This window comes from Perca flavescens, chromosome 13 (genome assembly GCF_004354835.1).
Source record: "Perca flavescens isolate YP-PL-M2 chromosome 13, PFLA_1.0, whole genome shotgun sequence".
NCBI classification, from domain to species: Eukaryota; Metazoa; Chordata; class Actinopteri; order Perciformes; family Percidae; genus Perca; species Perca flavescens.
In genome coordinates, this window is record NC_041343.1 from 27,915,427 (window position 1) to 28,059,605 (window position 144,179).

The following is a 144,179-nucleotide window of genomic DNA, read 5'->3' on the forward strand; positions in this document are numbered from 1 at the left end:
AGCATAAGACTAGATGATTTCCCAGGCAGATATTGACTTGGGACTATATTGGGTGGAAGTAGGATACAGCCGAAGCACTGCTACTCGGGCACAGAGATATCGGCAGCCCGCAGGGCTCTGCGGCCGGGGCAAAGTCACTGTTTCTGGGTTACTGGACGGGCAGCGGCCCGCCGAGCCCCGCGGAGCTCAGTCAGGGCAGCGGCATTTCAGGGCAGCGGTGAACAGACGGTGAATAACCCCATTTCAACAAACTGTTGCGTGTTCCTTTAAATCGGGTTTGGGCTCATAATTACAGTTAATGTGTCGGGCCGTGCCGGGCTCGGACACAACGGGCTCGGGTAGGGTCGGGCTTGATTTTTTGGGCCTGATCTAAGCTCTAGCCTAAACGCACCCCCCATTCAAAATAAATGGACTGCCTGATGTGAGCCAGGCCTTATACTGGGGGAGAACAGTGGACCAATCTGAAAGGTTTCTCTCATCTTGGTGTACAACAATGTTCTATTGTATTCTACTTGATGTATTCATTATAAGAAAGCTTACATACTACTCGGCTTTTGTGCTATCGTAAAAAAAAAAAAATAGCTTACCAGGGCATGTGTTGAGAGCCAGGTAGGGAATCTCAGTGTTGGCCCACTGCAGCTCAGCCAGAACCACAGCACAAACTGTCCTGTCTTTCTTGTCAGGCCGCTGAGCCTTGGTCCTGCTCCAGCTCCACAAGTATATGGAACCATGCATGTAGTTCTTGGAGGCTAGACGAACATAATGACACAGTTGCAAAAGAAGAGAAAAATGAAGCAAAATTAGAGACATGCAAAGAAAAAGGGAAACGTTGGGGGAAGGGTTTGTGCAGATCTTAGAATTTAAATTGACATTCAAATTAAGAAAACACAGCGGATAAAATCATCCCAATTCTGACTGATTAAAGTTTTAAAAACTAGGTGGAAATGTTTTATAGCTGGTTTATAGATACCTAATCCATGGTTAGATACACTAATGTACGGACAGACATGTGGTCCATTGGGAGTCTAGCCAAATTAGACAGGGACCAACAAGAAACAAAATGATAGTGCCACCAAGTGGGCGACTAAAGTAAAAACGTGAGGACATTGGTTTATTGAGGGCATTTGCATAACTGACCAATTTACATATTTAGTATTAGGTCTATAAAACACAATTTAAGGCTTATTGATTTGCAAATTCAGATGGATTTATTGTTAAATTAGCCACTACCTAGTCCCTAATATCTGCCTCTGACTTGTTTGGGCCATAGCTAAAACTCTCCACCCAGTGTGACCCAATGTTACTTACATACTTTTATAGGTGTTGTAAATAAGACTACAGTGTACGGTGGTTAACTGTAAGAGCGTCACTTACCCACTATGTCATCTGTAAGAAAACTCAGGCCATCAATGGTGTGGTAGTCATGGTATTTGTCTTCCTTCTTATATATGGGGAAAGTTATCTCCATCTCCTCAGACCTACTAAAAAAAAAAAAAAAAAAAAATAACACTATATGTTACTGGCTGGTCCACATATATGATTTTATATACTTTGTCTTCTGATTTAAACTGCTGCATATTTTGTAATGTCTGAGCGTATAAAAACGGAATTACATTGGTAATTTTAACCATGCAGCTGACACATGAATGTGGCAGCATTTCAGAACGTGATTGAAATGTTACAGAAATGTAACACAGTCTGAGTAGTACGTAGTAAGATTGCCATTGTGACATTTGCCTAAAAGTGATTCAGGTACTTATTGCATCATATTTACTTAACAAGTTGAATGTCTGAGAAGGACTTTAAAGTCTGTTTGTCTGCAGGACATGTCTGAACAAATCCATTCAAAAAGGTCAGGATCAACCAAAAGTTCAAGACAAGATGACACACAATGTGGATACAGGAACACACCCACGAACATGATTCTTTTACCTCTTTGTGTTGTTGGTGCTGAGTTGTGTGTTGTAGCAGTGCAGGCCGTCCTCACAGGCAGTCAGTAGGTGTGAGCTGGGGGAAGTGGGGGGGAGGCAGATGTGTAGGGGAGTGGCGCTGATCTCCAACACCAGCAGCTGACTGGAAGGACAAACAGAAATACTCTCAACATCACAGTCTGAATCTCTACACTACCCTGCGGAACCCATTATATGGCCATTACAAATGTACAGCTGAGGTTTGTTCAAACTCCAAGAAAGGATGGAAAATAAAATATATTTTTTTTTATTGGCCTTTTGTCAGTGAAAACTGAAAGTAATAAAGCTAAAAACACCACCAAACACACAACGTTATGATTTAATTATATAATTGAAAAGAAACCCCGTACATCTGTTAGAAATGTTGTTTTGGCTTAGGAAAGGTATTCTTATACATTCTAGATTTAAAAGCAACTTTCCCCAAGCAGAAATACTCACACAACTTTGTAGTTGTACTGGCTGTCCACTCCACCAATGTCCCACATCACAATCTTGTTATCATATGCTCCCGCTGCAAGAGAAGAGGTGAACTGGTGAGACCAGGACCACACACTGAAGTAAATCAGTAACCTAAAAACCACTATTGCAACAGGTCAGTCTTAAATCCTCAAAAGGTGATGACATTGTTATCGTACAGCAGTGGTTGCCAAACTGATACAAAAAGAAAAAGGAAAAACGTATGATGACCCTCAATGCCGACTTAGTTGGGAATATATTGTGTCATGAGCAACGGGGGTTCACCTCCCCTTCAAAATATGAAGTTTGGAAATTTGTCCCCCTTAATATTTGTAATTTACCAGTTTTACCTTCAAATAAATTGACCTTTATTTGACAGTAAAACTCAAAGTTTGGACACTCAAATGTTGATAACAATCTATCATTGCATAAAGTGCAAAAGCTCAAAGTTCTTTGTCACCTTAGTTTTTTTCCCTTATAAATGAGTTAAAGCTAAACAGTGGCAAAAAAAGACAGGTAGAATTATCCTTTAATCTGTCAGCTTTTGGACGTCTGAAATGGGCGACTGACAACCAAACAGAACTCCTACTGCGAGTTCTTTTTCTATAAGAAATAACCTCGACTCACTGAAGAGGAAGTTCCCCTGGCGGTGGTTGAAGCGCAGGACAGACAGCGCCTTGCGGCTGGCTCGGAACTCCCCGTAGGCCATGTTGTTTCTGGGGTGGATCAGTTTGACCAGTCCTTTCTTCCCTCCAGCTGCCAGAATGCTGCAGTGTTGAGCCGAGGCCCCGCCTCCCCTGGACATCAACACTGTGGACCAGGCCAGGGAGAAGAACTCCTGTTGCACAACAGATACAAACATCAAGCTTAGATTATGATACAAATACTTAATTTTATCCTCCATACACGCCGTTTTCCCGACATGTTCATCTAGGCTGCACCATCACAGTTTTATCACGCCCGCCACAAAATCACTACTGACACTTGCAATATGAAATCTTAAATGAACATATGAACTGTGTGCTAATGTGTGCAAAGTTCCGTCTAGCTGCGGAGAACAGCTAAAGCAGCTCATGTCCAGGTCATTTGTTTTTTGTCCTCACTGGGGAATAGAAGGGTTTTCCATAGTGACAGCATTCAGCTTTCGACCACAAGCATTAGAAGGATATGACAGGATGAAAAATACAATTAACTTAAACAAAAATGTATTTCTGTGAATGCAGATGCAGAAGTCTTATCATTTAAAACTGTTATTAGAGAATAAATGGAGCGAACCTCGCCAAGAACTTTGTACTTCTTCATCACCAGCCCGGTTTCACAGTCAATCACGCAGAGAGAGTCTCCACCACAGGTAGCAACCAAACGGCTTCCTCCACCAGTGCCTGTTAACACAGGAAGGAGACGGAGTTTATTATTTTTCATTGTAAAGAAAAGGGTTATAGGTAGGGCTGGTGAAAAAAAATAAAAATAAATAACGAAGATAGTACGTTCCTCGATTTTCTTTTTGTGCCGATGTTTTTTAAAATCGATTCCCTTTCCCCAGAATCAATATTTTTTATTTATTTTTAACCAGTGATTCACTTAAATATTTTCTGTTTATAGGGTACCGCCAACGGCGACTACATTATATCCGTTTCCAGCCCAACAGACTCAAAGCAGAACATCCATGTTATGTACTTATTTACAAATGAAATAAATGTCAGACTGTCTGACATGTGATGTGCATTCTATTTATAAATCAATTACTTTTTAGAAACGGCTCATGATAGGTTTCTAGAAGTGTATTATCTTAACATTTGTTCTTGTTAAAGAAGGAAAATAAAATCACAATACTCAATACTATCGAATCGCAATATTTATAGAATCGCAATAAATGAAAATAGCAAAAAAAATCGTACCGTGAAAAAATTGAATTGGGACAAAAGCATATTGTCCCAGGTCTAGTCATAGGAAAAACTTTTAAAATATCACTATGTATTTACAGACTTCCATGTTGATAATCAATGCCTTTTTGAAAAGCTGCCATGATCATTTTGATGCAATGTGAACGGTACCATTGAAATCTGGCACTGGCTGGAAAGCACAGGCCCACAGCTGGGTAGAGAAGTCCTCCGAGCTGTCCTGTTTACTGTGGCACTGGAGGACGTGGAGAGGCTTCAGACACACTGGCTGCTGGAGGGAAGGAAACATGACAGAGGGGAAGATGGACCGGGGGAGATAGCAGAGAAGTGGGGAAAGAAGAGACTTTAATAGCATGACATTCTGACAGCTGGGGATTCAATATTGCTGTACAGATATACATGTTCACCATGATAGTTTGTTAGTTTCATCATTCAAATTTGCTAATTAGAGGTAAACACAAAACGCAGCTGTTTTGTAGGTATTTGGTCATAAACCAAAGCCTTTGACCTGATGATGGAAAGGTTTAAGGATTGCAAAATGTATTACAATTGGTCCTGAGGGGGACATGAACCTGTATACAACAATTAATCCAATAGTTGTTGAGATATTTCAGTCTGGACCAAAATGGTGGACCGATATTGCCATGTCTGGAGCCAGACCTCTAGCGTGACTAAAAAATACACTTTTATATAGTATAAGTGTTAATGTTTGATCTTTCATAAAAACATTAGGCTTATCCTTGGGGGACCATGAATATGCACAAGTTTCATGAGAATCTGGCCAATGGTTGTTGAGATATCTTGGATTGCTGTGGGCCAGAGTGGACAGGTCGACTAAACAGTGGACCAAATAAATTGTGTTGGGTGTCTGTAGGGATTTAAACACTACAGATAGAGAGTAAAAGGTAGTCCTTTGCAGATCGCTCACAGCCTTTTTCGCAAACGTTTCAAAAACAGAGCACTTGCTTCTTTGGTTCCACAATATTTCATGGTTTCAGGAACAACACAGGGTTTAACAGCTGATTTCACTATACCTGTGTCTTTATTGTGGACAACATGTCAGCGTCCGTTCTGTTCTTCTGTTTTTTCTGCGCTCCACTGTCCTCTTTGGTTTGTCGCACTGTCGTCGCACCTCTCCTGGGCGTCTCTGGCTTCGTCTGTCCTCTGGTGGGGGTAGAGGGAGGCTGACTTATCTTGCGGGGGCTCATCCTGACAGCGCTGGTCTGGGTTAGCGTCTCGAGTTTGCGGAGACTGGATTTGCGAGGGCTGGCTTCAACTGGGGAGGCTGGGAGCTCTGCGCGCAACTTCTTGCGAGGCGTCAGTCTGATGCTGGTGTCCACTGACGCCGTTTGTTTCCTCTTGGTCGGGGTCGAGACAACCTGGCAAAGGCAAACACTTGAGCTTTAAATCAACTTCAGAACTAAACATTTACACACAACATCCTGAATTTCCGTTACTACCCCTAAACCGTATTACCCATCACCACTACTACCATTACTTTCTAAAGTCATCGTTTCAGAATCACAATGACAGCCAAGTTCAGTATAGACAGCGTGTTGAAGCAGGGCATCCTTGGAGATCTTACACAGTTCTCTTTAGTGTCGGTAGGCTCCTTGCTCTCTGGTTCTTTCTTTGGTTCTGTCAGAGAGTGCAGATACTCCTTAGCGATATTCTCTACCTAAGAACCAAAGGAGTCAAATAGTTGATAAAAAAACAAAATGACAGAAGGCAATGCAAAAAAAAAAAGGGCCAGAAGATCTCCAACATCTGGAACGTACCCTCCATTTGGTGAAATCACTGACTGAACTGGGTCCAAATTTAACTTGTTGACGGGCAGTGTTGACAAAGTCTTTCTCCAAGGCCGACATTTTCTCTGCTGTGATGGGATCCGGAAGACAGAAGCTCTTCTCCCAAACTGCAATTATCTAAAATGACCAAAGACAGTTTGTACACTGACAAAAGCGACAGCTCATGCAATAAATTACACAGAAATTTAACCAAACTGGCAGTGCGACATCATTCTTAGCCTATGACATAACTTAGTATAGAGTATTATACTTGTCTTGAGATCATAAAATAGGGCAAAATAAGCAGTTTCATACCCTGGTCCTCAAGTTCTCCGTGTAGACATAGCGCAAGTGGTTGGCTGTCGTGCTGACATCTTTACCGTTGTGAATCCTCAGTTTGGGCAACAACACCATCAGCTTGTAGTTATCACTCACCTGAGAAAGAAAATCAATATTAACAAGTGACAAGGAAACGCAATACCACATTACTTAAGTAGTAGTAATACAAAGCCATTAGCCATGTCCTCACAGTGATATAAAGATTGTCCTCCATCTTGAGCTCCTCCAGATTACTTAGAGACTCCAGAGTGGTAACGTCCTCCAGCTGGTTGTCGCTGAGGTCCAGGTAGCGAAGGGCAGGCAGCTCCAGGTTCTTGGGCAACTCCTGCAGTCTGTTCCCAGAAAGATCCCAGCGCTCCAGGTACTGGAGTCGGGACAGCAGCCTGACTGGCAAGTCCTGAGACTTCAGTCCCAGCCTAGATAGACTGAATAGCAGAGAGCAGAGTGTTTCTACAAAGTAGGATATCAAACTAAATGTTGTAGTTGATGATCTCTGCAACAACTCTTCTTTCCAGCTCAGCATCCTTTACATAATTTAAACTACTGCTACTACTGACACTGGGGGCACATACGCAAACAAAAACACAACCCTTGAAAGACCCATAGACATTGAAAGAAATGGACAAAGCAACGCCATAGACTTCGACGGAGACCAGTGAAGTCAATTAGAAGCGCTTTTTTCCGGTGATGGCTGAGCGTTACTGTGCAGCCTCAAACTGAGCTTCAAGACGTAGATGTGACGTGAGCAATCTGTCTGAAAGTTGGAAGTCTTCTGGTAGCTGTGCCATGAGAAACTGTTTTTTCTCGTGGATAAATGTTACTTCATATGAATTCACTTGCCACATAAGTATTTCCAATCCATCAAAACGTTGCTGAAATATTTTTTCCCAATGCTTTTCATGGACTCTATGGGCTTCTGCCTTGACTGTATGCCTCCATGCCCCCCCCGATTTCCTGCGAGCTTCTCCTGTACTGTACGGTAATTTCTCTACTGTGTGACAGTAAGTCGCGTGGTTATGACCCAATCGTTAGCCTATTTTTACAAAAACGTCTGCTACGGAGCCATAACGTGAGGTACAAGGTAATGGAGCCTTTTATACATTGTCGTGTTTCTTTATAAATAAACAATGGACAAATAAAGTCTTTAAACGCTTCAGATGTAAAGTTATTCGCTGTGAAAGTGACGTCAAAATGAATGGGAGTCAATGGAAGGTGATGCTTTCCGGATGATCACTTACCCCCTTGGAAAGACCACGTCTTTTTTCCAACTTTAGTTTCAGACTACTTCCTATATTGTACTTTATAAATTTGCAACAGAAATGTGTGCAAACCTTAAAAAAGGTCAGAGAAAACCTTACAAAAATCAGCAACTTGGTATTTTGAATCAAAGTGACAAAAATGGTTGAAACAATTTTTTGAATATTTATCTTTTGTAGTCCAAGTTTTTTTTTTTTTAAGTATTTAATGTGTCACGTTTCTGATCCATTTAATAAGGTCAGCGCACACTGATAACAATCCAGTATATCTGGTGCATGAATACTAATTTCTGGGCAGTGACGTCCTCAAAATATAATCAGGTCACCAATATACAAATAATGCAACTTTGCAACCACGTGTCATGGGCCGTCACCTACAAAACAAACACTATCGTTGGGACAATAAAACCATGCTTACTTCAGTGTCTTGATTTGCTCCAGTTTGTTGGTTTTTGGAGATCCTTTCTCCAGTAGCAGTTTTTCTGTTATTTTCTCCATTGATTATCTGTAGAAAAGACCACAATTTAAAAATAAAAATACCAGAGAAATAATTGTAGAGTGAAGATTAAAGAGTTTCAGAGCCCTCTTCTGTAGTAAGATTCAAGTCTGTAACACATCTGACCCCGCCCAGCATCATTTATGGGTGCTCTGCTGCACCTAACACACCAGGTTGTACAGACCACACCCTGGGTGCTCTTCTACATCTCTTCAGCAAGGTGACTTCCATGACTGGAATTTGGCAAGATTCTTGTAATTGTAGCAGTAATAAAAAGGTACGCTGCAAAGTATTTGACCAGTAATGGCCCTCTGGATCAATGATTTGATGAGCAAGTCCATTTTTGGTCTGTATCTCATGTTCTACCAGTACACACATGAGAAACATGTGACACAAGCACATGAATGAGGCAATACACATTCCTGCCATTGGTTTCGCCCATTTCCAGCGATGGGCAGCAATGCACCAGCAAAATGTAGTGAAGAGGAACAATGTTAGCTTTCAAAAATGGATGTAAGCAATGTAGATTTAAAAATATAAGAACTTTAATGTTTAGTGACTTGCCTTTATTTTTATTTACTCTTTATGTGTTTATCATTATGCAGTTTCCGTGTTATACCAGATGCTATTTAAAATGATTAATTATACAGTAGTGGAATTGTCTGTGTTTAGGCTTAATTTCTTTGTTTCAGTGGGTTCGGTCAATACAACGAACACATGGAGAGGCCTTTAGCACTCACTCAGTCGCAGGCATGTAATTTGCAATCTGCCTGTTTGTGGTAGTCTTCAAGTTATTGTGACGATAAAAGTGATTAAAGTCGCCCTCATAACAATTTGTAATTCTATTTGTGGGTTTATGATCCATCCACAAATCATGGTTAATACTTTCTCAAATTTGCTGAGCAGCTCCACTATTTACACAAACTCAACATACCCTGTGGGGTACAAACATTTACCTGGCTGGGAATTACTGGTAAAATGCAGCCATTGTTTCTCTTCTCTTTAAAATGACTTCTGTCGAGCTTCTTTGTTCTAAATACACATAACAGTTAGCTAGGTTCCAGTAAAGTGTGACTGTTTTGCTTAACATTGCATGGGATGCTCTGCTTTTTTCGTTTCTTTGATTACTTAGCAAAGAAGATATTCTTGCTTTTTTTAACAGATTGAATCGGTTTTATGAATGAAAAGGTTTGCTGCAATTAATACACACGTCCCCAGTGAGTGTATTGTTATCAGAAGGTTAACGTAACCACAGATTTGAGGGGAGATAATTTACCTGAGAATATAATAACAAAACACAACACACAAGTTTCAGCCTCAACTACAGGTTTTGTACCTCGAACACTAGCTCTTCAGATACTCTGCCTTGCCTTTAAAACATAGCTATCAGTTTTTATTTTAACGTTACACCGTGATCTATTTGTTGAGGGAAATTATATTAACGCTAACTTCCTCGACAGAGGTTAGCTAGCCACGTTGGAAGCAGCGACTGCCATTTATTTGCATCTTTAGGCTCTACTACGTTAACATTACAGGCACTTAGTCTTAAGTTTTAACTCACATCCTAATCGTTTATCTTTCATAAGCAAACATGGTTTATGAATGTGTTAATATCCGTGGATAAAAGTTACTTACCAACACTTCTTCAGCATCTACAAGTGAACTAACCATGGAGAGGAACTAACTAGAAACCAAGCTTTCCCGGGGAAACACTGCGTATATCCGGTGGGCGTGGTTTAAATGGACTTTTAATAACAAAGGGATTTTTTTACCCTGAGTTGAACCTGACAGGTAGAATTTAAAGGCCACAGCCCAAACTATGTTACAAGTAAAAATCCTGCTTTCAAAATCTCAAAAGTATTAGTATCAAAAAATACCAAACATGTAGGAGTATATGTGAATTATGATAAATGCTATACCTCACTGTACTTTACTTATTTATATATATATATAAACACATATATACATACGCACGCGCGCACACACACACACACACACACACACACACACACACACACACACACACACACACACACACACACACACATTATTTTGTAAACCTGAAAACTCCATAAATAAATCATAACAAAATACCAAAAGTAAAAGCACTCATTATGCAGAATGGCCTATTTCAGAATAATATATATATTATGTTACTGTAATGCATTACTGTATACATCACATCAATGTTGTAGGTTAAGATAGTAGGTTAAGATGTGGCAAATTTTACTTCATATACTGCTGCGAAGTATAATCTATCTAATTTATCATCAATACTTAGCTATCATAATGTATACTTCATACTGTGAACTTTTGCACATTCCTTGGACAATTTACTACTTCGAAAAAACGGCATAGCTCTTTCGTTTTTACTCAGAATTATTTAATAATAATATTACACATATTTCTTATTTTGATTCTGATACAGTGTGTGGTGAACCACACGTTTCGTTAGGTGGCGATGTTTACCTATTTTAACAGGTTGGCCAGCTACATATCAACAGAAGAAAAAGAAGATGCAGGATGATGGCTCCTGACAGCAGTGATGGCGTTACTTCGTGTGCTTGTAAAGGTATCCGGCGGTGTCTCAAGTGTGAAAAGTTAAGGGGAAAGGGACAATTGGAGGCGAATGAACCAAAGGTAAAAAATATCTGACTGGAAACTGTATTTTACAAGCATTTTTATCAGCAGGAAACGGACGCTGCCGCTGCTAGCCTAGCGCCACTCAAAAATAGCTACGGATGCTCTCACAGGACATTCCATCTGTCAAAACGTTATTACTGAACGAGCCTGTACGGTCACATTTATCGTTATAACAAGATACATGGAACAGTATTCTGTCGTTATTACGCCGTAACAATATATCTCATTAACTACCTGTTGTTCTCGTTGTAACAAGATGGCTTTTCTGTATCCAGTGGTGGAAGGGAGCTAACCTACTCACCGTGCTTAAGTACACAATTGAAGTACTTGTATTTTAGTTGAGTATTTCCATTTCATGCTACTTTATGCTCCTACTCAGTTTGCTTGTTTATGATCAATCACTTTTAATTCGTCACATGCAGTCGTACGAGGTTCATTTCGAGTGAAATGTTATCCCTTCAGCTTGTACATAAGCAGAATGTGGCCGGATGAATGGCACCGGCATTCCGATTATTAATACTAAAACAACTAGTACATTATGACGTAATATAATAGATTAAACTGCCCCACAGTATATACTGTAAAGTAATTGACTCCTCTTACTTTAGTAAGATTTTGAATGCAGGACTTTTACTTGTAACAGTGTTTCCTCTATGTTGATTTCTGCCGCTACAGTATCAGAAATAGAGCAGATGCACAACAGGGTTTGCGCTATGTACATGTAGTATATAAAGTCATAGAGCACACGACTCTAGAGAGCCGTGTGCTCTACTGAACTCAAGCGAACGGTCATCTGCTCTCTCTCCCCTTAAAGGTGCTCCAAGTGATGGGACGCGTTTTTTAGGCTACAACATGTTGTCACATACAGCACATCTCCTCACTATCCACTAGCTGCCTGTCCCCTGAATACACTGTATAAAAAAAACGCGGTCTCTGCAGACAGCCCAGGCTCCACAAACGGCAACAAAAACAAACTGACCAACCTGTACAACGAACCATAACAAACAGCCAATAACCGACAAGAAGGAGGTGGTTGAGTCATGAATACGCATTGTGGAAGTAGCCTAAGTGCTAACGCTACTGAAGTGATGGCTCAACCAGTTCCTTCTTGTCGGTTATTGGCTGCAACACTGTTTGTTATGGTTCGTGGGGCAGGTTGGCGCAGTCTCCAGAGACCGCGTTTTTTTTATTTTTTTTTTACAGTGTGTTCAGGGGACAGGCAGCTAGCGGATAGTGAGGAGATGTTTGCTGTATGTGACGAAAAATGTTGTAGCCCATCACTTAAAGCACATTTAACTGGAACAGTGACAGGACGTCAGTCATGGCAACCAAATAAACAACAGGGCGAGTACACCAAGGGGGTAAGCTCCGCTTCAGAACGCGAACCTCCGATGGCGCCATTTTGTTGCTACAAAGCGATCACCTCTTGTTAGCATTACACTGACCGCCATTTTTTTTTTCCTTCACTTGACTGCGAATAACTTTACATCTTTAAAGACTCTATTTGTCCATTGTTTATTTCTAAAGAAACACAACAATGTATAAAAAGCTCCATTACCTTGTACCTCTCCGTAGCAGACGTTTTTGTAAAAATAACCAAGTGACTTACTGTCGCACAGTAGAGGAATTACCGTATAGTACAGGAGAAGCTCGCAGGCAGTTTCGACTTACATTAGCTGTTTAGGTTTAATTACTAATGTTAACTAGCATGTTAGTTAGCAATAATTTGCCTGTGCTTATGTTATCTCCTTACATACACCTACGCTCTCCGTCTCTGTAAGATTGGAAATGATTGAGATTTCTCTTGGCACAGCTACCAGAAGACTTACAACTTTCAGACACGTTGCTCACGTCACATTTACGTTGTCTCTGTCAGTTGGATGCTGCGCAGTAAAGCAAGAGATCACCGGAAAAGTGCTTCTAATAGCCTTCACTGGTCTCCGTCCAGAGCAACGGGGTCTATTGGTCCATTATATACTGTCTATGGTCTCCGTCCAGAGCAACGGGGTCTATTGGTCCATTATATACTGTCTATGGTCTCCGTCCAGAGCAACGGGGTCTATTGGTCCATTATATACTGTCTATGGAGTACACTTGTCACTCAATCTTAGGCAAAGTCACAAACAGCGACGAAAGCCGCAACTTGAAATCCGCACTCACTCAGCTGGTGCGTGGCAGGGCCTTCTGGACTCTATGGGGAACTCGCTTGATTCCTCTACCTGTTCCACCGTTTAAAAAAATAGCGGCGCAACTTGGTGGCCGTTATCCTGGTAATTTCTCTGCGTGAGAAATACAAGGTGTGAGGGTGTGAACGCCCAATGTGTGAGACTTGAGAGGTATGCACAGTGGTATAATAATACTATAGGATGTTTGCTGAAGTGAAAGATCTGAGTACTTCTTTCTTTCACCACTGCACTTATCTCTGCTTGATTGTTTGATAATGCACTTCCTGGACTGGAAGGGGAAAAAAAGTGTTGCACACACTGGCTCCATATGACCTTTCTCTATTTTCGGCCCTCATGCCTTCTTCAAATCCTACATAATACAGTCAAATTGCGTTTCAATATAAGAAATGACGATATGATTAATGTAGGGCTGCCATCTCTTAGTCGACTAAGATTGCTTTAGTCGATTAGTCATTTTTTATGCTTATTCATGCTTAATTACTTATTTCCAAGAAACTTCTGAGCACATTTATGGTAAACACAATATTTAAAGTTGTGCTTTTGCAGGATTAATTGTGGAGAAACTCAGTTTTACAGATGGTTAATGAACTACATTTATATTGTGCTTTTCTAGTCTTAACCACCTCTCGAAGCGCACAGCTCTGTCAATTAAATCAACTAATCGATTAGTTGACAAAATCGTATAAGTGTTAGTCGACTAAGAATTTCTTTAGTCGAGGACAGCCCTAGATTAATGTAATGTCTTAATTATTAATGTAGTGTAGACCTAACATTATAATTTTTTTTTTGTCTATGAAGCTTGTGCATCGTTTACGCTACGATCCTGAGACGGGGCTTGCCATTCACAAACATGCCGAGGCTACGTCCTTCCCCTTTCCTGGTGTCTTCCTCCAGGAGAACTTCATATCAGAAGAGGAGGAGAAAAACCTGATAAGCACGATGGACCAAGATGTGTGGAACGAGTCCCAGTCCGGTCGAAGGAAACAGGTTATGTGGAACACATGTAGTTTCTGAATGTCATAAGCACACACAAAAGCACACACACAAGCACACACACACACACACACACACACACACACACACACACACACACACACACACACACACACACACACACACACACACACACACACACACACACACACACACACACACACACACACACACACACACACGTCTGTTTGTGTACTTTGGATGTGGTTTTCCAGGGTCATGCTACACATTACAAGTGAACAAGAGCTGGAGGACACAAGTTTCACAAGTAGCTTGTTTATTGGACACAGTGTTACAAACCTGCCATACTGGCTTTGGGCAGTCATACCAGTATTATTTGTACATTTGTTTTGATTCCAGCATTTTGTTGATCAAGATGGTCTGCCATAATTTACCTCCTCTGATCTTTATACCAATTAACTCAGAATAGTGTATTTTCAGCTAGAGTCCATGCTGTGGTATAAAACTTTATTTTTTTTGTTAAAAAGGTGCTTGCCAATGTCAACATCTTTTTATCTTACTCCAGAAACTGTAATTTCTTTAGCATATACTGTAGGAAAACATAGCATCTGTGAAATCAGTCACCGGTGTCTTAAGGAACATTGGCTAAATCTAAATGTCAACATTTTTGACTAACTGTGCAGATTATAACATATGAACATAGACTGTATGAAATATGGACATAGTCTCTGTGACGTTACCCATAGGTTTCTGAAGAACCAAAATGAAGCTCACAGTGGGCAGCTCATAGTGGCTCTGGCCGTCGCCATCCTGGCAGTGAGCTTATTCAAATATGGGCAAAAAAAGATGTGGAGCTGAGGTGGGCTGAATGATGCCTACAGTGTCTGATCGCCACTCGAAACGGCAGTTTTTGGCACTTCAGCTTTGGCTTCATTTTTCAGTACTAGAAGTTGCCGCTTGCATATGAATCCAAATTATTAGAGCACATTTTATGTGTGTTCATCATCAATCCGTGAATAAATGTATAAGACATATCTAAATTATCTCCAACAATTTATATCTTAGTATTTAGGGTCAATATATTTTAGGGCTATTTGATTCAGTCAGTGTTATTTGATTGCAGATATTCTGGTTGATTAGACCACGATTCTCAAAAGTGGAGTCTGTGGCACTCTGCCAAAGGGGTCCATGAAAGGTTTTTGGGATTTATTCATATAAATTATCGTGATATAAAAAAAAAAAAAAAAAAAATCTTTTACAAAAGGTTTCATAGTTCAAATATTTTAAAGTCTATAATGGTTCCTCTATTACTCTTAGAATCTGAAAGTATGTTTAATAAATGTCTAAAATCTAGCGCTGTGCTCGATTGAAGAAATTCTTAGTCTACTAACACTCATTCAATTGTATTGACTAATCGATTAGTTGATTTAATCGACAGTTCTGTAAATTTGAGTTTCTCCGCAAAGAGTTTAATTCTTTTAATTCTTGTTTACCAGAGATGTGCTCGTACGTTTCTTGGAAATAACTCATTCAGCATGAAAAAAGCATCAAACATGACTAATCGACTAAAGAAATCTAAGTTGACTAAGACCAAAATGACCGATTAGTCGACTCATCGACTAAGAGGGAGCAGCCCTACTAAAATCTTTAATACATTTCTCTGGTGTTGTTCTTTCACATAACTAAGACTGTGGAAGTGTAACAATTTAGATTTGATAAATTTTTAGATTACTTACAAGAATCATAAATGTGTAACTTGTCCCGCCCTGACGTGTCATCAAAAATAACGGGAGAGTCACGGGTGTAAGTCATCAGGAGTAAATATTAAAATAGTAAGTGGCAATAAAATGATCTACAACTCTTTTAAAAATGTCCTATTATTATTATTATTATTATTATTATTATTATTATTATTATTATTATTATAATTATTATAGTCTGATGAAATAAACAAAATTTTCTCATTGTTGCAGGACTTTGGTCCAAAAGTTAACTTCAAGAAAAGGAAAGTGCGTATAGGTGGCTTCAGTGGACTGCCTGCTTTGAGCCAAAAACTAGTGCTCCGAATGCAGCAAGAGCCAAGTCTAGGAGGCTTTCAACCAGTGGAGCAGTGCAATCTGGATTACCATCCTCAGCGAGGCTCCGCCATCGATCCACACCTAGACGACTCCTGGCTGTGGGGGGAACGCCTGGTCACCATCAACATGTTATCGGACACTACACTCACCATGTCCCTCGAACAGGGTCTGCCAGATTTGGGACTAGCAGGGGAAGTCCAAGTAGCTGTGCATCTTCCTCGCAGATCTTTAGTAGTGTTATACGGTGAGGCGCGGCACAGATGGAAACATGCCATTCATAGGGACGATGTTCAGGAGCGCAGAGTTTGCAGCACCTACAGAGAGCTGTCTGCAGAGTTTCTACCTGGAGGGCAGCAGGCAGAGCTGGGAACTCAGCTTTTGAACATTTCTTTGAGCTTCCAAGGAACACCAATATAGGCTCATCTGATGATGCAGAGGAAGGCTGGACTACCAGAAGTGGGGGTCCAGACTCCTGACTTGATAGATTCAATTTTAAACTCATTTCTATCAAATAGAATTATATGAATGTAGTCTTTACATGATGTTTCTCTGAGTTTCAGACCTGTCTTTCACAAATGCAGTGGTTATTGTTGTTGCTGCATTGTTAGTCACACATACATTTTCAGGTACATAACTGTATTTACAGGTTATATCAGAATAGGTTTACATTGTTTAATTTTCAAAAAACACCATCTATTTTGTTGTACTGCACATTGCTTCAGCTCCTCTTTTCACCTGTGTGTTGAGCTCTCTGTTTTAGCTACAGAGTGAGACATCTCACTTCTGTTCCATCTTTGTTGGGAGTCGCACATGTGCAGTAGCTAGGTAAGGACTACTAGCCAGTCAGAAGCAGAGTATGAGGGTGTGTCTCGCTAGCAGCTAGGTGAGCATTATAACGTGTGTTACAAAGTGACCACGTTTGTCTCTGAAGTAAAGGACTACAACAGAGCTGTTTGGAGCAGTTTGTGAACAGTGTTTTCTGTTGTAGATGGTAACGCCCTTTGGGGGGGACTTTGGGCTTTTTCACTTTGTACACTTATTACATGCACAAAAAAGATTTATAACACAATAAAGGAAAGGAAAAAAGCCAAAAAGCATAATATGAGCACTTTAAACCAATTTATAATGCATGGAATGGAATCAAAACAAAAACTCTGAGCCACAAAAGTAAATGAAAAGATCTGTCACATGAAGCCGTCCTGTATAGCAATTGTCCTTGAGTGTCTTAACAGCTTTTATGTGATTATTAATGGTTGCTATAGCCGTATAAATTGAGGAACCGGACAAATGGGCTCAAGCTGTTCTGCAAATCTCAATCTTTTTCAACTCTTGTCTTTATAATAAAAAGAAACATTTTCTTCCATACACATTTGCCTCACCTTGTTATTTTTTTATGGAGAATGTGTACTTACATGTCCTGCAGTGACTGGAACTGGGGTGTCACAGATGTAATCCCATCATACACCACCTGAGTAAAAATGTACCGTATCAGCATCCAAATTGACTTAAAGTGACAAAAGTAGAACTCATGCAGAGTGGCCCATTTCAGATCCATATACTGTATATTACTGAAGTATAATTACTGATGCATTAGTGTTTTCACCTCTTCTTGTTGCAGCTTGTAAAGGTGGAGCAAATTTTAATGACTTTACTGCTGGTTGGATTAACCTATATTAAAATAAAAAAAAAATCAGAATATGCAGATATAAGTTGATTCTCGGCCTGGGCAGGGCCTTTCTGTGTGGAGTGTGCATGTTCTCCCTGTGTGGGTGGGTTTCCTCTCATCATAAAGCTGCTGGTAAAGCATAAAGCATGCTAGGTACAGTAACTCCTGCAATTATCTTTGGTGTAGGTACTAGCATTACAACTGGCTGCCCACTTTAATTAGTTAGGATGGGTTAAATGCAATGCAATGGATACATTCCTTGTGTGTGTAAATGTACTTGGCAAATAAAGGAAATCTACTATAATAAATATATTAGATTAACCAGTAACTAAAGTCAAACAAAGTAGGCTATATGTATAATTTGCATATGTTGGCCCCTGAATAGTGGAGTAAAACGAACATAAAGTACCTTTAACTTGATTTTCAATCGGAGTTTTTCACGTCCATTGCTCAATATTTAGACTCTATGGTTCAGTGACCATACCTTTACTTTGAAGGCTGCGGCCGGACATCCTTGTTTACTCTAGCTGCTGGCTTGTCGTCGACTGGCTGAAACTGCTGCACAACCTGTTTGTTGATCGCTCTATGTGAGCTTATTAACACCCCGAGTTTATTATAAGCCGGGTTGATTTCTCAGGGGACTTTAAGTTGCCGTCGCCAAGAAGAGATAGCTAGCTTTCTGACAGTAGTCACAACAACATAACGACTATGTAGTAAGCTCGTATTGGCGACGGAATTAAAGTGAGAAGAGGCTTTTCAAATGTAGCTTGTTAGCTAACGTTAGCTGCGTCGCGTACAGTGTATGTACACACTGCCTTTTTGTTCTGCTCTTGAACAGCCTCTGCATGACAAATTATCACAAGTGGTAAGTACAGACACGGCGCAAAACAACGTTTGTTTTGTTGAAAAACGTGTCAAGAATATTGCCTGGTTGTCAATCCTCTACCCCGGGGCTAACCCCCGGTCGCCGACCGAATTAATGGCCGGAAATCCGAGGAAGGGCGCCGGTCTCATCGGCTTGATGAAGGACGCCTTTCAGCCCCACCAGCAGCCTCTCCAGCCTCACCAACCTGCAGTGGTCGATAAGAAAATGGTGGAGAAATGCTGGAAACTCATGGATAAGGTATCGACAGTGTTTTTTTTTAAGGGTAAAACACTAACCATAAAACTGAAAATGAGTCAGTTCTACATCAGAAAATGATTCACTCTTCCCTCTTTTTCATGATCATTATCATCAGAATCAGTTTTTATGGTTAAGCAAGTGTGAACACAAGCAGTTTGACTTGGCTTTCTACTGGGCTTTTGATGCTTTCAACGTAACGTTACACTTACAGAAATAGACATACGGTTAAAAACAAGGACAACAACGCTGAACAGTGTAAACAAACATTTGAATAGTATGTACAAATATAATTTGGTATTTAAAAAAAAAGTGTACATGTGCATGAACATAGTACACACATGTAAACAAACAGCTCTGAGGATTGTAAAAAGTAATACAATAGGGCAGTGCAAATGGTGCTGAAATAAATTATGTAATGTAACAGGTTGCTCATATACATATCTGAGATAGGTGGACAGTACAGTGTATGTACACGTTTCAATTATGTTTAACACTATCAAATATTAGGCAAACAACTGTTTTCTTCTTAACGTTACACCTGCCCTTTTATATTAACTAGTTACACACAAACCAGACTAGTTATAAAATATTAGTCTCAGAGATCCATATAAAAAAGGTCTTGTGGCATTTATTTTAGCGTTTAGTTGTGGAGCGATCTACATTGTCTGTATGAGAAAATGGAACCCCCAAAATTGGAATACAACAGTGTCCCTGATGCATTATCCAATTGGGGTAATTTATAAGGAATTAGGTCACAGTGATGTCTTTGCCATGACTTTCTGGAAACACCTCATGGGCCCATGGGTGTATGAGGGCACTTCAGGTTTGGTGTTAGATTAAAAGGTGTGTGTGTGTGTGTGTGTGTGTGTGTGTGTGTGTGTGTGTGTGTGTGTGTGTGTGTGTGTGTGTGTGTGTGTGTGTGTGTGTGTGTGTGTGTGTGTGTGTGTGTGTGTGTGAGTGAGTGAGTGAGTGAGTGAGTGAGTGAGTGAGTGAGTGAGTGAGTGAGTGAGTGAGTGAGTGAGTGAGTGAGTGTGAGTGTGTGTGTGTGTGAGAGAGATAGCCCAAATCCGCTGAGCAAATTCAAATTGTGCTCTTGCGAGAACTCTGGATCTCCAGGGTATGTTGTATGGAAAAAGGCTTAGTTTTATACATTCATTGCTAACTGTCACTCCTGTTTCTTTTCTACAATCTTAACTGAGCTAGACAGAAGAGAAGAAAGTAGATGAAGGATGAGGAGACAAGAGTTCACAAGAGATTAATTCAGGAGGGCTTGAGTAAGAAGGCAAGGCAGCTTTATTTGTATAGCACATTTCAGCAACAAGGCAATTCAAAGTGCTTTACATGAAACATGAAACATTTAGAAAAACAGTTAGAAAACAATTAAAAACAATTTCAAAGCATTAAAACAATTAACAATTTAAGATCATTAAAAAGACAAGAATAAAATGTACAGTGCAGTATAAGAATTTTAAAGAAAGAGCAGTTAAAAATAGGTTATTTAAACAAAGGCAACATTAAAAAGATATGTCTTCAGCCTGGATTTAAAAGAACAGAGTTGCAGCGGACCTGCAGTTTTCTGGGAGTTTGGTCCAGATATGTGGAGCATAAAAACTGAACGCTGCTACCCCCTGTTTAGTTCTGACTCTGGGGACAACAAGTAGACCTGTCCCAGACCACCTGAGAGGTCTGGGTGGGTCATAATGTAGTAGCAGATCAGAAATGTATTTTGGCCCTCAACCATTTAGTGATTTGTAAACCAGCAAAAGTATTTTAAAATCAATTCTTTGAGGCACTGGAAGCCAGTGTAAAGACTTCAGTACTGGAGTGATGTGATCCACTTTCTTGGTTTTAGTGAGGACTCGAGCAGCAGCGTTCTGAATCAGCTGCAGTTGTCTGATTTTTTAGGGAGACCTGTAAAGACACCGTTACAGTAGTCAAGTCTACTGAAGATAAAAGCATGGACAAGTTTTTCCAAATCCTGCTGAGACATAAGTCCTTTAACCCTTGATATATTTTTAAGGTGATAATAGGCTGATTTTGTAATTGTCTTAATGTGACTTTTAAAATTCAGGTCTGAGTCCATGACTACACCAAGATTTCTGGCTTTGTCTGTTGTTTTTAACATTGTCGTTTGAAGCTGAGTGCTGACCTTTAATTGTTCCTCTTTTGCTCCAAAAACAACCACCTCAGTTTTTTCTTCTTTTAATTTAAGAAAGTTATGGCACATCCAGTCGTTAATTTGTTCAATGCACATATTCAGTTGTTGTATTGGGCTATAATTCCCTGGCGATAAGGTTATGTAAATTTGTGTGTCATCCGCATAACTATGGTAACTTATTTTGTTGTTTTCCATAATCTGAGCCAGTGGAAGCAGAAGAGAGGCAGATAAGAGAGTACCATGCACTATTTGCCTGCCTGTTGTGCCAGTGTACTGTGCAAAGAGGTGGCTGCGCGGCCTCATTTACACCTAGTGTATGATGTGTCCTCATGTCACATGGCACTGACTGATCCCTTTTGCTGTTTGAGGTTTTTAAAACCTCCAGTCATATGCTTCCACTTGGGACTGGGTAATAATACATTATTACTGTTGTGTTTATTGCCTTGCAGTGGAGTTGTATAAGGGGTGGGTGAAAAAAAACAAATCGAGACAGCGTAGTATCACAATATTTTCCATAGCAATACTGTATAAATTCTTTTTTATTTGTTTTTTGGTGTGTCAACAACACTCATGCTTCCTCTTTTTACTGCTCAAGAATAAAGTAAAATGCCTCCAAAGATCTTTGTTAAAAAAACAGCCAAATAAGAGCGTCAAGTCAGTTTTACACTCTTCATTCAAGTGAACTAAACATGGTAAATATGAAATCTCCTGGTTAAGTTGTTGATGGGATGTTTTGGCTTATCTGGCTGCTGTAGGTCCCTGTTGGCTTGGTCCATGACGTCTGCATATTTTGAAAAGCCCATAGGAGATATATTACAAGTGTGTCCCAACCTCTTGGGCGATTCGGTTTTTGCCTGTTACACGCCAAGGAATAGACCGTCTGTATCGTTTTGATTTCTCTGCTGCCTCTCTCCAGTTAAAAACAAAGCATTTGTTCTTTGCAAGCGGAAATGATGTACGTATTTATTTGCATATAGAGCGGGGAAATTAGATCCCATCTTATTCTTTTTTTTTTTTGTTACCAGTGACGAATAAGAAGCATGAAAATATTCCTCACACAACTAAACAAACATAGGGCAACTCAAGCATCAGTGCATGCATACATAAGATCTGCCCATATAGACACCAGACAAGACCACTATAACAACAACAACAAAAAAAGATAGAAAAACTAAAAAAAAGAGAGAAAAAAATACAAATAAAATATATGGAGGAGGCTGCGCTAGAAATGTGAACCAAAGAGCTCTTGTATTGTGGAGGGAGAGGGGGCTGAGCCTGTAGTTCATTGAGATCCCATTGCATTCTAAATCCAGGTATAAACTGACATACAGGTGTCCACTAGGGGTGGGAATCACCAGAGGCCTCACGATACGATATCATCACAATTACTATGTCACTATACGATAATATTGCGATTTTAAACATATTCTGCGATATATTGCAATGTATTACTTTTTTTCCCCAACTTCAGATTATTCCCCAATTTCAAATAATGTCCCCAAAGGAAAATTTTGTCAACATCGGTTTTATCTAAAAAGATAAATTTCTCTGTTCATCTCACTTCAAATTCTATTGCTGCAAAATCAGATCGTCAAGCAGACAGACTTACCAACACATATATAATAATAAAAGATTGATAGTTGGCGTCTGTGTATCGATACAGTATTGCCACGAAAAATATCGCGATACTATGCTGTATCGATTTTTTTCCCCCACCCCTAGTGTCCACCCTGTCGTAATAGCCAGTACGGAAATCAGGAATGATTCCAGCTAGCAAAAAGCTTTTTCAATGTACACATGGGCACCCAACTGTTTTTATTGTAAAGACAGACTTGAAAAATCGTGAGGCTATCCTTTAAATCCAGTCTTTGGGCCTTGGTTTGTTTCTATCCAGGTGGTGCGTTTGTGTCAGAACCCAAAGGTGGCTTTGAAGAACAGTCCCCCCTACATCCTGGACCTGCTGCCAGATACCTACCAGCACCTACGCACCGTTTTGTCCCGATACGAGGGCAAAATGGAGATCCTTGGGGAGAACGAGTATTTTCGCGTGGTCATGGAGAACTTGACCAACAAGACTAAGCAGACCATGAGCCTTTTTAAGGAGGCCAAGGAGAGGATGTACGAGGAGAACTCCCAGCCCAGGTTGGTTTATATCCTGATGAAATGTCATTCATCCTTGTGGGGATATTTAGGCAGGGAGAAAGAGTTGTGAAGCAGGAAAAGTGTTTGGGTAACTGATCAATGTTACAAAGATCAGGTTTATCATTGTTTGAGTTGGCCAAGTATCTATGTAATGAGCCCTGAAGTTCATGATGCTATAAAACTGCCTAGTTGGCAGCACTGCTGGTGACTGAAGCTACCTCTGTGTTAAAAGCAGTATAATCTCAATTCATTACGGATTAAGTGGCTTTACAGGACAGAATTGTTCTTATTATTGGTTGATTTAGAGTAGGTGCTAAAAGCTAATGCTTGTGTACATAGCCGGCTGTTTTTACAAAGGAAAAAGCTTTTTCCTAGCTAAAATAAAATTTCTAAGTAAACCAATCCAAAGTTAAGTCCCCTCTCTGTTACTGTATTTCCACAAGATTGGGAGAACTCTCTCTACACTCCATTTCTACACTTTTCATCACTGTGAAATCCAACCATTGACATTTAGCAGAAGTAGACTGAAGTAAAAACAACTCCTATGTATGATAAAAGGCATGATTAACTTTCACAATCACTTCCTCTGTTTCTCAGAAAGTCATTACTAAGCAAAAGTTCTTCCTTCCTCCAACACACACTGATTTGAATCAAGCATTTCCTCAGATTTTCTGCATCAACAACTATTGTGAAGGTTAGCAAATGTATCAGTCCCTGGGACTTAACTACTACAGTCCCATTAACTGACTTATTGACATCTTAACGTACCTGCTCTCCGTCCTCCCTCAACTGGTGCAATCGCTCACGCTACTCCATCCTTGTTATTTATTTTCAAACTATAAAAAAAAAAAAAAAAAAAAAAAAAAGAGTGGGCTCCCTTTAGCTGAAAAATAGTGGTTCAATACATAGGTGTATTTTTATGAATCAAAGATTTTTTTTAAACTGGAAAGAAGTTTGATTTAGGTTTTAGAAAGGGCTAGGTTTAAACGCTACACTTCTTGACTTCCATATTAGATTAAGTGGATGAAGTGATATATTTTACAGCGTATAAAATATTTGAAGCATGCATACCCTAATAACCCTGAACATTTCAAAGTTTAAACAACATCTTTCTTTGTGCGCTGAAGTATGCGGAAGTTCTGTGTGACTGAAAAGTGTTGAGAGAAACTGGGAAGTGGGAAGAAGAATAAAGATATATAATGTAGATTCAAGTGTGATTTGCCTGATTTAGTAATCGATAAGCACATTCAAACATGTTTGTTAAATGCCTGCAATCTTGATATGAATTTGGACAAAATTAAAACTTAGTCTAATAATATATCTAACTTGTATTTCTTTCTTCCTCTCTTCTGTCACCCAGGCGGAACCTTACCAAACTGTCTCTGATCTTCAGTCACATGTTAGCAGAGCTAAAAGCCATCTTCCCCAATGGCTTATTTCAGGGAGACAACTTCAGGATCACCAAAGCTGATGCTGCCGAATTTTGGAGGAGGTCATTTGGGGACAAGTGAGTTTTCACTATAGGTTACTTTAGCTTGTTTTTAGTTTAAAAAAAAAAAAACAGTATCACATATTTTAACCCTTGTGTTGTCTTCCCGTCAACCTTAAAGAAAAAAAAAACGTTTTTGGAGCCTTTTTTTTCACAGCTTTTTTTTGTTGCTTTTTCCAATGTTTTAAATTGTTAAATATTTCTTCTACACATTTTAAGCGCTTATTTCTACGTCCCATATTTTCTGATATAAACAAAAATTGAAAAACGGGTAAATTTGACCCGAAGTCAACACAAGGGATAAGTATCTTTTGTTTTGTGCTTGTAAACTTTGTTCTGCAGCTATGTTGTTTGCTTGCCCACCAAACGTAATCTGTAGTTTCATGATTTGAACTTGTTTGGCAAGTTTTTACATTCAATTCCATGTTTGAGAGTTACATACGACCTTATTGTATAGCCTTTCATTCACACTGATTTTGTTTAGGGAGGTCTGAGCTTTAGGTTTTAAAATTGCGAGCACAATTTACGATATATAAAAAACTTCTGCCCCCTCCCCCTCTCCCTCCCATGTACTGTAGGACCATAGTGCCATGGAGGACATTTCGTCAGGCTCTCCACGAGTTCCACCCCATCAGCTCGGGCTTGGAGGCCATGGCTCTCAAATCCACCATCGACCTCACCTGCAATGACTACATCTCGGTCTTTGAGTTTGACATCTTCACCAGGCTCTTCCAGGTAAGGACCTCTACAGATCCATGTCGTAATTCAGTGAAGTCCGAATTCTGAATCACGTTTTTTGTTAAAGGAAATAACGGTCCTCAATAATACATTATCATTTTTGAGTTTAAAGAATCGCAAAATATGCCGTGTGGAGTTAAAAAAAAAAAATGTCCTGCCTTTGCTGGTAGTTACTGTAAACGTTTCATCAAATCCCTGTCTGGATTAGGGGTGTTAATTAACAGTTAACTGACCAACCTCGGCGCGTTTGTGGGTCGGGTGTGGGTGACTCAGTTGGCTTCTTGTCCATTAACAGTTGATGATCGGTTAATGAGCGTTGGCTATCAGATAAAAAATTCTAAATTAGCATCCCTAGTTGACAACAACAACAACAACAACAACCGTTGAGCTCTAATTAGGATTTTTATTTGTGTGTTGTGTAGCCGTGGTCGTCTCTTTTAAGGAACTGGAACAGTCTGGCAGTCACACACCCCGGTTACATGGCCTTCCTAACCTACGACGAGGTCAAGGCTCGACTGCACCGGTTCATCCACAAACCTGGCAGGTGAGAGACACACACGAGCCCTTGGAATGACATGAATCACACTTCCTCGTGGTTTTTAAAGTTTTGGATGAGTTTTTAAAGTTTTGGATGAGTTTAAGAGGGATGGGATTCCCAACCGCATTAAACATACGGCTACAATTTAAAAAAAAAACTTCCAGTATGCGCTATTGGTTGAGATTATTGTCTTCTCTCTCAGCTACATCTTCAGGCTGAGCTGCACTCGGCTGGGCCAGTGGGCAATCGGCTACGTGACAGCCGACGGGAACATCCTGCAGACCATCCCCCATAACAAACCACTCTTCCAAGCGCTCATTGATGGATACAGAGAGGGATTGTGAGTCCACATTACAAGACCGTGTCAATGCATCAATGTATACATTTTAGGGTACAAAACATGTATTTGCATTGGTAGATGCAACCCAAATAACGAAACGGGATATCCCGGTGACCCAAAGGACAACACAAGGGTTACAGCCTCCGGATAAGTGCAACTGTTTTTTTACTTTCCCCCCTCTAAAACTGCTGTGAGAACAGTTTTTTATTTATTTATTTTTTTACTTGAGTTACTGGCAAGAGACAAGGATCAAAATAGATGACAAAAAAAAAAGTCACTGCTGAAATTACAGGTTGCAAACAAAGCCGTTAAGACACTCTCTCTGAGAGCTTTTTAGTCTTCACTCTAGAGCCCTTGTGTTGTACAACACAAGGGTTTTAAACATAGATATAAAACAGTAGACTATACCAAATATCAGAACAGGGGATTCTTAAGATAAAGCCGTGGTGTATCCTGTAGTCACATTTATCACTATATATATATATATATATATATATATATATATATATATATATATATATATATATTTTTTTTTTTTTTTTTTTTTGCTTCACTGAAAATACATCTTTAAAAATAAAAAATTCCTCCACTGTCCTGCCCTGAAAGGCAGCAGTAAAAGCTTGTAGCTTGCTCCTTGGTGGAGGGCAGCAGATGTAGTCCACTTGGAAATGACGATAAAAATGTCCATAGAAACGTCTCGAACACCTCCTGCAGCACAGTCCCCTTCTTTACTTTTGATCCATATCTTCACTATGTTGCAAACACTCATCACTTGACAAATAAGTTGCTAAATATGCAGTAGTGCCACACAGAAATAAGATACTTTAATGTTTAAAGCCAACATCTAGTGGACGTGAGAGGAACTGCAGTTTAAATACGTGGCACCATTCAGCTGAGGCGGGGATTCCAATCAATATTTGAAATTAATAGAAACAAAATATGTAATGTGAAAGGGGTCTTTGTAGTGACGAACCCACAGAGAATTCTTACCAGCTCTGCAGTTTCTCTCAGCTGTGCGGAGCGTTTCAGCATATTTTCAGTCATTGTTTTGGCTTTACGGCTAAGTAAAGAAACTTCCTACTGTACTTTAATTAATTTAATGTTTATTTGGCAGGGACAAATGCATATAACATTGCTTTATAAAGAATACAAAGTAGATGCCATGCATACAGGTTTATAGTCATGACTAATTTGCAAACCCTGTCCCTGGTTAGGCTTTTAAAATTAAAACAGAAATTACAGAGTATTAATATAAAAATTTGTAACTATTAAAATACATACAATAAATACATCCCATACATGAAATAAAATATGAACTTAAATGAATGTAAAAATCACTATAAAACAGAGTTTAGACACACATTGTGATACTAACGTGTGTGTGTCTGCGTGTGTGTGTTTCTTTTTACATATGCGGTGGTTCTCTAGCTATCTGTTCCCAGATGGTCGTACACAGAACCCAGACCTAACAGGGCTGTGTGAACCTTCTCCACAGGACCACATCAAAGTTACTCAGGTTTGGCCTCGTTTGTTTCTCATCTGCAAACCTGTCAACCTTATGCTCGTGCCTCAGAAATGCTGTTTTTACACAACTACAGTAGTCCCACTGCAGTGCACAATCAGTGCCCCCATGTTACGCTACAATATACACTGTAGACCAATGACAATGAATAAATAAAACCCTCTAGGTTGAGAATGACTTGACTCGTACGTTAACAACTGTGATCTTCAATATAAACAACCGGTGTCTCCTCTTCCTCCCTGCAGGAGCAGTATGAGCTGTACTGTGAGATGGGCTCCACTTTCCAGCTCTGTAAGATATGTGCAGAGAACGACAAGGATGTGAAGATCGAGCCCTGCAGACACCTGATGTGCACCTCCTGTCTGACTGCCTGGCAGGTGAGGCTGCATGCACACTGTAACGTTTTATTGCTTTGTTTTCTGGCAGCTCTGTAAATCCTGACCGTCAGAAGGAAAGTCCATCTTTCTTTCTTACTGCTGTAAACATGCATTTAAACTTCATATAATATATACTTCAACATCATTTAAAATCATCTATTACCATAAGATCTCCACCCTTTGCCTTTATTTACTCATTTTAGCAGAAAGCTTCCCTTTTTTACCTGATCTGATCTCTTGTTGAAAATGGCGCGGAGACATGCAGGAAATCGTCACAGGTCGGATTCGAACCCTGGACCTCTGCGTCGAGGCATAAACCTCTGTATATGTGCGCCTGCTCTACCCACTGAACCAACCCGGTCACAGCGCTGTTTATTGTTAAAGCAAACTTCCTCCATGTTAATTTGAATAACCTGCATTTCCACCGCAGTAACTCAATCAGTACAGGCTCTCTTATCTAACAGAAACTTCCGTAATTGTTTCCAATTGCTTCCTCATTGCAAATGTTTGCGATCACTGTTAAGCTAGCGTCAATGAAACCTTCACAATATAAGCCTTCCAGCTGCTTTAAGGGCATAATTCCACCCTACCCTTTTAGGCTTTTCATTTCAAACATATACAACAAGTGTGGAGTTTAATTGACAATCGCTTAGCATTGATGGCAAAAAAGGGGGCAAGCGATTCTAAATAATTTGTCATAATAAATAATAGTATGACACCAGTGTTGCTGCACTGATGGAATAATTTACCATGTGTTGGCTCACATGATGAATTCAGCATCATTTTCTCATCTTAAGTTTTAAGCTTAGTTACAATTGGAATTTGAGAGTTACTGTGATCTATTTATTAAGATCTGTTCAAATGAGGAAATTCACCGACAACAACAAAGGAATGTACTAAATGGAAACTTAAATGTATGCTCAACACAGTTTATTGAGCGAACAACTGTACTGTCCACTTCAATGTCCACAAGGTTTGTTCAACTCAAAGAAGTCCTCCTGAAAGAACCCCTCGCTAACAAACAAATGGAATATATGTTTTAAAAAAAAAAAAAATCAGCAACAGCCAGTAGTGCATTGCAAAAAATAAACCCAAAGAATCAAACTCACCGGATGTAGAATTGGTAATCTGGATTTGGCTTGAGTTCCAGTCCTCTGCTCAATAGTTATTGTCCTCAAATCAGACTGAATTCCTTGTTCACTTCACATAGACGAGGTACACATTTCAAAAGGAGCTAAATAGTGTTTCCCTTCTCGACTGAAGGCTACATAACTCCTCCGTCTACCTCCAAAAGCATTTTCCTTTCCCCCCCCACCCCAAACAATTATCTTCCCTTTGTTCTTAGGGCCACGCCCCTTACACCTGTGACCCTGGAGGAAACAGGTCACCTGACCAGTGTTAGCTGTACCAGACTATGCACGGCAAACACAAGTAAAAGCATTGGTGACAGATAGTGCGCCAGAGGTTAAACTCACCACTCTGTTGCTCAGAGTGTCATAACAGAAATGGTATTCTCACTTACTAATCCAAAAATTAAAAACAGTTTTACTTTTCTTTTCTTAAGATCAACGCTTTTCAATGTTAAGCTGCTGTTGGTGAGATCCAGCCCATTCTGCAGTTGTTTGTGGTCAATATGCCCTTCACTTCTTCACCATTTTTTTGACTTTTGGATCAAGAATTTGCCTTTAAAACAAATGTCAATTTAGGTATAACATGAAAACACTTGCAGCTGTAATTAGTGTTGGAGCAAAAGTAAAGCGCCTCATATCTGACAAAGGCCTCGCTCTGCTCCCTCAAATGTAACCGTTGCTTTCTGTGTCTATGTATTAGGAGTCGGAGGGTCAAGGCTGCCCCTTTTGCCGCTGTGAAATTAAAGGCACGGAGCCCATCGTGGTGGACCCCTTCCACCCGAAGGCCAGCGGGGCTTCCTTTGCCGGTTTCCAGGGGTCCAGCAGAGCAGAAGCTGCCGCCAATGACGAGGAAGACGACGATCGCCTGGAGGACCACCTTCTCATGAGCAGGCTGGCCTGCACTAAGGTAAGAGGATCACATACAAAAGGTTTATATGTCAGGACACACAAACATCAACTCGACAGACGCTCAGATTTATTCTCCAGAATCCATGTGGGATCATCTTAGTCCATGCTGACTGAAATTGGCTGCTGTTGTCCATCCGTCCATGTTCGTCCGCTTATCCGGTGTCGGGTCGCGGGGGGAGCAGCTTCAGCAGGGGACCCCAAACTTCCCTTTCCCGAGCAACATTAACCAGCTCCGACTGGGGGATCCCGAGGCGTTCCCAGGCCAGGTTGGAGATATAATCACTCCACCTAGTCCTGGGTCTTCCCCGAGGCCTCCTCCCAGCTGGAACACCTCCCTAGGGAGGCGCCCAGGGGGCATCCTTACCAGATGCCCGAACCACCTCAACTGGCTCCTTTCGACTGCTGTTGAGCTGTCTTTATTGTATTAGTTTAGATTGTAGTAGTGGAATTGAACTCTCATTGCTTTGTGCCATACAACATCTTTAAATGTGAATATGTGTGTGTGTGTGTGTGTGTGTGTAGGTAGAGCGCCCACCATCTCCAATGTCTCAGCTGCCTCCGGTGCCCCCGCGACTGGACCTCCTGCAGCAGAGACCCTCCAGCTCCCACAGCGCTCAGGCTCAGGGAGCCACAGCCAAGGTAAGTGTGTGTGAGAGGAAGAGAGTTTTAACAGAGAGTTAAGGCTGATTTATGCTTCTGCGTTAAATCAACACCGTAGGTACCTGGAGATACTGACCTTACACTGCCCCCCCTCTCCCCCCGCCATTTCCAGGTTCTCCTTCTCCATAAACAACATGAAATCAAGGAGAGAGTTAACTTTTCCTGCTACAGATTTTCCGACCGTGGTCAGAAATTAGAGGGGAGACACTTTGTTTCTCTCACTATGACTCTAGAGTCGCTCACTCACTCCGAAGCTAATCCCCGTCACTCTCTCACTCGCTCTACCACACACTCCATGGACACTCCACACACGCATGCTGGCCCTGCTATTCTCTTAAAGAGATCGACGCACACACCAACGCACAAGTATAAACTTCAGGCCAGCGTCCGCAGAACCATAAATCAGCCTTTAGATGGTCAAGCCTACTTACCAAACCTCTAATCTACTGCCAGCTGCACTAACCCAGTCAACACAAGCTCCCTATCAGGAGAGAAGTTAAAGGATGTTTGTCTAAGTGTTAATAACACCACCCACTCCTATCTCCACGGCAGATTGCAGCCACTCACAGAGACAAGCCACTACCTCCGCCTCCAGCCCTGAGAGAGCTGCCCCCTCCTCCACCTCCGGAGCGCCCCTCCCTGGTCGGCCAGGACTCCAGATTCCAGAGGAGACCCCTGCCCTCCACCCCAGACCAGCCCGCCTGGGCTTCCAACTACATGGTCCCACGTCCGGCAACCAAGGCCCTGTCGGCCTTGTCCTCCAGCCCTCAGAGCAATGGAACAAATGCCGAGGGAAGCAAACCCCAAGCAGCTACTAATGCTATCTACTGCCTGACTGCAAGGTACGGAGCTCTGCTGTTGTGAGGTGCAATAAGATAGGTAGTTCTGGTCTCATCAGGAAGGAAGAACAAATGTCTGGAAAAGGTTGAATTCAAGTAATGCTGCCATAGAGCAAAATTATATTTAAAATTTGTCATATTAAGTCCTCGTGTCAAGTCATACCCAGCGGCATGGCGTAGGAAAAATATGTGAGGAAGTGAGTCAGATCTTCTAAAATATAGGGCTTGGTATGCAGCATATTACACTGACATTTATCCTGTTTGGATTTTAAGTACCTTTACACGTTGCTGGAATACAGTAGACAACTATGCACATACACAAAAATGGCACGTCTTCTTAACATAAAAAATATATACGGTTTTGCAAAAGTTATTACCTGCTCAGGTGCGGAGTACAGCAAGTACAGAATCAATATGGAATGCAGTATGACCACATAAAAAATACCAGTGCATGTTTCAGTTGGTGTGGTCAATTTCTACGGTCTGTGTTCACTAATGGATGCATATACTGTGATAATAAAAACTCTGAACTCAAGGCTCCCTAACTTAGCTATTCCCAAATAGCTTTCATCTGAAGAAGGCTGGGGGAAACCGCTGAAAGCTTTGGGAGTGAGTGAGTTTTTAATCACAGTATAGATATTCCTAAGGTCAAGACTGAACCTCAACGCCTAAGTTTTGTGCATGTTTTTGTGACCTCAAATCTTTTAAAAATGAGAGAACTTATAAAACTTATAAACTACAAAGGTGACAGAGCCTTTTCTGTTGCTGGCCCTCAGCTGTAGCCTCGTGAGACCGTCTTGATCGCGCGAGCTCCAGTTCTCCACTCGCAGATCAGTCTGGCATCTTGAGATAAAGAAAATTTGGAGCCGTTAGCCAAACGACCGGGCCAATCAGCGTTGGTTTGAGGTGGGTTAGGTGGTGATAGACAGATGGTTTATCCAATCAGCTAACCAGTATTTTCAGACAGCGGTCCGGGAACCTGAAATGGTGTCTTTTATTCCTAAATTCTCGTTACACAACCGGCAAATCTCCTTTACCGACATGTTGCTAGCATGCTGAGCTAACGAGCTATGCTTTGCCTGCAGCAGCAGGGGCGGGCTTGTGGTTGTATTTTCATACGCTTCGTGGATCTGATTGGTTGATTTGGCCCGTCTATCACCAATATAGGTGATAGACAGATGGTTCATCCAATCAGCTAACCAGTATTTCCGCCCCTTCCCAAAAGTTCTCCAACGGAAAGTTCCCAGATGGATATGCCGAGCAAATGCGAAGCAATCCATCTGGCGGACTCAGGTTACCTCAGCTGTGGAACCGACTGCCACCTGACATCAGAAATGCCCCTTCAATTACAGTATTCAAAACCAGGCTCACAACTCACCTCTTTACGTTGGCCTTCCCTGTGTTTTAATTGTCTTACCCTGTTATTTCTGTCATTAAGAATGTCTCTTGATGTCGTCTTAGCTTAAATCACTGATCTGTAAGTGTATTTATTGTATTTTATTATTCTGTGGCTAATGCGCTATGTACAGCACTTTGGTCAGTGCGAGCTGTTTAAATGTGCTATAAAAATAAACTTGATTTACTTACAAATGGAAAAAAAGTCGAGATAATCCCATCATACTTTGTGTTGTCTATATATGATCAGATCTCTGCAAGCATCAGCGGCGTCGAGCGGGGAGAAGCCGCCATCTGACTGCGAGGAGAATGATTACATGAGTCCCACGTCTCTCCCAGCCTCCGGTGCCCCCTGGGTCGTAACAGGCTCCTTGGTGCCCCCGCCTCCGGCCCAGGCAAACCACCACAATGACATCAGGTAACCCGGAGTGATGAACAGGCTCCCCGGGGGCCATTCATTGTCCTGAAATAAAAAAAAAAAAAAAAAATATTTATCAAGTGTTTCAGTGTAGAAATCGGCCCTTGGGCCAAAATGTTGAGAATTGCCATAGGACTGTATGTGTAACTTTTAGGCCTTCTCCACTGCAGGAACCTAACAATTAAAGTAAAATAGGACAGTTTTGGTTTAACCTAGCAAGAGTTTGCACAGCTCCCAACCTTTTTTCACACATTCAGTATTTCTCTCCAATACCTGTACATATACTTTAATGTGTTAAATCTCCTGTCATTGCTTGCCAAACAGCACATAAGAAATGATGTAGTTGGTCTCACTGTAGCCGCTTAATGTTGCCTATCCATAATGTCCTTGTACGTAAAATAAAGTGGAAAGGAAAGAACTGAAAACTCACAAGGTCCTGAAAGGTTCCGAAACAGGGCTACAAGAGGTAACCTGGGAGTTCCCAGCAGGTGCACTCATTCTTTCGGGCAGGCATGAACGCAACCTTGTGTCTCTTCAAAGATATTAGCTAGAGGAAACGTATGTGAATTGTAGAGGGGAAGAAACAAAGTAAATACTCCATTGAGATGTGTCAACGAAATGTAAAATGTGGAGCTAGACTCTTGGAAACAGTCAGGAGGCAGTTCAGAAAAACGTTGAATGGAATTGTCCTAAATCGGGTTAATTTAAAGAATGAATATCTTTGAATCTAAGGAATCTGATACTGATGACTCACTAGAGATAGACTATATTACACATTTTAAGGTAATTAAATGTGGTAATTCATAATTGGATTTTGTACATGCAGTAATGCTGGCCTAATTGCTGCCATGATGTACTGTATCTGCAGCAGTGATTTAGTTTTGTCCACCAGGGGGCTCTGGAGCCTCAGTTTTGTTTGTCCATGGAGGTCCCATTCCTAAAGCCACCATACATTGTTATTTGTGTTTCACCTCCTTGAGTAAATCATTTAAAGGAGATGACGCAAATGCAAAGTTTGACAAGAAGGCAGCGATGTTTCTCAACTTGTTGCTTTGATGAAATGAGTCAGGACTACAGGAAGAATGTATAGAAAAGCTTCTGAAATGAAAAAAAAAAACTAGAGAGCTGTATTTTATGGTGTGTGAGCCTAAAAATGGTGAGAGAAGCAGCGCATGGAAAATTGATGCAGCTTGAAATTCAGTACCATTGGCTTCATTAATATCTTAGTACCATTAGTGATGTTTTTGAGTTGGAAAGATGCAGATTAAAAAAGGCTTGTCATCAGAATGTGTTTTAGATCCACTGAAATATCCCTAATAATGTCCTTTTGCATATATTGGTCAGACCTGTGATAATCATTTTTCAATTAAAAATGTGTTGTTTGATTGACTTTTTGCTTTATTCTGGTTATATTGCTCCTAATCTTAGTTCCAGGTACGTTTCTTGAGAGAGGACTAGGGCTGTGACGATAACCGCATTACCGGCATTTTTTTTATTTTATTTTGCTAGCGGAAGTTACAGGAGTAAAGATATCGTGTGATATGAAATATAACGAAAGCAATAATCATGGTGTAGTTATCCTCATCGACTGGCTTCTATCCTATGGTCAGAAGTTTATGGAGAGAAAAAAAAAAAGTTGCTCGTCACTTCAGCTTTGCACACGAGGATGGACAGTCCATTGAGCTGAGGCGGACGTGGACATATTAATGTTAATGCTGCAGTGTTTACCATTGCACATTAGCCTAGCAGCTAGCAGAGTTTAGATCTGCTTATAGCTTAATCCCGCCAAACCGCACGGTTGAAATTCAGCCTGCATGCACATTTTGTAGCCTAAACAGAGCGGCTTGTGTTGGTTGTATTAGAGATTAGAGCAACAAGTAAGCGGACTGCCGAGTCACCCTCTGTGCTCTCCGCCGCGGTACGAAAAACAATATACCGTCACAGCCCTAGAGAGGACTAGATTTTGTGTAAGGACTGGACATAAAGAATGACCATTAATAGCACTCCAAATGATTTCTCCGTTTCCCAGCAGTGAGGCGGATGACATTGACTCCGAGGACCCCCAAGTCTACGAGTCCATGTGTATTATCCAGGCCCAGGCTGGCTCCTCCGAGACGGCACAGGCCTCTGACCTGGGTAACGTTCACACTTCTTATTTCTGTCCTAAGGGGAAATAAAGGGGAACATTTTACCGTTTTACTCTTCAACCTATTCTTGCGTACCCTGGTGCTGCTAATATTAATTTACTAACGTTTTTTGAAGAGGCACTCTTTAATATTTCGGACAATAGTTACAATGTAAGTCGTGTCCTCCTGGTCACACATAGTGATGAATTTGGTCCAATGGCTCCTGGGGAAATCAGAGGAACTCTTTTGAATGACTAAATAAATACAGATGTAGTCCGAACATAAAGTGAACATTAGTCTGTTAGGTACTGTTTATTTCACAGCTGTTAAATTACAATGCCATACATTATACAGGTGGTTCTGTTTTTATTTTCTTTATGTGAACTGCATGTTGTGTGTTGACTACAAGTGGGTTTTTTTTCAGACCACCTTCAACATTCGGCTGCTGTGGTTCCCCTGGACATGAAGGAGGAGACCAAGGAGGAGGATATTTATGAGTACGACTGTCCCAGACCGGTCGTCCATCCCGCCCCCACCAGAAGAACCCTGTCAGATATCAGCGGCCCCTCGGTGGCCTTCAGCACTCTCAGCATTGACAGTGAAGTAAACGCCAGTATGTATTAAGTTATTATCTTTGCTGCTTTATGGTAGAATGCCTCCAATGCAAGTGTCTGGCTGCATAGGCAAAAACCCAAACGTTTAATCTTATTTTTTTTAAGAGGTTGTCCAGTCTTTGGATAATGCTAGTAGCCAGCCATCATTGACTATGTTTACATGCACATAACATTCCGTTTTTTTGCCCTTATTCCAAAAAAGACAATAATCGTACTAAGCTGTTTACCTGGCTAATGAAAATTAATATTCCTGTGTACATGCAGCCGTTAAAATTAAACCACCTTCTAGAAAAGGTCAGGGTTGTGATATTTAAGCGTATCCCGAAACCTGTTGATATCCAAGTCTTTTAATAATGTTTAGAAGTAGGTGTGTTTCTCTTTCCGAAAAGCAGTGTGGGCCCTTCTTTTGGCCATGCAGCTCTACCCCAGCCTAGCAAACTGTTGGCTGGTTGGTTTGTTTATGACGAACAGATCCGACTGCCAGCAGGCAAGATGCTGTTTGTCACAAACTGCGGTAAAACCCCCAATTGAGACGCATATTCAGAATTTGCTGTATACGTGGTCCAAAGAAAGCTCTTAATACCCGAAAAATATCAGCATATTCAACATGTCTTAATCGGAAAATGCTACACTCCGAATAAGGCCTTATCCGGAATATCCCAACGAAATATGCTGCTTACATGACCTGTATCTAATTCTGAATATCGTCATATTCGGAATAATAGTGGAATATTATTGTGCATGTAAACGTACTCATTCTTATTACATACTGTCACTCATCATAGTGTTTTAAGCGTTTCCATAAATCATAGATCCACAATCTACTAGGGCGCCTTACCTCTGTGTTCACTGCTCTGGAAGCCAAAGCCGATACAAATCAAAACGTTCTGTAATCTTGAATCCAGCACGACGTTTTCCCGCTCTTTGTGATTGGTGTCTACTTACCCGCGTGTTTCCAGGTATGTTTGCAGCAGGTGTCGACCCTGAACGCCCCCCCAAACCTCTCCCACGGCGAGCCAACTCGGACCGGCGGCCTCGGCCTGCGAACCGGGAATTTTCTGCAGCATTGCCGGACCTCCCCGGTCCTTCCTCCTCCACCTCCTCCTCCTCCTCCTCCTCTCCGCCTCCTCCGCCTCCTCCGCCTGCAGTTCCTGGAAGCCAAGCCCTGAACGGGGAGATTGAATGCCTGATGTCCCAGGGCTACTCCATCCAGGACATCCAGAAAGCCCTGATGATCGCCCAGAACAATCTGGAGACGGCCAAGAACATCCTGCGAGAGTTTGTCTCCATCCCCTCCACGGCACACATCGCCACATAGTTGCTCCAGCCACCCGTCCCCCCCCCCGTCCTCCCTTCTCTGTCTCGTCTCTGTCTCCAACCTGTGCCATTATCATGGATAGCATTTATAACAAGCACCTTTCCTGCAGGGGCACAAGGACCTGCCAAAAAGGCTTTACTCTGAGGAGTAATGCTGCGTTCACGTCATATCACAAGATGCAGACGAGCGTTAGCTAGTTTGAAACGCTCCCATCCAAAGTCATTTAGTAACAAACGATGAACTAACTGCAACAGCTATTACCGTGGAGTTTTAGTGTGCAAATATATTATTTGGATTCTCTCGGACTACTGTTATACCAATGCAAAGTGTTTGACATTGAAGCCTCCAAATCCTCCTGTTTACTCGTAATCGCCACTTGGAAGATTGAGTTTTTTTTTTTGTGTGGGCCTCCCTACAACGGAAGCATCCGTCGGCACGGCCAGGTCGGTTTAAAGGAGCAGCTCGGTTGAGGCAGTACAGGTCCGATATGATCTGAACGCAGCATACGCGGAGGACGGAAGCCTTCAATGTGAGCTCTCTGTAGCCAAGCTTTGACCCTGTTGTACTACGCCGAGGTGCACTCGTCCCCCCCCCCCCAGCCTGAGTCCCTTCTCTCATTAAGCTAAGTGTTGAGGCTACAGCCATCAGCAGCGGGACCCGGCCGTGGGTCGTTGTTTTCCGTGTCCCGCCGCCGGCAGTTGTTCAGTTTGGTGCTTTCTACGGGCTTCTCTGCAAATTTGTGGCGTACGAAAACGTGTAGCGACGCGAGTCACTTCGGTCCGGGAAACATTAGTGACCAACTCCGTGGCGTGTTTGCTCGTGCTGATGAATGTGAACGTTGAGTGGCGTCGCTGTGGCTCACTCGGTTTGTTTTGGTTGTATGTTTTTTTCCAACGGTATTTGACAAGTTGAACATATGAGTCCACATTTCCTCTCCGCTCCCCGGGTTCAATTATGTTTCTATAACGAAATAACAAGTTTTAATGTTGAAGTACTCTCATAACTTGTTGTGCTGTGTGTAGTACTAACAATGGCTGGATTTTCAGAAGTTTATTTTTGTCGTTTTAATTCCACGATTGCCTGCCACCGTCCCCAGGTGGTCTGACACCGAACGCTGGTGTATCCACTCTAACGCTTCTGTATACTCTTCTAGTTTCTTACTAATAAGCGAAAAAGGACTTTAACATGTGCTGTTTAGATTTCCTCTCACATGGTAGTGTGATTTGGCTCAGCATCGCATTTGCTCCCAAAACAGCCGAGGAATCGTCAGATTGAAGGGATTTACGTTGAGCTCTAAAGCAAAAAAGCAGACGGTGGTCCCGTGGACTCAGTAACACGCCAGGGTTGAATGTAAGGAACCAACAGATGCTAAAGGACACATGATATATATGATAGAATGTTGGCAGTGTTGTGGACGGCTGCTAATGACTAGGGTTGGGTACCGAAACCTACGCAACCGGTAGAAATCGGACCAGATTAGAACGCAAATTTCAGTTCCTCATTTCAGTTCCTGGTGCAGGTGCCCTGCCACACAAAACCATTTTTACTTGTATTTTTTTTAAATATGTTAGGTCTATATGTGTTTGTGTTATGTTGTGAATGTGAAGATGAACTGCTACCTCCTCCGTCAGCTCTAGCCACCAAAAAGAAATAAGTGGAGAAATCAGGCCAATCACAAAAGCTGGTCAGTCTGACGTCATGTTGCCTGAGCTCATTACTATTCATGAGCTCGCCCAGTTGGGCTGGGTAAAGGATGCTGATAGCCAGGCTCTGATTGGCTAGCTGTTAGCTAATCAGATTCAAACAGCTTAACTCGTTGAATATTAATGAGAACTGGCACAAATCGAGCTGAGTCTTCCTGTAGGCTTTCTATACCACGCTAGAATGGCTTGAAACAAGGTAACCAAGGCATTTTTTCCACAAAAAAAAAAAAAAAAATGTTAGAGTCCATGGTAGAACTTCAGACATTACCACAAAGTAATGAAATGTGTGGCAGGGCACCTTTAATGTGTTGACTGAAATATTTTCCCTCTGTCGCTCCGAAACGGATTTAAAAATATCACACTTTCTCTGTAGTCTACCGTTAGGTAGTTACCGTAAATGTAGGCTACTTCTAAAATGCCATATTTTCCCTCTGGGGCTCACCAAAACGGACGCATCTTTGATTTGATTTTTCAGCTTTTAAAGTACCGGTTCGGCATCGGAATTGTAAAAAAATCAAAACGATACCCAACCCTACTAATGACACATTATTACAGAACATTTACAATGATTGGATTTTCTCGATCGTTGTTACCGTACCTGCTACAATACAAATGAGGCAAATAAAATGTTAAAGCTGAAATTATTAAGAGATTGGTTGATCGACAGAAAATCTCCAAATCAACACCTAAAATTGAAACGGAGTAAACTTTAAATAGTCCCCGAATTGTGGATTTCACTCAGGTTTTTAGATTTCTCTCCAGTGGGCCGACAACGAGCAGCTGTCACTGCCAGAAACCAGACAGCACCGAGCGTCTCCTTTCCACGCTCACATATAAAACTGGAAAATATGTCCAACGTGTTCCGTTTAACTATGAGAGCAATGTCCTCCTCCCCCCCGCTTTTCAAAATAGGTCATCACTTTTGATTTCTGCAGTAACATGTCAACGTGCCTTCTGTCAGTCCCAACCTGCACATGCCAGCAGACAAACCAAAACAGAAACGGTTCCTCCCCAGTGAATTGTTTATATTAAATCGACACAGTTTCTGTTTTTAATTGGAGCCCTTTTTTTTTCTGACCGTTTGTCTCAGATATTCACTTTCAATAACAACATATCAAGAGTTTGGTGTTGGGTCATTGGATATGCAGGCAGCGTCACCGGAGATATCTAACACGGATAATTAGAGCCCCGTCAATACCGAAATGAATAACTCAGAGTTGACAAATTCTTGTTTTGAGTATTCACAATAACCGATAATTAAAATATATTCAGCAGTAGCTTAATAATGCATTTACCTCATAAATCATGACATTTCTCTCTCTTACACGATACAGTACCAAAACCAAATGTTGTGGTATCGCCCAACCCTAGTTGATACTGGTATATTTATCAGGCTGCAGATTTTAATTTGATAGATTTTCCTTCTGTAAATAAGTTTGACATATGTCGTGTCTGTAGAGTGCGTTCAGGGCCGTCTCCACGCTCTTGTAAACAGAAGTATGCTTAATGTGAATAAAGTAGCAAGGGAAGGTATTGCACATTGAAGTAAAACAATGAGGAAAAAGCAGTAAAATGAGCAACAACGCCGATGTGTACTTTGATTGTGTCCCTGCTGATAGGACTGAGGTCAGGGAGTCGGAGGTTTCTGCATTGCTGTAATTCCACAGAAATCTCGCCGCTTGAATTTCCCCCGAAACCAAACGCATCTTAAAGCAGCATGCTGCCCCTCGGCCCGCGTCGAGTTACAGAGAATGTGTGGTCAGTCCCTCGGCTCCGTGTTCGCTCCATCTCAGTGAACACCGTGACCACGAAAGGGCCGCTGTGTGAGGATACATTTGAGGCTGACGTACTCATGTTGAATCACTGCCAGAGGCTCCACTGTCTCACTCACACACACACTCACACACACACACACACTTGTTTTACTATCTTTGTGAGGACATGTCATTGACATAATGTATTCCCTAGCCCCTTACCATCACAACTAAATGCCTAACCTTAACCCTTACCATAACCATAGCCTAATTTTAACCCTAATCCTAAAACCAAGTCTTAACCCTCAAACAGCCCTTTAACCTTGTGAGGTCCAGCATTTTGGTCCCCACAAGGCTGTGCAGACCCCACAAGTATACTGTAGTCCCCAGTTTTTGGACCCCACGAATATAGTAAAACAGGCACACACACACACACGTTTGTTTTACTATCTTTGTGGGGACCTGTCATTGACATAATGTATTCTCTAGCCCCTTACCCTAACCATCACAACTAAATGCCTAACCTTAACCCTTACTCTCACCATAACCTAATTCTATCCCTAATCCTAAAACCAAGTCTTAACCCTCAAACAGCCCTTTAACCTTGTGAGGTCCAGCATTTTGGGCCCCACAAGGCTGTGCAGACCCCACAAGTATACTGTATTCCCTGGTTTTTGGACCCCACGAATATAGTAAAACAAACACACACACACACACACACACACACACACACACACACACACACACACACACACACAGCTGGTGTGTTAGGTTAGTTCCACTGGTTAATGACGTGTGGCGTAGTCATGATAACTAGCCTTTTCAACAACTTGCCTACTAAAAACTTGTCTTCATTGCTTTGTTATTGCCTGTGTAAATATTTTATTTATTGCCTTTTTAATATCCTCAGCATTCGTTGTGTTGCCATGTTTTCATGCCTAAGCCATTAAGATTTTTAATTAAACAGTATTTTCTTTAACATCTGATCTGTGTGGTTTGTCCGTAGAACTACAACAAACGTTTGGACAAATTCTTGGAAATAGGTAACTACACACAAAAGCCACTTTTGAGGAGTAAACTGTTTCAGTACTTTTCTCAGGGTACAAGCGGCTGAAATGGGTTTCCTCAGGAGGGTGGCTGGCGTCTCCCTTAGAGATAGGGAGAGAAGCTCAGTCATCCGTGAGGAGCTCGGAGTAGAGCCGCTGCTCCTTCGCGTCGAAAGGAGCCAGTTGAGGTGGTTCGGGCATCTGGTAAGGATGCCCCCTGGGCGCCTCCCTAGGGAGGTGTTCCAGGCACGTCCAGCTGGGAGGAGGCCTCGGGGAAGACCCAGGACTAGGTGGAGGGATTATATCTCCAACCTGGCCTGGGAACGCCTCGGGATCCCCCAGTCGGAGCTGGTTAATGTTGCTCGGGAAAGGGAAGTTTGGGGTCCCCTGCTGGAGCTGCTGCCCCCGCGACCCGACACCGGATAAGCGGACGAAGATGGATGGATGGATGGAGTACTTTTCTCAGAATAAAAGAATTGGGTTACACGTTACTTTAAGGTATCTACATAAGAGTGACGTGACACTGTCATGAACGTGTGATGAACATTATAAACAAGTCAAACATTTATGACATAACGCTTCTGTCGGACAGTGTTATTCGGTTTTTGTCATGTTAGGTTTAGGGTTAGAGTTCACGTGTTCATGACACTTTTAGTGTATCTGTAAAAGTCTCAAATCTACATTAAAAGTTATTAAATATTTTTACATCCATGTCTTAGACTTTCCTGTATTTACCTTGACGTAAAGGTTTATTCATCAGGTTGATTTTGTTAATAGGTTATAAAATGTGTAGTTGTGAAATTAGATGAATTGTTAAACGACTGACTTTTCCAAACTTTCCTTAAACTAGCAGAAGACTTTCTTGAACTTTGAATATAATTCAACTAGAGAAATTAAGAAATAGATACAAATGAGATGAAAATAAAATGTAGTGCACTACCACAACCTGCTAAAAACACCTAAACATATAGCCAACATTTCTGTAAACCATATTCAAGATGTTCCAGTGAGTAACTCCGAAAAGGAAAGGCCCAGCGCGCTGGACTCTGAACACGCGACCGAACGAGGGCATCGTAGTGAAACAGAACACGGCAAAATAATAGTTTTCTCCCGATTATCATCCTTGGAAGCCAAAATCGTTATTAAAAATCAGATTTGAGAAATGGCCCCGGCCCTAATCATCAGCGTTGTACGGTCATAGAGAGGCTGTCGGAAACACAGAAGTGAAGCAGGTGGGCCACTAATCGCAAGGCTGGCGGTTCGATCTCCATGCAATGCCTTGCATGTTGGTGTGTGAGGCCAAGAATGTAACGCACTTATAAAGTCAATACAAAACGGATTTATAGATAGATGTTTTTCTTTTTGGCATTTTAGGCCTTTATTTGTATAGGTCAGCTTAGACTTGAAAGGGGAGAGAGACGGTGAATGACCGGCAGCAAAGGGCAGCAGATCGGAGTCGAACCTGCGGCCTCTGCATCAAGGCGTAAACCTCTATATATGGGCGCCCGCTCTACCAGGTGAGCTAACCGGGTTTCTTTTTTTTACTTTATCTCAGACATAAACACGTTGGCACCTGGTAGCTCGTGCTTTTCACTAAGTGAATAAAGACTCGGCTGATTTGTCTTGCAGTGGGAAGCTCTGGAGGCGTCTGAATTTGTTGCAGATGTGAGCTGTTTTCTGTCCGTCCTCCCTTCAGACTCCAGCTGGAAATCGGAGCTACTGTTGGAGTCATTTCCAGCTCGTGCTGACAGCAGTTTGGAGGCAGCGCCGCTTCCTGTCTCCTCACTGAGGGACCGCGCAGTGCTAACACAAGAGCACGCTCAACTCGCTGCTCTTCTGGTTCATATCGAGCCCTCGGGGCTAAAGAAATTCATACTGCTGCAAAAATAATGATACAGATACAAACAGTCTCTCTTGAAATGAAACATTTTTATTTGGCATTATTTTCTTGCAAAAAATATTTAAAAAAAAAAAGGAAGAAAAAAAAACAAGCATCAAAGAATCACATGTACAGTACTTAATTTACACACATGTTCAGTTTCAAACTTGTTTTCCCACTGGTGAAAATTCCAGAACGATAAAACACAGAATGTCGTATTTAAAGATTTACGGATCAAATCAGAAATGTTTGGCTGCAGATGGTTGGTGTTATGGCTTTGTGCAGCTTCTCTAAATCGTCGTATAAAGACCTCATCGCACCGCACACGAGGACACCTCCTGCCTGAGAACGTCCCGTACCTGGATATTTCTACAACTTCAACATCTCAACTCAGTGGAAAAAAACAAACAAACAGAACATATCACTACTTTGTTAATGTTGCAAGTCATCTGGGCAAAAATGTCTCTTTTCACAATAACCTACACACACAGTGAGCAACCAGTACATCATATATTCACAAGAGGGGCCGTAAAGGAGCATACCAGTGTTGATGCATGTTTCAGCAGACTTACTAGAAATGTACCGACTGGCTTTTACAAAAGCATCGTGTAGATTAGCTCCAGTTTGTGCTGCTTATCTATTATCATTACATTCAAATATTGTTTTTTTGCTGAAGAATAAATCCCTGACAATCTTCTAAAAACACGTACCTCTGTTCTGAAGGCATTTCCAGAACTTTTAAAGACTCTTTTACACGTCTGAATAAGTAATAAAATCCATCTGCTGCACAATGGGGCCCGACAATGACACTGTACCTTGGTCATTGTGTACAACGCAAGAGATAAAAATATAGAATAGATGGTAAATGCAAAATAATCTTACTTCAATGTTTAATTTTTAGTTAGTGCTGTTTGATGGTTTTCATCCCATGTGGTTTGTTTTCACTGCAAGGTCTTATTGTCTACCTTATGTTGTCGAGTTATTTTAAATTGTTGCTTTTGCGTGGACACCAGAAAGAGTAGTGGCCTCTTTGTGGACGCTAATGGGGATTCAAGAATAATAGAAAAGAAGAATAAAGACAAAATAAAGGATGAGGAATACTGCTGCTACTGCTGGCCTTGTTTGGATTCGGGAATATCACAATATTTACCGTTTTTTTTTTATTAATCAGTATTTGCATGCACAATAAAAAGAGCAAAGTGATATCCACCTGCAGTTTTAGGAAACACCGTTGCATCTTAGAATATGACTCGATGGAGATGGTTAGAAGAGACTTTAAGGATTCTGGAAACACCTTCAAAACAACAATGAGGTTTTTCAAAGATTGTCAGGGATTCCCTTTTTTCCCCCATAACCCCTTCTCCTAAATGTTTAGCTCTGTGACTTGAATGTTGTGATAATACATGACAAACTGGGAAGAGCTGCAGATAGACATTGAATGTATTTCTCCCTTTCACTTCCACTATTTTACATTCACTTCACGTATTTGAAACAAAAACAAGAAAAACAAAAACCACCTTAAAACTTTTATGAGTAATGCCGAGCAGACGTTACCATGGATGGGGAAATATTGTAATTTTGAACAGGAAACCAAATGTTCTATCTGCTGGACTATCTGCGTCAAACAAGTTGTAAGTGTCTGCCAGTTGATTCTCAAACTACGGTGGCCGACAGGGGCCAAACGCACTGCAACTCAATGACACACACGTAAATTAAGAAAACATCTCCATTAATTTGACAACACATGCGCAGCATTTAGCAAACGCGCTGCAAATGCACACAACCAAATACACAAACGATGCAAAAAGAATAGAACACAATCCCAGAAAACAAAAACGCAAAACCCCGCTGCATCCAGATTACGCAACAGAAGTTCTCCAGGCCTCTAGGGGGAGTGCTAAGTGGAACAGCTGGATTTTTGACCCCAGAGAGAGAGAGAGAGAGAGAGAGAGAGAGAGGAGAGAGAGAGAGAGAGAGAGAGAGAGAGAGAGGGAGAGAGAGAGAGAGAGAGAGAGAGAGAGAGAGAGAGAGGGAGGGAGGGAGAGAGAGAGAGAGAGAGAGAGAGAGAGAGAGAGAGGGGGAGGGAGAGAGAGAGAGAGAGAGAGAGAGGGAGAGAGAGAGAGAGAGAGAGAGCGAGAGGGAGAGAGAGAGAGAGAGAGAGAGAGAGAGCGAGAGGGAGGGAGAGAGAGAGAGAGAGAGAGAGAGAGAGAGAGAGAGAGAGAGAGAATCTCAGAACGGTGTGCAACTGCTTTGAGATCATAGACTGTAAATATGAAGTCTATGTTTGAGATATGTTTTCTCTCGTTTGGTGGGCGTGTCTCTTGTTTATTGGCTCAGGTCACAGGTGATACCCAATCAGCAAAGACGTGTCCGTAAACTCGTGGTAATAAAAAGCCAGAGCGCTCTCCACTCAGCTGTTCCACTCAGTGCTCCCCCTAGAGGCCTGGAGAACTTCTGTTGTGTAATCTGGATGCAGCGTCTTTTTGTTGTTGCATTTGTTTTCGAGGATTGTGTGCGCTTTTCTTTTTGTATCGTTTCCGTATTTGCAGCGCGTTTGTGTATTTGGTTGTGTTGTGTGCATTTGCAGCGCGTTTGCTAAATGCTGCGCAAGTGTTAAATGAATCAAATTAATGAAGAGGTTTTCTTAATTTGCGTGTGTTTTATTAAGTTGAGGTGGGTTTGCCCCTTGTCGGCCACCGTATCAAGCTGTACAGAAACAAACAGAACGGTCAGCAGTACTGTATGTGTCGTCTGTAGTAAACATGTCAAACATGCACAAACACTGGAAGTCTTCCTCAGGCCCAACAAGCTCTCAGTGGAAACAAAGAAAACACACCGAGCAAACCAAAGAAAAAACCTAATTCAGTGTATGATGCATTCTCAAAAACAGGCACAGCACATCACCTAACCAACTAACCTTTGGCCCCTTCGCCTTCAGTAACAGTCCAAGGCCACCACTAGCAGATCTGTACACTACCACTTATTTACAAACAGTACAAAAGCTTGACAGCAGTTTGCAAAAGAAGGCTGCCAGTGTGTCTGACTGACAGCTTTTATCGATAGTATTGGGATTACTCTGCGTTCCAAGTCTTAGAGTCTCGTTTTCCCACCCGAACAAGACATCCCATCATCGGGGAAACGCCTCAGTGTTCCTCATTTTTTGGTTATATTTCAAAATCGACTTGGTCACAAATATTGGTGTCAATCAAAACAAATCAAAGTGAATGAAACACACGGACAAGCCTTCTCTCCGTGACTGTGAACCAACAGTAAAGCGTTTTGGTCTCTGACATCATGTCCCGTCCCAAAAACTCGCCTGGACTCCATGAACACGGATCAACATGCACATGACCCAGACGCTAACGCCGGTTGAAAATCGGAGTGCCAAAATATCTTAAATAACAAAATATATATAATATATACACTTTCATTAAAAAAAAAAAAAAAAAAAAAAAAAAAAAAGTTGGATGATGCAACACGAGACACCATCGTACACAAGCTGAACAGTTTTAAGGAAATGGTACAAAACAAACGGAGGAACTGAATGTCAGGGTGGCAAACATTCATTCAAAAGGAAAATACACACAAGTACATACATACCTGTATGTGTTTGTGTGTGTGTAATGCAAGTATGTGGTGGTGTGTTCCTGTGTAAATGTACTAAATACTGCTGAGAACAAAGCATGATGGGGGAATGTCCGGACTGTGAGGTGGGGTTACCCTGCAGGTCTCAGCTCACGCTGACCGACTGCTGGCTTCATGTGTCCTCCCTGCTGCTGAACCGTCAGGGACCTCACTGGAGGGACAGAGGAGGACGTCAGTGTTACACCTCCCCACACACACACACACACACACACACACACACACACACACACACACCCTAGTAATTACTACACATGACACACGAGCTGTGATCTGCAAATAAAAAGGGAAATTCCTGTTTATTAGGATTATTATATCCTACCAGCACCTCTAAAGCTCGCTAGTAAACACGTTACCTGTCGAGCGGCTGGTAGGTGGATTTTGTGACCTTTGGACTGAGCCAGGCTAGCTGTTCCCCTCTGTTTCCAGTCTTTATGCTAAGCTAAGTTAGCTGGCTGTGGCTTTATATTTAGCGTGCATACATGAGGTGGTGAAGATCTCCTAATCTAACTCTCAGCAAGAAAGCGAATACATTGCATTCATTAAGATGACACGTTTATCCAAAGCGACTTGTGTTCAAGAAGTGCATTCAACCATGAAGATACCACCCAAAAATGGCAACAATCACACAAGTGTAAGGTTTCTTCCCGAAATGTTGAACTATTCAATGAAAGCACTATGTGAACAATTTGAGTCTTGATGTTGGAATCCCCCAGTGCTAGAATAAAGATCATAACAATATCTTTATTTATGTAGTACTATCAAAACAAAGTTACAAAGTACTTGACATAGCAACAAAGAACACATAGAACAACAGAATTACAAAAAAAAAACATAGCAATAAAAGAATAAAAGTACTAAAACGAACTACAGAAAGAAAATTAAACATGGCCTATAAACTGATAAAAACTAGAATCAGATTAAATCAGGGAAGGCAGGGTGATAAAAGTTTGTTTTAAGCTTAGCTTTACAAAAAGCCACTGACTCAGCCTGCCGTATTTTCTCGGGCAGGGCGTTCCAGAGCCTCGGTGTTCTTATTTCAAAAGCTCTGTCCCCCTTAAAGTCTTCAGTCGAGAGTCTGGAACAGATAAAAGGCCCGTGCCAGAGGACCTTAAAGTGGGAGCAGGGTTGTACCGGGATAAAAGATCTGAGATATACGGAGGAGTGAGACAGTTTAGTGACTCTGTCAGTATTTACAAAAGGACCAGAAAATCAATTGCCACTACACCTCAAAATAAAAATAAAAACACATCAGAATTATTATGAAAGATAAAATCTTTAAATCTGCTAACTAGCTACTAATAACAACCATTTAACCACATTAAAAAGCCAAGCACACTGCATTAAAGCACTGGAGAGAGTACCGAAAAACATGGGAGTGTCCCTTTAAATCCCAAACACTTGCATTGGTCTGTATCACGTCCCGACATCCTCATATCATCAGAATTGGTTTTCTGCATGCTGGCAGCTGGTGCGGGTTTTTAACAACCATTAAATAATTGATGCAAAAAGCACTGCTATTATGCACATTACATATCCACATTTAAAAACAGCTTCTGTGAACAGGATGTCTAACTCTGAGTTTCCTGACTTGCATCTGCAATGAATTTTCTTTTCCTTCTCTATGAGCTTTTCTCTAGTGTCTCCCTCAGGATAAACTTTACATGTGAGCTCCACAACTATTTAAGTGCTCATACTATGCAAATTTTCCGGTTCATAATTGTATTTAGAGGTTGTACCAGAATAGGTTTATATGATTTAATTTTCAAAAAACACCATATTTTTTGTTGTACTGCACATTGAGGACTACTAGCCAGTCAGAAGCAGGGTATGAGGGTGTGTCATGCTAGCAGCTAGGCGAGCATTATAACATGTGTTACAAAAAAATATATATAACACAATAAATGAAAGGGGAAAACCCAAAAAGCATAATATGAGCACTTTAAAATGTAAGCAGAATCAGCTTTGGCTTTTGGAGTCCTTTTTTACATTGTGAGATAAAGACATCACATTCATCCAGCCACAATAGTTACCTGGTCACTAGGGCCCTTCTTGTCTCCGTTGACAGCCTTTAGGAGGACAGCTTCCTCATTCTTTGTGTTGGTCTTCATCTCCACGACAATGTCATCTTTGGTGGCCTTCTCTTTGGTGCTGCTGACAGGAAGGAAGGTTGGCTCATGTGGAATTTGACAGAAACACCGGTAACTGCAGAGGGACTGGGTTTCATCACATATTCTTCTTTCTTAACATTGGTTAACATTGTGTTACTATACCCAGGTTTAAGAGTTTCTTAAATCAGTTGGTTTTAAACATTTCTGCATTGAAATCCTGAGAGTTCCAGTAATATACTAAAACTTCCATTCCCTTTACCGCCATATTATTTTAAGGTTTTGGATCCATTTAAGAGTCATAGTCCAAATTTCCTCAAAAGATAAGGCTGTATATTGCTGTACTTGTCAACAAAAAAGACCAAAACCGACAATGTGTTCGTCCGACTCTCAATACTCAATACTTGTGAGGCACTCAAATCTTTAAAAGCAGGTCACGAATATACTTTCATACTTCCCGTTGAAACTTTCAGCTTTTTCGAGAACCGCTCATCCAAACAACTTCACACTCAACAACGCAAAAACGGCTGTGAAGTAGTAAACTCCAGGTGAAAGCAAGGTGCTCTTGAAGTCAATCTGGTCAACTATAGTAAAAGGGAAGCCATAGGGCTTACTTCAGGCACACTTAGATCGAGCCAAAATGTATAGTTACAATGCTTTTATTAGTTTAGGGCAAATATTAATTAAAAAAATATCACAAAGGAGAACGCTGACTGGTTTCCTCAGAGCGGGACTGGAAGGAGTCAACCAGAGTAGAAGGTCACGATTCCTACTGGCTAAATGACAACAGCATGTCACACAAACATACCAAGAAACTTCACACTGCACTTCCTTGGGTCCTCAGCAATACACCAGCCATGACACAGTTAGATGCTAGAAAATACACATAATTTGCTAACCGCTAGCTATTTGGAACCAGGCTATTTCTGGGAACAAAGCATTCATTTTGAAAATGACATCGCTGAGGCTTGAAATGTTTGAGTTTGCTAAATTGCAACATCTCCGGTCTCTCTTTTTTTAATCCGTTCTTGAATGTACGGTAGCGAGCGACAGGAAGCGAGCTGTACCCAGGATGCCGTTCGGCGGTGTAACCATTAAGGCACTCAATACACTAGTACAAGTGTGTAAATAACACTCTAATAAATATGTCCAGCAGATTTCAGACTTCCTTGGGTCCTCAGCAATACACCGGCCAAGTGTGACGTCTATCGGAGGAATGGTTGTCGAGAAAATCGACAGACAGACAGAGACTCATTCTATTATGGTTTGATAACCTGGGCACAGTCCTAGGCAACATTACTCAGGGGTATATAGTGTGTCTGGGACCATTTTCAGCAGCGGATTAATACACAGTTGGTGGTCTAATGACTATTTACAGCAGCAAGATGGTGTAGGTTATTGAATAAGATATATCATATATAGACATAATACTTTCACATCTTGTTGGTTTTGGTCTTTGAATTGGATTTGTTCACAATATGAAAGATTCAAATCACCAGACGTATCCTTTAAGAAAGATTTGTGTTGTTGTTGTTCTGTAGACATCATGGGCAGAGAATAGAAGGGAAGGCACTCACATCTCCTGTTTCCCAGAGCGTCCACAGGGGATCTTCCCCTTCTTATGCAGGAAGTAGAGAACACTGCCGAGGATGGCGAGCAGCAGCAGACACAGTATGATCACCACGATGATCACCCCGCTGCCCTCAGCTACACACACACACACACACACACACACACACACACACACACACACACACACACACACACACACACACACACACACACACACACACACACACACACACACACACACACACACACACACACACACACACACACACACACACACCGCTCACATGTTAGTGTCAGTCCATCTCGCAATAGGACTTATCTGCTGCTTTGACAGCAGTGGTGTTTAACGAAATTGGCAGACACAAAAGAAGTTCATTTTAGATTAACAAGGTTTTTGTTTATCAGCCTCCACACACAAACCAAAATCACTTTTGCCTGAGCATGCAGCTTCTGGGCCAAATTATGAGGGGAAACACTGCATTCTGTATATTTCAAAGGGGCACTTATTTATTATATAGCTAAAGGTCAGTTCACTAGTCTTGTGGAGAACTACTCTGAAAACAGTTGCAACAGTTGTATGAGTGATCTCGGTGAATGACCTAAGTCAAAAGGAAACAGAAAAGCCTTTGAAGTTTCAAAGACGTGGGATGTTTAGGGGCGTTTAGCAGGCAGGAAAGGTCTAACAAAAAGAAGCTATAGGTTCCATTATAGGAAGTGTAGGATCCAGTGTTTTTGGAGCTTATCAGAGAGTAAAAGTCAGCCTCTGTTTTTTAAATCTGTCTCTGGCAAGTCCCCCGAGACTACTACCTTCAATTTGCATTATTTAAACTATTTGGTGTCTTAAGTGGCTTATTCAACAACATCCATTTCCTCATGCATAAGAAATAATTAGCTGTGCGTGAAATTATGTCGATAATATTTCTGTCATTTCTGTCAAGTGGCAGGACTGCAGAAGAATGTAATTTATTTTGCGCAGCATCTGTGACCCATTCCTTATTAACTGACTTTATTTAGATTACTTTATCCATCCAGAATGAAAAGAGCTTTTCTTCCTCTTTTTCTTTAAAAAAAAAGAAGCTACAACTTTAACTTTAGTCTGCTTGCTCAGCATTTTTATCCAAACTCCTACAAAACGTTCACTCTATTTATAATTCTGAGACCTGTATAATATTAACAATGTATCAGGTATCAGTGACTTTGAAGCTTCTTAAACATATTTTCAATTCAGCTTTTTAATTCTAATTTCTAACATCCCTAAAATATAAACTATTCCCATACTAACATGGTATTTTATGTGGTTCATACCTTCCAATACAATATCTTTTGTATTAAATGCATCATCTTATATAGTCAAAGTAATATGTGTACAGTGTTCCTCCATCCTCCCAGATATTTATTTTGCTAACTCAGTTTTTTTGCCAGTTTACTGCCTGTTTCTTAACAACAAAGAAGTGATGACGCCAGAATTTGTAGCAAAACAGTGTACCATTACTAACACAATACAAATCATAAAACACATTGCTTTCTTTCCACAGGCATGTTATCTCAGACTTAATGTTATCATTGTCAGCTTTAAGCCTATAATTATCCAGATCAGCCTTTTGAACATGCTGAATTCACAAAATCTGAGAAACTAAGAAGGCGTCATTCATTTTATGGTTCAGTGTCATAAAACCGTGATGCAATTCATTCTTAAAGTAGATCTTCCACTGCTTGTTAAGTGTGTGTGTAGGAAGCTTCTACTACGAGGGACTGTGAAAGTGGTCCCTAATAACCTCAGTAAAGAATTAGGGGAGCGACCTAATATTTATTTCCTGGGAGCAAAACAGCACTCTACTCGAGATATATTTGACAGTGTTGTTAATAGTTAATAGTAGTTAGTAGTTAATAGTTGTGGGTGAAATGTTCTTTATTTGCCCGTTGTATTCCCCACAGGCTAGTGAAGGTTTTAATGGCATGAAGTGACTGCTCAGATAAAGACAGAAAATTGCCCCATAATAATGCCCCTCTCCATACTTCACTGCAATTTCGCCTGGTATGTAAAAAGCCACTATAAAACACAAGACTGTCTGGAAAAAGTCCGTAAAAGTTAGACACTTATTTTTGTTTGTTAAACAAAATTCTGGGATATACAAATAATGTTTTACCGCTGGAGAGCGTTTGGTCTAAGTATCATTGTAAGTGTTGGCCTGGTTGAATTTTCTAGTGTTGTGATTTTTCTCTCTGTATTAAACAGAATATTTAATATGCCCACAGGCAATCACAAAGATCTGCCAGCAAACTAAAGACCGTCCTGGCATCGAGTCCCTGTATGAAAATCATAAATAATGTATGCAGTCCTCTAACCCTTTCACTGTCTCGGACAGAACTTCAAGTCTAAAGAACAAAATGAGCAAAAGGGAAAGAGGGGTGTTAAACAAGAAGAGACTGGAGAGAAACAATCTTACCAGGAGAGAAGGGAGCAGCTGAAGTGACTCTGGGAACTGTGAACAAGTAGAACAACATTTACAGTGGGCCCCCAAATACATACACGCACATACGCTTAATTTGATTGCAACTGCTTCAGTAATTAAAAACAATCCCATATTTGTCTGGAGGTGTCAAGGGAACAGAGCTGACTGTATTTGCTTTTAAGAATGGCTTAGGTGTCAGGCGCCCGGATAGCTCAGTTGGTAGAGCAGGCGCCCATATATTAAAGTTTACTCCTCGACGCTGCAGGCCCAGGTTTGACTCCGACCTGCAGCTCTTTGCTGCATGTCATCCCCCCCCCTCTCATGTCTTCAGCTGTCCTGTCAATTAAAGGCCTAAAATGCCCAAAAAATTATCTTAAAAAAAAAAGAATGTCTTATGTAAATGTTTCATGATATGAACGATCCGCTGCAATGCTGATGGATGAGAGGGAATAGTGAACTGAAAAGTGACAATCTTCTCCCTCACAGGCTGCATCACTGATGGATTTTACAGCTGAAGTCTTAATAAATGACCCTGATGAACACAAAGGACGCACCTTTCTGCTGCATATTTTATAAAGTCTGACAGTGTGACATTAACATAAGAGGAATTTTCCCAAACTAGCACTGCTTAAATGCAAATGTCACTTCACACTTTCAAAGCCTGTATCTGGTTCCCTCTCCATCCTATAAATCCACAGCACTCATACAGATGTTCCAGTGCACATGAGAAAGAAGCTCTTACTGGCTTTGATGCTGAAAGCCTTGACTTCAGTGCCCAGGTCGTTGGAAGCGTTGCACACAGCGCTGGTGTCCGAGGTGACTTTGACCGACACCACGCTGTGGATAATGTGCTCGTTTGCCTTGTTCACCACCTCCTGCCAGTTCTGTGGATGGACGGACACACACACACACACACACACACACACACACACACACACACACACACACACACACACACACACACACACACACACACACACACACACACACACACACACACACACACACACACACACACACACACACACACACACACACACACACACACACGCCATTTGTGAGCATTAACTATTCAACAAGTAGACAAAGCATACTCCCAAAATACTGCTGATCCTCACAACTAGCAGAACTACAAAGGCTATAATCTCAGATGTCGTAGGTGGAAGTAAACAAGCTGCCATTACTGCGGGGACACCTCACTAGTCAACCTGCAACGCCACACAGTAGGATCTTGTACATTTCCTGGCTGATATTCCACTTTTACTGTTTTACATCTTTCAAATTGAAGTATTTTATGCAAACATCATACATGTTTGTGCATTTATTTATTGATATTGTAACTATTTTGTCTGGTTTTATATCTTGTGTTTGGATTTTAAGGTGCTATATAAATAAGTTATTATTTATAATAATAACCATTTATTATAATAACTGTCAGGAGTCCAGGTTCATTTTGGTTATTAGTATTCCTTTTTTCAGCACAATCTCAACTACAAGTCTGACTTTAGCGAGGCTCTGCTTCGTATCGCCATCCAGACAGCGCTCAACGCAAGAAGCATGAAACACGGTTTATCATTTTCTGAATTTAACAAAGTATAAAGCTGCCAGGAACCCAAAATACATGAGATATTACACCTGCGACTATAATAACTTAAAAATCTCTAATGATCCATGCTTTCACTGTCAGTGTATTACATAATTGTCTAATTTTTTGACAAAATCATGGTTTCTTTGTTTAACCGCAATTAATTGCTAACACTAGCTAAGATACTAAGGGGTATGACTGTTGATGGTAATTGTGGATTTTGTTTACATATGCCAAATTGTAATTATATAAGTGATTATTGGTCGGACTGTTGCGCTAAAGCTATGCTAGTTGCTGGCACTTGACCCCATTTAGTTCATAGCAACAAAATTGACAAGGGGGGATACAGTTAGACAAAATGTTTTAGGAGGCATGGTTTACTTCATAGGCTGTGTACCTGTGTTATTACATTATCTGGATCACATAACAGTAATATAACCAAAAGATGTATCCTGGAATTCATAATGTGTTTAAAAAAGTAATAAATAAATAAATATTTTTACAATTTGACTGAAAGAGACAATTATATTGTTAATCGCAATTATAAAACATCTGAAATTGTTACAGCGCTAGCTGTACATCAACATGAACGTGATGAATTACACCAACAGTAATAACCACCTATCTTATGTGAATATAAGTCAGTGCTGCGAGTCAGACGGGGTACCTGGCTGCCGACGATGCTCCAGGAGATGCTGGGCAGCGGATGGCCCTGAACCTCACAGCTCAGGTTCACCATCCTGCCTGTTGCCTCCTCCAGCTGCACCTCCTGCTCAACTCCCACCAGCTGGGGACCACCTAAACACACACACACACACACACACACACACACACACACACACACACACACACACACACACATTATTTATTTATATAGTCATATTTTAGTTGTGGTCTTGATAAATTCATAATTCATTTCCACAGAGCTAATCTATGAGTACAGTACCACATCAGAGTCATACTCACACTCTGCTGCTCTGAGCTTTTGCAGAAATACAGTTTTTTATTCACTTCTACATTCAAGTCACTTTTTCGTTCAATGTTACGCTACTGTCAAATTAAACTTGACACTTCCTGCACATATGCTTCTCATTAAAAGCCCTTCAGTGGCTTGACAGGGGAACAATCCTCCTCTTTCCTCCTAGGGTTTTTTTTTTTAAAGGGAAAAAAGCTCAAAACTGATGCAATTCTTTATTTCAAGCTGGAAAGATCGACGTTCTGGCACTAATCCAATCTTTACCTGACTGACATGCTCGTAGTAACAGAAGGTGTTTCAAATCAGAGCTGTCAGGCAGAAATAGTCACAAGAGAGTCCATTCATAACCATATCTAAAAACCAGCAAGAACAAACTACAGAAACACAATAGAATCTATATAGAAAGACATTTGAGTTTTTGGATCTATTTATTTCCTTCAGTCTTTGCTTCACGTTCCAATCTGCTGACTTTTTCACCTCAGCAAAGCAATAAAAACTTTTAATATTTAGTATTCTTCTTTTCCCCGAATTGTCCTTTCCTCGAAACATTTTGTGTTTAATTTTTGGAAGCTTCCCTTGGCCCCACAATTAAAGCGAAGTTGGTGGAGGGGTATAGGGGATGACTGACCTTGGACGATGATGTGGACGGAGCCGCTGGTGTGCAGGGCAGGCAGGGAGGGAACGGTCACCTCACATATGTACTCTCCTGTTGTTTCATAGGTGGCATCCTTCAGATGCAATGTGTTCCCCTTACCCAGCTGCTTCCCATCCTGCACACACGCACACACACATGCACACACACACAACCAGTGAATGAACTCAAAATCTGAAAAGGGCCATGTCTTTGGTTAATGTCCAAATGCGTACAAAACTAATGCCATTCCCACTGCCCTCAGCTGTACATTGTGTTTACTGCTAATTAGTAAATGCTAGCATGCTAATATGCTACACCAAGCTAGTAAACATTACAACAGCTAAACATCAGTGTGTTAGTGTTATCATTGTGAGCATATGAGCATGCTAACGTCAGCATTTGGCTCAAAGAACCACTGTGTCTAGTGCAGCCTCACAGAAGTGTCTCAAAATTTATTTAGCAAGGTCTGCAGCTGACGACACTGCTGCAGTTCCATTTGAAATCTAATCTAGTCTAATCTGTACGTACCTTGTACCAGACAGTGGATGTTTTCAGGGAGGACAGAGCGTTGCAGGTTGCAGTCAGATCTTCTCCTTTCAGCATGACCTCAGAGTCTTTAGGTACCACCACAGCTGGGTCCAAGTCTGAACACAACAAACACACAAACGGACAAAACAAGACACAGGAAACAACATAAATTAAAGGAATACTTTTTCATTGTTACTTGCTTTCTTTTTGAGATTGAGATAAAGTGACCAATATCAATCTTACGTCTGTGATTTAAGTACAGAGCTGAGGTCAGGGTGTGGTAAGCATAGCTTAGCATAAAGACTGGAGGCATGGGACTTTGCCTACCAACTAACATGTTAAAGTACATCTCCTTCGTTGTTTCTGTCTCTAAGTTGTTTCAATATATTGTTGTATGTGTGTGTTTGTATACATCATCGTTCCTCACAATGCACAGTGAGCTGCATTTCTCCTTTGACCTCAGAGTCCAGAGGGCGACACTGGTAGATGCCGCTGTCTTTCCGTGACACTGGGGACAGCATCAACACATCGCCGTGGTTGCTCTCCAAGTCCACATCCAGCTCCTGCAACAAATACTCTCACTTGTAATTTAAATCCAAGTTGTGATCATGTGAAAGTAACAAGATAAACTAAGGCAAGTTCTTTGTATCTTGTATCAGATGTGCTCTTAGGGTGAAGACATGCTGCAACAACACCAAAACAAATTCCTTGTAGGTGTTAAAAAAACATACTTGGCAATAAAACCCTTTCGGATTCTGATTCATTTCCAAGAGAAATTGAAATTAGCATTTAATTTGTCAGTTTAGCCCTATGGGGGGTAGGTGTAGTAGTTATTTGGTGGAAAGAGTTTGTGAGTGGAAAACAGGTGATTTTATTTTAGAATTAAACCCAATAACTGGTGCGTCATGTAATCTTTGGAGCCCTTTCAGACTCAAAATCCTGCTTTGGTTTTCCAAACATACCTGAATTCATCACTTTTACCTTCGCTAATAAAAAGCTGACAACATCTTATAGCTTATTGCCAAAGGCTGACCAGATTACAGACTATGATAACATTTTAAATCCTAAATGTTTCACTGTAATATCCAAAACCACTTACTTGAAATTTTAAATAAAAAAAACACAAAATGTCTGTTATACTGTTCATTGCATTGAAAAATTGTGATTGTGAATAACTATGATGAGAAGGTTTTAGAGCTCTTATGGACATAAACAACTTACAGTTTAAGTAATAACTAAGATTTTCTTTTGGATTTTATGTTGATTGGTGTGCAATGTGCCTTACCAGACTTAGGGCTCAATCTTACACCCAGTGCAAAGCAGCGTAACTGTCATTGCTCATTTCAGACCAACGCAGTTGCAATGCACTTTAGACTAAGCGCTATAGATCTAGCTGAGTCATTGGGTCTCCAGATCTCAGCAATATTTTTGTGAGTGAGTAAAATATCGTAACACAGCATGGTGGCCAAAAGTATTAAAATAAGATTGTAAAAAAAAGGACAGATACAATTTTTTATTTTTTGATTGTCTTTCACAGCAAAAATGATGCTTTTACCTTCTAAGCCATGGTTACAACAACCGCTAACCAAATGCCAGTGACTGTCCAGTTAGGAAAAGTTAAAAACGGCAGTCAACTGAGTTTTTGTGTTGTCCACACATACAATGGATGAGTCTCTGACATGGGAATGAGTCCTACCCATGAGCCCTGTCAGTGTGGCCTCCGGTCTCAGACCCCAGCCTGGATCTGCAGGGTCAGAGCTGACAGAGCCCTCACAGACCTTGCACACTCATGTCTACATGGGGGCCCTGTGAGCTCTACATATCAAAAACATTCCCTGCATGTCTCTTGCGTGTCACCCATTCTCTCTTGGGGATTTTTAGGGTGAGAAAATGCCTCCTATTCTTACTTGTTCTCGGTTGAAAATGAAGACTGGCGGGGGGTTGCCATCACCCTGGCAACGCAGCTCCACAGTATCCCCCTCTTTGACCAAGCCCTGGGGCGACTCCTTCCACAGCTCCACCATGGTGGTGGGGTCTGGACACACACACACACACACACACACACACACACTTAGGCAGGCTTATTCAGCGAGCTGCTAAAGTCACTTTACAAGTTCATTTCCATAACGCTGACAGCACGGACTGTGTTTGGCTCTGTCTGCCACAATATCAATAATAAACCGTTTCAAACTATTTAGACAAGCAATGTGTCTGTTAAAATGCATTACTGACATACAATATTTAAAAGGGTTATTCCTGATCATGTCATATCAAACATCTGCTTGATATGCTTTCATTTTTTGGGTGATAGAAAAACTTTTTCTGGGACCATAGAGAGCCTAGGGAGATGAGTGCTATATACAATTTATATTGTCGTTTTTGGGTGAACTATTCTTTTCACCAAAAGAAAGCAAAATTAACTGTAACTGTATGTGGTCCACTTGGCCTCATGGCAGAGGAAACCCTAAACTAGAACTGCAAAGATTAATCGATTAGTTGTCAACTATTAAATTGTTCGCCAACTATTTTGATCGGTTGATCGAACATTTGAGTTTTTTTGATTCCAGATCCTTAAATGTGAATATTTTCTAGTTTCGTTGCTCCTCTGTGACAGTAAACTCAATATCTTTGAGTTGTGGACAAAACAAGACATTCGAGGACGTCATCTTGAGCTTTGGGAAACACTGATCTACACTTTTCACTATTTTCACTACTAAACTGAACAAGTTGAGTCGGATGTCCCAAAGATGGAAGATATTGCAGCAATGATTTAACCTTTACATTGTGGGACGATTACTGGCAACAACTGATGTGATACAAAAGTAATTTATTGACATGACAGCGTTAACTCACAGTGAACAGTGATGTTGACGCTGTTGGACTCAACTGTCCTGATGGCTCCTGGAACAAAGAAGCTGACCTCACAGGAGAAATGGGCATCCTTGTCCTCCTTAATCACCTTGTACTGCAGTGTGCTCTGGACGGAGAAGAAGTCACTGGACTCCCGGGTCACCAGGATCAACATATTTACATCTGGAGTATGGACAAGACAATATTAATATGTAACAATGGACCACAGCCAATACTGATAGCAGATTTACTTTAAGTGTTGAGGCTCCTATTCTTGATCTACTGTGGCTTGGATTGTATCTCATTTGTACGTTGCTTTGGACAAAAGTGTCAGCTAAATGAATAATTGTAAATGTAAATTTTAAATAGGGATAATGTAAAGCGCGGGGGTCCTAGTTGCTATTTAAAACCGGACAGGGTGACACTTACTACACAGCTACTTACTTCATCAATAATTTGACCAAAAATGTTGATTTAAAAATGGTCAAAGTTCAGAAATGCAATCATAGCAGCAGGACGCGTAATTGAGTATTTAACAAAGCTGTTTAATAATAATAATAATAATAATAATAATAATAATAATTGGTATAATAGGCTACAGCAGCATAACAGGATAGACTGGACTAAAATACAAATATAAACAGTGTAAAACAATTTAAATTCAAGCCATTTAAGTTTCGACTCTGGGACCAAAATTATTACAGTTCATCCTGTGGGGAACAATGAATGCCTGTACCAAATTTCAGGGCAAACATATACACATCTTGACAATATTTGTAGAGAGGTTTTTGTCTGGTCCAAAGGGGTGGACCGACCGACCAACTGACACGGACATCCCTAATGCCAAGCCGCTACTGCACTCACGTCCTGGTGTAGACATCAGTGGCATGCTGTTCCTGTACCAGGTGATGTTGGGTTTAGGGTAGCCGTTGCGAGCCTCACATGATGCAACCTGAATGGAGTCACATTGAAAAATCTTTAGTATCATGAGGTTGGTTATTGCAGTCTACAAATACTGTAGACAAACAGAGATTTTAGTAACTATCAGATGTATACTTTACTTTGTAAGATTATTGTATTGGTTGATCTCACAGTGTCTAGGGTTAAGCGGACCCACCTTGGTAGGCACCTCATTGGTCACAGATATTCCAGTAGTGACACCCTCGATCACTGGAGCCTCTGGAGGAGCTGAATCAGGAAAATAATTACTTCAGTCATTTATAATTAACAGGGCTGCGATAACAACGAGTTAACGCAAATTCATTTGAACGCCACTTATTTTTTGGATGCGCAATTAACGATGTAGTTTGGGAAATCAGGAAGTGATGCAGCAGTAATGTTGTGGACAGTGTTGCCAACTTGGCAGCTTTCTTGCTAGATTTAGCAAATGTTTAGACCCTCTTAGCGACTTTATTTATTTTAATTTATTACAAATTTAGCGGCAGACCATCAGGGAAAAGGCGCAATATATTCATATATATTTCTATTGCAATTAATTCACATACATGCAGTCCACAGCTCCTCGGCCAACAGTGCTGATGTCGCTCACCCTTTCTCCTCTTAGTGGGCATTTACACAGCCTGCGCCGGCCATCTTCGCATTTATTTTGAATGCTGGTAGAACGGAGTGGGGGACACGCAAAAAAAAACACAGCGAGCCTGCAAGAAAAGTTGAGACTGACTCAACTTTTCAAAAAACGCAACCCCACGTCACACTGCGGTGGCCAATCACGAAACCGGCAATCAGAGGCATGAGAATCCCGTACAGTAAACAGGAAACCTCACTGCCTCTATCGCTGCCCAGGCGTTCTCTTAATACATCCACGTCTCTGCCACGAAACACAAGCACTGAACTGCCCGGGGGCTTTGTGTAACAGCTGAATGTTTCTTGCAACAACAAAGCACAGTCTTTTTGTCTCGCTCGTCTCGTTTCTTTTTTCTTTGTAAAATCAAGCTGCATTCAAGCCTTCAAACGATCTGACGGAAAACAGTAGTTGTGAAATATAAAGTCTACTTGTACTATATTGGGGGGTTTAATTACACAAGGACGTCACACAAATGGGCCGTTTCATTGACACTCCCCCCACCGCACAACCCTGTAGCAAATCGCCGGATCGCCGTTTCCCTGCCTGAACGCCGCCGTACGCAGCAGCACTGCGCAGGCAGTCGGTGGGGGTGGGGGGCCGGGGCTGGGCGGGCCTGAGGCAGAGACGGGGAGAGAGGGGAGTGGATGGCTAGAAGAAACAAACCTCCTTGAACAGAAAGTGATGAAGAAAAGTATCTTTTGAATTAGAGTGCAGATCGCATCTTTCTGTCCGAGCCCGACCCGCGTCCGACAGAGCAGTAGCCGAACCCGACCCGAGCCCAACAGGAATTATTATATATATATTTTTGTCCGAGCCCGACACAGTTAAAATCGCGTTTTTTTTCTCATACTAATGACACGTGTACGTTTTTTATTAATTATTTATTAAGCAACTGTAGGAAGGAACAAGCACACGTTAACACAAGCGCGCACCTACATAATAAGCAGTTTTAAATTTAATATGTTCAATGCCTTATCGCGCTGATGTGACCGAGCCCGACCCGAAACCCAAACATAATTTCTAAATATCTGTCCGACGGGCTCAGTTTGGGTATCCATCCTCTATTTTGAATGGCAGGTTCAGTTTCAAAGCCCTTCCAGATGGTTCTCTCGTCAAGACTAAAGTTATTCGCATGTACTGTCGATGTGAACTGAGTTACCACCGGAGTATAGCATGAATACCACTTGAGCATTAAAAATGTGAAAAATATCCCTTTTAAAGTACATTTAGAACAAAAATGTGCAATATGTGATTTAATGAAAGTCAACTATGGACAATCATGCGATTAATCGCAATTACATTTATATGATGGATGAAATATTAATCGATTGACAGCCCTTATAATTAAATACATCATGAAACAATTTTACAACTTTGACTCTTCTATTAAACAATGTTTTGTCTTCCTTACCAAACACCCGGAGGTGGGTCTTGCCCTCGGCGCTCCCGGCAACCAACCCGTTAACCTGGCAGAAGAATTCCCTCTCATCGTTGAGATGGACATCTTGGATGGTGAGTTGAGTTCCCTGCTGGTCTGAAGTCACCTGGATGCGACCGCTGTAGTCCGTGTTGTTGTCCACCATCTGCTGCTTGTCATCACCGTAGAAGATCCGTATGCGTGGGCTGGCTGGCTGTCGGAAAGCTCTCTGCAAGGAAGGGGGGGGACACACAGTTAGGGCAAACTTTCACTCAACTCTAACATCTTGGATATACAGTAGTTAAAGATGCAGTCGGTAAGGCTTCTAAAACTAACTTTCTGTCATATTTGCTGAAATTGACCCTATGTTCCAGTAGAACTACATGAAGCAGGTCATTTAAAAAACAGCCTGTAGTGTGATTTGCAAAAATCCACCGCTCCCTGTTCAGATGCACCAATCAGGGCCAGGGGGGGTGTCTATCTACTGCGTGTCAATCACTGCTCATGCACATGCATTCATTCTCCCTTGTGGGGGTAGGGGCTTAGGAGACCGTTTTGGGCTTTAGCGGAAAGGAGGGAGGGACTAAGAAATTGTCAATATTAAAAATGTTTGCCTAAGTCCTGGATCTTCACAATCCTACCTACGGCACCTGTAAGGGTTAAACCAGGAGAACATTTATTTTTGCTCATGTATTTGGTTGCAATACAATTAAAATGTTTTTTCTTGACTGCATGCAAAACTTTTACGAGATTGAGCATTGTGTCTAGAGCTGCAAAGATTAATTGTCAATTATTAAATAATTCGCCAACTATTTTGATCGATTGATGGAACATTTGAGTTTTTTGATTCCAGCTTCTTAAATGTGAATAATTTCTAGTTTATCTTCTCCTGTATGACAGTAAACTGAATATCTTTGAGTTGTGGACAAAACAAGACATTTGAGGAAGTCATCTTGAGCTTTGGGAAACACTGATCGACATTTTTCACAATTTCCTGACATTTTATAGACCAAACTAAAGTAAACAAAGTAATCGTTAGTTGCAGCCCTATGTGTGTCACTTTATAAGCAAGGAACTAATTAAAAATCACATCTGGAAATGAACAGAGGAGAACATCACCTACAATTGTAAAGCCGGTTTGTCCTGTATAACAATGTATATAGATTTGAATTCCTGGTAGCCAGCTTTATGCTCTTATTTTATCTATTTTGAAGAAATAAAAAAGTCTGATGCTCCAACTAGAAACTGAGCTCGGGGCTCCCAGAACATGATTCAAATTATTGACTTTTAGGAGGCAGCCCTACAACATACATGCGCGGTTGGATAGTTCCAGACAGGCAGTGTCAAGTTTTCGCAGAGGGGGGCAACAGTACTCACCACAAACCACTGGATCATGAAAAAGCTGGGCTTGTTGTCGGCGTCAGTGAAGCTGTACTGGCAGGGGATCTGAGCCGAGTCACCCAGGTACACCTCAACACCCTCATGCATAGTCAGCTCCACCTTGGCCCACGCTGAAAAACACAGAAATGCACATAAATCAACATCATGCTTTGTGCAGGCAATGTGTACTGATCCCATATTATCCATGAACCATTTAAAGCCATAAAATGAAATAAAAGAAATGGCATTTCATTGTGATCATGTGACTCCTTTAAATCTAATTTTGACCCTCAACCCTAATGTAATTCTAAACTGCATTGTGTTTGGCAGATGACTGAACTGTCATCCAAAGCCAACCTGGAGCCAGTCTGCCATGTTAGCAGAACAAAGAAGAAAAGGCTTCTTGTCCACATGGCATAATTTTCATCTCCCTTCTGCCTGGCTGACTGTAGCCACAAAACCACATCTTGGCCAGAAAACCAGTTCCCTAGGCATCATCGGGGGAATGTAGGCAAGGGAAGGCCAGACAGTTTGACACTGGGCTGTTGAGTAAGAGAGCCAAGTGCTTTTTCAGCCATTTTGGACTTGGCTGCTGTTATAGAGAGGGCAGCTCACAACAGTGACAAAGAAGAACAAGTCTATTTTCTCAGTTTAATCTGGTTTGGAGTTGCCGTGCAAGATGGGAAGGGATACTCCCCCTCCCCTCCTTACACGGAGTACGTTCACATGCATACCAAAATGTCACTATTATTCCGAATATGACAATATTAATATACATGATACAGGTCATGTAAACAGCATATTCCGGTTGGATATTCCAAATAAGGCCTTTTTCCGACTTAATCATTTTCCGATTAAGACGTTTTAAGAGAGATGATCATATTGTCAAGCAAGCAGTGGTAACAACAAATGGTGGTGTTATTCACTCAAAATTCTATCTTGTTGTCCCGAAACCTATCTTGTTGTCACATTTCTTATGATTTTGGTAACCACTGTATATTCCAGTTGTCAGATAAATGAACTGGAGTAAAAAGTACACTTATTTTCCTCCGAAATGCAGAGGAGTAGACGTATAAACTGACCAGAAAATGGAAATACTATTGTTATACTAACTAGTGAAGTATCTCAACTTATAAATCGTAAAGTACAAAACAATTGTACTTAAAGGGGAACCGTTTGCATGTTGAAAGGTAGAGCAGAGCTATTCATATGATGTCTTGTGTTTACAGATATAATGCAGGCCAAATTTTAGGTTCACTGTGCAACTGTATTATGACGAAAAACATACTGTACATTTGGTGTAACCAGATACTGAGGGGAAAAACAACCAGGGACATCCCCAGGTTTTTTCTTTTAAGTTAATTGTTTTCAAAAATAAAGGAGAAAACGATTAATAAGGGCTAGACCTCAGTGTCCTAGTATGTGTTGTCAGCGTTGGTTGAAACAGACCAAGCATGAAAAGAGCTTTAAGAGTCCAGTTGCCACCCTGCTGCCCCCATTCAGCCGTCTACTCCCCCCATCACCACCCTGTCTCACCCCAACCTCCGCACCAATCATTTTCACAACTCTTTTTTTTTTCTTCTGTCCCTCCCTCCTCTGCCTGGGCCTATGCTCAGCGAACCATTCCTTTAAGACAACTGGCACGCCATTGTTCCCCCACCTGGGTGGACCAGATCTCCCCCCCTCTCACACACACACACACACACACACACACACACACACACACACACACACACACACACACACACACACACACACACACACACACACACACACACACACACACACACACAAAAGGCTAAAAACATTGAACTTGTTTACTGTGACAAAGATGATGTGAGGCAGCTTTGAGACACGAAGCAGCTTATGGAGGCTGGAGAGCAAAATATGTCACAGAAGTCAGTGTAAAAAATGTTGCGTCTCTTTGGGGCCGTGCTGGTAACTTTTCAGCTAATCCGATTAGCACTGGGGGGTTGCTGGGGATTTGGCTTCAATAGCCAACCTGGGACCGGTCTTATCTGTTCCTGTTGTGACTTTATGCTGCATGGACTAAAGCACAAGTACACATGAGCCATGATCTATGGACCCTGACAACAAAAACTTCTGCCTGTGTGTGTGTGTGTGCATACATTTGTGGCTGTCTGCTGTCTGTGTCTGGATGATAGAGCTAATTCATTCAGGAAAAAAAAAAAAAACACTACTCCAGAATATTTGGATGTGTTGACAGGATCAGGCCTGTGACTGGACAACAAGACCCCCAATGACTGGCCTGTCGGAGGGATGAGGGGAGCAGGGGGAGACTTTCACAGTTCAACAACAAATGGTTCCATTACAAACGGCAGATTAACCTCTCCACTAGAGGTAGATTTCTTCACAAAATGCTGCAGCAACATTATCAATAATTATGTCATTGTTGAAATTACAGTATAACTGTGATTAATTTAAAATGATGCTGGAGTCACTTCCATGGTATGGTTAATGCCAATGTTTGAATGCTCTCCATTTCTTTTTTCTCCTTTGTGATTCAGATTTCAGTGCTGCCATCCTGCCAGTCGTCACAGCTGCGCTGAGAAATCGTTCGCCAATATAACTCATTTTATACCTTGCATCGAGGAATATAGATACGTTTTCTGGAAAAATACCTTTGTTCATTTGAAGCCAAAGTTCTCTCATGTTAAATTTTGATGTCTTGGGGCGGTCTCTAGCTCACCCAGTAAGAGCGTTCGCCCCACGTTGGCTGAGTCCTGCAGCAGCGCAGGGTTTCAATTCGACCTGCTGCCCTTTGCTGCGTGTCGTACCAAATCTCTCTCTCTCTCTCCCCCTTTCATGACTATCCACTGTCTCTACACAATGAAAAAGGGAAAAGCCCCCCATTTTTTTTTTAAATGTTGATGTCTGAACACAAGCAACTGTAAAACAACTTTGCCCAAAAAAAACTGGAACTGGCAAAAATCTTGATTGAAATTACTGAAGTGAATAAAAAAGTAAAGAAATTCAATGTCAGCTTTCAGTACTTGTTATTTATTTTAGCCATGCCATGGCTCAAGAGTCAAATGTCACTGTTTGGTCAGAAAGTCAGCATCAGGTCAATGAGTTCTCTTAACCTGTGAAATATATCCGTGCTGTGTACAGACATTGGTGGTTGTGAGACGGGTGGTTCTGTATCTAATGGCGCTCACCCACTGCTAGTAAAAGCTCGGCTCGACCGCGGTGCTTTAGTACCGCCTCATGAGCGAGGCGAGCGTGGCTGGTCGTCATAGCGACGCTGCAGGAAACTGCGGTGACCTAACGCGACACACACACACACAGAACGTCGAAGGTGTGTGGTTTTTGGTTCTCTGCATGTAGCTGTTGCCATAGCCATAAGTAACATTTTGTTTTAAAAGAAGCTGAAGGCAGCAAAAAAACACCGCTGGCTAAACTATTTAAAAAGTTTGTTCAGGACACCCCCGTCTGACACTAGCAGTGATGACGCAGTGATTCTCTCTGACCAATCAGGAGTCTGCAGGTTTTCACGTCACCTTTTGGTATCGCCTCAGCTCACTTGGAACCTCGACGGAGGCGATACTAAAAAAAAAAAGCACCTGTTGGCAGGTACCAGCAGTGGTGGAGGAAGTACTGAATCTCAGTACTTAAGTAAAAGTACAAATAACCAGAGACATATTTACTTTACTACTTAAGTAAAAGTAAAAAAGTACCTGATTTTAAATGTACTTTAAGTATTAAAAGTAAAACGATTTATTCTCTTAATGTCTATATTCTAATAATAATAATAAAAAACAGCATGCCTAGGGGCTGTGGCATTTTAATTAAGTTAGTTTTAGGTTAATGTAATTGTGCTTACCATCTGTGGCCCAGTTTACATTCTGACTTACAATTCTGGTTATCTATCAGCATGAAGCTCGACTTTGCATCATTTCCCACGGGACAGTGAATGCTGCACACAGTTATCTAGTGAGAACACACGGGCTTGGACAAGTGCGTGGCTTCGTAGCAGAGGAGGACTGGGAATGTTTTTAAGATAAATAAGGGTTGTATGTTAACCCTATGTGAACGGATGCTTCACATATGACCAAGCAGAGTAACGGGAGCAGCAGCAGTAACGGGAGCAGCGGTAGCACCGGGAGCGGTACGCCCCTGGCCAATAAATGCTATTGAAGGGCGGGTCTTGGCGTGGCGGTGTAGGAGCCGCTGCTGAAGGCTTCCCTGCGGACTGCTAACATGTGACGGTCAGGAAGACGTTTTGGCGGGGGGGGGGAGAGGGGGAACTGATCAGAAAATGTACAAAAATGTAACAGAACGTTGTAGAAATGTAGTGGAGTGGAAAGTAGAGATATTTGATGCAAAATGTAACAAAGTAAAAGTCAGAAGTATGCTCTATTGACTACTTAAGTAAAGTACAGATACGTGAAAAAAGGATTTAAGTACAGTAACAAAGTATTTGTACTTCGTTACATTCCACCACTGGGTACCAGGGACTTTTTTTCACAAAGTTGAGTAGAGTCAAGGCGAGTCGAGCAGGTACCATGTAATGGAAAAACACCAATAATGACTTTGATGATCTCAAAAATAAAAAAAAGGTACGTGTGTAGATTTCACATGAATGGAAATGAAAAAATCCAACTTGCCGCGCATGGAAAAGTAACTTCCGATCTGATCCACTTTTGAGTTAAATGTCTTGAAGAGTACAAAAATAAAATTCCAAGAAGTTGGGTACACACTTTCACGTCTCTTTGGATCAATTGTTATAACTTCGGTGATACTTCAACTTTTCATTGTAATTAAGCCACTTCTCGTGTAATGAATGCTAACTTTTTGTTACAAATAAAAGGAGAAAGAGTGGCCAGGATTGCTCAGTTGGTAGAGCGGGCACACATATACAGAAATTCATGCCTCGACGCAGAAGGACCAGTGTTTGAGTCCGACCTGGGACGATTTCCTGCACGTCTTCCCCCTCTCTCCCCCCCCTTTCATTGCTTTCCTATCATTACAAGGCAGAAATGCCCAAAAAAGTAATCTTATAAAAAAAAAGGAGAAAGAATAATGACTTTTCAAACACAAGTCAACCTTTCTCGAAATTAAGACCACATTTCCCATGAGTACCAACGCTTTCAGAGATGTACAGAGGATGTCGCTACTTTGTATGCAATAAAACACCCTTAAAGTGCTCATATTATGCTCATTTTCAGGTTCATAATTGTATTTAGAGGTAATATCTAGGGTTAATAGGTTTACATGGTTTAATTTTCAAAAAACACCATGTTTGAGTCCAACTTGTGACGATTTCCTGCATGTCTTCCCCCGTCTCTGTCCCCTTTCTCACCTAGCTGTCCTATAATTGAAATGTGGAAAAGCCCAAAAAATTATCTAAAAAAAAAAAATGAAGTAAAGGCTGGACTACAATAGAGCTGTTTGGAGCAGTTTGTGAACAGTGTTTTCTGTTGGAGATGCTAAGTGCCTTTGGCGTGGACTTTGGGCTTTTTCACTTTGTAAACCTATAACATGCACAAAAAAGATATATAACACAATAAAGGAAAGGGGAAAAGACAAAAAGCATAATATGAGCACTTTAATGTGATAAAGTAATAGGCTACAGCTGGTTATGTGACAGATCTCTCACCTACTGCGACAAATTATTGGGAATGTTCTCATTTGTTTAGAGTGATTACTGTAACGTCTTAACATTTGGTAATAATCTAGGTTGTTATGTAGCACTTTTAACCCCTCTTAAACGTTTATAGAGAAGATGGAGCATGTTAGACGGGATAGAGACAGAATTAAGAGAATAAAGAGAGAGAACAAATTAGTTTTCTGTCCTTTCATTCAAGTCAAATAAAGAGACTCTCACAATGCAAATCGGACAACAACAGACACAATGAGGGGGATACTTCCAGGACAACCTCTGCATACAGTCGCTCATTATCTGCCTAACACAGAGACAATACCCTCAGACTCTACCTACAGTGGTCACCATTATCAGCTTTCCCATTTGATTAAGGCTGTCAGCTTAAGTCTCTAGTAGATCTGCAGCTCCAACACTGATAAGAGTCCAAATCACCTCTGACAGAACAAACCAGCCTCATTTACTCACCCTAATCCCACACATGCCTGGTGAGCCATGAAATGAGACCAAATTCTTCTAAGAACATTAAAAAGTCTTGTAATAAATTAACTATAAACCCTCATGTCCACTAAACATGTCAGGGTGATTTTTGGAGAGATTGAGTAGAGTCATTTGGAATCTTTTCTTTTGATGTAATGCTGTAGCCACAAAAAAACATGGTTTCTTGTCTTTGAATACTAAAATATGAAGATAGGTTCAAAGAAAATTTGAAAAAAGCAGATGCACCACATTCTGGGAAAGAAAATCAGCTTTTTTTGAAGCTACTCGTGAGAAAATGTAAGAGCAGATCAGCGTTTCAGACTTTTTCAGGACATCTCTGAATAAAAGTTGTGCGTGGACACTGAGGGTCCCTCAGAGAGTGGAGGGTGTAAAAAGCTAGCATGTAAGTGTGGATGACAGGGAGAAGGATTTCTCAATACGCAACCCCTGTGTGGTGTCGAACACCTGGGGGACGCTGTGTACTGCCTGACATCAAAGAGCACACACACACACACACACACACACACACACACACACACACACACACACACACACACACACACACACACACACACACACACACACACACACACACACACACACACACACACACACACACACACGAGATGAGAGCTCCTTGTCTGTGCTTTCAGAGGCAGCATCTGGCACAAATCTCCCATGAGCATGTTCCCTGGGTGACAGTCAGTACCAGTGAAGGCTCCAGGATTTATTCTTTCACATATAGAGATAAGGAAGTGCAGCAAATCTCCTCAAAGGCCCCTCTTTATGCATCAGTGACCCCCCCCCCCCACACACACACACACACACCTTTTCATGCAGCAGAGCATATCACAGGACCTCGCACGTAGCCCACCAGGATCACTGTTGAGGTGGACTAACTCAGGTTAGGACTACTAGACATGTATGGGACTGATACTGGCCTTTCATTCACAACACGTTGCTTTGTGCAAACATCAGTTTTCATAGGGCTGTAGTTCTTTTTTTTTTGCACTTGCACCTGTTTTGTAATTTTCTGACTCCAAACAATCCCACATGTGCCAGGTGTTCATGTCTGTCTCATTTGGCATATTGTAGTTTTCTGCCTGCACAGACCACCTGTCTTTGCAAATGCGAGTGCAAAGTTTCTGTGGTTTAAGTTGCAGAGAAAAAAAACACACTTCACACAGTTCAAATGATTTAAATATGTCTGGAGTTGTGCTCATACATAACCGGGTAGCTACTATAGCTCCATCCATGGAAATGGTGATCAACACATATGTGATAGATCCAACTGTAGAGGTCAACTTACAGAAATACTAACTCTTCAATCAGATCAGATTGTAAAACCCTTTGAGGCACATTTGTAAAGATTCAATCAAATACACACAGTTTTGTCCTTGACTGTTTAATTCCATATGTATATAGCAAGTCATCTTAAATCAACAACTTTGCATTAATGGTTTCAACAAAATGGAATCTCTGTTTTTTTAATTTAAGAAATCTGCGGATCTTAAATCTGCCCGCAAACATGACTTAAAAAAAAAAAAAAACATGCATCACGCTGGGAATGTTTCTGTACTGGTTTTATGGGTTTCACTACATCTTCCAACCTCCAACAAACAGTCTGCTAACACTGGCTTTTTAAAGAATTGCTAATCATCCCCACTGGTTAGCAACTTCTTCAGCAGCTGCATTAATTTTTCATCATCACACCCGATGGGTGAGACTTCATTAAAGGAGCAACACGAATGTTTTATTTATGCTTGTATCTGATGTTTGGCAGTGAGTGTGGCTTGTTCCTCTGCATCCACTACCCATCAATAGACCCCCTGCAGAGCTTCTGGGGTCTGGCATGCAGGTTTGCTCTGCAGCCACAGGATGGCTAATTAAAGGTCAACAGGCTAAACACTGTGTCTACATCAAGGGGGGTGGGGGGCATCCTTTAGCTATCAGCAGAAGTAAAACAAATTTGGAGATTGAGCCTACGGTAACACATTTTCCTAAATACTCATTAAGCAATTGTGCGTACCCGACTGCTAGAAACTCGACCCCACAGCTACAAACATGGAAATACAACTTAAGTTTATTATCTAGTCACCTTTTTACCATAAATAGACCCGATCCAAGAGTAACAACAGTGGATCAATCATTATCTAGTACATGAATAGTGCCTGAATAGGGTAATATAGTCACTGAAACTAATGTTGAAAGATCTGCAGTTCCACAATCCAGAAATACCTCGGACCACAATGCTGCAGTTATGGGGGAGACACTGAGTAGAATTCTTTTTGGTTTCCATTTCAAAACATAAATATCTATTCAAGGATACATGATTGGATTTCCTTCCTACTCCTAAATGGATTTGGTATGTTTGGACTAATGCTAACCACAAGCACGTCCTGCCCTATCAAGACATGCAGGCATCATAACAACAAAATGTAGGGAACCATTTCCATAGAATAATCTAACAATAAACAACATGTCGAGTGACCCCACTTTACTGAAGGTGGACAAAATGACATTTGGAGGTATACGGAATCTGAAACAGCAGTGATCATATTAAAGTGTGTGAAAGACGAGACATTAAGGTAAGAGGGGCCAGGTATGAGGCCTCGGCTGTTATTCTAACACTATAAATAGAAGACCTTTTTTCCAATCAAAGCTCTGACGACAGCACGCTGACTTGCCGCTATACTCCAACAAAGGCCTTCTTATCCCAGGCCCTGTGGTTATCATTACGCTGCTGAAAATCCTTGAAAGCTACAAACTAGGTGCCAACAAAATCAGCTTTCCCTCATCCGTCAAGCAGAAAGGGCTGGCCTGAGATAATCACTTCCATTTCAATTGCCAGACACCATGAGCTCTGCTAACTTTGAATTTAAAAAAAAAAAAAAAAAAAAAAAAACGTCACTGTTAAAAGATCAGGCATATTTAGTACTATTTTTTTTGGCGCTTTTGCCTTATAAATAAATAAATGGAGCTGGAATCCGAACCGCTGTCATTTACTGGATTTTGGATCAATGCGAAATAATCCAATGTACAGAATACATGTACAGAAATTCAGCGTTCCTGACAGAACTGCAGCATTGTTAAATTAGTCCCTCACTACTACAAATTGATGGTGATGATGTCATTGGCCTGCAATGATTTATTTCCAGCACGATGGGGTGTGAACTAAATGTAATGATGCTTTGGCAAAAGTTCGATAAGGAACATATTTTCTCCGTCACTTTCACCATCCCAAATTGTCAAAGTTCTTACATTCACAACTCTGGTGTCACCATATCGGACCAGTCATCTGTCTGCCTGCGCACCATGAGCCACTCAGTCCTTGGAGCATTGCATTTCTGTCAGTACATCTTTCAGACCTACGACTGCCTGTTCACCACATCCACATTATCCCCACTATTACATTCAGGATGTTCCAGGACATTTAACAGAGTTTCCATCATCTAGCTGTAGGCTTTAGTCATTCTGGGGGATCCTGTCCCTATCTTCTAAATTCACATGGGCCTACACTTAATGAATATGCTTCACAGTGATGGAGTCTAATTGCCAAAGTCTTTGTATCTAACCTCAGTGAATAGTTTTCAGAAGATTTTCTTTTTTTTTTAAATTGAGCAATTGGTTTAAAAAAAAAGAAATTCAAGGAGCCGCCACACACTGACACTGCAGCAGAAAGCAAGCAAGAAAGTAAGACAATGATTCATTCCTCTGGTCTTCATACACAACCACCTAATCCTTTATGCAAACAGGCTGAATCCATTTAGTGGAAATGATCTGATAGAGCCTCACATTGTGCTGGATGAGTCGGCTGGGTTTTTACATAAAAATCTACACTCCACTTGAATGATGATTGCGAGCTACGCTTCTCACACACACACACACACACACACACACACACACACACACACACACACACACACACACACACACACACACACACACACACACACACACACACACACACACACACACACACACACACACACACACACACACACACACACACACACACACACACACACACACACACACACACGTTTGAACTCTTTTACTTTGTTTTTTGGGTCTGTGTCCATGTTTGTTTCTGACTATTAGCATACAAGCTGTGCCCGTCCTACAACAAAGGCCTATTTGTGCACTCCCTCTCCTTTTATCCCATCTATCAGACATGAGGCGAGCTGTTGGGCTAGCATGCCACACCTAATTCACCGGGATCAAAATGGCGAACCCCAGCCCCCCTAAACCCCCCGCTGAGAACCTTAATGCTCTCAAAGAGAATATCAGAGTGATCACAGGTGCACTGCTGTGTTAATGAGGAGGATAGGCTACCCAGGCCAGTCCTACTAACACCCTCCCCCCACACACGATTCAAAAGCACTGTTGTTTATTATTAAATAATAATTTCAATTCCAATGGCAGACTCCCCAGACCCCCCCCCCATCCATCTAAACCAATCTGAAACCCACAGTTCAATAACCACGCCTGCTTTCCACAGCGACTGGCCGAGTGTGAAAATGGGCACAGCTCCAATCACATCACAAACTGCTGTCTACACACTCCTGTTTCTACAACTGACCATATGATCCCCACTGTGTTGGCAGTGATGAGAGACGGTGTGACAGAAACCTGGATCAGATCCAGCTGGAGGTAACAAATATTCAGGTAGAAGAATCCTCCCTCCAGTCGAGCTCAGAGACTTAGAGAATCCATGTCAAAGAGCACTGAAGCTGTTGTTGCTGCGTGTGGTGAAACACCTTTTTTTCCCTTTAAGATCAGACTGTGATGCTAAACTAAAGGGAACACTGTGTGCATTATGAGTTTTAATATGAGCCTTTTCTTTTATAAAGCTTTCAGCAAATGTTCCACACATGGTCATCTCCAGGGATGGCCAAGAAATAGTCATATACGCTGAAACCATGTATGGTTAACCCTTTATATTATGGGACCTTTCTGGTTAACTAAAGAATAAAAAAATATACATAACACTAGCAAAATGTGGCAAAACAGTATAATGCCACTACAATATGCTTTGATCCCAATACGATCAATGCAAAAACCTTGCTAAAAAGATCCTGTTTCACTTCCGAGGACCTATCAATATTTGCCATCTCAACTGTTTTTTTCATATTTGAAGCAGTGTTTGAGTGGGCAGGCATGCAGCTGTTAGAAGAAGAGAAAGCTGAAAAGCACGGATACGTTTGTGTGGGACGCTACTGGAATTTTATCAGCCAAATCAGTAAAACTGATCTCTCCCTGCCTCTTAGCAACAGATTCACCTGAAACAAAAAAAAGATTTTAGGATCAGATTAGACTTTTGGATGTCAATGTTTTGTCTACTTAATCAGTAACTCAGTTGTGTTCTTTGCAGATGTTCTAAGGCTGGATGAAAGGCAACTCCATGCAGGTTGAGGAGAGAGAAGCCCGGACAGTGGCAGCTATTGCTGGGTGGGGGAGGGAAACTTGAGGAGGGCGGTGATAGGGAGCAAACAAAGCATATGTGGGCTTGACAGGATTTTACAACTGTAAGAAGTTATTATGGCAGCAATCATTTTATTCTCCGTCTACATGACCACATCAACTCAGTGTGCAGCTAATATTTCTCTGTATCTCGACATCATTGCAAATGAGTAAAACAACAATGATTTTCAAGACTTAACCAATTAATGATCATCAGGTAAACATTGGAAATACAGCACTATTTGATTGGCATTTGCAGATGATTTTGCATTGTGTTGCAGCAGAAGTTGAGCCAATTCAAATTTATGACAGCTGGACTCAACTAAGCAATTAATCGATTCATTCTTTCAGATTTACTTTTGACATCACTGTTCTTATTAAGTAAGGACCGTATGTACAGTGCATATGAACATGTTTGGACAATGTGTACAGTGCATATGGACATGTTTTCTCCCAATAACCTGGGCTGTTGTGTGCATGTAAACAGTCTGGGAGAGTCAAAGGTTCAAAACAAGTTCACCTTCTCAGCTGCCTCACAGATCTACAACACGTGTATTTTCACAACAAACTTGCCCTGTATTTCACGTCAAAACACAGCGCTCGCTTACAGGAAGTAGTAACGACTTTCTCCTTTTACTCTAAACGGGAGTCAGATGCCTGCAGTCGGTCAGACACAATGTCAAACACAATGATATATCTGTGTTCAGAACTAATAACCAGCTGCATTGTTTGATATGAGAGCAGGGAGCAGCTCAACGCCTACTTTATCTTGATCTCTAGACTGGGAGACTCCAGTTCTCAGGGCTCAGCAGACAATATCCAGCGCTTGTTGTATTCACACCGCCACGACGTGCCAAGACCTTGAGCCAGGGCTGCGGTTATGACTGGATTCCCAGTCGTCGGGTGGCACTGTGTCCTGCTGGGCTGGTGAGGATAGAGGAGGTGGGGTTCACATTGACACAAGCAGCTGTGAACAATAGTAAAGTACCCCCCCCCACCATTCCCATGCTGTGGAGGACAGGGGCAGCTGAGGAGGGGAGCTCTCCAACAACACCTGTGGGCAGCCCATTTGTCAAGTGATTTGTGGGAAGAAGTGTGGAAGCAGAGAGGAAGGAGGGCAAATAGGGGTGGGTGGGTGGTTGGGTGTGTGTGTGTGTGTGTGTGTGTGTGTGTGTGTGTGTGTGTGTGTGTGTGTGTGTGTGTGTTTTAAAAGTAGAGTATTATCACAGGACCACACACAATGAAATGCCTGTTGATTTCCCTCTTACACACACCTGTGCATCTTTAAAAAAAAACAAAAAAACTTGCACTACCTCTTATCCTCTCCCAAATCATGCCATGTTCAAATGCTGTCAAAAAGTAAGAAATTCCTATATTTCTTCATTTAACTGGTCAAAAGAATTATCCTTTCCGCTCACAACTGATAGGAATATTGCCCACAATCTGTGCTTCCAACTAAAGAACCCTGCACAGACCGGCTGTCAAAGGAATTATTCTACCTACTTTATACATGTACCTGCGCGCACACACACACACACACACACACACACACACACACACACACACACACACACACACACACACACACACACACACACACACACACACACACACACACACACACACACACACACACACACACACACACACACACACACACACGACTCTGTGCTGAAATTTGATTCTGAGATCTGTTTCAGCATTCAGTCAAAAGTAAATAGGTCTCATAGTTCAACATGACTTGGGTCTTAACGCTGCACTAATCAATATTTTCATCAACAGTGGACCAAACTACTATATGTAATGTGAAAGGCAACTAGCTGGTGTACATAGTGGAGCATTTATCAGCAAAAGAGCCAGATATTTCCCTCAAAAGTTGGTGGAGATCAGAAACTGAGCTAAAAGTGAAAAGTGAAAAACTCCAAATAAATGCTAACGTTGCTAACACATTTTTATGCAAGGCGTGAAGGCCTTTGCCTGCTCGTGTTTCTCGACTCTGACTTCTTTTGGTCACGGTGTTCTGAGAATTTAGGAATGAACTCGTCGAGTACAAAAATCATCCATCGTGGAGTTGTAAACTACTTTTAGAGGGACCACGGTGTTCCTGGTGGAGTGATTTTAACGACACTACACTTCTATTCTCACTAAACATCTACCAAACACAACAAAATGCACAATGTAAGTCAACACTTGAAGCAAAGACAACAGCTTGGTATATAACAAGAATCCATACACACAAGTGCTGATGAGACAAAAGTGAAATAACCCAAGTTATGCTGAAACATGTATAAATTAACCACCACAGACAGGCACGCCATTGAAAATCCTCTGCTCAGAACACTCCTCTTTGATTAGACGGTTGATCTTTTAACAGCGTCCAATATCAGGGCTCAGGGAGTGGGGGAGGATTTGATATTTAAGCATCTCTTTATCCTCTCCCTTTTGAAATGTCAAGTTCAAAGATCCAGACCAGCAGCCTTGATCTGTGAGCTAAGACGACCTAGAGAATTACCCGGCAACTCCTAACCACCATCACACGGCAGAGAAGACCACAGCTTTGTGGCGAATCGCAAGACGGTACACATGGAGTGTCATTAACTGTGATTATATTAAAGTCTGTAAACAGGCTTCTGATGTTTGTTCCTCGTGCTCTGGTCAGACCCGCTTAATCGAATCAAAGCAGTGTTTTCTCTGTAATGAAATGCTCATTGTGTGTTTGAGCTTTTTTTCTAATTGAATTCAACTTATTCAAGTAGGACACTTTCCCAAGCAGTCCCTAACATCCCCACAGTGTGTTAAGTCCTTTCAGTTTGTGTGATTTTTAAAAGACAAATATGAAAAGGTTTTGATGTCTATAATGAGGAGAAGGGATGGATGTGCTGCCCTACAATACTGAGTAGCGTGCCAGTGTCAGTAAATGAAGTACTGCCAGTTCATTTAGAGCCAAACAGAGCCTGATGTCCTGCTGAACTGGAGCCAAACCAGGCAATGCACTGATAACAACATTACCGTAATACGCCAAAGATAGAGCAGAGCCATTATTAGGTTTTTCACTTTTATGGTTATTGTAACACTTTATTTCAAACTTTTATAAGCAGTATATGCACACACTATAGTGATGTTTTAAGAAAATATAAGTTTATTAAAAAGGTCCCACATTGTAAAAAATAGTGAGATTTCCATGTATCTCACTATTGGTCGAGGTGCTATATAAATACTTTGAAAGTATCAAAGTGCTCAATCCACAGAGAAATGCGTACCACCCTGTGCCTTTAAAACAAGCCGTCAGGACTTCTGTACGGTTGCGATGTCACAACTATATATTAGGTAGAAAGAGCCGCTACAGTGCCGTTACAGTCATTCCCCGGCTGCAAAGACGGTGCAGAGGCTCCGAAGGGGGCAGATGCAGAAGACCCGGAAACACTGACAAAATCAGCGCAGACCGGGGTTTTTCAGGAGGGGGGTCTTAAAAAGACAGGTGTTTCAGACAGAGGGTGAATACAGCTATATTCAGGCGTATGAGAAAAATAATGTGTTTTTTGAGCATTTAGGCATGTTCTAGTAGAAACACAAAATACAAGTATGAACCTGAAAATGAGCAGAATATTGGACTATTACACCTAAGTGCACGCTGGTGTATGAGCAAATAATTAATGGTGAATAATAAAGTTAAGCCCAGTTGTAATATAAAATGTCCACAAGAAAAGTTCTTATAATATATCTGTCATAGCTGCATAAAACTACATTGTAATGTTTTATAAACTAAACGCGTTTAGTGTTTATAAATCTTAAATTAATGGTGTCATTCATTTTGTGTTTGGTCAGTTATTCCTATAAACAAAATACAACTTATGGCTTTGAGAAATACTGAGTTGATACAAAACATGTTTTTGAGCTTGTCGGATTATATACTATATCTTTGTTGCTGTTTTTTTTTTGATCATCAGATGGACTGCTTTGCCCTCAACAGCCAGACAAACTTCTCGTAAGCTCAGTTTTCACCACAAGATTTCAGCCTGTAAAGCACCTGAGAATCAAATCTGCTCAGCTGGAAGCGTACGGGACCCATCAGCTAACATTTAGGCGCTAAGGCGATTACAGCAAATGCTTATGGCAGATTGAGTCCACTCTGTCGGTTGCCTACATGGACAAAAGAACATGGAGGTGAATAAAGTTAAAAAAAAAGTTTATGCAGTGAAGTTTAAAAAGTTATAAAGTAGGTTAAAGTTAAGTTCACTTAAGTTCTAAAGGATCAGCTCATTTTTGGTTCACCCCAGAGTTTTCTGAGGTGAGGCTTCATCTATCACTACGAACACGTCAGCACGTCTGACAGCATGACTGCCTCTTATGAAGAGAGCACTCTAGTGATTTTACACACGAGGATTCGTTTTCTCACTGTAGAGAGAACTACTCAGCCCGTGGAAATGGTTGTTTAATGTCTTCTGTGGCTCTGGAGCAGCTGAGAAAACCTGCACAATGTCATTGAGGTTATCTCAGCTTGGGCCAGTCCTAGGGGACATTATGGGGAGTGTAGGATCCAGGGTTTAAAAGTCTGGATATTTTGTCCTCTGCTGCTTCGAGTTTGACCATGCTTTTTAAAATCTGTCTCTTGCAAGTCCCCTAACTCTATGGACGCTCAGCACTAAATCACTGCAGTACCCATTTAAGACCAAATATAAAAGAAAAAGATACAGACAAACATTAGAAGGATACGTCTGGTGACATTCAATATTTTTCTTATCAAACAATGTCATTAAAAGACCAGTTTTCCTATGATTTGGGCTTGAGGCGGATTGCTACAGACAAGTTAAGGAAATCTTTTCATGAGATTTTAAGAAAACAAAAATGTAGAATATTGCCAGCCTTAACCTCTAAACCCACAGGTCCTGAGAAATGTGAGCCTGGGTCTTTGCAACTAATCTGTAGGATTAAAAGGACTAGTTCACCCAAAAACAATATAAGTTGTATATAGTTCTCACCTCCCTCGACTCTCTATGGTCCCAGAAAAGGTTTTCTTTCGAATGGCGTTTAGGAGAGCAGAGCGACCCAAAAAATAACGCAAATCAGGGCAAACAGACTTCCGAACAAAAGACAGCAAAAAGGTTATAAGACTTTGATGAACAACTGCTAAACAAAGCATTTACAAAGAGGATACAAGACACTTGGAAACTGCTGCACAGACATTTTTCAGAAAGTTTTTCAGACGTTTTATAACCTTTTTAGCTGTCTTTCGTTCAGCCTCAGTCAAAGTCTGTTTGCACTGATATGCTTTATTTTTCTGGGCGCTCGTCTCTCCTTAATGCCATTCAATAGAAAACCTTTTCTGGGACCACAGAGACCCGAGGGAGGTGAGTACTATGTAAAATGTATATTGTTTTTGGGTGAACTATTCCTTTAAATGGATTCTTGAATTTCCCCTTGGGGATCAATAAAGTATCTATCCATCTTGCGACATATTGTAATGTGAAACAAGATTTTGTTCTTTTGTGGCCGGTTGGCTTGGTTGGTAGAGCGGGCGCACATGTGCAGGGGTTTATTCCTCGACGCAGAAGGTCCAGGGTTCGAGTCCGACCTGTGTTGGTTATCCTGCATGTCTTCCCCCCTCTCTCTCCCCTTTCATATCTCAGCTTTCCTATCTAATAAAAAGGCAGAAATCCCCCAAAAAGGAATTTTTTTTTCATTTTGTTCTTTTAGCTGACAGCTAATCGCTCTCACCCTTTGTCCCTCACTCTTCTCCAGCTCCGAGTTAGTGATAAAAACCTATTCAATGTAGCGCTTTAAATCTGTCAAAAACTCACTCACGCCATACAGTACATCATGTGCAGACTTCGAGCAGAAGAGGATGGGGAGGTAGAAGATGGTGTCACATAATGTCTTTGCTGCTTGGTCGTTAAGAATCACTGATCTTAATGACAATCCCAGCAGGTGGTAAGATATGAAAGAACTGGAGATCAATAAAATAAGTTAACATGCTCGATTTTTCACTCCTCCACTATTATTTGCCATGTGTTATGTACCCTTTAACAAGCACAAGCGTGTTTTTTCAGGCCCGTCACTAGTGTTCCTGGTCTCTGCTGGGCAGCAGATGCCAAGCTGGCTGGAGGTGGAGGAAGCCCATGGCGACATGACTCCTCCAGCCCTGCAGGGGGCTTTGCAGAATCAGACATCCCTTCACCCGTTTGCTGCTCTTCAACCATACTTGGGTATTTTTGGACATGGTTTCCACACACACACACAAAAAAATCATTTACTTAGCTTTTTTGACTTAATGTATAGCTAGCTGACATACTGTAAACAGTCGGATCTTAAGAAATGCGGCAAAGCAGGTTATGACGGCACAGCACTTCAGGAGCCATCACTTATTAAATGAGACTCTGAATGGGGTCTGTTATATCAATATGACTGCATACTTGAGAAGTATGACATATGCTGCAACTTAACCCCCGCTGCAGAGGTCTTAAAGGTGTAAATACATTCTATGTAGCAGTTAATAGGATCTTTGGGACGGCTTGTGCATACTTCCAGGAAGAGTAAGTTAAAAAAGAAATGAATTTGGCAGTGACTGACAATTCATAATATAGCCAATCCAACTTTAAGAGGTACTTTGCGTTGCCACTAAAACCTACAACATAATAAAAGGCAACATTTTCAGACCAGAAAAAAAATTGTTTCAATATATTGAAGGTCACTTTAACAACAGGGCATGCAAAGCAGCCCAGACGCCCCGGCAACCTCATCCAGCTCCTCAAGTCTCCATGGGTGGTTTCCATGCCAGATGCCCAAACCACCTCGAATGACTCCTGTCTGACACCAGGGTCTGCTTCTGTCACCCACTGATGATGTCAGAAGGGAGACTTTGGCTAAGATAAGATTCATGTTCTCATCTTCGCCTTGAGGGATGCTGGGAGGTTTTGCTGCTGTTTTGCTGTCACAGCTGAGTGCATTTAGAGACGGCCAGAAAGCACTTTCCAGGACACAACGGCTATTATGGTTTCCTCCACATGTTGTTGAATTTAAAGTCACACCAGGCAACATGCAGAAGCCTCACTTTAGCAGTTACAAAGTGTGTATTTGCTGCATTTTTTTTATTATGTTTAGTGTTTTCCAGCTATAAATTAGTCTGACTCTACAGATGTACATTGCTGGGATAAAGCCTTAAGGTCCCTCCTTTCTCTCATCATCTCCTTTTTTCCACTAGCCCAGAATAGATGGGTGGTGTAGCCAGACACAGCACTGTGGAACTATTAGTGGTGTTGAAATTAATCATTGCATCAATGCATCGCGATGCGGACCTGGACAATTCTGCATCGATGCAGTGACAGACATTGATTATTGCCTACTGATACTTGTTGATTTTCCGGTCGCTGCTTTTTTAGTTTTTGCCTTCTGTCTGTTGTATTCAGACTCCGCTACATTCAGGGAGTGGCTTTCTTAAGAGCAGATACAATAAAAAGGGGAGTTCATATATCTGACTGCTTGAGTTTGTTGCTGAAAACCACGTGTAGCAATCTATACTACGTAATATTTAAGGGGGTGACACACCATGACACATCGTCATATCGAATCGATTCAAACCGCTGACAGGATAATCGACTTGTGACTTCAGGAGATAGGTCTAGCAATGTAAGGCTAGCTACGAACTAATTCATTACAAACATTGTTTTGGTGCAGCTTTATCACGTTCTGGTTTTCACATTATCAGCGGAAAACTTCCAGGTTAGTTTGACACTGCATTTTTTGTATTAGTAAAGAATTGGATTTCACATCTGATGTTATTATGAGATACATTAACGCACATCTTTACCATCTCCCTACATGCACATATTCTTTGTATTTTATACTTTCGCACACTTTTGCGTCGAAAGGAGCCAGTTGAGGTGGTTTGGGCATCTGGTAAGGATGCCCCCTGGGCGCCTCCCTAGGGAGGTGTTCCAGGCACGTCCAGCTGGGAGGAGGCCTCGGGGAAGACCCAGGACTAGGTGGAGGGATTATATCTCCAACCTGGCCTGGGAACGCCGATCCCCAGTCGGAGCTGGTTAATGTTGCTCGGGAAAGGGAAGTTTGGGGTCCCCTGCTGGAGCTGCTCCCCCCGCGACCAGACACCGGATAAGCGGACGAAGATGGATGGATGGATGGATGGATGGACTTTCGCACATCCTCCGGTCAATATCTACTATCTGCTTTAAAACAGATACTTTTGCGTATTTATATTTCTTATTTTTCTATTCTAAGTCTTTCTATTTTTTATTATGTCTCTTGAAACAAATTCCTTGTAAGTGCAAATCTACTTGGCAATAAAACGGTTTCTGATTCTGAATTATAGAATACAATATATCAGAGTTAAAGAAATACACTCAAACAATGAGATGTCATTAATTCATCCATTTATATTACTGATGACTTTGATACTCAACTGCATTTAATCCAGTTGTTTCAGTGCAGGGGATAGTGTTAGTTTGCAGCCTTGACATGTCTTTATTCTAGCATTTCAGCTGTAGAAGAAGCCCCACAGGGCAGATTCCAGACCCTTAATTTGAGCTGCAGAGGTAGATCACATTACAGCTTTTATCAGACATGTCTTCAAAAGACACAGGCAGTGTCTGGCAGCCACTAAATTGCCCCAAAAGTCAACTCTGAACCGCAGCTCTTTTATAAATTATGCCTGCGACTTGGACATCACCCTTAAGTGTCTGATTCTTATCTGCAAACAAAGCCTGTCATCACGTCCCACGTCAAGCTCTGTGACATTTCTCAACAAAGCCCACAACAAATCACCTTAAAAACTCTGTTAACATCTATCTCCTGTTCTTCCATCTGCCTACTGTGGAATCTCTATTAAAAGACTCTGTTAGAAAAAGACACATTTGTTTGATCTTTAACCAATTCAAATTCAGCTCATCTCACTAAAGACTGCCAGGCATTTGTCTAAAATTCAATTCAACACATCGACCCCATGCCTTCTGCTAGCTGGAGTGTGACAAAATGCATACAGACTCAAAAAATACAAAGTTCTCATTCTTATTTAAAGGATAAATCTCAATAAATGTATGTTTGGCCCACACCCCAGTCAACCCATCACAAGTTTGAATACTGAGCACAGTAATAACTTGGGCTGGGTATCAAGAAAATTGTGATTTTTATTTTATTTTTTATTTTCTAACCGAAATATAGTCTAACGAACAGAATGTAATTTTCAGATAAATCAATTTTACCAAGATTTGAAGTCCTACTTGTATTACAATGATACATAGAAACAGACAGACTGGAGATATTCTAGACAAATTCCAATGTCCGATCAACAGTTGCTGCTAGTTTTCCTTCACCAGCGTATTTTCTGCCTCTCTTGGTTCTCCTGAGGGACACTTAAAGACATGAGCCCTCTGGGGAATCTGCAAAACAAATGCCCCGCAACCACAATCTGAACAACAGTAAAAGACAAAAATAATTAGGCCTGCACTATGAATCAGCTGAGGGGGAGAATCCCACACAGAGCATGAAATGAGAGTAAAATCTGGCCCGCTACCATTGCAATGATGGTTAAGCCTCAGGGGTTGGGATAACATTTACAGACACAAAACTCTGTAATCCTTCTCTGAGCATGATATCATACACAGACATCCAGTCCACTCCCTTCATTCAAAGTTTATTTTAAAAAGCACATAATGATGAGGGTTTTAACTAAAGGTTCATGCTACAAAATGACTAAGAAAACCTGACAATGTGAAAGGTTTCAGCCATAACCAGCCAGATTGAGGACATTCGATTCAAACCTAAAGCTGGTTGTATAGTTGATAATAATGAACAGACTAATCAGAAAAAAACACTGCCAGATGCACGCCATATCCATGCCATTGCACAGCCCATTAGCACAAGAGGCAAACACCATGAAAGCTGCTCTGGTTAGCCCCGAGGTCGTCATGAATATTCATATGCACATGTACACGCTCAACACGGAGATATTTTTATGCCGCCAAAGTCGGGCTGGATCTAAACAGACTTCATTATAATGTGACAACAGATGTGAATGCAAGCTGATGTGACAGAAAACTGACTGGCGCAGTGCCAGACATCATGAGATATTGTCTAACAATGTGATGTGATGGTAAATGCATTCCACAAAATATAAGGTTTATTTTTAGTAGCCATGCCAGCAGTGCGGCTCTAAGGATGACAATTTCGGTAATTTATTGGATGGATTGCGATGAAATTTGGTGCAGATATTCATGGTCCCCAGATGATGTTTCTGATTTTCTTTTCATTGGATTTGTGGACGATAAGAAAAGCACAGTATGTTGTGTTTTATCCTTTAATGGTGGCTAATGATTTACAATAATATAACATATCCCTAATATCCTCATGTATGTTGGTTGATCATGTTAGACAAATTAAATAGCAAACTAATCATGTTTGAAGCTTCTGAATTAGTCTATTATTAGCCTACCCACACATTTCTTTGGCTCTGACATCAAACACTAGGATTGTGTCTCAGGTGTGTTTGGTTATAAACAATGTGAACTCTGAAAAAGTCATTTTTGGTGGCTGTCATATTTAAGTAACTTTCACCAACAGGCGTAACCTCTGTGCTCTTTGCTCCTTAAATGTCAGGAAAATTACAGACATTACCTGCAGTATTTACTATTTTGTTATCTTCGTCAAGTGTACTCATGATATCACTTCGTAACCTAATCCTGCCGATGAGCTGGATGCCACACTAAAATGTATTTTTGTGACCGTCTGACACATTGGCTTGGCAGTTTGACAGAAACCTTAAAAGCAAAAGAAACCAGAGGACTTGGCATTCCTCAGGACAATGACGTGGTTTTAGGGGAAGCCCTGAGCAAATACTGAAGACGACAAGTGGTGGCATCTGCATTGTTACAGGAAGAAACATATCTCATATCCATTACAAGAGAACATACTTAAAAGATACTAATGAAACCTCTAACCAATGACATAGTGCTGTGGTCACATTTCACACACGCCTAAACGCCTCAGGATTTAAAGGGGAATCAGGACTTTCCTCCCACCAGGGAGTAAAGAGAGTTCATTATGGACCCATCTACAGCAAGTTATAACTCAACAGCCTCCCTGATTAATGGGTAACTTTACTCTGAAGACGCTGTCCTCCAGGCAGAGTTCTTCTGGTAATGATGTTTTGTTGAAACATTTAACATAAATTAGGGCTGAAACGATTCCTCAAGTAATCGGATTACTAAAAATCCAATTATTTGCATGGAAGCTTGGTTGTATCCATATAGCTATATACAGCCCACTGTGTTCTCGCACAGAGGATTATTACTTCACACAACACTTACGGGTTGTGTAGAAGACGGTGCAGAACGGAGGAAGAGCGAGAAAATAGCAAGGGGCGAAGAGAAGAGACAGGCTAGAGAAAAACGACAGAAAGTGTTCAAACTTTAGGATCATTTCACGCTGAAACAAAAACTTTGAACAGTGTGTCTATTATAAAACCGAACCAGCTTACAACAGTAGCACAACGTCAATGCTTCAGCGTCTCAGGAGAAAGCATCCAGTGTAATGGTATCCAGCCAGTCCAAAGTTTGAAAATTATTTTAATTGCTGGTTAATCCAGCTCCATTTGAACCATGCTTGTCAAAATTCGAGAGAAACATTTGACGATTTTAGTTTATCATAGATAAAGGAGTATAAGTAACAAGAAATTGCTGTAAAAAATAAATAAATAAAAGATATGTAGATATATGTGGGCCACAAACAAAGAAATAGTTAGACATTTTGGGAAAGCGTCTGTATGGAAAATATGAAGCTTCATTAAACAAAACGAGATTTAAGTAATAGGTAATTAATGAGCTTTGGCGGGGCTGGCAGGCGGATTCTGTTACCTTTGGATAGAGCCAGGCTAGCCGTCTCCCCTGTTTCCAGTTTTTAAACTTAGCCAAGCGGCTGCTGGCGGTGGCTTCATATTTTCCGTACAGACATGACGATGGTATCGATCTTCTCATTTAACTTTTAGTAAGAAAGAGAATAAGCATAATTCCATGGTAACGTGCTATTCCTTTAACATCCAAATAAGGAGATTGTCATCAAAAACACATCATGTTTTCTTTGCCTCCAAAATCCAGTATGGTGATCTGGGTTGCATCAGCTTTTATAAATGCCATGTAGAAGAAAAATCACCTTTAGATCCAAAAATGAAGTGTTCTGAAATCAAACTGGTTTTGTTTGGCATCAGGATCTCGTCTTTGCTGGTTTGGACACGTTGGAAGTACAGTCTTCCAGTTTCTAAGAAAAAAAAAAAGTCTTTCCCTGTGGGTGGTATGGTATGTGGTGCCAGCTGTATGTGCCAAAGCTTGATCAACTGACAGAAAGCTGACATGATACAAAGATTTGGATAAATGCTCACAAAGATCATAGCGGTTTAAAATTAAACAGACCAAGGATGGTGAGCGCTATCGCTCCAGCAGCACATCACATGTATTAAGTTAATCCACTCTTTGTTTACATACTACTCTTTCCTGTGTGCTCCTGCTCTTTCAATCAGAACTGTTGACAACAACAAGAGCAAAGTAAATATTCCCAGGCAGGCTCTGTCCACTGCACTCAAAATGAAAAAAAAGGGGGCATGAGAGAGGTGTGTGAGGAGACACAGGATGGGGGGAACACGGCTCAGAAAAAGGCGGGAAGGAGGCGAAGACCATTGTGGTGTACAATTTCTCTGTAACGTGAGCCCCAGCTTGTTGCCCCCACAGCAGAATGTGCCCTGTCCGATGGATTGGGCGTCAGGTGTGTGCAGCTGCTGGTTAAGCTCTGTTTGCAGACCAAAGAGGGAGAGAAGTGGGAAAAGGAGGAAGGAAAGGCTTCTCAATGAAGGCGATACTGGAGGTTTTTTGTCTCTCCCTCTGGCACTGATGGGACTGATGCCAAGACTTGGATTTTGGCCCAAGAAAGTGCCATGTGTCCCACAGATGGGCCTTCTAAATATGAAGGGACGTCATGTACAGATGGCCATTTTCGCCTTTGCAGATTTTAGAGACAAATGACCAAATCTGCTCAAGACTGAAATATTACTAATGAATGTCTTATTTTAAAACAACAAAAACAGAACGTCTTATTTCATATACACGAACAGATCCCTAAATATATGCATGGTTTCACATATGCGTGCATTTAACTGTGGTATATTTAGCCTAAATAATGGGTGATAAGAGATGTTCACTTGGTGCTATTGCTACTAAGGAGTAGGGCTGGGTATTGCCACTGATTTCCCGAATCCATTTGATTTCAATTTAATGTTGATTTGGGATATTTCAGTTGCAAAACCAATTTTGCTTGGATATGAAATCATTTTATCTTTAGAGCATTATTTAACCCATTATTTAATAGTTGGTACCAATGTATTCCTTAGGTCTTCTAGTGTTATATGATATAGCCCAAACTAAATATAAAACACTTATCTTATAAATGAGCACTTACCAGATTGCTTCTTTGTTTAGATTTTTTTTTAAGATTATTTTTTGGGGCATTTTTCGGCCTTTATTTTCACAGATGAAGACATGAAAGGGGAGAGAGAGGGGGAATGACACGCAACAAAGGACTGCAGGTCGGAGTCTATGCCTCTATATATGGGCGCCTGCTCTAACACTGAGCTAAACCGGCCACCTTTGTTTACATTTTTACTGAGTAAGTAAGATCTGAAAAAGGGTTTACTGAATAAATAAAACTGGGTTATGGAACATAACATCTAGGCAAATCCCATACATCGGTACTGATACATGTGAACCGTGGAAGAGATTCTCAATCAACATAGAGGAAACACTTCCAGTGTTTCCTCTATGTTGATTTGACCGCTGCGGCCCCCCATGGCAACATTTCTGCCCCCCCACGGTATCAGAAATAGTGCTGCATTGTTAGAGTGCATTTGGAGAACGTTTGTATTGTAGGTGCATTATTTACATGCTGAAGTAGTTACACTGCATTAAGATAATGTAATTAATAGTGAGTTTATGGTTATTTGCTACAGAATGCTTAGCCTATATGTCAAGATAAAAGTTGGCCTATATAGTAACTAAAAAAATACAGTTCTGAATGTATGCCTCATTGTGTGTGTGAATAGCGGTGAATAAATATATTTGTTTGTGTTGCAGCAAAGTGTTAGTTCCGTTTCATGGGGGAGGGGGGTGTTCAGACCTGCCCCCACTGCTAAAAAAATCCTAAAGGAAACACTGACTTCCCTATCACTATGAAGTTTAAGAGACAATTTAAAAAGGTACTGTAAGTAGGATTGGGAAGATCCAGACTTAGTGTGTATGACCTGTGATTGACACGCAGTTAGACACCCCCGCTGTCCCTGATTGGTGCATCTGAACAGGGAGCGGTGGATTTTTGCAAATCACACTACAGGCTGTAGGTGGTGCCAGTGGAGACGGATTTTTGTCTTTATTACCAACTTCATGTAGTTCTACTGGAACATAGGGTCAGTTTTAGCAAATATGACAGAAAGTTAGTTTTATAAGGCTTACCTACTGCACCTTTAACCCACCAGGACAGACTGGTTGTCTACTTTACAAGCTGCAAAGTGTTCCTTTAAGTATAGACAGACCAACCAGGGCAAAAACATACTTCTACATTCATCATCTGTTTTTACAATATTGTATACGAATAATCAATGCAGTGCAAACAGTGCAGCCAAATCCAATATTTGGGATTCAAAGAGGCTTTAAAGAAACAATCCTCTCAGCACTCTCCCAGCATGGCGAGAAAAAACTGATGTGAAGCCCTGCAGCATTTTCAACACTTTATAAAAATAAATACAAAAAAAAAGTGTTGTGCTGGAGACATTATTCATGTAAAAAAAAAATAAGATGAAAGGCTAGAGCTCTAGCACAACTCCATGACGAGTGTTCTTCACCACCTGAATGCACATGGATGTTCCTCCTGCTCATGAGTAATTTCCTACCTTCCTCTTCTCGATTGAGATTTCCTTAAAACCCTCCAGAAATTCTGTCCCAGAAGGCCAGGGATCCAACTACAGAGGCAGCTGTTTGATATAAAATCCCTCTGAAACATCAACCATCCACTCAGTGCAAAGACACACTACACATGCAAGACAAGGCCCTTGAAAACCCTTCAATTTAGGCTTAAGGGAGGATGTCAGCTCTGCTCCTGCCAGCTAAAACAGCTACAGCTTTGATTTTCTACAACATGTCTTGTAGAATGTGGATCGGGACGCATTTTTCTGTCCGAGCCCGGCCCACGTCCGACAGAGCAGTAACCAAACCTGACCCGACGCATTAAGATATTTATGTCCGAGCACGACACAGTTAAAATCTAATTTTTTTTCTTCATACTAATGACACATGTACGTTTGTTTGTGTGGAAAGCCCGCTTTTATTAAGCAACTGTAGGAAGGCATTTGAAAATGTCAACAGATGAGTGCATCAGCGCACACGCTGATGTGACAGAGCCCGACCCGAACCCCATTTCTAAATAACTGTCCGAACCCGGCCTGGCCCGTCGGGTACTGTCGGGCTCGGGTCGGTTATCCATCCTCTTATGTCATGGATCGTCAGAGCAATCACAGGCTTTAAAACCAAAGACTGATACAACAAACACAAAACTAGGATTTTAGGAAATAGGTAGTTTTTGCCAGCTTCAGTCATTTTGCAGCAGCTCAGCAGACAGGTTGAGCAGATGTAAGAACATAAGCTTCCACTTTCTCAGAAACCAATGTCAGCTTTGAATCCTGTCGCTGTTTTATAACAAAATCAAGTCTGCTGTGTTCAATCTAGCCTGTCTCCTAAAAATCACAATATGCAACTATTAGCTTTTGTACATTTGTTGCTCGATTTACATTATTTTTAATCAACAGAACAGAGAAGCAATTTTTGTGCAATATCCGCTAGGCAACTAAAGCATGAGGAATGTTTCAGAGTTGTGTTTGCCAAATCAAAGCCCTTGGTTATGGTTAGAGGAAGATGGTTAAGTCTTCAACAAGCAAACACTGACTTGCAGCCCAAGACTTGAAGCATCAACTTTTCAGTATTTAACAAAAACACCATCTTTCCTTTTTCTTTTAACAGTCTAAAGCTAAGAAAACGTGGGACAAAAGGATGCACACCCTGGTCTCTAACTTGAAGTCTGGTGCTTCCTTACCATGTAGACAAAAGCTCAAGCTTGAATAATCAGTAAAAGTAATGAAAAGAGTTAATTTCAATAGGATGTGCGGTGTTTGATTATTCACCGTGCCGCTGACATACATGTTCGTTGAATTAGCTTACATATGCTTAATGCTACAGCACGGCACCATTATAATGCCACAGGGATCAAACAGAGCACTCTCTTTAATGAAAACAATGAGCCAATACATTAGATTATATGGCTGTCATGCCTGGCTATCACTCAGGCAAATGCACTAATCCCACACGAACAACTGCAGCCAACAGCTGCACACTTCCTGCTACATCCAAACAAGCCCTGCAGCAGAGTGAAGGCATTCTCAGGCATTCAGCCACAGAGACGGACGCAGGAGAGGTCAGGGAGACAAGCCATTATTTACACGAGGAGATTGACTCACTGGGATACCTTACAACTTATTTTTGGATACTTCACGACTAAAAATGCATTTTTCTTATCTGGCTAATAATGAATGATATAATTAGGTCTCAACATTCACAGCCAAACAAGAACCTTTCTTAAATATAATGTATATAAATATAATATACTGTATAATATTATAATCTTAATGAGTAAACAAGACTAAGAATTGGACCAAACATTTATAGCTTGACCATTTTAAATGTTAATATGGTTTACAGCACAGTTACAATATCTTGACGTAGTTTCTTCTTCATGCAGTCTGACCTTGGTCAAAAACAATTTGAATATTTCAATTATCAGATTGGCAGTTTGAGTCATTTAATTAAATAAAATGTTCCATTCTCAATTTAATTCTCTTAAGTCGATATAAATCACAATGAATAATGAACTGAATTGCTTCCCAAAACATTTGTTTAAGAGCGCTGTAGAAACTGAAATATGACGTTTATTATGTTTATTCATGGTTTATTAATCTAACCCGCATCAAATACTCAAATGTAAAAACAAATACTGTTTCAGAGACCGAGCTTACATTTTCAAATTGCATGTTTTATTTGACCAACCGTGCAAAGATATTCAACTGATCAGTGTTGTGCCTGAACACGTTCATTGAACGATAGTTCATAAACTCTTTCATATTTTGGGCGAACATGAACTGGACGTACTGTATTACTGTCTGATGAACATAACTGTGAACCCGTTCACTCTGTGAATGGCACGCTCTCTCGGTTTAACTTTGTCCAATAGGGTTCCAGATTTCTATAGAGTCTTCCAGGCCAAAACACGGCTAAAACACACCATAAACAGGCCTTCATATGTAGCGGAAAAACACCAGCCACCAGTGTCGCACTGCCGCATGCGTCATCAAAAAACGAGTTTTATGACAAGGTCGGTGAGGATGGGAAAAATCTGACATTTCTGTACAAACTTTGCCCGCCGGCTTTCAAAAAGAAAATCCGCACTTCAGTCCCATCCACAGCAAACCTGAAACGGCACGTTGAAATGATTGGATATGAAGATGAAATCTGATGCATAGTTTCAGTGTTAAAACTGATAAAATAATTGCTGTCTGTGGTTCTATATGGGCTGTGGCAATAATTTTTAAAAATAACAGCTCGCAACAACATATGGAAAAAGAGAACTATGAACTAGTTCATTTTTCGAACGGTGAACTTAGTTCAAAATTTTGAAGTATGAACTATGAACTGAACTAGTTCATTTTAAAATTTGTTAACTGAACTTTGAACTAGTTCATGTACAAAGTGAACTTTCCCAACACTGCAACTGATGACATATGATGATGAAATCAGAAAAGCAGGAAATTATCACATTTGAGAGGCTGAAACAAGTCGAGTTGGGTATCGAACTCTGTACTTTCAAGGGTACCGACCAAATTACGTTGGTACTACGGAGTACCAATTCACGTGAAATCAAACGGTGCCAAAATTCAGTACCCGGTTGAGAGAGTAACTTAAAGTATAAAAGGGAAAGAGCGAGGTTATGTCATCCCTGCAGCTGAAGTCACAATTCAGGCACCGGCGAGCCAAAAGCTGTTGCAAGTGTGGTTACACAATTTTCAAAAGTTGACAAAGACAACACACGCTGCAATATTTGTAATGTGAAATGCAAAGCTGGCCAGTTTCCTGAGGAAACATTTGGTCGAACACAAAATATATGTAAAAGCTGAAGAGTGTACCGTGTTTTATAGCCTGCGATCTAAGCCCGCCTGCAGCCAGCGCTTCAGAAGTTGAACCCTCGGGACGACAACACTCTAAGTGAGGCATTGACAACTTCATTGACATCTTCAGGTTATTAATTAGCTAGGTGGATAAGTTGTTGTTGGAGAAAACTGGGCTTTTTTTTCACTGTCTTAGTTGACGTTAGCTTAGCATTTTTACTAGCATAAGCCAAAACTCAGCCACTGGCTGCGTACAAAATTCATACCAACATGCCATTTAGGACACAAACAGTATGTGAGATTTTTTTGTATGTCTAAAACCGTCGTATTAAACCAATAGTACGTGAATTGCATACTCTGTACGTGGAAATATTACAGTATGACAGCACTTTACGAAGCGTAAAGTACCGGAAAATGATACCGTTGGGTACCGGTAACAAATTCCAGGTACAAAACCCAACCCTAGAAGCAATACATAGTTTGGCCATTTTGGTTGATGAATAACTTAAATGATTAATCCATTATCACAATTGTCGTAATTAAATTGCTGTCAATCATATACAACCTCCATGCTGCTAAATACCAACGTCACAGCACTTAAATTGTGTATTGATTCTATCAACAAGAAAAACTCCACAGCGAAGTACCACACACACACACACACACACACACACACACGACAAAAAATCACCTTAAAAATGACTATCAAGAAGAAGTGAGTTAAATTACCGGGATAAAGCGTGATTTATGGTTCTGCGGAGGCTCCACACAGAGCTTTCACCATAGCCTACGTAAGTGGCCTGAAGTTTATACTTGTGCGTTTGTGTGTGTCGAGCCGGCATGTGTGTGTGTGGGGAGAGCATGGTAGAGCGAGGGAGAAGTGAGAGAGTGACACTGGTGCACGTCACTTTACGGCATAGGTCTGTGTCTCCATGTACCTACGTTCGTAGCCACGGCATAGATTTTACGCAGAAGTATAAATCCTGCTTAACAGGGACCGCAATGCATAGACTGCATGTTTGAAAGGGCCTGAGGCTTCACTGAACAAAAGTGGTGAGCCAACCTCTAAAAAAAAAAGCTTGTGGTCATCCATCAAATAGCACTGCTGAAATGTCTCCACATGAGAGACTCTGTGATTTAGCTTACGAGTGATGCCAAAACTGTTTTAAATGGTGTCAGACCAAACACCATTAAAATGTCAACCTACCTCTATATCATCTCACAATCAGTGAGGTAGCTGGCTAAATTCATTGGACAAAAGGTACTTCAGTTGTTTTTTTTTTAAAGGTTCAGTAATTTCCTAATACAGCTGGGCACTGTGCTTTTTAGCAAACATTATTCAAACAGGAGGAAATAGTGTATTTGTTGGGGACTATTTTCAGCCTCGGATTAATCCACATTTGTTGCTCTAGTGAGTATTTGTCAGCAGGACGGTGTCTGTAGGACTGAGTCAAAATAAGTAAATAAAAGTACAGTGTGTGTGTTTATGGTAATGAAAATGTCACCCAGTGCAATAGTGTGGCTCATTGGTGTGTTTTTAACAGTTTTTTGGACTACAATGGAGCTCTATGGCACAGAGGAAGAAGATATATTGGGCTTAACACGGACAATACTTCTTAGTGGAATGCTGATTTGGGGTTTTTCCTGACAATAAGGAATGACACTGCACAATATCACCAAACTTTAAAAGTCAATTAGGCCATAAGCTGTTTTATTTAAAAGGACATGTCTCCACATTATGATGGGATGCATATCCCTCGTTTTCCCAAACTGACTTTAAGAATCCCTCACCTCCTTGAAATGCACCGATGGATAAAACCTTGGTTGGTTATATAAATGTCACAATGACATGAACTAAGCAGGCACGTCTACTTTCTGTTCTGTAAATGTCATGGTAAAAAGCTCTGCCACTGCCCTGATTTACTGCACAACCACACTGCCCGGACCACTTACCCATTTCTGTAACACAACATGTCCATCATACTGATGAACACTGGTCCGTGAGATCAATAAGGAGGTTGGTATACAATGCATCAGCTAAATGACATGTTAGGGTTTCTTGTCTTACTCAGGATGGGTTTATTTCCATGCAGGAGAGATGCTTTTAGCAACAAATTGTATTCGAGTAAGTGCCCTCCAAGGCACATTAGGGAGGAGGTCAGTTTTGACAAGGCTCTTTAGAAGGGACGGGGTCTATCACTAACCAACAACCTAATCCAAAAACAGACAGATTTACTCCGTCTCCAGAGGAGGTAGAGGGGAGATGAGGATTAAATAGCGGTAACCCAATTAAGACAAGGCTGATGGAGTAAAAAAAAACAGGGATTTAAGAGAAAAAGAGGTTTATGGTTAGGACAGAGTGAGTGTTGTCCTGTTGTGAGATGTGAGACGAAGAAAGGTTTACATTTGGTCTGCAGGTAATCCATCAGTGAACATGATGTCTGCCTTCAAGAGAAGCGGTGGGGAAGACACAGATTCACACAAGAATTCTTATCTTTTATTATTCTCAATCGATTCAAAGAATTCAAAAATGTATTTTGGTACGTCCAATGAATTCACGGTCAATTGAGTAATCTGTTATTTGACTAGGCTAATTGTTTCAGCTCCAATCAGTTGTTAGTATTACCTGGCTAGCCTCAACCCTTAACCTTATGTTCCCTTCCCTGATGATAACTTTTAATTAATTAATTCCTTCTGCCGTGTCCATCCTGAATTAAGGAAAACTAAAATAATTCTCCTTCCCACTCACGCATTCACCACCCTGCCAGGGCGACGTTGAGGAGAATGATCAGAACTGAGATTTTACTAGTATTATTTATTCATGCTTTTTTTGTGTGTGTTTTATGTTACCAGAGTGCCAAAGACAAATTTCCAGTGTATGTAAATTCAGTGGACAATAAAGTTTTATCTATCTATCTATCTATCTATCTATCTATCTATCTATCTATCTATCTATCTATCTACATTAAGAGTCTAAACAATATGTCGATGCAATGTTCCAGCTCTTAAACTGTGAGAATTTGCTGCGTTACATTATTCGAAACTCAATATTTTGGGATTTTGGGACTCTGGAGTCTCTTTCACACATTGTGGATTGGTAATTTACCAGATAACCTTTCCGGCACCGCGAGTGATTTTCACCATTCATACATGCGCTACATTCAGGAAAATTTCAATCTTACGTTTTTTTCACACATGCTGGAGCAGATGTTGCAAGATACAGTCCAGCAGATGGCGGTAATGCAACACTTATGGATGGCAACCGCCAAAAAACTTTACAAATTAAAAAACGTCTGCACTGGCAGGAAAATGGCGAGCGGGGAGCGTTTTTTGTCCGGTGCCAATGTTCTTGTAATTAGAGATGTTCCGATACCGATACCAGTATCGGTATCGGCTCCGATACTGCCTAAAACGCTGGTATCGGTAAGTACTGGAGTTTATGCACTGATCCGATACCACGTAATAAAGCACTAAAGAAAATCTACGTTAAAGTAGTTTATTTATGTTCTTTTTCCGTTATAACTGACTGTCAAACTGGAGAATAAAAGAAAGTTCTGTGGCGTTCATTGTTTGTGTTTGTTCATGTTTCACAAAGAGTTTAACCTGAACCAGACAGACAACAGAGATAGAAATCATATCACATCCATACAGGGATAGTAGTATACAGCTGTTAAAACATAATGAAATATATGACACTCTGGTATCGGATCGGTACTCGGTATCGGCCGATACGCAAGTTCAGGTATCGGAATCGGTATCGGGAAGCAAAAAAGTGGCATCGGGCCATCTCTACTTGTAATGTATTAAATATTCAACAAGGCTGAGAGACAAGCTTTTTTGTGATCTACTTGAATCATAAAAACTTATTTGATACTGAAGCTAGTCCTTAAAAAAACAACCGTTTTCTTGCCAAACCGGTATTTTGAGAGAAATGCAGCAGCAGCATCATACAACTGAAACTTGATTATTTTGCTCAATCCATCCCAAAAAGGTTGTCATTTTAAAAGTTTAACCTCCTCAAGAGTAAGTTTAAAGTTAATACTGGATTACAGTTTAAATTTGAGGCTAAAGAATTCAATTTAATTCAATCTAAATTTAAAGTATAAACTAAACTGACATTAAAAGATTTTTAAAATATTATTTGAACTGATAGTATTAAAAACGGTCAAAATCCTTATTGTAGGTTGATGTTTAAACTGTTCATTAACATCCCTAAGAGGGTTGTCCCTGCTGCAATGATAGTGCTTTCATTCACAACACAGTTTTCCTTGAAATGTTACTCGGTCTTGAGGTGGGAAATTGGCGGTACAGATTTCCCTGAATATCGATCCCTTCTCCCATTCACACCATCCATGCAGGAAATGTTCCTGAACATTTCAGGCACAGACTGCGTGTGTGAAAGAGGACGTGACCTTGGAATCTTGGAAAATATGGACATTTTGCACTATTGTAACCAATAATAGAGAAGGTAATCTTCAAATGAGTTAAGAAATTAATCTATACGCACAACTCCTGACCCTTAAAGTGCTCATATTATGCTTTTTGGCTTTTTCCCCATTTCCTTTATTGTGTTATACATCTTTTTTGTGCACGTTATACATTTACAAAGTGAAAAAGCCCAAAGTCTATTGTAGTCCAGCCTTTACTTCCGTGGCAAACGTGCGTCACTTTGTAACACAAGTTATAATGCTCGCCTAGCTGCTAGCGTGGCACGCCCTCATACTCTGCTTCTGACTGGCTAGTAGTCCTTACCTAGCTACTGCGCATGTGCAACTCCCAACAAAGATGAAACAGAAGTAAGATGCCTCACTCGCTATCTAAAACAGAGACCTCAACAATACTTTCTTTTTTTTAATCAAACCATGTAAACCTATTCTGATATAACCTCTAGATACAGTTATGAACCTGAAAATGAGCATAACAGGAGCGCTTTAAAACTCCTTAAGGAAAACAATATCCACAATCTAAAAGTAAACTGACAGACTGGTTGTCAGTATCCCACTGCCCTGTGTCTAAAACCAGCCTCTTCCATCACACATTGCTACTATTGTCTAGTTTTAGCCGATGAATAACATCAAAAGAGACAAAAAGCATGTCCTGCTTTGAGAACTTAGTTCGGTCCTGCGGTCTGAGGTTCCTTAGAGGTTTACAGCAGTCTTGTTAAACCTTTAATAACTTACCCAGACTCTGTCTATGACAACAAGCTTTTAAAATAAACACAGTCGTCGCATGCCAATGTACACTCAAACGTACGTAGCTTGTGTTGGTGGGTTAATTGGTCCGTTAATTACGCAGTAATTAATTGCACCTTTAAATATTTTACGACTCCGAGACGTTCAACAGAAAACGGACCAAAAATAAGGGCTGAGATGCGGGAATGGAGTGTCAAATTAGTGGAAACCCACACACATTCAACATGCGCCTCTTTCACTATATGCAAATTAGCCTTCAAATTCACTGCCGAAGCGGAGACTAACTAATAAGCTAACACAATTAACCAAAAGAAACGCTGAATTCTGAAATAAAACCGTGCTCCGGTAAGTTAACAAAACATATTGTGGAAATGTCAGAAACATTTCAGTAGGAGCATCCAAGAAAAGCCACACGTTGTATTCTCATTCAAACTCAACGGCGGTCCTCCTTCACTTACAACTTTCTGCTTTTAAAAAAAAAAATAAAGAAAAAAAAACAATGGCGTATTTAGCCTAATTGTAGTTTTAACTCACCGCTCCAGTTGAGGAGGCATATGTGAAGAAAGAGCGGTAGAAGTGTTCGGTGCATGCGAGCCATGTTCTTGGAAAAGCTGCTCGTCGTATCCACTCCGAAATAATGTGAAGTGGTGTGTAGCCGAGAAGTTGAAGCCAACAGCCCGGAGACTGAGGAGAGGCGGAGAAGGAGGGGGCGGGGGGGGCTCAATTAAAGTCTCAGTCTGGCGGGGTCCTCCTATTGTGGAGGCTTTATGTGTGTTTGGTTGAAGCAGCTTATCGGGGTTTACTTCTGCTGCAAACTCCTAATTCACACAGATGTTTTTCTTCCTTGGGTAGAAAGTCCTCAAGGTCAGGATACCAAGCCTTTACCTTATCACTCCTGCACACCTTTTAGCCGAAATCATGTGTTGGCTGAATTCAGTTCAACCGGGACACTATTTGCATTTCCATTGTGATCCATAGTGATAAATCCATTGACACATGGTCCTGAATTTAATTTTGAAGTACTGCACTACATTTTGGGAAATAGCCTAGATGTACGCTTATAATGCTTTCTGGATTAGACTGATATGTCATATCTACGGCCAGCAGGCGGTTAGCATAGCTTAGCAGTGGTGGAGGAAGTATTCTGATCATTTACTTAAAAGGTGCTATTTATGTAATTCACAACATTAATATAGCAGCAAACCACTATTTGCCATGTAAAGATATAGCATCTTTCACACTCCACAACTACATAGCATCCTTCACACGGGCCAGGGCACGCAAGTGATCAATACAATCATTTTTAAAAATCTAAATTTGTCAAAATATTGATTTATTTAGTAAGTAACCATGTAATAAGGGGGATAATGTAAAGCGAGCGGGTCATTATTGCGATGTTAAATTAAATTTGCAACTAGAAGAGCACTCAGGGAGTGCTGAACTTTGACAAGCCATGTCTTATCTCAATGTTTTTGCAGTGTGAATATTTTCCAATCGAGGTCTTTTTTTTCCTTCTTTTTTCTTAGATTAATCCAACACCCCATACATGCAGCACAAATGCACAATGCCACAATGTTAATAAACTGAAAAAAAAGTATTTGTTTATCAGCCCCATGATTTGGATCCCCTCCAAAATGTAAAAGGTTTTTTTCGTGGCCCATGCTACACCTTACCACCAAGTTTTGTGAAAAAACAGTTTTTGCATAACCCTGCTGACAGACAAACAAACGGAAAACCGTACCAGAAAAGTGGCGTACAGTTAGTGACACGCTTTGCATCACCCAGCTGTGGTTGATCCGCCAGAGAGGGTAGGCGGAGCTGATGCAACAGACTGGCTCTTTTTAACATCACTTGTGTGTGAGGCGGTGTGCCGTTTTTTTTTCCCCCATTCTCATTAGGGGCTGAGCCTCCCTAAAGGTCTGATCCTAGAATCGCCCCTGGTTCAGAGTGAGTGTTGAGCAAAGTTTACATACGCTGGACTTCCTCCGGTAAAGTGAGCGGGCTTCTGCTGTTTCCATCACTGACTGTAGGGTCACTTTGGTCAACAGCTGCAGCAGAAAAGCTTCCTGCAGTCGGTCACCCAGCTGTCCAGCCCCGTCACACATGAGCCTATGGCCACAGCACAGGTATTAGACATGGAGACGAACATCTTATGGCTTATAGAACACTTAAAGCCTACTATAGGTTTACCAGAAGGAGCTTCCAAACATAACGTATGTGGGGCACTCCTGTTGTGAAATTATGACTGACCATTTTACAGCTTAGCATTACTATGTAGGTAAAGCACCAACAACTTGAAGCAATGTGGAATTCATTTAATGGAATCATAAAATGGATTGTTATTGGACATTAAATTATATGGACAGCTGTGATTGAAATGTTTGATAGAATGTTTAAAATTTGACATTTCTACTTATTTGAAGGATTTTGTTTTTAGGTCTGAAGAGGATAAAGTACCCAGTATTTCACCACAAAAAAGCAAAAATGAGAAAAAAGTGAAGTAGATTTCATTGTGAGATGATCCGTCAGCTTTTGTCAACTCAAAATAAACCTAATATAAGCTTCATGCTGAAAGGAGGACAGCTACAGCTGCACACATGTGTAATGGGGTATCTTGAACTTCATATCAGGGAATATTTGGTTTGGATTTGAGCCAAATCCTCTCTCCACTCTAAAGAAAACCATCTCTCACATGAAATCTATGTACCCTTCACACGAGACGTGATTCTAACCAGGCTTCTCCAAAAAACGGTTGGCCCACCATTCACTCCTTTGTTAAGGCCCTAATGACTCGATGGATAACAGAGCGAGATTTGAGATTTGGCGTACTGGTTGAGAAGTAGAATGAGGAGATCAGAATGTACTGGGGGCAAGGTCATGCATTGCCTCATGTGTAATCAACAGGATATTATAGTTTAATCTGAAATTTACAGGATGCCAGTGGAGGAATGCAAGAACAGTGGTAATGTGGGATGGACGGTCATTCTAGTTAATAGCCTGTCAGATTTTAAACCAATTATTCATTTAAATGAACTGTATTTATATAGCACTTTTCTAGTCTTAACTACTCAAAGCACTTTAATATAGTACAGGAACCATTCACATACATGCATACACTGTGGCTGAGGCTGCCATACAAGGTGCCCATCAGATAAACACTCACACACATTTACACTTCAAGGGCGCAGCATCGGGAGCAATTTGTTCTTAGAGTATTCGGGAGCAATTCGTTGACAAGATTCAGATTTTTGCTGAAGAAAACAGGATTGGACAAGCTTAGTGTCACGATGGTCAAAAGTCATATTCTGGTCAAAGATGATACCAAGATCATTAGCCCTAGATGTGAGTGAAATGGACCAATAAACTGAGCAACTGCAGCGGCAAAGTTAACAGGTCAGATTAAAAGAATTTCTGTTTTTTTCAGGGTTAAAGTGGAGGAAATTTAGAGACATCTGATCTTTGGTGGTGCTGAAGCAATCATGGAGGGAGGACAGTTGATTTAGGTTATTGGGTTTAACAGAGAAATAAATCTGTGTATCTTCAGCATAACAGTGATAGGACACATCATGAAAGCAGCTTAGCCACTTTTCTCTAACCATCTCCCTGATGTCTCCTCCCTTTTTGCTTTTTTGCAGTTTTCCCCTATTCCCTCTTTAATTAAGAGTGCCCGATTCTCCCTGCGCTGTAGTCATTCCGCTGCTAACTCTACTGCTGTCCTGGGGAGGGTGTGGAGTGGACAGGCATGTGCTACATCCATGACAGATGGCACGGCCAGCCTCTTCCCCTCTTCACCTGCCACATACTGGAAAAAGGGAGCTTCACCAGGACAGCACAACATGCCGGAAATTGATGCTACGCCCCCCAAAATCAGCCCCCCACCCTCTGTGCAGGCGCCCTGACAAACCATGCAGCTCTCATAACTCAACTTTGACTGGAAAGCTCCTGAACTTTGGGACCAGAAGATCAAGTCAATCTCCTCTTAAAATACCCTTTTCTGATCCATACCCTCCTTTTAAAATGTCTTAACTCCTCACACAGGGTTTTGAAATGCTACATGTAGCACTAAAGTCAGAAACAGTATTGGAGTCATAGTGATTGGGGGTGACGTGATATCGCAGTAAAAATCTATATTTGTCTCCCTGGCTCACACAAAGATCACTGGCCTTTGGAAATCAAAGTTTTATGTAGAGAGAGTGGAAACAAAGTCACACGCTTGTGTGAAAAAAGCTTTGAAGTGGGCAGAAATCCCAAACCCCATCTGAAATCCCTCTTTTCCCCTGTAATGGAGAGGAGAGGCAGAAAAAAAAAGATGATTCCCTTCTGCCAAAGCTTTCTTCTACTGTACTTTAAAAGTCAGTGGTGCCTCTTTCTTAAATCCCTTCCCCTCACCTTTTTCTTGCTTCTTCTCTCTTAATTCCAGCCATCTCTGGTGCTGTTGTGTGGGAAGGAAAGAAAGAAAGAAAGAAAGAAAGATTTAGATTAAAATGGTCAGACTCAATCAAACTCAGTTTTCTGTCAACTTACTGAGGTAACATTTTCACAAACAAATTAAATCTAAAATGTTACATTATGCTTCACTGACTTTGTACTGATCCAGCAGCAAGTCAGCTCTGGGTGTTGTAGACCCAAATCTATATTTTTACTTTCTGACGTGCACAGATTAACCCGTTAGAGGACTCAAAGCTTTATTAGTATTTATTTCATGAAATTATTTGAATGAGAAAACGATAATGGCAATGTTATTTTCTATTACTAATGAAAGCAAACTAGCTGTTAATACATTTTAGACTGTAGAAGACTTGACTTAAAGTTATAATCCTTAAGATTTTCATTAAATCAAATCCCGTTTTTGATCATATTTATATTCAAAGTATTCAGTAAATACCTCACTGCATAGTAGTTTTTATTGTTAGTGACGGGAGGCACCAATCCTGGAAACACCCACTGACAGCCATACTTCATTAACAATGCATCTTCAAAAGCAAGACATTTTTGACAGCAGATCAGTTTTAAATATTGCAGGGAGGAATAGAAAAAGAAGGACCAGACAGGGTGAGCTGTCAGATGACGAGCTGCAGGCAACAGCTCCACAGCAAAGAAAAAAAAAATATTTTTTTGACTTCTTACTTTATTAAAACAATGTGTGTTTGTTTGGCTGCACTGTAAAAGAGTTGCTCTTCGTTGTCTTAGTGACAAAGTAGCTGCTCAATGAATCTTTGCTGCTCCCAGGTCTCTAGGATATGTAGTATTAAAACACACATGTTATTACCACCAGTAACCACAGGTGTCCTGATAACTGGAATATTAAGGATTTTAATTTTAAATATTGTTACCTATCACTAGATAACAAGTATCTGCAGTACAGACTACACAGATGTGTGTAGTATTCAGATCAAATACAGATCATATAAGTATTTAAAGGTCCAATGTGTATAAGCAGCTATATATAATACAACTACGGTAGCCTTCACGCTTCAAAAAGACGGTCTCTTGCTCTTTTTTCTGGGCGAAGAAGAAGGAGACTCCTGTTCCTGAAATTTGGATTTTGAATACGTGTGGTCCTCCATCTTTCCTTCTTCAAACTTGCCGTGGCCGGGAAGCTACGATACCCGTTAGTAGCATTAGCAGCAGCTGTGAGTTTATCACATGACAGCGAAAAACACAAAAGGCGGAGCAGTATGTCCTTTATGTCCCTTACCAGCTAACGTATTTCATTACCTCAGTTCTCTTAATGCATCCATGAGTTCATGCGAATGCAAACGTAAAATTTCAAGCCAAAAGGAATACTTGGAATTGACGGTGGTGGTAAATATTTATGAAAAAGGACACGTTTGTGAACGGGCAACACAGATTTTGATAATTAACTACTAAACACGTTACACACTAGACCTTTAATAATTCCTCTGTATCTGGTAGACAAGGGAAAAGAAGTAGGACTACACCTAATCTTTAAGATGTTAAGGGTTTAGTAGCCTACTGCATTATAAAGTTAGGGGACTTGTGGAAAACAGTTCAAATGGTAAAATTATTTAAATTGATGCAGCAGAGACATCTTGACTTTTAGTACCTTGTAGTAATCACTCTCCAGAAGCACTGGTTCTGTCAGGCAGGCGAGTGCGAGGCAACAGGAAATAGAACCAAACATCCATGCAGATGTGAATAGTGCAGTGGTTTGTTGAAGAAGTGAAGATTCATAAGCTTACATGCAGGCACGTAGACGTCCAGGTTCAGGTACAGATGGCTAAAAAGGAAGGCAGGAAGCAACAATCTGGCAAAGTGGAAACAGGTGAGCTGGGGGACTAAGCGAGAGTCATGTGACTGGGACAGGTAGAAAAAGTCTGAGGGCATCTGGTGGATGGATTGAGAATGGCAATGCATGGGCCTGGGAGAAGTGAGAAATGGCTGGAGACAGGGGGCTCGTCTTATTTCTCTATTTTGTGCCTCCTCATCTCCTCTTTCCTCCATCCTTTCTGACCCGGAAAGCTAGCTCACCATCTTATGGGATGTCTTGATTCCTAAAAGCCGAGACACACCAACCAGACGGCCGACCGTCGACAGAAAAGCCAGTCGAGATGATCAGTCGGGTCCCCGAGGTCCAAAAAAAACGACTTGAGAAACCTAATACGTCTCCATAGCAGCGGGCGGCGCTACTCTGTATTGTTGCCCAAGAAATGAAAACCGGCAGCTGATTGGACGAACGCGTCACATGGGTTTCTTTTCTTTGGAAATTCAAAGCCAGACTGTCATGGATGCTCGTTCAGAATATGATCTCATATTGTACTAAAATAGTTCACTGAAACGTGTTTCTGAAAACATTTTAAGCGAGAAATAGGCCGTGCAGTTGCTAAATCGGTTTTCATTTCAGCTCAACAAAGGTCAGTTTAAAAGATTTTCGTCAGATTGTGAGAGGGGTTCGTCACGCTCATCCCGCTCGTCATTTCACGTAATTGGTCATTGAGTCCGACTGCCCACTGGCCGATTCAACAAGTCAAATTGGCCCAAATGAACGCCGGCAGCTCCTCCGACTGACGGCGGCACAGAACACACCAAACAGACTCGGGTCACCGACCTCGCCAGACTGTACGATAGCCGATAATCGGGTTGGTGTGTCAGCGCCTTTAGTCTGTCCCACCGAGGAAGCATGGGAGAGACGCGATCATGCGAGTTAAAAGGAAAGGAGGGAATGTGTTTTTAGAGGGATGAAACGTCCTTACCTCTGAAGCGTCACATGAATTCGTCAGCTGGATGGGAGTTAGCAACAGCTTTCAGCTGCACGGCCTCCGAGAAGGCTGTTCTCGTATATCCTCGCTCATGGCTCCTCAGAGATCCCTCCTCGCTCCTCGCTCCTCAGTCAGGAATAAGAGCTTTGAGATGGCCTTCACAAAGACAACCACAACGACTTCCGTTTCTAGCGAGGAGCGAGGAAATATCAAATAAGAGACTTCCACCCATTGTGACAGGATCCTACACTGATACAATTTCATAGTGTGTATTTACGGTATTAGCCGCTCCCCACTTGACCTTTATGTTTACAATCAAGTGCCCATTTAACATTATTAATCGTTTCAAATCTTGAAATAATGCTGACAGTCAAAATGGCTTTTTTTCTGACTTTTGATTACTGCTGCTGTGTATACAGTATGCAGAGTTACATCTAACACAAGTCTTTCTCAAAACACTCCTCAGGGTAGGATTTCATGTTTATGTGGTGTATCATTACATGTCATTTAGCTGACACTTTTTATCCCAAGCGACTTACAATAGCTATGCATGTCAGGGTTGGTTGATGTATTGCAGTGGGAACTGAACTCAGATCTCCCACACCAAAGGCATGTGTCACATCCACTGCGCTATCACCACCCGTACCATACGCGGCTGTAATTATAGTGGCTTTGAGCTGTACAGTACAAAGTACAGAAGAAATGAAAACTGTGCTCTTATGCAGGCCAACATAGAGGTGATCATCCATCCTGGTAAAAATAAACCTTTAAAGTAGTCACAGGACACTGTACTCATGCTCATCGTCATCTTCATGATCCATGTCTCTGGAGCCTGAAGCCCACACACACCGGCTGCTCTGCTCACACAGATTGGGGGCAGAGTGTTTCACCACAGGGATGCCAGACGAAGTCAAGGACCAATGGTTTGAACAGACTCTGTCAGAGGAAGGGGTGGGAATGTAAGAAAGGACGCCATTCACCCAACAAAAAAAAAGGGAAAAATGCCAGAGGGTTCAAGGAGCATTGCTCCCCTATTTGAGAAACAGGATTTTAATAACTTGTTTATGCTGACCAAGGAAAAAAAGATTTATGTCCGTGTCTTAAAGAAAATTACAGCAATCACACTAACAAGCCTCTAAATGGGAAGAGGATTGCTCTGCCAGAAGCTACATCATTGGACAGATTCTTGTGTGTATTAAGTACTTTTACTGCTTGACACTGAAAATAGATTTGCACAAAAAAAGGGGCTGCATTGGTCCACTTTTGACGTTTTTCCACTGCATGGTAGGGGTTGACTTCACTGACAAAAGTTGTTTGTGGTACTGTTTTTAGTACCAGATTGGTCGAGGTTCCAAGCGAGCTGAGCCGATACTACAAGGTGGAGTTAAAACACTGCAGACCACTGATTGGTCAGAGAGAATTATCAGTAGCGACACGAGACATCCTGTACAAACCTGACATTTTTAAATAGCCAAGCTACTGTCAACTGCAATTCTTTTATTCACTCGACCCAGATTTAAACAAAAAATTGCAACCAACAAAACCATGCTGTATGCTACTGTTGTGAATATGTTTCATTCCATTCTGAAAAACTCAGAACAAAGCCTCTCTAACACTGGTTTTCTTCCTGAAGATTTATCTGCGTGGACCTACCTTGAACCAATCGTCTCCTATGGAGCCTCTCTCTTATCGATCTACTCTCACGTCATCTAAGTAAATGGAGTGATTGTTAGAATATGTATATATCCTTTAGTGTCTCATTAAACCTTTAGAACAGGGATCATATTGTTCTTTTCAAAAATTATAAAGTCTTAACATGAATCCAACATATTATTAGCAAATATAAATCCCCACTGCTAACTGGCCCATAGTCACTAAGGCCATCCACATACACAGTTCATTCTAAGGGTTCACTGTGCTACATGTATGTTTAAAGGTCCCATGGCATGAAAATGTCACTTTATGAGGTTTTTAACATTAATATGTGTTCCCCCAGCCTGCCTATGGTCCCCCAATGGTGATAGGTGTAAACCGAGCCCTGGGTATCCTGCTCTGCCTTTGAGAAAATGAAAGCTCAGATGGACCAATCAGGAATCTTCTCCTTATGAGGTCATAAGGGGAAAGGTTACCTCCCCTTTCTCTGCTTTGCCCAGAGAATTTGGCCCGCCCATGAGAGAGAGAGAGAGAGAGACATCATGGCTTGCAAACAAGCGTAGCATGGCAGTTGGTCAAGGCAGGCAGGCCACACCCCACCCTCCACCTAGCCCACCCCCTCTCCTCCTCAATAGCATTTAAAGCTACAGACACAGAAAGGGCACATCCTAAGGAAAGCTCATTGTGGGACTGGCTCTAGTGGCTGTAATTCTGCACCAAGGCTGAATTTTGGGAAAGAGACTTACAGATATATGTAGTAGGGGGTCCCTGCTCTCTCTTTCAGTAAAGGGTCCGTGGCTTAAAAAACGTTGAAGAACCCTGTTTTAGAACATCGTGAACTGAACCCTGGTTTGTGTCATTTTGTTCTCCGTCTAAGTTCTCGCCACTACTTTCAGAATCAACTCAGGTCAAGTCAGTAGGTGATAGGATTCGATCCACAAAACAATTGTGATCAGATTGTTTCATAACAGCTATGTACACTACGCCGTACACTACGCCATACAATTGGCAAAGTGCAGATGTTCCTCTGTTTGGTTGCTCATGAATAGAAAAGGATTCAGCCAGTGTTGCGTGGAAGATGATGTCACGGCAGTTTTCCTTTCAGGTGAGATTCCCGTCTACACTGAGGAGGAGCTATCTGCAGTGGAAAACAAAACAGAGGAAAGTACGTGTTACCAAAAAAGTGAGTTGAGTCATCCAGAGCAGAGGCATACCATATATTGGAGTTGTAGCTCCATGAGTTTCAAGCATGGGCGAATTAAGAGAGCTGGAGACAATGCAGTGAGTAAGCATGCTGCCAATTTGTGCCAGTGGCCAACTGCAGTACAGCAACAACAAAAAATCCTAAAGTATTTTACCCATCAGTGGAAATCCTTCATGTCTTGCTGCAGTTTGAGGGCATTTTAAGAGGCAGTGATTAGGCCAGTGTAATATACAAACTCGTGGCGAGCTCTAGCTCACCCAGTAGAGTGTGCAACCAATGTAGGCTGGGTCCTTGGCAGTGGCCGGGGTTTGAATCCGACCCATGGCCCTTTGCTGCATGTCGTCCCCCTCTCACTCCCCTTTCCTGTCTTCAACATATCCTATCAATTAAAGGCCATAAAAGCCCCAAAAAAGAATACGCAGATTACCGTGCCAAGAGTTAAAAAGTGTACTTGCTGCATCCTCATAGCTCTCACCGCAGTATCAACAGGGCAATTAAAACCTTTTGATTAAACCCCCTCTTATCAAGCCCCCAATGTTTTGCTGAGGCCACATTTCCAAATCGTGCAGGCAAAGCTCATCTTGAAGCGGCACAATGCATCACCCAGGAAGTGTGTAAACGTTTGGCCAGAGACAGAAGAAGAGAACAGTGATAAAATCTGCCTGGCTGAGCCTTCGATTACACAGTATATTACCATGACGCTTATGTTTACTGCTGTAGTGATTATAGCCAAGTGGAAAGATCCTGTGATGTGGTGGGCTCATCACTGCTACATTATATTTGTATTGCTGGAAAAAAGACATGACATAAAAAGGAAAACCCAATTCAAGTTATTTTACAGTGACCACATGCAATGAGTTATCCCTTTCAGAAAAGCCTGTGGGACGTGTATTTCTTTGCTTCTTTTGTTTGTTTTGTGCTGCATTATATACGTGTTTATCCCGCAAGCCAAAACTGCACAGCAAAGAGAAACAAGAATATATTATAAACACTATTAACTTTGTAATGTACTGCAATCCTTATAAAAGAAATCCCCCCCCCCCAACACCTGTCAGGCTCATCCTGGTATCTCGTTTGGTTTAAGATCCAAGTTTCTCTACACTGACTGGGTCTATCCTATGTTCTGTCAGAGCTTTATTAAACTCTAATATCGTCAAACTTTGTTTATCATATCCCCTTTTTCATAATTAGAACACGTGGGCACACGAGTCTATCCCAGCATACAACGGGTGAAATGCTACCAACTCTTCTTGAAGAAATTAATATGTCATGTCATATGGGTATTGCTTTTATCAAGTGTGCTTATAATTAAAATACCTTTTGTGGTAATAGTGTGAAACTGGGTTATTGCACACGTAATTTAGCACAATGACTTAGTTAGAGATATTTAAAGCTTTGGCTCAAATTTGGATGACTAATTATGAAATGTTTGATGTCTTATTTATTAAGGTAAAAACAAAAGTAGTCTCGCTTTGCCAGACCCTCCTCCAAAGCGCGCTGAAGGAGGGTCTGGCTACTCCACACAGCATTCGGGGACGGGAGGAAAACATGCTCTGGTTTAATGGCATTTCTTTAAACCAATCAGAATCACCATGGGTGGCGCTAAGCTCTGCACAGAGCTGCTGCTAAATAGTCGTGCCAGAGAAAACTCCAAAGATTGGACAGATAGTCTAGCTAGCTGTCTGGATTTACCCTGCAGAGATCTGAGGAGCAGTTAACCATAGTCCTCATAAATCCACCAAATTTAAAAATCCAACACAAAGAAAGTGGAAGGAAACGGAAAATACATGCATTCGGCGTAATTTCGCACCAGAGCAATCCCGGAAGTGGAACGCAAAGGATATAGACTACAACAAACGTAATATTCATTATTATAAAAATTACAATTATTCAACAAAAATAGTTCAATTTTGTTTATATTTAATTCAATTCAATTTTATTTATAGTATCAAATCATAACATAGGTTATCTCGAGACACTTTACAGATAGAGTAGGTCTAGACCACACTCTATAATTTACAAAGCCCCAACAATTACAATAAGTCAATAATTTAGGCATCACTTTTTCACTTCAACTAACAGTGAACTCTTATAAACACTGCTGAATAAATGGAGCATACAGTCACAATTGATCCTGAAGAAAAACAAAAAAGAAAACCATGTTTGTGGAGGCTTACTGGAACAAGAACCATTAGATATACTACCCAGAATTCCTGATTCAATTATAGTTGGAGCATTGTGTGTTGTGGAAGTGTGTGCACACATTGGTGTGTGTGTGTGTGTGTGTGTGTGTGTGTGTGTGTGTGTGTGTGTGTTTTTTTGTAAGGCGGAGGGCATAAATGGGTTATGGGACCTCAGGATGTTTTGGGGGAGGGGGTAACGGATTGTACCTCCTGCCATTGCTCAGATCCTGTGACAATGTTTGCCCTGAAGGGGACTGTCATGTCACCATTGACCCCCTCGGAAAGATTGTTGCCATGGCCACAAGACGCCTTAATGAACTAATGAATCACTCTGGCACACCTCAGCTGAGACAAATCAGTGTCTCGTTGAGGGCACAGAGGGAGGGAGGAAAGGAGGGGGGAGGGGGGCGGGGCCAGGACTCCGTACATACACAATACAGGGTTTAGTCCAGGACCCAGGTGGCCAATGGTTCCCCCAAATGTAGTGAATAAAAATTTGGTCAGGGCAGCTTTTAATCACCAGCAGACAGCACACTTCACATCCAGTCTTTTCTGATTACGTTAAAAAGACGCCAGAGACTGCACCGTCTATTTTCTACTCACATAATGGAGAGACTGTAACCACTATTGTGTGTACCGTGTAGGGCTGCACGATATGAGGAAAATACCTGATATGGGATAACGTTGTTGAATATCGCAATAACGATATTACTTGCGATAAACGGATATTAAAGTCTTTAAAATCTGGCATTTGTGCTGCTTTCGTTATACTGCTAAAATACAACAAATAGCTTGTTTGAAATAAAAAAAAAATGACAGGAAATAATTCAAACATTCTTTTTTCGAACAAATTGAACATTGAACTGAATACAAAATGCACCAATAAAAAAAAAATGATAGTTACATTTTAAAGTGTAGTTTTCTACTGATACTAACTGAAATGTACCATGTGTTTTTTGCGTAAGTTGACATTGCGATGACAATAAAAAAAAGATATATTGTTCAGCACTAATACTGTGTGTGCATGTTGGAAATCTTCCTTTCCCCCATATATTCCATAAATGAACAAATAAATGTACAATATACAGTACATGTGGAAGAATGTGGAAACATAGTGAGGGATGTGCACAAGTTCAGGACATATTGTATGCTTTCTTTCTGAGAGTAAGATGAAGGGATTGATATTAGTTTCTATTCATATTTTTTACCAAAATGAGACTTTGTTTTTAATCCCGGGATAACTTTACCATAGCTGCGAGGAATATCAAATGCCAAGTTCATTGCCTGTGATCTGTCTGCTGAGAACAAGAACTGATATTTGACAATTGTTCATTGTATAAACAACGAAAACATTGTGTTGTGTTAGCCTCATTTAGATGCTAGCGCCTACAATAGATGAATTTGGTTGGCCAAAAGGAAGTTACCGTTGTGCTGCTGAGTTTTGCATCCCTGCTGATATGTATTTCTGTAGTGGTACGTATATTTTGTACGTATCAGCCTATTTGGCTAACGTCTAGTTTTTCCCATTTTCCTTTATTATATTTCTTGGTGAATGGAAAATAGTTTGGAAGTGTATTAAAGGTGCTGTAGGTAGGATTGTGAAGATCCAGGACTTAGCCAAAAAATTTGAACATCGACAACTTCTCAGTCCCTCCCCCCTTTCTGCTAAAGCCCAAAACGGTCTCCTAAGCCCCTCCCCCCACGAGGGAGAATGAATGCGTGAGCATGATTGACACGCATTCACACGCAGTTAGACACCCCCCCTGGCCCTGATTGGTGCATCTGAACAGGGAGTGGTGGATTTTTGCAAATTGCACTACAGGCTGTAGGTGGTGCCAGAGGAGCCGGATTTTTTTTTATTTTTTATGACCTGCTTCATGTAGTTCTACTCAAACATAGGGTCAGTTTCAGCAAATATGACAGCTTTGGAGGTGTTGGAAGGCATTTTATTTTTTGAACAGAACCAGGGTAGCTGTTTCCCTCTGCTTTCAGTTTTTATGCTAAGCTAGGCTACTCCAGCACAGACAGTAGAGTGGTATTAATTAGGGTTTAAAGATGCAGTGGGTAAGCCTTATAAAACTAATTAACTCGCTGTATCTCATATGTTTAATCTGTTCACGAGAACTGTAAAACGTCAATTTGTGTTTTTAGGGGGAGTTACGTACTGGAACTTTCTACCCGACATCAGTCGGGTGCAGAGACTGTATGTCCTGAAGTTTTGTCAACACAACAAGGTTGCCAGGTTTGGTACCATTGTGCCTGAGACATATTCTGAAACCTGTGCTCACCAACCATCCCTGGAAACCCACATGATAGTTAGAGAAGCTGCAAAGAATTTGCTCATTGCCTTCAGCTGTCTTGCTCTCCACCAGCTCCACCTACCGACATTTGCATATTGAGATCCAATCGCAAAGCAGGCAGACGCGAGATAACAACAACGCTTTTTACTACTGAGTATAAATGCAAAGGTCTGTGAAATATGTCATTTTCCAGATAACACAGATACAGATGGCATGTTAATACCCAGGTGGAAACAGGGTCATAAAGTTTAACCTCAAGGCAATGCAGCTTCATTTCTATAGCACATTTCAGCAAGGCAATTCAAAGTGCTTTAGATAAAACATTAAAAAGCAGTTCTAATCAATTAAAGAGACTATAAAAACAGCTAAAATAGAAGACAGGTGAAATACAAGAATAAAGTGCAGTGTAAGAAAAGAACAATTCCTTTTTTTAAAGGCAGCATTAGAAAGATTGTCAGTCTCAAGATAGTGCTAGTGGGACGGGATTTACAGTCTTTAGGTAGAGGAGAGATACAAAACAATGAGCTAAAGGAGGCTAAAAATTGCATAAGCTCCAGCGTTGGATGCTAATTCCCAGTGGGTTCAGCTCTGCAGGCGCCATTTGATTCAATATTCTTATGAAAAATATAACTTCATGCAGGTTTACCACTTGTTATAGTTAATACAAGTTTATAAAGTACATTAGAAAACCATGTAAACCCAGAGTTTTTTTTTCTGTGGTTCAACCACGGCCAAATCATCCTCTAGGTCTTGTATTGTATATTGATTTGAACTATAACTCAGACAGTTATAGTTCAAATCTTTCTGAACATTTCTCCCTAACAATAAACAGAGCAGCTTTAATGATGTAGCTCTCGAATGTTTACACGTGTTAATAACTACTAAAATAATCCTGGTGAAATTCAATTCAGAATTAAAAAAAAAGCCGGAGCCTTCAGGCAGCTCTGATAAGACAGCTTTAAACTCCCCCTCCTTAGCCACATTGTGAGAGCAGCCCTTTCAGCTGCCACAGAAAAGAAATAAGAGCTTTGCTTCTCTTTTCTGGGTTCTCACAGGCTAAAGATAAACTGCACTCAAAATTAGAATTTACAAAATGGAAGCAACGTCTTCGACAGACCCGGTGACAGACCTTTTAACTTCCTACATACTAACGTGAGATCCTGTTTCGTGTTCATGCATTGGGTGATATGTCACAGAGGGTTAAGATTGGCCCCTTGAACCTGGCCCCCTGTAACTTGACTGACAACTCCAAGTGCAGAGGCTAACACTATTAACCTTAACTCATTCAATCATCCAATCACATTAAAAAGTCAAGTGTGTAGTATTCCCAAAAGTGTTAAGTATTCGCTGTACATGCTTGCGACATTTTAAACGCAGACCATTGTTATTCTCTACATTGTTATTATTAGTGGTCCCGCTGCAAGCAAACACACATTCTCTTACTGGGTTAGCAGAAAGAAGCTTTAATTCTTGACATTTAGTGAAACCTTGCACTTTGTTTTGTTCTGTTTTTATTGTTATACTGTCGTGCAATCGGTTCTGTGTGAAAGCACTATTTTGTTACCCCTCCTGTGCACCGCAGACAGCCGTGACCCAGCAGTGGCTCTATGGTTACATTGTCCAGCGTGGTTTTTATAGTGTGACGCGTCTTGCAGCTGCCAGCTTCATGTTTTGTTGCATTTAGTGGGGAGTGAGCAATGCTTTAGCTGCATTGTGTAATTGTATATACGTTTTGTGTTTTGTTTTTTAGATTTGCTGAATTAAATTTTTTTTTTTAAAACAGTTGACTTTAAAAGATAGTGACAGACAAATCCAGTATCCCTGGGAATCGCATCCCTGCACCTCATGATTTACGTCCAGAACCAACGTTCAGTGCCAATGCAGGAAGTCGTGTATCCTTTATGTGGCGAAGCGGAAAGTAATAGTGTCAAGGTTGTCTGACTTTTAAACAGGAGATAAGAGTTATGTACCTTGTGTGTTTTAGTTGCCTAATCTTAATAGCAGTGTTTTCCCTAGGTTTTTGGAAGACTTAGATGCACATATTTGGCAGGGTGTTTAGGGGTCCTGTTATGTTTTTTTAATTAAACAAAATGCAATTTCACATCATTTTGGACCATTATTATTACCTTATTTGTGTCTAAAACATTGGAAAAGCTGGAGCAGGTAATAAATAAATAACACTCAAAAAGCTTAAAGACAAAACTTGCTGAAGAAGTCCACTGGGGACCAACTACAATCATTAGATCTGACAAAAGTCATTTAGTTACATTTATTTGGCTTAGGTGCTGCCAAAAACGTTTTTAGTGCTGCGCTTAAGCCTTATGATAGTAGGGAAACCCTGTGTAGCGTATTTACTGTAACCATCTTTCCATGACCTCAACAATAGTGTAGTTTCCAATGCACTGTTGAATTTTAAAAACGTTGGCATTGGCTGTAAAGAAAAAAGTTCTGTCTCAGAATGTAATGTTGGGTTTTGCAGAATTGTCCAGTAGTGATGTTCTTGTCTGGCGATAAGCTTGGGCAGCCTGCTGGCCAAGCAGGTTTTGTCTGTCTAATACCTTTGTCCAGGGCATGGGCATCGGACTGGGGGGAAAAAGGGGACTGAGTACCCATGGCCCTCATGTGAGGAGGGCCCAAAAAGATGCTAGAATGAATAGCTGTGGATGCGGGGAGGGGCCCACAGAAAATGTCTTTCTACAGGGCCCAGAATTTTGTGCTACGCCCCTGGTCTAGGGCAAGACAACTCAGCACACACTGACATCACTGCCGTTAAATTTGCTGTGGTAATCATATCTCCCCGCCAAATGATAAATCCTGATATTACTGATGACCTGCTGGCCTCTCCTGACCGGTCCTCAGGACAAAGAATCCACTTGTACAAGAAATATTAGTTTCACGAGATTTACTGACACATTTATGTTCACTCCCTTGTTTCCAATTTGGACACTCTATGAGCTTTCCAGTGATCCCACCCTTAAGACAAAATGTCAACTCTGCATGGAAGACATCTCATAATGTTATGTCTAGCTTGGCATAAAATTTGCATTCACCCATTTGGTGCACGCTTTATGTTGGTAATTACCATGGTATTCATTGATTGGAAGTGTTTGTAATGTCAGTACCCTGGAAAGGGATACACTTATTGAGCTTCACCCCTGAACCCCCATTAAAGAGTGGAACCTGTGTGAAATATGATGTTACATATTGTAAATCCAGCCCTTTGACCCAATGGTTCCCAACCCCCAAGACAGAAAACATTTGCTACTGGGAATTCTATGATTTGGTAGAAAATACTAAATAATAATTATATAACGTCATAAAGATATTTAAGGCTATTTTGTGGCAATTGCCTTGAAGTCGATGCAGTTGGTGCAGTTGTTCTCCTCATCCCTTCCTGTCCCATCCCCTAAAAAATATACAGAATTAGGTCATCAGTACAACCCATACATAGTCACAAACTTTCAGCATTCATCTGTAGGTAAAATCGAGGTCTACTGGTGTCTTTTGTTTATTTTACTACAGTTATGTTTCAGTTTCACTTCATGCTCTTGTGCGCTCTCTTTTCTTTCTGTCTTTATTGTGTTCGACAGAAACAATTCCCGTTTCCTCCTCGTCTGCTGAGCGAACACAGGTATAACCTCTGTAATGGTAAAAAAGAACATGAAGCATCATCTGTGTTACAAATGTGTCTATACTCACTGCAGCTTTGTTATATTTGCCTGTTTACACCTCAGCTCAGTGTGGGGGCGCATGCTGATTTAAAAGGGAAATGGTAACCGGGGGAAACTGGAAACAGCAGTGACCAGCGCTTCCCTACAATGGCTTTAGTGAAAGTGACAGCTGAGGAAAATGGAGGCTTTAGAAGCCTTTTTTTTAACTCTGTTTAGTGCCAAAAAGATGGAAACAAAGGCAATAAACCGGACGTTTGAGAAGAAAAGATTTTCAACAAGGCAACACAAGCAGTGATGTGGTATTTTAGACCTGTCACAATGGGGGTGGTTATGTGTGCGAACAATGTGATTATTTCAGCCCTCCTGCGTGTGCGACTCCCTGTAGCTTCTTGTTCCCTTAGAGCCGTCCCTATACCTGCTCAAATTTGTTTCTGCAGCACATACATGACCAACGTCTTAGCTTCAGCACGGCTTCAGTGCATTGGAAAGCAACCAAGTCATCCTGGTTACAGATGTGTGATGTACTGGTAACCTCTGTGACCCCGTGGTTCATGTCTTCTGTATCGTTTCTGCAAAGTTGGGGGTTTAACTTAGACATTAATCAAGTTTACATTGCACATAAAATATTTTTCTGGCTGTAATTTCTTTTAGATGTTTTGTCAAATGTTGCTGTCTTTAGGCAATAGCTATTAAATTGGATTACATTTTAATAAAGCGATTCAGTGGCTCTACACCACAATTACAGTATATTCCTGGTCCTAGCAGTGTGGAGGCGGCTTTGAAGACGCATTTAGACCATCGAGAGGAAAATAAAATTCACAGAATACATAATTGAACACTCAAATGAATAGATGCAATGAGAGTACTGGAAAGACTTGGAGAATCTGTGCCAAGGAGCACTGAAGCTGTTCTAGAGGCTCATGGTGGGGCAAATTGTGTTCAGTCAGACAGTCATTTTTAAATTTCTTTTAGTTTGACAGCTAATTATTTAATATTGGATGTATTTCTGGGCCAGACAGTTTCACTAGACCTGCCTGGTGCTCCTCCTGCGCTGCTAAACATGTAAAATCCCAATTTGTCGCAACAAATTCAGACAAAAGCCGCCTTTGGAAATGGATCTCAGGCTGCGATGTTGTAAAGTTACTGTATAAAAGAGCCATGTTTAATAAAAGTGACACTTCGTCACAAAATGACAGCTGTAGCGTTACACTGACAATGAAAGTGTTTCCTCCTGTGGTTCTCCACTATGTGTGTACTGTGTGTACATGTCCAGTGAAAGTGATGCACCTGACATGCTAACAGGGCTCTGCAGGAGGCTGCCGGGTGTTTATTCAGCACGGCGCAGGGTGATTGTATTCAATCAGACGGAGGACAAAATGTGTTATGATTAATTTTCTCTTGGCTCAGACTAAATTGGCCATCTGGTTTACAAGAGCACACAGTGTGTGTGGGAGTGGGCCTATTGACCCACTTCATTGTTCATTCTTTGGCCCCTCAGGGCCGAATATTACCTATATGTGTGTCAAGGACTTTGTGGGGCGCAGTTATGAATGATTATGTATGTAAATGTGGATATATTTATATGGATAGTGTGCTTTCAATTGTTTTGTATTTGCTGTGGAATATTGATTTGTTAAATGAATTTGTCCACTTTAATTTGGAAAATGTAATATGATTTTGACAGCTCCAGGGATGATTTGTGGTCTCGTCGAAGAGGATGTAAAAAGTGCACAACGATCTGCATCTAACACATGGACATGTGGAAAAAAACATTCTATCTCCAATTTTGATGATTTCTGCGTAAGTTCTTCAATGGGGTACGGCACTTTGCAAACCCTAAAGGCTGTTTTATGCTTCTGCGTCGAATCGATGGCGTACCCCCGCAGACCCATCTGCGTCACCGGGAACCCCCCCTCCGAGCCCTCCGCCGTAGCTCGACGTGCACCTCCAAAAATGTGTAACGCAGACCACAAGGACTGTGATTGGTCAACTCGTCCTGTGTGTCGATAGTCTGTGTTTCAAGCAGCCTGCTGTGGGGAGTAGCAAAATGCTACTTCACTGACATACAAGCTGTGCAAATAAACTCAGACATATTTTGGTTACAATGACGGGGTTATCCGTTTGTAAAGTGTCTAAATGTCAGTAACGTTTGGAAATTAGCACTTAGCAGGCAGTACTTTGTGCTAAAGTTTGCTTGCTAACATAACATAAACTGGCTGGCAGACACCTCGCAAATAACCTCAGACGATTTACTGTTTACAGTAACTAGGTCAGTGGACTTTACTGTGTCTATTTCTCGATACCTTTTACAAAATCTAAGCAAGAAAAGGCCAAACAAATAAGCTCTCTACTTACAAACTTTCCAATCCATCGTTTTATGAGTACATAACCTATTTGTACTAGTGTAGACGTTTGGTATCATTTTGAGCATTATTAGTGGGGTCATTTACCAGATACAAACGTGGGTCCATTAGCCTCTGCGCTAAGCTATTTAGCTGATAACGCTACTCTACGCTAACTCTCCCAATGTTAGACCCAGGTGAAAAAAGCTTCTGGGGGGGTGTTTGGCTCGAGGTCATGGTGCAAAGGACCCTAGGGTGAAATTACTACGAACCATCACTTTAAGGCACACAAAACCCTCTCATACCCCTTTAGGATAATGTCTATTCAGGTACAATAAAGCTTTTATCTTTTTTTCTGAAAGGAATTGTTCAACATTTGGGAAAATATAGTTTTTGCTTTCTTTAAAAAGAGCTGCAGAGCAGGAGTCAGCACTTGTTAAGCATAGGAGCAGGCGAAACAGCCTGTCAATCAACTCAATTAACATGTTCACCAATTGACATTTTTTCATTCAAATTTGTGGTTTTATAGGGAGTTACATGCTGTAACTAACGAGTGCCGGACCCCGTCATGACCGCGTGCAGCCTCCCAGAGTTGTTTGGTCACAGTGAAGTTGTCCGGTTTGACACCATCGTGCCCGTACAGAGACCAAAACCTGTTCTCATCGTCCACATCTGTAGCTGGAGACGCCGCCCAGAAGAGCTCGGTGGATGGATGAACGGTTAACACAACCGTCTTACCGAAATGTCCAAACTGTCCAAACTCCCTACAACTCAATGACAGTTGAAAGTGTTGCTAATGGGCCTTCACTGCTCTGTCCAGTCTATGCAGTTATGTTTCTCAGCTGATCATAGTTGAATATATTGTCCTCCTGTCTTCCAGAACATTAATAATACAAAAAATGTAAACCCACACCTTAACCGGCATCAGAATATACGCCTGTTAATATTAAATCAAAATGTGATTAACTGTTGCTCTGTGTTTCAAAAGACGTGCCATTCAATTTGAGAGCAACAGCAGATTTCAGTCCTGCACTTTGAATTCTGTGGGTGATGTGTCTTTTCATTTACGCTTGGATCCCAGATCGTTCCTTCAAACCTGGTGGCAAGAAAGTTGGATGTGATCTTTGATTCAAATCTCAACTTTAAGAAGAAGTTCTAGAGAACTGTCACACTTCCTTCAGCTAAAAACTCAGAAATCAGATTGTTCCTGTGCTTCAGTGATGTGGAAACGGTAGACGTGTATGAATCCTCTCCTTTAGCTTACTGCAGCTCTCTCGCTTCATGCATTAGTCAGACACAACTGCCACACTCCTGATAGGTTTTACCTTATGAAGCTAAGTGTGGCCTCAGGACAGTCAGTTTTTGCTGGTTGCAGGTCCAGTATCTACCTGCGGGCCTCGGGTGTTTGCTTTCAGGGCCCCTAAACTCTGGGATGTGCTTGAGACTCACATACTTCTCAGAGTCTGTTACTCTAGATCACATGTGTCAAACTCAAGGCCCGCGGGCCAAATCCGGCCCCTTGCAGATTTAGATCCGGCCCGTATATCAATTTGGGTTCACAATACATTTTGGCCCGCCTAGTTGTGCACCAAACCAAAAACACAGGAAAGTGTTTCTTAAAATGCAACTACCTGACATTCAAAGCAGAATTTGGGCAGATTTGCCGACTGAGACTCAGAAATTCCCCCAGAAGAAGCAGAGAGAGTTTTCATATTCAGGCTGAGAAACAGGCTTTTGTTAAAAAAAATTGTTTTTGCTTGATTTGCTAAATTCTACGATGGCTAAGGAACTCTTTTGATGACTTCTGTAGGGCTTCATGTCAACAAAAATGCGACAAAAAGCATACAAATAATGTCGGAAAAAGCAACACATTTACAAAAAGGTGACAAATGTCTGAGAAAGCCACAAAAAAGTCTGAACAAAAACAAATAAACTCTACATGTCTGGCCCTTGGTGTGATTCTCTTTTTCCAGTGTGGCCCTCTGGGAAAATGAGTTTGACACCCCTGCTCTAGATAATCCACAGACCTCGCTGCTAGCATAGGGACTATGATTTGTTAAAAAATATATATATATATAAAAATCAGTTTATAGTGAGGCCTGTGGATTATGCAGAGTAGTAGAGACACTGTTTCTGAAAAGATAAGTTGCTGTTGAATATTTAAATTCCTCACTGCTTAGAGCAAACTAAGCATTAATGCAAAACCACAAACTAAATGCTAGTGGAGGCAGAAATCTCAAATCCTAGACAAATAAAGCCAAATGAATGGATGCCACTCAGTGGAGGTGAGAAACTAGAGGTTTTATTTTCGGTAAGAAACCTTTTAGTAATTCACATATTTAATATCAACTTTTTGCTCAAATGTTATTTTTTAATATGCTATTAACGTTAGTGGTTGTCCATAAAGAGTGACCATCGTAGCATCCATGTTTGTTGTTATGGTTACCATCAACATTCCGACTTTCCGACTTGAGAGCACATGGTCTCGCCAGACTGTCTGGCTAGTCCACACAGCATTCTGGGATGGGAGAAAAAGGTGCTCTCATTTATTGGCATTTCTTTTATTTTTTTGTTCAATATGTTTATTAAGTGTTTTCCAAGTAGTATAATACAAAAGGGCAAAGGAGTAAGATAATGTGCCAATATGAAAAGAAAAGAGGAAAGAAAAAGTAACTAAATAAAATAAAAGTAACCTTGGGCGTATTACTCAAGACAATGAAATGCACTGTTGCATCACTGGTACTCTAAATTAAAACAGAATTTATCAAAGAAGAGGTGAGTGGCCTATTGTGAATCTCACAACTGTTCAAGGTCTCCGTCAAATTGAGCAAGATGATAACCCCATTATGCTTAACACTCTAAAAACTTGGCGTGATATCGCTAGATATGTTGGTCAGAGAGGCTTTTCATTAGCATTACAACCTATAACCCAAAATAAAGCTTTCCCTCCTGGTGTGGGGAAAAGTATTTTCAATGTTTGGTACTCAAAGGGACTAAGATTTGTGGGCAATTTATTTGAAAACGATAATTTTATGTCATTTTCACAACTTCAGAATAAATACCAAATACCACACAGCCACTTTTTTGGCTTTCTTCAGGTTAGACATTTTGTACAGTCCAATCTTGTACTTCCAACAGACCGATCAATAGAGAATCCAATTGATGGCCTCCTCCTTACTTTTAATTCAATCGCTTCCAATAACAGAAAATTTATTTCACTTTTTTATGAAAAACTGTACTCTCTTAATTGTGCCAATGTTAACAAAAACAGGGAGTCATGGGAAAAGGATTTGGAGGTTGATCTTGATACTGATACCTGGTCAGATGCATTTGAATCTGTTAAGAAACTGTTTACGTGTAATAGACTTAGAGAGAGTCAGTATAGGATATTGCATAGATTGCAGCGCACTCCTCATTTTCTCAACAAGATTAACCCCCAAGTCTCTCCCCTCTGTAGGAAGTGTAAGACAGAAGTAGGGACCTACTCTCATTGTATTTGGCAATGTCCCTTAATACTCAGGTATTGGAGGAATATTTCTCAGGAGCTAAGTTCAATTTTTCACAAAACAGTTAAATCAGAACCAGTCTTGTTCCTTCTGAATCTACATCTAGAGCAGCTCTCTCTATCTGCAGGGCAACTATTGTTAATGGGTAAACTTTTACTTCTAGCAAGGAGTTGTGTTCTGTTCCAGTGGATTGAGGAAAAACCTCCCTCGGTCACACAGTGGTACAGAGAAATACTTAAGGTTTTACCTCTGGAACGCCTCAGTGCCACACTAAGGGGCAATACCAACTGGTTTTATAATATCTGGCAACCTTTTCTTGATTACCTTCCTGGTGATCTTGCTGGTTTGCTGCAGGATGGGAGACCACATTTTGTCTTCACCAATAAGTCATAAACTCTTTTGAAATCCCCCCCTTTTTTTTTTTTTGTTTTGTTTTGTTTGTGTTTTGTTGTAAACAATGTAGGTTATGTGATGTGACATGCAGTGTGCAATTTGTGTGTGTGAATGATTTCCCCCTGTTTTGTATGGTGGTAATAGCTGGGCTTGTTGGTTTGTTGTTTGTTTAAAATTAATAAAATATATTGTAAAAAAAAAAAGATGGTCTTAGAATGGCTGCCAAATCCTTGTAGAATTTTTTAAGATCGTCCGTCATGCCATATCGGATTTTCTCCATATGTAATACAGTGGTGAGTTCTGTTAGCCACGTCTTGAAGAGTGGAACTGCTTCTGACTTCCAAAGCCTTAAAATCAGTCTCTTTGCAATTAACATTCCATACATAATGGTGTGCTGTACAGAGGGACTATGAGTCAGTAGAGACAGGGAGTAGCCAAACAGTGCCACCTCTGGCTCAGGCTTGAACACACAGTTGTACATTTCAGAAAACCACTGGACTACTCCACACCAGAAGACATGTCCAGAAGAGGTGATCAGCTGATTTACATCGATCACACAAAAGAGAAACAGTAGGATATATTCTATGTAGTTTAGTTTTTGAATAATGAAGTCTATGGATGACCTTAAACTGGATTAGGTGATGTCTGATGTTAATAGAACAATATTGGATTCTACTGAGACTCTCCTCCCAAACAATAACATCAATTTGGAGACCCAGTTCTTCTTCCCAAACTTTCTTCAAAGAGTGGGTGGCATAGTTCACCTGTTCAGAAAATACCTTGACAAAATCTGAGATCAAGTGTTTTGAATCTGGTGAGCAAAATTGGCATTTCTTCAAAACAACCTCGGGAAGGAACTTGTTTTGGTGGAACATATGTAAAACTTGTTTTAGTCGTGCGAGAGAAAACTCAGATTGGACAGATAGTCTAGCTAGCTGTCTGGATTTAATTTCAGTTAACCATAGTCCTCAGAAATCCACCTGAGTTTAAAATTACAACACAAAGAAAGAGGAAGGTGACGGACATCCGGCCAAAAAGACGTGCATCCGGCGGAATTTCCTGCGACACCGAAGCAATCCTGGAAGTGGAACGTCGTGGATATATTGTAGACTAGAGCGTGTGTCGGAAGAATGACGTCTGATCTTGGAAACTCGGACCATCCGAGGAGCACATGAATGCGCCATTAGTACAGCCTCACAGAGCTGCTGGCATTGCTTTTCAGTCTGTTAATTAAACATTTGATGTGCACTGAAATGAATGAGTGTCACATACACAAGATATTGGTTGTCACATGTCACCCTAAATCATATTTTCTATAACTTAAATGATGTTATTACAACATAAAATATAAACCTTGTAGAGATGTAAGAATATCTCTGTAAAAATATACTTCTTTTCATCAGCACTACTCTGTTTGGATTTTAACGTCTGACTCAAATCTGACAAAGAAATACTTTAAGGGGCAGAAGAAGACACTTGGCAGCACATAGGCTGTTCCAAAATGCTGTTTGAGGGTTCAAGAAGAAGGTAAAAATGTGAAGTCGAATGGCAAGCAAGTCTACTCAATACTGTCTGCTTTTTGTGGTTGCTATAGAAACCCGCAGTCCAAACCCCCAGAAAGCCAGAATGTGTGTGATCAGCTCTACAGAGTGAGGGGGGGGGGAAGTCCTGCTAGGGTTACTCCCAAAGAGCCGTGTTAAAATAAAGATGAATTCTCTTTTTTCTTTCACACTCTGCAGGCCATGAAGATCTCTCTCTCTCTCTCTCTCTCTCTCTCTCTCTCTCTCTCTCTCTCTCTCTCTCTCTCTCTCTCTCTCTCTCTCTCTCTCTCACTCTCTCGGATTTCCTCATTCCTCATGCTCCCATTTAAATGGATGTAATCATGTTCCCTTCTTATTAAATATGCATATTTAATTTGGCACTTCATGTTCATATTTCAAGAGGTGAAGGAGTGGCTGTCGTGGGACTCAATTTACTAATGAGGGGGGGGGGGGGAGATCTGGATCTCAAAGCCGCGAGAGCACAGAGCTGTTTTCTTTGAGATCCCTACTTTGTTGAATCATTTAAATGACATGCATTTATTTCACTTCCTCTCCGCTGATTGGCGATTGACTGCTGTTGGTCTGGATTCCGACTACCGAGTAAATCCTGGTAAATCCAGACAGCTAGCTAGACTGTCTGTCCAGTTTTTTGTTGCACGACTAAAAAGGTTTTTGCACATTCCACCAAAACAAGTTCCTTCCCGAGGCTATTTTACAGCGGCACTGGGACTCCGTCCGGTGCTTAGCGCCGCCCATGACGATTGTTACTGGTTTTAAGAAATGCCGATGAACCAGAGCACGTTTCTCTCCCATCCAGGAATGCTGTGTGGACTAGCCAGACCCTCCTCTGCAGCGCTCTGGAGGAAGGTCTGGCATGGCCAGACTAACGAGAAAGTGACTGGCCAAGAAATAGTCCGCCACATCTAACACATCATTTTTAAACTTTGGTTTTTGTACGGATTAAACATACAAGGTATACCATGCTAACTAGTGAGCTTCAGAGGTGCTGGATTTTGTTCCAGGCTAGCTGTATTTTCCAGTCTTTGTGCTAAGCGAAGCTAACCAGCTGCTAGCTTTAGCTTCATATTTACTGTGCAGATACTAGAGTGGTATCGATCTTGTCTTGCAATCCTCTACAAGAGAGGGAATAAATGTATTTTCCCGAAATGTCAAACTATTCCAACTACATTTGGTTAATGTATAAAGTGAGAAGCTACTTCAAATACCTTGTCAGCATGTTGTGGCAAAAACCAAATTCAACTATTTCAGATCTCTTGTCAAGATCTGGGACAACAAACCTAAATGTTAGAACAACTTATAACCCCCCCATGTCAGTATCACAGTAAGCTTCCCACTCGTGGATCAGCCTCTTTCTTCAGAATCACCTCTTCTATCATAAGCTACTTCCTCTCCTCGCCTCTCTTTTAATCAGCCTGTCCCAGATGGAAGCTGCCATTCTCTTTCATATACGCTCTCTGAGAGAAAGCATGTGTATTTGGGACCTACTCAACCGGAGACGCGCCCCCACCCCTCTCTCTCGCCCTCCCAACTGCTGCTAGAGACGTTTCCAGGCAGGGGAGCGAAGGTGAGCACAGATAAGAGGTCTTTATCTGGCCCCCAGAGGGGGAGGTGGGTTAAGTTTTAGGTGAAGGTTTGACATGGCGGCCCGGGCTGCTTGCTGTGGCTGTTCCCTCCTTCCTTCTCCACCTCCTGATGCGAGGCTCACGCTCAGTCCCCGATCCCCATGTCCTTGGGCTCATTCTTGACGGCCCCCACTGCTCCATGCTTTAATGAGAAAGATGAAAGAGGTGCAGGCTGGGAGAATACCCAGCCCTCCTCCTCCCCCTCCTCCTCCTTCTACCACCCCATTCACTTTGCTCCTCGTTCCGTTTGTTCAGCCCTGCCTCGCTCTCACTGGCCCTCCAGCGCTAACTCATCCAAGACTTTTTGCTGGGGTGGGTGGGGGGACGTTCTACTGTAATAAATTGGGAATTGGAAGCTAGTTTCCATTTTTTACATTTTTCAGGTATTATTCCCTCTGATCTTATGTGCAAATTTCTTTCCATCCTGTTTCTATTTCTTTGTTCTACTGTAGGTATATTTAAATCATAAAGCCCAAGAAACGCAGCTTTGTTGAAATCTTTTCATTCTTCTTTTCTTAATTATCATGGTGTTCGTGTGGTTTTTATTATTGTTGTGCATATCAATATGTCCACAGGTGCTTAAAAGACACCACATATTAATTAATAGATCACCTAGCCCTATTTGCCAGGCTTTTGAGACAACGTAATACATTAAAAACTAAGCAACCGGGTGCCTGGGGAGCTCACCTTGTAGAGTGGGCACCCATATGTGGAGGCTCAATCCTTGACGCAGTGGCTCAGGGTTCAAGTCTGACCTGTGGCCATTTGCTGCATGTCTTCCCCCTCTCTCTTCCCCATTTCCTGTCTATAGACCTTTTCCACGGCAGACATGTTGACATGTCATAGTAGGAAAAGTACAGGTGTATTCAAAACCATTACTGATGGCTGCATTCCACTTAGGAGAGGTCCTGGTGTTGTTCATGCTGACTCACTGAAATATCTTACTGGGACACTTGATGGAACTGAGCCATCGTTAAGGTTATCAATTTCAGCTGTGCTTTTCCTGCTATGACAAGTCAGAAATGTCTGCTGTGAAAAAGGTCCATTAAAAAAAATGCCCCAAAAAATTATCTTAAAAAACAAACAAAAAACTAAGCAGCCAATTACATTTTGTAATGAGTTCTCTCTGCTGTTTCATTAAAAGCAGGGTTACCTAGATTTGTGGAAGATATTTGTCAGGGGGTTTAGGGGTCCTCCCTCAATTTTTGGGGAGTTTTTCACATAACTCTGGAACATTATTATTACCATATCTGTGTCTAAAATGTTGGAAAAGCTAGAGCAGATAATAAATAAATAACAGTCAAGGACAAAACTTGCTAAATAAGTCCACTGGGGACCAACTACAATCATTATATATTATTATATATTATATTATATGGACTGCTGTCGTGTTGCCAATTCTTCTTTTATTCTGCATCTCATGATAACATTTCAATCACAAATGGTCCTCATCAGGTACAAATGTGAGCACACCTGTGATGACACATTCCACATCATCTGTGAATAAGTGACATGCATGTGAGGACTCGAGGGACGGGCAATATGACGGTATACTGTGAGATTATATACATTTGTCATAAATGTTGCCATACTGCTTATACTGTGGTATCGATCCCTTTAAAGTCTCCAGGTGCTTTGGGCCACAATAGAAAATGATTGAGCAGGACTGATTTATGGTCATATTGAAGTTGTATTATAATTTGTGCATCAATGTGATGAGGCTGTTTGATTATTCAGGTATTTCATTTACTGAGTTTGATAAAAACGGGCATTCCTGTTTCTTTATTTTATCAATTAACAATTTATCATTTAACCAATACACATTGGCAACGCCCTGGTAGCAGACTGGTTCAGGTGCATTTAACGGCCCAGTTTTGTTTCAGCTGGGAACCTTTGTTGGATATCCTCCCCCTCTCTCTCTCTCTCTCTCTGTAAAAGAAAAGACCATCACTTTGAGCAGACTGAACTGGCTGATGTAATAGTCTCTCTCTCTCTCTCCATGTCAGCATTAGCTCGCTCTACCTGGACTAATAACGTATCAGCATGCAGTCATGTCATGCTCTGCCCCTCCTTGGCTCGGATCACTGCGGCCTTGAGAGAAAGACGTTAGCCTCACTCTTAATCAAATGCAGGCACGCTTACATAACAGATATTTGAATATATTCTTAGAATTATGTTCTATATTCATAGATTCATGTGCGTTTGAGTTACCAAATATTTCTAGCAAACACGCAAAACAAGATACCTTATCAGAAAACAGCAGAGTAAAAAAGAAAGAAAAAACAAGAATGTCCAAGATGGAATACATTTCACAAATCAAATCTTAAATGTAAAAAGAAAAAATTTAAATAAGCAGGCCATTAAACGTCACTCCACTTAGATGTCCCATTACCCAGTCACCACCAACAACAGAAACTCCAAAGAGTCCTGCTGCCAACAGCACAGCATGCCTAAAACTGGGCATGATGTGCTCCAATCACTGCAGACCACTAGTACTCTCCATCAGGCACAGGGATGCAGGTATACAGCTCAACAGGGTCCTAGATAGTTAGTCGTTAGATAATTAGCCAGGTACCCCAGCCCCGCATAACACCCCAGCCAATCCTTATTCAAAGTCATGGAACTGATTTGTGGACTTCCCTTACCTGCCTGTAGCACTCTCAACCTCATATTGTAAAGATGGAAATCTTTACAAATGGTACAAGTTTGGGGCATTTTAGGCCTTTAATTCCACAGGACAGATGAAGATGTGAAAGGAGAGAGAGAGGAAGAATGACATGCAGCAAAGGGCCACAGGTCAGAGTCGAACCAGCGGCCGCTGCGCTGAGGCATAAACCTCTATGTGCACCCACTCTACCAACTGAGCTTACCCGGCCACACAGTTTTATTTTTAAATCAGGCTGAATCGTTTCTTAAAACAGACGGGCACTGTAGTTTTTTTTGCAAACTCATCAGGACTCACTCACACAGAAAGAAATAGAGCATTTATTCGGGACTACTTTCAGCTGTGGATTAATACACATTTGATGCAAAAGTGAGTATTTACAGCTGCAGGACAGAGTGTGTGTGTGTGGGATTTACTCAAAATAAACTAATTTGGCAGAGTTCATAGTAATGAAGAAACGTGTATTGTATTTGTGTTTAATTTAACATTAAATGTATTATCAGTTAACAGATACTGTGTGATGTGTCATCACAGCTCATCTACATATAAAGGGGGGCCCACACCCTCACCTTTGCCTGACAAAGACAATTGTTGGTCATGTCCATGTTAGTCTGGGTCAACAGAAGTACATTTCCAGGATAATTGTGTGACTGTTTGCTTTGGGAGATAACAACAAACTTCGAGCTAGCAAGCTAAACGCTGAAAATGGCAGGTCTTGAAGAAGATTTGGATGGTGCAACAAGGCAGGCCTGCTTGGTTGTCATTCAAAGATTGATTGTAAAGATTTACAAAGAATATATATACGGCATTAACGATCTAGGACGTTGTGGGATCGATTAGTAGGGATTGCTGTGGTAAGTACCATGGCGATACACTGGTAAGGTTTAACCATGTGTCCAGTAAATTTAAACAGCTCACGTTACTGTATCGTATGAACAGTTAACTTCACGTAATATTGTATGTCACTCTTTTGCGGAGTGAAAATGTTCCACCAAAACAAGTTCCCTCCCGAGACTATTTTGCAGAGCCACCGTCGCTGTGTCCGAAGCGTAGAGCCGCCCAAGACGATTGTGATTGGTTTAAAGAAATGCAAACAACCCAGAGCGTTTTTTTTCTCCTATCCCAGAATGCATCTGTGGCGTAGCCACACCTTACTCCACAGCGCTGTGGTGATAGGTCTGGTAATGCGAGACTATGTCCATGTAAAATAAAAGTATTTTTCTGTGCAGATTTTTCTGTGCAGATAGTTGTTACCCAACACCTCCTATAAACTGAGTTTAGTTTACTTTAATATTACAGTATGTTGGGAGAGCATAACAGTTAAGTTACCTCTTATTGTTACTTACATTGACTACAGTTGACTAGTAGCAATTTATTTTTTTAACAGAGGCCAGATTAACATTAAAAAAGGGCGTCCCATAGTCGACTCTAGATGTGGCCCTTGAGTTGGGAGTCCAGCCTTCCCACTGAGGCCTGAGAATTGTCTTTTCCAAACCACAGCAATGATCCTGAACCACTCACTAATTAGTAACATTCGCTCAGTGAAACTGATAATTGACCTTGATGGCGTGTGAAAAATAAGCACTACAGTTCAACACCTCCTCAGAGTCCTGCAGCACCAGAAGGCTGACTGTGATCACCATCAAGAGATGTGATCCATCTGGGAAAATGAGTCCCAGAATCCCTGTAAAAAAAATAAATAAAAAACAAGACTCCAAATGAAGAAGTGTGACGATGGTTAAAATCTACTCAGTGTGTTTACATACATACATACATACATACATACATACATACATCAGGAACCGGAGCGTGTTCACTGTCAGTTATTACTAGCGTCCTTTATATAGATAGAGAGATCTATATAAAGGACGCTAGTTATTACAACTCAATGCCTCCACCTGCTGGTCATTTTGATGTAATAAAGACAAACTTTAGATATGTTCACCAATGGAACAAGGACTGTAGGGGGGTGGGTCTGGGTCTTCTTTAATTGTCTATGCATTTAAGACAGGATTTAAATTGTGAATCTCTTCTAAATGTACTTTGTGTTCCACATTAAATTAAATAATGTTTGTCAGAAACACTCCACAACAGTGAGTTAGGATGAAGTTGTACCAAAGACACATTAGGTCAAATGTCCCTACCAGCCACATATAATAAATAAATCAGAGGGTTTGTGAGATGATTAATAGAAGAAGAAAAAAGAAAACAAATTTATTATATTATATAAATATTTGTATTGGTTTTTCAGACTTTTCTCTAATCTTTGCCTTTTTATAAAATATTGGATCATTTCCCCTCTTTGGGCCTCAAACTGTTATTTAAATTAAATTATCTCAGAAATTTGAATGGAAAACATTGAAAACAAAAAAACATGGTGGTTTGGAGGAGTGTTTTATTAAGCACTTTCTGTGAAGCTAAATACATAGGAGCTGCTGGGTAACAATCTATCATTTCTCTAAATAAATATGATGCAAGTGTAACACTTTCTTATTGGAGTTGTACACTTCTGACCAAGAAAAAAAAAATCCAAAAACAACCAGACCTGCCAGGTAGCTGGTTGTTGTTTTGTGACAGGTCAATGTGATATACGTGATTGCTTTGACCATCATTTACACCAAAATCAAAAGGACATTGATAAAAGTAGCAGTGCACGTAAATGGCCCACAAGGACAACAATCGTAACATCGGTAAAGAGCTCTAAAGAGAATATTAGAGCCAACGGTAACTTTGCATGTTCCATAAAGGTGATTCTATTCATTATACCAGTTCTTATAAAGTCTTGGCCTTGTCCTGGTTGTTCATGTACTTCTGGTAAACCACTGCCACTGTGGTGAAGAAGTTCCCCATGAAGAGCACCATGTAAGAGCAGCCACACATCGCAACCTACACCCCAGTAAAAAAAAAGAAAAGAAAAGCTTGGTCAGAGGCTCTTGGCGACTCATAGAACTTTTATAAGAGAAAACACAGTGGCACACGAGCTACTATTGGTTAACTTTTATACCAAAACATTTGTATTTATATCCGTATTCAGATTCACACTGGAAGCTGATCACTTCTGCCATGTACTTTATACTCTTCGTTGGGTACATATATTTAAGTTTAGCAAAATATGCCAAACGAAATTTAGAAATGAATTACTTTAATAATGCTACTGGCAGTATAGTTATCACATTGACAATATTGTACCTACATTAATCAAAAGATAAAGCAAGACATGTATTTGAACCCCACCTTGAAAAAACAAAGTAGGTCACAACTGAGTCTGAATAAAATAAATAAAAGCTGTGTGACTGTTAAAGGTCTGGGTGGAAATTAGTAGTGGAAATAGAACTGGAGGTTTTAACGAGATGGCATATACAAGCCAGAGACACAATGGATACAAAGTGCATAGAAAAGAAGGGGGTTGTGCATGCAATGAGAGTTTCAGAATAAAAAATAAAGTTAATTTGACATTTTTTTGACATAATTAGAAACTCTAGTGACAAAAAAAATGAACAGCTCTCTTGGCCATTTTGCATGCACTTTTGAGACGGCCCATGGTGCTGAGCTTCAACGCCGGATCATGAGATGTTTTTTTTTAATTTAGCTTTATACATTTGTTTACATTTAGACCAATCGGAGTCATGTCATGCTGCTCTGGATACAAGTACTTCCTGTGTTTGCACTGTACAGAGCACAACTGGATTACTTTAACTGAAGAAAAGTCAGAATCTGATTTAATGAGCCAAGTTATAATTCCTTTTTTATGCTTTCTAAAACAGATTTATGGACATTTATCCTCAACGGACACCACACCGCAGGAATGAGAGATTAAAGTGGTGTGACATGTCTGGCAAATTTCACAAGTAAATGACCGTGGGAACGTTGAAGCTCTCCAGTGTACAAACCTGCCACTCTTTACACTCCGGGAGCTGAAACATCCGGAAGAGTGTTATGCTGTTGTAGAGCTGCCAGAACTGGAAGAGGAGGAACAGTCAACAATCAAGAATGCTATAAAAAGAGAACTTTGTAGTTAAAAAAAGGGGTTCCTAGTTTTTATTTTTACATTTCTGAACTGAGATTTTCACCCAGATTGTTTTTTATTGTTGTTTGTTTTTATATCAGAATGTCACCAGTTTCAAATCTTCAGAATAGGCAATGATAAATAGCCACGCTTTTTTATTTTACATTTTATAAAGAGCTCATTAATGAGCCCTAAATGTAAGTTAGCAGTGAGCTGTACTAAGAGAGAGGCTACTCACGTGACCAAAGAACAAGAAAGGAAGGAGGAAGGTCAAGCCTCTCCACATCCAGGACTGGAAACCCTCTGAACACCAGGAGAGGAGACAGTCACTGAGCTGAGATCTACTTCATCTAGTTAGTTTGTAGTTTATATTGAACATGTAAAATAACAGATAAATAAGGACATGTACATCTCAGCACAATCTTCCAAAATGATTGTAAGTGATTCAAATAAGAAATTCTCATGTTCAAAAAGGAGTAGGAAAAATTTCATAAAAAAAAAATTTTCTGGTCCTTTCCCCTTTTTCTATTTTGATCCTTTAGTTAAATACAAAACTATTTGATTCTTCACTTATTTATACTATCGTCATCATTAGAGGATATTCGTCCTGCGTAGCTACAGTGTAACCATGACGAATACGTACACATGAACAATGAAGGAATACACAGTCGACATGAGACAATAAATGCTCAAATATTGTTTGTCTCTGATAAGCTCAAGTCGGACAATAATATCAGCACGGCCGATTTATCGTCATGTCATTCCATTACAAATACAAACTGACAAGCTGGTGACTGACAGCCTGCACTCACCGACGGTCACGTCCATGTTGTGTCTTTCTCCCAGCGCTCGGAGTCTGTACAAACAGCCACTCTGGTAGTAGTACTGGAGAAACTGGACAAATCCTACTTTGCACGCAGAACACAGTAGAAAAAAAAAAAGAAAATTAAGTTGTTAATTGTTGGCTGAGTATTAGCCAACAATTAACAACTTTATTTTGATATCTTAGCCACTAAGATATCACTTTTACAGTATGTTGTGCTTTATTTGCCTCGGAGAACCGTAGAGAAATATTCATGTGGAGGTTTGCTGAGAGTTTACACCGAAAACTGTGCCCACACTTGAATTTAACCAGGTTTTAAGCAGGTTATGCGTTCACACGTCGGTGAACTCACGTCTTTTGAATATCTTGCTGTATCTATACACTGGGAACCACTGGCCTAAACAGTCTACTACGATGGTTAGTGCATAGTGTATATTAAGAATGAAGTGTGGAGTTAGAGCACAGCTTAAATCTCTTACTTTGGTATAGACAGTATGTAAGGAACTGGTTCCTAAACATCTGGTAGAGAGCGCCTTCAGGCCTGCAAACAAACACAACATCTGGTTAGGAAGGAGCACAAACCCAAACTTTTATGACATTCAAGTTGGAAAGAGCGAAAGCTTGGTGTGTCAACACCAACCAATCAACATATTAAGATAGTATTTTGTACAGTTACAGTGAAAGTGTAAATCTCTTGCTTTAAACAAAAGTGGATGACATCACTCACCAAGTGAGCATGACTCCAGACAGGAAGGTTGACACGTAGTGATGGGAAACCCACCAACCTTTGATCCTGAAAACAACATGGAGGACTGACACTGAAGGGAATGGGACTGCTAGACCAACAGGGTGTTATGCTAGGTGAAGATACAAGCTAGGTCGGTGTGACATCAAACTATAAAGTTGCAGGGCATAAGATATATATACAGTATCTCACAAAAGTGAGTACAGCCTAGAGATGGCCCGATACCACTTTTTTGCTTCCCGATACAGATACCTGAACTTGCGTATCGGCCGATACCGAGTACCGATCCGATACCAGTGTGTCATATATTTTATTATGTTTTAACAGCTGTATACTACTATCCCTGTATGGATGTGATATTATTTCTATCTTTGTTGTCTGTCTGGCTCAGGTTAAACTCTTTGTGAAACATGAACAAACACAAACCATGAATGCCCCAGAACTTTCTTTTATTCTCCAGTTTGACAGTCAGATATAACGGAAATAGAACATAAATAAACTACTTTTAACGTAGATTTTCTTTAAGGCTTTATTACGTGGTATCGGATCAGTGCATAAACTCCAGTACTTCCCGATACCGATACCAGCGTTTTAGGCAGTATCGGAGCCGATACCGAAACTGGTATCAGTATCGGAACATCTCTAGTACAGCCCTCACATTTTAGTAAATATTTCATTATATCTTTTAATGGGACCACACTGAAGAAATGACACTTTGCTACAATGTCAAGTATTAAGTGTACAGCTTGTCCCCTCAAAATAACTCAACACACAGCCATTAATGTCTAAACCGCTGGCAACTAAAGTCAGTACACCCCTATGTTAAATTCCCATAGAGGAAGGCAGATATTTATTTTTAAAGGCCAGTTATTTCATGGATCCAGGAAACTATGCATCCTGATAAAGTTCCCATGGCCTTTGGAATTAAAATAGCCCCCACATCATCACATACCCTTCACCATATCTAGAGACTGGCATGGTTTTATGTCAGTTAGCCTAATAGCTGGTTTGATTTGCATTGATAGATGATCTTATGGAACGTACCCCATGCCAATCTCTAGGTATGGTGAAGGTTATGTGATGATGTGGGGCTATTTTAATTTTCACTTTAGTTGCCAGCGGTTTAGACATTAATGGCTGTGTGTTGAGTTATTTTGAGGGGACAAGCTGGACACTTAATACTTGACATTGTAGCAAAGTGTCATTTCTTCAGTGTTGTCCCATTAAGAGATATAATGAAATATTTACTAAAATGTGAGGGTGTACTTATTTTTGTGAGATACTGTGTGTGTATATATATATATATATATATATATATATATATATATATATATATATATATATATATATATATATATATATACATATACATACACACACACACACACACAGTTTTTGGGCTTTGACAGGAGGTGAGCCTGGGAGCGAACACTTTCTGTTGCCGGCCGCACTAACGCACTTATTTCGTCTCACAAAGTAACTTTACATTTGGTAACTGCAGTGCTAGTTGTATTTTACGTGTGGAGGAATAAATCATTGAAATACAATCTTGAGCGCGTCACAGTGTGTTTATGCATGTCTCAGTGTTCAGTCCCTCACGGCAGCACTTTGTTGGACTGCTTACTTTAGACTGTAAAATAGTGGACGTAGCATCTATCACTTCACCCATTGGTTTGTGGACTGGCGTTTTGAAGCCCTGAGTTTGTCGATACGGGTGCCGCCACCTTGGTTTTTTGCAACAGGATGTGCCGATTTTTGACCAGAGGGTTGAGCTGGGGAGGATGCGTTTGCAATGGCGCTGCGCTAAGCTCAACGCCAAAGAGGGAACGTTTCAACTCTTCTGAAGCAAATCATCCAGTGGAGATTTACTGGCGAGTTAAGCGACTGAGACCATAATCTCATTATGAAAATGTTTATTGAGGTAATAAATCAAGTGAGAAGTAGGGTCATTTCCCCATAGACTTCTACAGAAACCTCTTTTTGGAGCCAGTGGAGACGCCCCCCAGTGCAGAATGCAGGTTTAAGGCACTTCCGCATTGGCTTCACTTTTCAGACCCGGAAGCTTTGTCCGTTATTTTAACAGTCTATGGTCACGACCCCCAAAAATGATATTTAGTATTCTACTTTAGTCCCTAGATTAGAAGTCTCTGAGTGACCAGTTCATTTGTTATCATCATAATGAAAACAGTGGAGGCAGTACATTGGTCACAGACCTAGAGCCGTTGCTGATGAGGATGCTCTCCCGGATGGTGAGTGTGCAGTAGTACCACACCAACAGGAAGTTGAACAGGGCATCTAGGGCTCTGAAACAAAAAGACAGATAAACAAGTTAAAGACAACCAACATCACACATATAATGGAAGTAACTCAACAAACTAATTCATTCACCCATATGGACTGATGACACTGACCGTGCAGCAAATGCAGAAGCCCTCCGTCTGTGTGTACACTGGATCTGATCAGGCACATATCTTGGTCCTAATAACCAAATGTAAAGGGCTAGTTTGGCTATTTTGATGTGGCGTTGTTTGAGGTGCAGGCGCTAAGCAAGCTAAGCAATGTACTGCTGTAGACCGGGGCAGCAGCTAAACGGATTTAAGCCACCTAAAACAATCAATATCATATCAGCTTAAGCGTACACTATATTTATAATATTTATACAGCTTTACCTTTGCCGTTAACACAGTTAATACAGCGGGGGACTGAAGCCGTCATATCCATCTATGCTCCGTTCAAAGCCACCAGACTCCTTTGATAAAGCAGTCGTTTTACCTCACAGAACACAGGGGTTTCTGGTCTACAGCTTCCTGAATCGGTTAGTTAGTTTGTGTTGTGTGACTTTAGTTTTTTAAAAGAATTAGTTCAGATTCAGCAAAGTCACACAAGGAGACCAGAAACATCTGTGACTATTTTTTTTCAAAGGATTCTGGTGGCTTTGAAGAGAGCATAGACAAGGACAGAAAGGGCTGTCTGACGACAAGGTAGAGCGGTGAAAATATTCTAAATATAGCATACACTTAAACTGATACGGATTTTTTTAAGTGGGCCTTTTTTTAGGCAGCTAAAACATGTTAAGCTGCAGCCCCCGTCAACAGCAGGAACAGCAGAACATTGCTTAGCTTCCATGTCAGTAATATCCCTTTAATAGGTGTAGTAAATTAAGCCATGAATTTAGAATTGTGTTTGGACATTCCCTGATTTACAAGACCTACACTTCACTGTTGCACTGAGTGAACTGTCAACACGATAAAACACGGGCCCCGTAGCTTATTTTCAGTTGATCCCACATACACCTTCCCGCTGCTGTAAATGTTCACCAACGCCTCACACGTGTGTATTAATCCAGGAAAACAATGGGGTGCACTATCAGGGAGTGCACAGCTAAACCCACAATTTTCACTGCAAACATAAACAAGGGGTTGGGAAATCTTACCTGTAGCTGAACAAAAAGCGACATGAGAAGGAGACGACAAAGAGGATGACCGTGAGGACCAGTTTAAACTTCTCGTATTCATCTTTGTAGGCAAACCTGAAATGATGAAATTGGTTAACGCGATGTCGACTGTGACATGATGACAGCACAGACATTTTTTGGGGTTGTAAGAAGAAAAACACCAGTGCGACTTACTTTGACTGTTTGTTGAGGAGCGTTATGTTGACGTTTCCTAAAACAAGATTAAGGTATAACCTAAACAGGAAGAGATGTCAGTCATTCACAACACAGACATTTTAAAAGGTTTTAATAATGTTGTTTTAAAATGGGAATAGATTCAAATCAAAGGTGGTGCTTTATTGTATTTACAAGTATCAGATCTGTTAGAGCTGTTATAACACTACTTTGAACAGTTTGACATTTCCTGTTTGCTATCAAATGACAGAATCACACCCGTTCTTCTTTGGCAGAAAAGCTTCCATCTCAGAGAAAGCATCGGCCCGGTCTTTGATGGAGTTCTCGATTTCAGCGATGGCATCCACATCCTCTGGATTTAATTTGGGTGTTGGATGCTTTTCTTTGCATCTAATAATGGAAAGAAACATTATGACATGTTTATAACACAGCACAGACTAGCATACATAATAACTAACAAGATATCTTGTTACATTTTGGCTTGCGCTTGATCACTTTTAATACTACAGTCCCAACAGCACTGCGGCCCCAAAAGAGGAAAAAGAACGACAGAATCCCTCCCTGGCTTCCAAACCATGAATAGAGATAGGTTCCGCCAGACGGTTTCATTTTGAATACACTTCCTGGCCAGCAAAATGCCCAGAATCTAAATCTAAATCCCTGGAAGAACATTGGGTTCTCATTTTTTAGAATTACCAGTGGAAAATTTGATCAGCTGTAGCTCAAATGAAAAGTCTGTCTGTTAATGTGCATGTCAGATATCTTACTCGAGGCCTTTAGGTCCTGGCCGAGATACGGGCTGCTGTATTTTGTATGAGCTATAGATTATTACAAGAAAGGATGTTAAATTAATCTAGTACCTTGACCTGCTCTTGCACAAATACTCCCAGCAAATCCAGAATGAAACACCAATCAATACTTACTCTTCTAGAGATGCAGCGAGCTCTTTCAGTTTCTTCCTCTGACGAGCTATAGCAACGGAGCAGCTGTCTTGCAGTTTGGTCACTTCCTCAAGTTTCTGTTTATAAAGACGATGGGTGTCCTGGAGGTAGAATAAAAGAAAAGAGGTTATATAAAGTTGTGTTGTGCATTGTCGAAGTTTAGATTTTATTATTTATTAACAAATCTGCAATATAGAGATGCCAGTGAATCATCCAGAATTAAACAGGTGGAGAGATCCTGATGCTAAAACGTGCAAAAAAAATAATCAAATTGGTTCTTTAATGACCACGTAGCTTGATCTTGTCGTTGCTATTGCTCCTCTTTTGTCACAAGACTTATTTTATTTATTATATTTTTCTCATCTACACAAAAACATGATCATGTTGTATTAGTTGGTTATATTTTGTACGAATAATCTGAATCTGCAAAGTAACTGAAGTTATCAATAGGGATGGCTGAAGTGAAACTGACGTTCCGAAGCTTTGTCGAGATCCCGAAGCGCAGATGTTTCGAAACACTGATTCAAAGCGTGATTCAAAACACCCATGTCACGTGACTACGGCTAAATGAAACATCGGAGTGTTTCAACAGGTGGCATGAATCAGCGTTTGATTGACAGGGTCGGGAACACACAATCGCACATCAATATAAAAGTGAAGTCAACGAATCTTGACCTCGTGGGTTTTTGTGAGAGGAGTTTGATTTTGAGATAGCGGATTTTTGGTAATATAGTGACATTCATAGTGCGAGTTGTTTAGTTATATTTAGGCTTACATTTAAATTTACACATTGACTGATAGGCTAGAGACAGACAGAGTATACATAGTGACACATTAACATATTGATAGGTAGATACATATATAGATACACAGATAGATATATAAATATAGATAGAGATATATAGATATAGATAGATAATTAGGATTGAAATATAAAACTGTTAGGACATTCATATTTTTGAATAAAAATTTATAAAGAACTGAGACATTGTGGCTTGATTTCTTTTATTAATATTCTTTTGTCATGACCAAATAACATTATGCACAGTGAGGAGCCTACAGTTTACAAGCTTCACATATTAGAAAAATACAATAATAAAAAATGGCTCATTGTCAAGGTTGTTTTAGATCAACACCTGCAAGTGACCACTAGGTGTCATCGTTGAGACGGGTGTCGGATTGTTTCGAAGCCTCGACACAATATGGCACATTTGCTTCCACGGTTTCATTGTTTCACGAAGCCTCGATCTGCCCACCACTAGTTATCAAATGGAAATACTCACGCAAAGTACAAGTCTCTGAGAACTGTACTTAGTTACCTTTCACCAATGCTTGTATCTTCATGTACCTAGCTAGCTAATACATGTAGTGGAGATGCAAATACAATGTTTCTCTCTTAAATTTGGTGAATTAGTAAAAGTATAAAGTTACATAAAATTACAACACGCAAGGAAAGTATAAGTAACTCAGTAAAGTTTAGTAACGTTAACTGAGTAACGTTACCGGTAAATGTACTTTTGTGGCTAGTGGTGCTCCCCCAAAACAATGTCGTGCTGGGACAATGTGACAACAGTTCCGGTGGCTGTTGTCCACGCTGAAATGTACTTTTTTTCACGGACTTCTTCGTTTTTCAAAGTACACTTATATATGTATCTGCTGAGGGCGGTTCCCACTGCCCCGCCTCTCACCCGACTGTTAGCTTAAACCGGGCACGGAGCACTTCCATGCAGTTTAGACAGGCGATACGCTGTTGTTAAACTTACCTGAATTTGTTGGTAGTTCTTCTCTAAATCCTCCCATTCTCGGAAGCATTCGGTTAAACCCGTCGGACTGAACAACATGTTCTACTCTGACATGAGGAAACCTGCTTGGCTAACATTCAAGCTCCGCTGTGCAACCGACAGTCGTCTGCTGTCTCTGTCTGTGTCAAAGATAAGCCGAGTGCGACTTCCTGTCGCAGCTTTCACAATAAAAGCCTTTGTTTTTGAAGTTTTTATTTTGTTTATGTTGCACAAGTCGAGATGAGGGGCCATTTCCCAACCATTTCTGGTCATTCTTTGATAGTTTCATGGAAAATTGTTTTAATTTGAGGGAAAATTGAGACCGAAATATGCTATTTCAGTTTAAAAGATGGTGTTGACAGTGGTGGAAAGTTACTAAGAGCGTTCACAAAATTCATATTTTTAATACACAATATTATCAACAATAAAATATATTAATTTAATATATTAATAAATAATATATTAGTATGGCCTGCCCATTGTAAAGTACTTTTTAGTCGCTTATTTATAGTGCTATATTACTAAACATTGTTATTATTGTAATATTATGTGTATTCTTGCATTAGAAAAAGTAAAAAGGAATCGGGAAGTCCACAGTTTAAGCTCAGATGATGAGATTTTAAGTTTTGTTTTGCTTTATTGCTTTAGTGCATCTTAACTAGGGCATCTAGATTATTTTACTTTCCATATTCGTTTTTATAAAAAACAATAGTCTTAATTTAACATTACTGTTATAGTATACAAGTAGTATATTGTTGTGATTCAACCGAATTGAGTTAAATGAGTTAAACCAGCAGTTTACAGTCAAATCTAATATCAGTACAAGGATGAAAACTTTTGTGCTTTGATTTTATAAGGCCACCTATAACATCCGGTTTTTATCATCGCTAACGATAACGCCCTTTACAAAACTCCACGCTCATTCCTCCGTGCGTTCTGCGTGTTGGACGTCCTAATTCGCAAATGGTTGGTCAAATAAGTGGTTCCGTTGGCGAGCTCTAAGATTTTGTTTCCTCGTTTTCAGGCAATCAGCACGGGGACCGTTAAACCCTAACCACCCGCTTATGGGACTTGAAAACGTGCTGCCCTGAGTGCAGCTCGATCTCTTATAATCCCCTTTTATTAGAAGGGTTCGGCCATATTTGAACGCCAAACTTTGGCTCTGACAATAGCCGTCTATAACAGAAAGCTTTTCAATAACCGATGTATGCAAGGAAGGCGCTCTGTCCCATGCCAGGAACATTTCAAGGCAATAGGTTATGATCTACTACGCATGTGGCCTGTATTTTTAGAGCTGATATTATGTAACTCTGGAGGGGGGGAACTTATCATGTCCAATTGTGTAAGCACCTCTGGCAGAGCCATGCATGGACTGAACTACAACTAATGACATTTAAAAGACACAAAATGACATGTATTCATTAATAACTGTATTTAATGAATACAAAACAAGACAACAAGTGCACAAAAGTGCACACAAGCTACATTCAAATAAAAGTAGGTGTCACTGTCCACTTCATTATTTTTTTCTCTCCTTACATTACAGTGAATCCTTGAACCTTGAAAACATCTTAGAAGATGTGTAAGATAAGCCTTTATTGATCCCCAGAGGGCGTTTTTGTTGTATAGATCAACAGAGAAAGGTAAACATTAAATACATATTTAGATTAGATTCCATTTTACTGTCATTGCACAGAGTAGGCTTCAGGTACTGAGTTCAAAAAGCAGTAAAGTGCTTTTGAGGCTTGAGGCTTGATATAAGATGGTTATAATTGTTTATCTTCAAAGTTTAAGGGATTTTTAAAAAACCCTCAAAGACTTCAGTTTCTCCTGACTTTAACTTTGAGCTGATAAGGGTTTATTTATGGATTATCTAAATGAAATAAGAGATTTCTTTAAAGAAAAACAATCCCATATAAAATGTCCCAAATTGTTTGTACCTTAATGTACAAACATGTTAATGTTAAAATGTACAAAATAACATTACATTATCGTCGAAGCTTTTGGTTCCTTTGTTAAAAATGAGGCTCGGCGATATCGGTCACTTTGGTTCCCATGGTGTGAAGCTCCCAGTCAGACAGCTGCTGGAGAAACCCCGTGTTTGGCCTCATGCTGGGTTTACATTTGAGCACGTACTTCCAGGCCTCCTGAAAAAAAAGTCACAGCAACAGCATTATATGTATATTTTCTTTTTGGGGGCATTTGTAGGCCTTCATTTTCACAGGACAGATGAAGACATGAAA

The 144,179-nt window shown here is 40.8% G+C and overlaps 6 protein-coding genes across 13 annotated transcripts in view; 2 read left to right on the forward strand and 4 right to left on the reverse strand.

The window, feature by feature from the left end:
- Positions 1 to 12,435, reverse strand: part of lrwd1 (leucine-rich repeats and WD repeat domain containing 1) — a 19,633-nt gene extending 7,198 nt beyond the window's left edge. Inside the window, exons 1-14 of one of the 4 annotated variants that reach the window (XM_028596081.1) lie at positions 12,407 to 12,435; positions 8,128 to 8,214; positions 6,644 to 6,878; positions 6,430 to 6,549; positions 6,106 to 6,252; positions 5,913 to 6,005; positions 5,362 to 5,706; positions 4,481 to 4,598; positions 3,702 to 3,808; positions 3,054 to 3,264; positions 2,409 to 2,481; positions 1,933 to 2,073; positions 1,375 to 1,481; positions 588 to 749 (exon numbers count right to left, since the gene is read on the reverse strand). In XM_028596081.1, coding sequence (XP_028451882.1) covers positions 588 to 749; positions 1,375 to 1,481; positions 1,933 to 2,073; positions 2,409 to 2,481; positions 3,054 to 3,264; positions 3,702 to 3,808; positions 4,481 to 4,598; positions 5,362 to 5,706; positions 5,913 to 6,005; positions 6,106 to 6,252; positions 6,430 to 6,549; positions 6,644 to 6,878; positions 8,128 to 8,207 — 1,939 coding nt within the window. In that variant the 5' untranslated portion in view covers positions 8,208 to 8,214; positions 12,407 to 12,435. Of the gene's footprint in view, positions 1 to 587; positions 750 to 1,374; positions 1,482 to 1,932; positions 2,074 to 2,408; positions 2,482 to 3,053; positions 3,265 to 3,701; positions 3,809 to 4,480; positions 4,599 to 5,361; positions 5,707 to 5,912; positions 6,006 to 6,105; positions 6,253 to 6,429; positions 6,550 to 6,643; positions 6,879 to 8,127; positions 8,215 to 9,840; positions 9,912 to 12,406 lie in introns of those variants that run through there. The other 3 variants (XM_028596082.1, XM_028596083.1, XM_028596080.1) reach the window with 3 other exon arrangements.
- Positions 10,691 to 16,784, forward strand: alkbh4 (alkB homolog 4, lysine demthylase). Its single transcript, XM_028596084.1, has 3 exons — positions 10,691 to 10,845; positions 13,833 to 14,021; positions 15,962 to 16,784. The coding sequence occupies exons 1-3, from the start codon at positions 10,729 to 10,731 to the stop codon at positions 16,481 to 16,483; spliced, it is 828 nt and encodes a 275-aa protein (XP_028451885.1). The 5' UTR covers positions 10,691 to 10,728; the 3' UTR covers positions 16,484 to 16,784.
- Positions 16,785 to 18,269: 1,485 nt separating this feature from the next.
- On the forward strand, positions 18,270 to 39,159 carry LOC114566816 (E3 ubiquitin-protein ligase CBL). Of its 3 annotated transcripts, XM_028595589.1 has the most exons (16): positions 18,270 to 18,855; positions 22,908 to 23,155; positions 24,516 to 24,662; positions 25,223 to 25,379; positions 25,805 to 25,926; positions 26,123 to 26,260; positions 27,689 to 27,776; positions 28,028 to 28,159; positions 29,990 to 30,196; positions 30,721 to 30,837; positions 31,411 to 31,700; positions 33,343 to 33,510; positions 35,540 to 35,646; positions 36,061 to 36,249; positions 37,210 to 37,583; positions 37,926 to 39,159. In XM_028595589.1, the coding sequence occupies exons 1-15, from the start codon at positions 18,535 to 18,537 to the stop codon at positions 37,566 to 37,568; spliced, it is 2,790 nt and encodes a 929-aa protein (XP_028451390.1). In that variant the 5' UTR covers positions 18,270 to 18,534; the 3' UTR covers positions 37,569 to 37,583; positions 37,926 to 39,159. The 3 variants fall into 3 exon arrangements, with proteins under 3 accessions (XP_028451390.1, XP_028451389.1, XP_028451391.1); XM_028595588.1 differs by having other exon boundaries at positions 37,210 to 39,159; XM_028595590.1 differs by having other exon boundaries at positions 35,543 to 35,646; positions 37,210 to 39,159.
- Positions 39,160 to 46,607: 7,448 nt separating this feature from the next.
- Positions 46,608 to 100,605, reverse strand: mcama (melanoma cell adhesion molecule a). The gene is made up of 16 exons (XM_028595515.1): positions 100,226 to 100,605; positions 64,678 to 64,811; positions 63,295 to 63,529; positions 61,416 to 61,486; positions 61,163 to 61,250; positions 60,302 to 60,481; positions 59,356 to 59,483; positions 57,876 to 58,011; positions 57,449 to 57,564; positions 56,915 to 57,056; positions 55,978 to 56,108; positions 54,468 to 54,609; positions 53,720 to 53,755; positions 51,278 to 51,407; positions 49,626 to 49,743; positions 46,608 to 47,746 (listed from the first exon to the last, which is right to left on the reverse strand). The coding sequence occupies exons 1-16, from the start codon at positions 100,287 to 100,289 to the stop codon at positions 47,744 to 47,746; spliced, it is 1,854 nt and encodes a 617-aa protein (XP_028451316.1). The 5' UTR covers positions 100,290 to 100,605; the 3' UTR covers positions 46,608 to 47,743.
- A 31,782-nt stretch (positions 100,606 to 132,387) lies between these two features.
- On the reverse strand, positions 132,388 to 142,103 carry tmem120aa (transmembrane protein 120Aa). Of its 2 annotated transcripts, none has more exons than XM_028595022.1 (12): positions 141,919 to 142,103; positions 140,138 to 140,256; positions 139,473 to 139,604; positions 139,215 to 139,274; positions 139,020 to 139,115; positions 137,800 to 137,889; positions 135,569 to 135,634; positions 135,321 to 135,382; positions 134,831 to 134,923; positions 134,257 to 134,321; positions 133,903 to 133,971; positions 132,388 to 132,898 (listed from the first exon to the last, which is right to left on the reverse strand). In XM_028595022.1, exons 1-12 carry the CDS (start codon positions 141,994 to 141,996, stop codon positions 132,785 to 132,787), a joined length of 1,044 nt encoding a protein of 347 aa, XP_028450823.1. In that variant the 5' UTR covers positions 141,997 to 142,103; the 3' UTR covers positions 132,388 to 132,784. The 2 variants fall into 2 exon arrangements, with proteins under 2 accessions (XP_028450823.1, XP_028450822.1); XM_028595021.1 differs by having other exon boundaries at positions 134,831 to 134,926.
- A 1,250-nt stretch (positions 142,104 to 143,353) lies between these two features.
- The window catches only part of styxl1 (serine/threonine/tyrosine interacting-like 1), a 9,494-nt gene continuing 8,668 nt past the window's right edge, over positions 143,354 to 144,179 (reverse strand). The window contains exon 9 of one of the 2 annotated variants that reach the window (XM_028596021.1): positions 143,354 to 144,083. In XM_028596021.1, the coding sequence (XP_028451822.1) occupies positions 143,952 to 144,083 (132 nt within the window). In that variant the 3' untranslated portion in view covers positions 143,354 to 143,951. The remainder of the gene's footprint in view (positions 144,084 to 144,179) is intronic. The other variant, XM_028596020.1, reaches the window with a different exon arrangement.

Bases quoted from the DNA above. Each gene is read 5' to 3' on its own strand.
- LOC114566816 (XM_028595588.1), top strand. From the start codon at position 18,535: ATGTACACACTGCCTTTTTGTTCTGCTCTTGAACAGCCTCTGCATGAC. The intron at 28,160-29,989 runs GTGAGGCTGCAT...TCTATGTATTAG, and splicing joins CCTGTCTGACTGCCTGGCAG to GAGTCGGAGGGTCAAGGCTG. The intron at 30,197-30,720 runs GTAAGAGGATCA...GTGTGTGTGTAG, and splicing joins GCAGGCTGGCCTGCACTAAG to GTAGAGCGCCCACCATCTCC.
- mcama (XM_028595515.1), bottom strand. From the start codon at position 100,289: ATGGCTCGCATGCACCGAACACTTCTACCGCTCTTTCTTCACATATGC. The intron at 60,482-61,162 runs GTGAGTGCAGTA...TCCATACTCCAG, and splicing joins ACTGATGTCTACACCAGGAC to ATGTAAATATGTTGATCCTG. The intron at 57,565-57,875 runs GTGAGGAACGAT...TGTTGTGTTCAG, and splicing joins AATGCAGCTCACTGTGCATT to ACTTGGACCCAGCTGTGGTG.
- alkbh4 (XM_028596084.1), top strand. From the start codon at position 10,729: ATGATGGCTCCTGACAGCAGTGATGGCGTTACTTCGTGTGCTTGTAAA. The intron at 10,846-13,832 runs GTAAAAAATATC...TTGTCTATGAAG, and splicing joins TGGAGGCGAATGAACCAAAG to CTTGTGCATCGTTTACGCTA. The intron at 14,022-15,961 runs GTTATGTGGAAC...TCATTGTTGCAG, and splicing joins AGTCCGGTCGAAGGAAACAG to GACTTTGGTCCAAAAGTTAA.
- tmem120aa (XM_028595021.1), bottom strand. From the start codon at position 141,996: ATGTTGTTCAGTCCGACGGGTTTAACCGAATGCTTCCGAGAATGGGAG. The intron at 139,275-139,472 runs GTGTGATTCTGT...CTTCCTGTTTAG, and splicing joins TTTCTGCCAAAGAAGAACGG to GTTATACCTTAATCTTGTTT. The intron at 132,899-133,902 runs GTTTGTACACTG...ACTGGGGTGTAG, and splicing joins CGGAGTGTAAAGAGTGGCAG to GTTGCGATGTGTGGCTGCTC.